This window comes from Carassius auratus, chromosome 1, assembly GCF_003368295.1.
Source record: "Carassius auratus strain Wakin chromosome 1, ASM336829v1, whole genome shotgun sequence".
Classification (NCBI taxonomy): domain Eukaryota; kingdom Metazoa; phylum Chordata; class Actinopteri; order Cypriniformes; family Cyprinidae; genus Carassius; species Carassius auratus.
In genome coordinates this window covers 24,146,898-24,291,076 of record NC_039243.1, presented here as the reverse complement: position 1 = coordinate 24,291,076, position 144,179 = coordinate 24,146,898, and the positions used below count along the sequence as shown (strand labels likewise).

The 144,179-nt window shown below is 36.5% G+C and overlaps 7 protein-coding genes across 31 annotated transcripts; 3 read left to right on the top strand and 4 right to left on the bottom strand.

Annotated features, from left to right (window-relative positions):
• The first annotated feature begins 27,823 nt into the window (after positions 1 to 27,823).
• Positions 27,824 to 34,410, top strand: LOC113105248 (uncharacterized). Of its 6 annotated transcripts, none has more exons than XM_026266323.1 (17): positions 27,824 to 28,639; positions 28,834 to 28,916; positions 29,038 to 29,173; positions 29,510 to 29,581; positions 29,737 to 30,117; positions 30,215 to 30,316; positions 30,387 to 30,619; positions 30,708 to 30,886; positions 31,335 to 31,425; positions 31,509 to 31,856; positions 31,988 to 32,105; positions 32,266 to 32,357; positions 32,433 to 32,550; positions 32,835 to 32,939; positions 33,029 to 33,229; positions 33,369 to 33,542; positions 33,928 to 34,410. In XM_026266323.1, the coding sequence occupies exons 2-17, from the start codon at positions 28,845 to 28,847 to the stop codon at positions 34,143 to 34,145; spliced, it is 2,640 nt and encodes an 879-aa protein (XP_026122108.1). In that variant the 5' UTR covers positions 27,824 to 28,639; positions 28,834 to 28,844; the 3' UTR covers positions 34,146 to 34,410. The 6 variants fall into 6 exon arrangements, with proteins under 6 accessions (XP_026122108.1, XP_026122102.1, XP_026122120.1 ...); XM_026266317.1 differs by having other exon boundaries at positions 28,802 to 28,916; XM_026266328.1 differs by having other exon boundaries at positions 28,569 to 28,639; positions 28,824 to 28,916.
• Positions 34,411 to 42,486: 8,076 nt separating this feature from the next.
• LOC113105207 (homeobox protein engrailed-1) lies at positions 42,487 to 47,730 on the bottom strand. 2 transcript variants are annotated; one of them, XM_026266313.1, is made up of 2 exons: positions 46,919 to 47,730; positions 42,487 to 44,337 (listed from the first exon to the last, which is right to left on the bottom strand). In XM_026266313.1, exons 1-2 carry the CDS (start codon positions 47,424 to 47,426, stop codon positions 44,006 to 44,008), a joined length of 840 nt encoding a protein of 279 aa, XP_026122098.1. In that variant the 5' UTR covers positions 47,427 to 47,730; the 3' UTR covers positions 42,487 to 44,005. The 2 variants fall into 2 exon arrangements, with proteins under 2 accessions (XP_026122098.1, XP_026122099.1); XM_026266314.1 differs by having other exon boundaries at positions 42,487 to 44,325; positions 46,919 to 47,727.
• Positions 47,731 to 53,298: 5,568 nt separating this feature from the next.
• Positions 53,299 to 58,221, top strand: arglu1b (arginine and glutamate rich 1b). Of its 5 annotated transcripts, none has more exons than XR_003292323.1 (5): positions 53,299 to 53,909; positions 54,768 to 54,993; positions 55,480 to 55,623; positions 55,723 to 55,982; positions 57,290 to 58,221. XR_003292323.1 is itself a non-coding variant. In XM_026266311.1 (4 exons), exons 1-4 carry the CDS (start codon positions 53,575 to 53,577, stop codon positions 57,452 to 57,454), a joined length of 810 nt encoding a protein of 269 aa, XP_026122096.1. In that variant the 5' UTR covers positions 53,301 to 53,574; the 3' UTR covers positions 57,455 to 58,221. The 5 variants fall into 5 exon arrangements, 1 of the variants encoding a protein (XP_026122096.1); XR_003292325.1 differs by lacking the exon at positions 57,290 to 58,221 and having other exon boundaries at positions 55,723 to 55,776; positions 55,899 to 55,982; XR_003292322.1 differs by having other exon boundaries at positions 55,480 to 55,982.
• A 1,710-nt stretch (positions 58,222 to 59,931) lies between these two features.
• LOC113105163 (ephrin-B2a-like) lies at positions 59,932 to 69,912 on the top strand. The gene is made up of 5 exons (XM_026266308.1): positions 59,932 to 60,507; positions 63,408 to 63,697; positions 67,403 to 67,495; positions 67,875 to 67,988; positions 68,483 to 69,912. Exons 1-5 carry the CDS (start codon positions 60,395 to 60,397, stop codon positions 68,878 to 68,880), a joined length of 1,008 nt encoding a protein of 335 aa, XP_026122093.1. The 5' UTR covers positions 59,932 to 60,394; the 3' UTR covers positions 68,881 to 69,912.
• Positions 69,913 to 102,479: 32,567 nt separating this feature from the next.
• Positions 102,480 to 119,639, bottom strand: LOC113105120 (uncharacterized). 13 transcript variants are annotated; one of them, XR_003292315.1, is made up of 8 exons: positions 119,521 to 119,627; positions 118,251 to 118,298; positions 118,022 to 118,178; positions 117,801 to 117,875; positions 116,589 to 116,644; positions 115,805 to 116,497; positions 112,920 to 112,992; positions 112,387 to 112,758 (listed from the first exon to the last, which is right to left on the bottom strand). XR_003292315.1 is itself a non-coding variant. In XM_026266252.1 (7 exons), exons 3-7 carry the CDS (start codon positions 110,069 to 110,071, stop codon positions 102,741 to 102,743), a joined length of 1,605 nt encoding a protein of 534 aa, XP_026122037.1. In that variant the 5' UTR covers positions 110,072 to 112,758; positions 112,920 to 112,992; positions 115,805 to 116,375; the 3' UTR covers positions 102,480 to 102,740. The 13 variants fall into 13 exon arrangements, 3 of the variants coding, with proteins under 3 accessions (XP_026122037.1, XP_026122045.1, XP_026122052.1); XR_003292302.1 differs by lacking the exon at positions 118,251 to 118,298 and adding an exon at positions 118,299 to 118,325 and having other exon boundaries at positions 118,022 to 118,230; positions 119,521 to 119,620; XR_003292304.1 differs by lacking the exon at positions 118,251 to 118,298 and adding an exon at positions 118,299 to 118,325 and having other exon boundaries at positions 118,022 to 118,227; positions 119,521 to 119,620.
• A 1,339-nt stretch (positions 119,640 to 120,978) lies between these two features.
• Positions 120,979 to 124,680, bottom strand: LOC113105153 (myosin, light polypeptide 3, skeletal muscle). The gene is made up of 6 exons (XM_026266302.1): positions 124,535 to 124,680; positions 124,132 to 124,162; positions 122,494 to 122,637; positions 122,228 to 122,398; positions 121,346 to 121,423; positions 120,979 to 121,134 (listed from the first exon to the last, which is right to left on the bottom strand). Exons 1-6 carry the CDS (start codon positions 124,535 to 124,537, stop codon positions 121,106 to 121,108), a joined length of 456 nt encoding a protein of 151 aa, XP_026122087.1. The 5' UTR covers positions 124,538 to 124,680; the 3' UTR covers positions 120,979 to 121,105.
• Positions 124,681 to 128,972: 4,292 nt separating this feature from the next.
• On the bottom strand, positions 128,973 to 136,360 carry LOC113105102 (LanC antibiotic synthetase component C-like 1 (bacterial)). 3 transcript variants are annotated; one of them, XM_026266231.1, is made up of 11 exons: positions 136,251 to 136,360; positions 135,297 to 135,403; positions 134,982 to 135,099; positions 134,222 to 134,429; positions 133,843 to 133,990; positions 132,749 to 132,895; positions 132,452 to 132,634; positions 131,544 to 131,720; positions 131,055 to 131,127; positions 130,299 to 130,377; positions 128,973 to 130,221 (listed from the first exon to the last, which is right to left on the bottom strand). In XM_026266231.1, exons 2-10 carry the CDS (start codon positions 135,381 to 135,383, stop codon positions 130,301 to 130,303), a joined length of 1,218 nt encoding a protein of 405 aa, XP_026122016.1. In that variant the 5' UTR covers positions 135,384 to 135,403; positions 136,251 to 136,360; the 3' UTR covers positions 128,973 to 130,221; positions 130,299 to 130,300. The 3 variants fall into 3 exon arrangements, with proteins under 3 accessions (XP_026122016.1, XP_026122009.1, XP_026122025.1); XM_026266224.1 differs by having other exon boundaries at positions 128,973 to 130,208; XM_026266240.1 differs by having other exon boundaries at positions 128,973 to 130,208; positions 134,222 to 134,472; positions 136,251 to 136,322.
• Positions 136,361 to 144,179: the final 7,819 nt, after the last annotated feature.

Genomic DNA, 144,179 nt, shown 5'->3' with positions numbered 1-144,179 from the left:
CTGTAGAAACAATTACATAATTAAATCTATATATTTTGGTCGATATATATTGGGTCTATCCCATCTCTTGAATACTAATTACTGGAACAAAACAAAACAAAAAACAGCTTGCTTTTTATGCTGAACAACTGCAAATGCTGACAGTTAGTCTGCTTAAACAAAACAAATAATATAGTTAAAAAAAGTGTTTACCTTTCTAATCATTTCTCAACAAAGTAAAAAAAAAAAAAAAAAAAAAAAAAAAAAAAAAAATATATATATATATATATATATATATATATATATATATATATATATATATATATATATATATATATATATATATATATATATATATATATATATATATATATATATATATATATATATATATATATATTAATAATAAATCAATGAATCAGGAAGAATTAGTGCTCATGAACTATACTCAAGTATATATACTTAAAATGACTGATATTTTTCAGTGTTATGGCTGACAAACAATAAATTGATGATTTTACTAAAATTAGGTCCATATATATTTAGTCACAGGCATAGTTTTTATTATTTTAGCTGCTGACCGAAACATATTCAAGTTAAGGTTATGTGCTTAAAGTGCACTCTCTGAACTTTAATTTGAGGGCATTCTCATTACAATTGGAGGAAGGCTTAAGGAATAAGTAATAGGACAACTTACTCAAAAGCCATTTCATGGACAGGCATGGGCTATTCTTTCGAAAAGAATGCACTTGTGAGCTCAGCAACATAAAAAGGCCTGAACACCCACATAGGACAATAGTGGTGGATGATCGGAGGACCATCTCCATGATAAAGAAAAACCCTTTCACAACCCTTTCCAGCCAAGAGAAGAACATTCTCCAGGATGTAGGTCTGTCTACAAATCAAGAGAAGACTTCACAAGAGCAAACAAGGCCAGGTTAGAAAGATTAGAAAAAAAAAAGCCTGACCACTTCTGGAAAATTCTGGCTGAAATTAAGATAAACTTGTAGCAGAATGAGTGGAAGAAAAAAGTATGGAGAAGGCTTGGAACAGCTCATGATCCAAAGCATCCAACATCATCTGTGAAACATGGTTGGCACTATAGGTTACTGTTGTTTAGTGATGATGTCACAGAAGGACAGAAGCAGCTGGATGAATTCTGAAGTGTATAGGGATCTAATCTCTGCCCAGATTCAGTAAAATGGAACAAAGTTGATTAGACGGCACTTCATAGTACACACAGACGATGATCCACAACATACAGCGAGAGCAACCCAGGAATATTCTGGAGTGGCCAAGTCAATCTCCTGATTTCAACCCGATTAAGTATGCATTTCACTTGCTGAAGACAAAACCAAAGGCAGAAAGACCCCACAAACAAACAATAATTAAAAAATCGGCTGCAGTAAAGGCCTGACAAAGCATCAGAAATAAGGAAAGCCAGTCTTCAGTGATGTCCATGAGTTCCACACTTAAGACAGTCATTGCCTGCAAAGGATTCTCAACAAAATATTAAAATTGAACATTTTATTTATCCAATTACATTTAAGCCCCTGAAATGGATGGACTAATAAAAATGGTTGTAATCCCTAAGCATTTTATGTTATATTTTTGTTAAAACTCTTGACGTAAAGCTTAAAGTCTGCACTTCAATTTCATCTCGATTGTTTTATTTTTAAATCTGTCCTGTTGGGATACACAGCCGAAAATATGATAATTGTGTCAGTGTTCAAATACATATAGACCTAACTGTATTATTACAGAGACCTCTCTTAGTGTAAGCTCAAAAAAAAAATAAAAAAAAAAATAAGCCCCTCACCGCTAACAGAGAGAAAGAGAGAAAGACAGTTAACTGGTGAAAGAAACTGAATGGCTCTCCACTGCTAAAATAAATCACAAACACTGTGAACCTTGAATGCCGTGAGACCAGTAAAGTGAAGAACTGTACAGAACACACCTCATTGTTGTGCTGTTGAAAACGTCAGGATTCTGACAGGAACAAAGAAAAGCAACAAGCATTTACACACGGTCAGTGACCCAAACACCACGGGTAGATTTCTTCCAACTGCAGGACACTTTAGTTGTTTAATAAGCCCATCTAACATTTCAGAGTTTCTCAACAGAAAGACCAGACATTGAGGTGGGGGCATGACTGTTGTCTCTTACACATACACACTTGAAGAAGAGAAAGAGTGCAAGTGTGTGTGGAGGAGAGAAAAAGAGAAGTTTTCTAGTATGCTGTTTTAGCACAACCTTGACATCCTCTGTTACCTTTCCAGCTCATCTCGTGCGAACAGAAAAGTAAAAGAAGAAAAGGAAGGGAGAAAAAAGTAATAACAGATGAATGAATGGAAGAGGGTACCATTATGTTTTCCTTTTCACTTTTATTCTGACATTGGCAAAGGAATACTCATTCCCAGCCCCCTCTGAAGCTACTGCGAAATGTGTGCTTGTCCTAATGTGATATCAGTGACATATGGAGACGTTTGCTGAAACTGCTTTCCCATCATTTGAACTGATGACACTGCCGGGAGAATACTGCCAAGTATGAGCACACCTGTGTTTCTTAGTGTAGATGAAAGGCTGATCTGTGATCACTGGTTCGTGAAACTGAAATTGGCAAAGGGATAGTTCAGCCAAAATGAAACTTCTGTCATTTACTCACCTTCATGACTGTATGACTTGATTTCCTTCGGTGGAGCACAAAAATGGTCTTCGGAAGAACATCCTGGGTACTGTTATAATTTAATATAATAAAAGTAATTGAGGACTGTGGTTATCAAGCTCCAACATGACAAAATATGCACCATTAAGGTCATTAAAGTGATTCGTATGGCTAGTTCAATATACATCTATTCCTCTGAAGTCATACAAGCTTAAGTTGCAAAGACTAAAGTCTCAAATCCAAAGAGATATTCTTTTTCAAAGTTAAGACTTTGCCATGCCCTGGCGGTTCTGAATCAGCTATGTAAGTTTGTTTTGTTATTAATTTAAATATTTGCTACTGAATGTTCCAATTTGGAGTTTTGCACATTTGCGGTGGTCGACCAATAACAATGCACTGGGTCGGTTGGACAATCAGAGCAGACTGCGCTTATCAAAAGGAGGGACTTTGAAGAAAATGATGCTTTTGAGAGAGGTGGGGACCTACAGTACAATAATGTACAGTATTTTAAAAATAAATTGTTTTTTAAAGATTAAAGCATGTCAACATATTCTGTTATACCAAATACACAAAATAATGCTATAAAAAAAGCATCATATGATCCCTTTAATACTATACTGCTGGTTTTGAACAAGGTAAGTGTGAATAATGTCAGAATCAATTGAGGACAAGACTGTCAAGGTCTTATTAGTAGTTTATGAGTGAAGTATCATTAGAATACTGAACAAACTGTTTTTTTAGTCAAATATGTTCAATGCATGGGTTGATCCAGTTCACCAAACCAATCTGATGATTCATTCTCAAATTAGGCTGATTTGGTTTTCATTTCAACTCACTGAGTAAATGATCCGGTCATATCTGTTAACAGCTCACTGGAGGGAATATCATCGGCGATTATCAGTCTGCTCATCACACAAATCAATCGTGCAGCTTCAAAAGGCTTTAAAATTTATAGCATAAAATATACAGAATACACAATTTTTATGGTGTTTTGTCCTTTCTGAAGCTTGGCAAGCCCAGTCATTTGTCCTTTCATTTTTTTTTTTTTTTAAAAAGAGCAGGATATTCATTATTTATAACATCCTACTGTTTTTGAACAACATAAGGATAAGTAAACAATGACAAAAACACACCATAATCCAGTCAAAGAGAAATATATATATATATATATATATATTTTTTTTTTTTTTTTTTTTTTTTTTTAATGAAAAGGTTGATTCAGTTCACCAAGCTGGTGTGAATGATTAGAGTGTTTAAACTGCTTTTGAACATCTTGAAGGTGAGTGAATAACCCATTTTTTTATTTAATCTGAACCATGCTCTGTCAACACCTCCAGGAGCAAGGATCATTTGGTTTAAAAACTGATTTGAGAGAGATGTCACTCCACAAGAGGGCACTGCACCATTTGCTGTACGTGATGAAATATTCTCCATTCTCCTCATTCACTTTCCCATTACCTTTCCATTTCCCTCTCTCTCTCTGCTCTCTCTCTCTCTCTCTCTCTGCTCTCTCTCTCTCTCTCTCTCTCTCTCTCTCTCTCTCTCTCAAACACACACACACACACACACACACACACACACACACACACACACACACACACAGGAAATGAATCAAACAGACAGACTGTCTGTCTACAGTATGTGGGAGGCCCTTTCAACCAAGAGAACATCTCCAGGGTAAACTATCTCTAACTCTTCCTATCTTTCTCTGTCATTCCAAATCTCCCTATAGGGATCCATTGTAAACAGTCCCAAATTCATAATTCATTCAAAATAATGGAATTGTCTTGCAGAATTGCATTTCAACTAAAATATTCCAGTGACAGGCGGAGGGAAAGAAGCACGTGGTCTGACGCTGCTTCAGAGTTCACACCGCATAGCAAGTCTGTCTATTAGATCTACCACCTAAAGATGGATAAGAGAAGTCAGTCCGCTAACAGGCACATCCATTTCTGCCAGTTTAGTATCTCCACATAATCTGAAAGCAGTCGTGCCTGTTTATGAGGCCAACTTCAAATGCTCCCAAAAACTTTATATATGATGTAACAAAATGTTTGTGCCGCGTTGTCTGACAGGATCAAAGGGTCAGATAGCTCGGAGGGCTGACGGAATATACCACAGAACCGGATCAATACACACACAGAGGGAGATCAGATACGGCGGAACTGGAAACATTCTGTCAGATCTCAGTCTGCTTCAAAAAGCTATGCCTTCACGCGCACACACACACATGCACAGAATTTGTGCCATTTTTACATGCATCTTGAGGAAAACTGTTTGTTTGAAGGTTAAAGAGAGAACCGCTCTTCTTTTTTAAACATTTTGCGTCTGGAGGCGTATGTGAGTGCGCACGGGCCCATCAGCGTGGTCACAGAGTCAGAGCTAAAAGCCTTGACTGCTGAGAGGATGGGGCATACATCCACAGAATGCTTATAAATGTTGTATTCCTTGTCGTCCTTTGAGACAATACCTCAGCTTTGTTCTCTTCCATAGTGCTTTGTTTGTTTGTTATTGTGAGTCAGAGGGAGAAAGCGCACGAGCGAGAGAGCAAGCGGAAGGGAGGGAGGGAGCTATTTGCATTTAATTCAGTGTTGATAAAGTTGTACGAACAGACAGCAGTTCAAAGAAAGCCGAATTGGACATTTTGAATGTGCCAGATCTGACAGACTGCTCTAAACACAACAGATTATGTAAAAACCATTGCGTCGCTCTCTGTTATTACCCCGCCTCGATGAATCCCGGGCTCTGTTCTTTGTACGTTGTTTAATACATCCAAGATAATAAGCCAGATTCTGCTAATCGTACTAATTCCTCTCTGGCTAATTTAGTTCTTCAAACACACAAGCAGATTTGATTGGAATAGCTGAATTGAGTTGCTGTATATAATTGTGTATACTTGTGTTTACTGGAAAAAGCATATGTACCATCATTGGAAGTGATGATAAGCAATGCAGCAAAATGTGCTGACACAATGTACATTTGATATACATATATATGTGTCTGTGTGTGTGTGTGTGTGTGAGCAAATGTTTGGACAGCACTTTCATAAATTTACATAATTAATACACTACCCCTCAAAGGTCTGGTGTCAGTATGTCAGTAGTACTTTTTTAAAGAAATACTTTTAAAAGGAAAACTTTTATTGCACAATAATACAATTACAAAAGCTATGAAATACCAAATCACAAAGAAAGAAGAATTGATCATTTCTGGACCTTAAAAGAGCCATGAAGCACTGCCAAAGCAGCCAAAACGAGAAGTAGGAGCAGACATAAAGTTGCAGATTAATTAACAGATACATTTGCAAGGGACAGGTCTGCTTTTCTAAAGTAACGGCAGACAGCTCTTATATAAAGCCAAGATCTAATCTGGTTTACAATTATAACCTGCTCCCACACTTTGGGGTCTGAGTTTATGGACATGTTGCCATCAAGACAACTCAGAGATAAGCTTCAAAGAAAAGAGCAATTCAGGATCATGTCAAAGCTTCGGTTATATCCTGATAATGCTGTAATCCATATATAGAGAACTGATTTGTAGCATGCACCCTGCCCAAACACAAGCACCCACCACCCAAGCTCTTACTGCATCTCATTCTAACGCTGTTATCACTAAGGGGAAACATTACTACTGTATTCCTATTAGGTTAATGCCATTTTTCTTTTTCTTCATTGTAGTACCTTTGGGTACCACATCATATATAAATGCAGTCACTCACTTCCATGCCGTATATCAAATGACCATGTTATTATCCTACAATAATAATGCCAGTATAGTGTTTGGAAGTACTTCTCTGTTTAGCATGTGGTTTAGCAAAGTATGTACTCACCTCAGTCAAGATCTTTTCTATAGATAACTTTTTATACCATCTTAGCAACATATTTTCATATCATTCTGACACTCCTACGGAAAGCAGTGGGTAATATTTATGTGACATTTAAATATTTGATTAACTCTTGATGTATAACAAGGAGAGGTTCAGATTAATTTGAGCCATGATCTAAAACAGCTTTGGAATCCAGACTGGTTCAATTTGATCCCAAGCAACTTCGACAGTAACAAGTCTCAGACAAAATCAGACAGATACAGTAAACTGCAGACCCTGAAAGGGCTTGATGAGAAGGAGGAAGTTGTGACTGAAACTTGTCAGAGAGATTTGAGTAGTGTCGCTATCGAATGTGAAAAAAAAAAAAAAAACCTTGGAGAAAGAGTGAGGGAGTTATCCCGCAGATATGAAGAACTGAAAAATTTCTGCTGTTCTTCACACTTCCGCTTGAAGGGCATTTTGGTATCGTTACATGCAACATAATCCCAATCTCACTTAACACAGAACATCTTTTATTTTCAGGTGATCATAGGATCAAATTAATCACAAGTGAGATTTTAATATAAGTGGTTGCAATCAATTTATTTGAACTATATTTAAATCAATTTTGTTAAAATGTAGCAAAATTTATTTAAATTTAGCTAAAATTAATTGATGCAACCACTTATATAAAAAATTTGATTAATGCTTTATTGATTTATTTATGCTCTTTTCCTCACAACAATTCACAGTGCCTACAGTTGATCTCTAACAGAAAAAAAATGACAAAACACAAAAGTGGTCAATACTCAGGTTATTTAGTTATTTTTATTTTTGTAACCATAAGCTTTTGCTAATAAAGAAATCGACATCTGAGAAATAGATGCTTTTTGCACCTGACTATTAGGTGGTATTTACAGTAGGTTGTTACTGAGTGTAGCAAAAAAAAAAAAAAAAAACCTTACCATACTACGATGCAATTAGACAATGTCCAGGCGACACAACGGAACCCATGCTGACAGGATGTGAGATAAAATACAGCCTTATTGGTCTAGGGACTGAATTAGTCTAAGAAAGATACTATTACAAATCAGTGAGTGTGTGTGTGTGTGTGTGTGTGTGTCTGTGTGTGTGTGTGTGTGTGTGTGTGTGTGTGTGTGTGTGTGTGTATGTGTGTGTGCGGTAAATGTCAAGAGCATGATAAGCTGTTCTTTGAGCAGATGGATCTGACAGTGCTACTGAAGGTGTGAAATACACTCCCTCAGCCTTGTCAGATTATTTACACACACACAAACACAAATGCACGCAAACACACACTTACACATTTAAATGTCGCACACAAGCCAATTATATGAGACATGGTGGTGGTTGCAGACAGTTTATTGGACAGACAATCTGTCATCATCTCTTTAGGTTCACGAATGAGTGCATCTACGTATTTAAGGCAAAAAAAAAATAAAAAACACTTTTAAAATAACACATCATAGCCCATCTTATTCCTGCACGTGGAGTGTTACAACAAAATTAGTTTTAATGTCAAAATGTATATATAGCATTTGTCTGATCTGCAGTCTTTCCTCAACTTTGATCTCTCATTTATAAAGATGATAATTTTTTTTTTTTTACGTATGTCTTAATACACACGCATCTCAGAAGCTGAAGTGCGTGTACTGTATGTGTGTGTGTATTTCTGGTACACAGTGGTCAGAGAAGAGAGGATTGTTAAATATTAATCCTGAGGTTTGTTTTGAGGTCTGTGGTGGCAGCTGGATGTCTCCAGTGTGTGTGTGTGGGTGAGAGTGTGTGTGTGCTCTTTTTCTATTTGTGTGTATATCGTGTGTGTCTGTTTGCGGTGTACGCACGCTCCTTTTTGCTGATGTATTGGTGATTCCGAGAAGTAAGTGGCGCCAAGATGGATTTGGTTCAATATGATGGAGTAAGCTGATAGCGTCTAGGGGCAGGTGTGTGTGTGGCACATAAACACACAGCTAATATCATGATAATAAGTATAATATAAATTATATTATACTTATTATGCATGCATGTACCATAAATACAACCTTAGACTGAAATAATGCGATCAAGTAACTCTGGACAACAAAAAATTATAATTCTCTAAAGTGAAATGAAAATCATAAAATGGCCATTTTGCCCTAGCCTTCAATAGTTCTACTTTCTCAAACACCAACCGGCATTTAGATTTTATTGTACAGTCTCAGGGTTGGCAAAGTGCATGATTGCGCATATATATGCCCACATGAACCGTCTGTGGAACAGAAAGGGCGTGCCCTAATGTTCCCTAAGCTTTGGGGCTGAAACGAATGAGCTAATTTATCTACTGGTAATGCTTGGCCATTTATAGATTTTAATGAAATCATAATTGCCAGATTAATACATGTTTCACTTTCAACAGGGACAAAAGTAATAGAGACGAAACATAAAATTATTTTACCCGCATATTCATCACTCCCGTTGGTTTCTGTGGCGATAAAGTTTAAAATTAGACCCCCGTTAAGAGATGTCTGTGACGGATGGTGCGGCATGACAGTACTAATTAAAGTGAGTTATCTGTGCATTTTATTTCTGGGCGTGAGAGAGATTGTTTTATTTTAAAAAATCGTTAATAAAGCAAAAGGCATGGAAACGGATCAAGTGTGTAACTCATATCTGCCTGTCATTCATATATCTGCGAAAAAGAGAGTGAATGGGTTGAAACTGTGAAATCTGAAATGGGAAAATATGACTTTTCACATGTACACTTGCAGAAACTTAGAATGGGGAGACCACCATGTTGGATTTCAAATATAAACAACATTTTATAAAATGATTATCAAGAACGTGAAATAGATTTTTTTGATGCAAAGTGGACTAAAATAAAAAGTTTAAAGCAGCTGTTCTGCTTAAGATGTTCTTAAACCTTCCTGGGAATATGGAATAGATTACATTATTAGGCATTATTCTTGACCATCCGTGACATACCTGTGGAAGCTGAAGAACATGGGAATTTGCAGACCATGCTTTTTCTGTACCTTGAAGGAAGTGCTTCGCAGATCATGATCCACAAGACAATGGGTTTAAGTGCACCCAAGATTCTAAAGCCGAGTCTCACAGCACTTATATATTCGTTTGTGAGAACATAATGTCCCAGGAAAATTAGTTTGATACAAATGTCTCACTTAAAAACAGTCGATAATATCTTAATCGATATTGTGATAAAAGTACTTATTCAGATATCAATATCTTGCTAAAAGTACCCTAGAGGCAGCTTTCAGGTTCATTATGAAGAAAATAAAAAAAACTGCACAAAGGTCAATTATGAACCATCATCATATTCTAATAAGTGAGTCATTAGTGTAAAATGACCTTAAACATCAGCTACTCAAATCATGTAGAAGACATTTTTATGAAGATGATTGGAATACCTAAGCTGTGTAGCTGTTAGTTGATATTAAATATGTACAGTATTTCTCTTCTTTCAAACCCTACCTCTCATCATATTGTCTCAGTCTTCAGTTGAACATCTTACAGGACAAACCCAGTTAAAATGCATTCTGGGAAATAAAGTGTCCTTCCACTCTGGAACAAAACAATTAATAGATTGACAGATCAATCCATCTGGTGCATCAATTGAAATTCGAGAAATTCTAAATTCGACTTAATTCAAAAACACGCACTGTATTCACCCTCCCTCTTAGAATTCCTTCATAAAAGCTTTATATGTTGTGATCTCTACCTGTTCTCCATCAAACTTCAGTACCCTACGTTGTTTTCTCGACACCTGTGTTAGATCAGATCAAAGTAGCTGTTTCGTTTGCTTTATTTGAAGCACCTGCTGTGTACACTGTACACTGTAAAACATTGCTTCCAACACTATATTTTGGCAACACTGCATTGACATTACAGAAATAATATTTTTTTGTAAACAATTAAGAGGGGTGTGGGTATTTACATTTCTATTGTGGTCAGCCAAGAGGTTGTTTTCTCTGGTAAACTCTAAAGCTGAGCTGTCAACTAGGCACAAACTGATCAACACTCAGTATAGAAAATGTGGCATAGATAATTAACAATTTCAGATATAAAAATAAAGAAACCTGAACATTATCAACAAATATTTTAATACACCTACCAAAACCATTGCATCTAAATAACCCAGCTAATGTTATCGAGCAACCATACTACTTCAGTTGATGTATATATGTACAAGATAGGAACGTAATGCAACCACAAATCATCATGGTTCACAGTGGCTAGTGAATGACACACTTTTAACCAGCCTATTAAAATATGAAATACTCACCATTTAAATGTTATTGAATTCAAACTTGAGCATTAAACTCCAGCATTCATTATCTCTGAATGTGCTTTTCACAATCAAGTGATCTTTAAAAGAACTGAATGAACAGAGTAAAATGCAAAGTGGAAATCAACCCCGTTCATCTTTGTTTAAAAATTATAATTTGTAAGTGAACCGCAGAAAGATCTGATAAAGAGCAAAGCTCAACTATAAGACTAAATCCTGTGCTAAATGCTCAATGTGTAGCCTATTTCATGAATTAGTAATAACAGAAAAGTAAACAGTAATATTTTTGAATACTGTTAAATTTATGTGGCAGTGAAAGTGACGTGACATTCAACCAAGTATGGTGACCCATACTCAGAATTTGTGCTCTGCATTTAACCCATCTGAAGTGCACACACTCAGAGTAGTGAACACACACACACTGTGAACACACACCCGGAGCAGTGGGCAGCCATTTATGCTGCGGCGACCACGGAGCAGTTGGGGGTTCGATACCTTGCTCAAGGGCACCTAAGTCGTGGTATTGAAGGTGGAGAGAGCACTGTACATGCACTCCCCCCACCTACAATTCCTGCCAGCCCGAGACTCAAACTCACAACCTCTCGATAGCCAGTCTCACTCTCTAACCATTAGGCTTATGAGTTATTTGTTTACTGTTAAATGGTGGTCAAATGGTATATCGCCAAGGCCGATATATCAGCTCATATTTGGGATTTTTTTTTCATATATAGGCATTGGCCAATAAGTTTATCTGCTTGGCCAATGTGTTCAAGGGGGGACTTTTATTTTGACGGCGTTGAGACTGGAGGAGCTTGAGCACACAGTGCTCACATTTCTCTTGGGTAGTGTGATCACTTGTTCGATATCGTCATTAAAAGTCTTGTTCGTAGGAATTAAATACAAAATATACAAAAAGTATTATTGAGTTTGCTTTTATATTATTAGTAATAGAAAGGCAAACATCTAAAGCAACATCAACGTTAAAGCAAATAAGCATTTATATAATTTTATCAAATCTTTGAATGGCTAATGAACATTTAATTTCACAAACCTTGCAAACTTAGTCGAATCCAGCTGTGAGATCTTGTGAAGTGCGCATTTTTATTCAGCATGATCGCGTGTTCTGTGTGAGAGTCTACCAGTGTTAACTGAATGCTTTTAAACTTTAAACAGGATTTCAAATTATGCTGCACTTTATGCGTATGCGGTCATATTCATTTAATTTTCACTGTGTGCTGTATGTAAAATGAGATATCTTGGCTTTATTTAAAAAATTGAAAAATAACAATATCGGTCGACCACTACTGTTAAATTGTTTACTGATTACTTTCCTTAAAAATGCTAAACAGTAAACTAATAATCTCTAAGAACTGTTAAACAGATTTAGTAAACTAAACTAAAAAATATATCAGCCTTGCCGATATATCAGTCCACCACTATAGTCAGTATGTCAGTACAGTATATTTCAGCATATATAACATCAAGTCAAATATCAGGGTGACGTACTTGTGCTTGAAATGAGTATCAGAAGCACTAAAGGTTAAAAATCTCAAAACAGTGAAATGACTAAACCATCATTTGTTTTGACAAAAAGATAGTGTCTCTTAAACCAAAAGGATGACATTCTCTCTTTTCCTGTCATGAAGTGAAACAATGATTGTTCTAACCATTATTGAATTGTTCCAGCTCTGTTATGTCTGTCACACTCAAACCAATCAAGGGAAAAAGAAAGATGGCAGTGACCTAATGTGATGTAAACAGGGGGAGGGCTGAGAGCCTGAGAATGCCAGTGACCCACATTCAGGCATAAAAACAAACACACACACACACACACACATACAAGCCCCTCAGCTGAATGAAATTGGGCAGGTAAACAAAAAAAAAGCGAGTGTCTGAGACCTTTTGTACACTTGTTTGTTTGTCGGAGAGAGAAATGGCTACAAAAACAGTGGAGGCCAGAGATTGAGGTATTTCACTGACCAACTCATTTGATTTTCTACTTGTTTGTATTATTCATACGAATTAATAATTCATATCTGCCAAACAAATTAAGATTATTAACATTCCACACTGATTTAGCGGCTTCCAACACCCAGAAAACAGCTTTTCATTGCATTCATAAGAAGACTGGAATTCATAGAAAGAAAGCAAGAGAGATGTTTTCTGTGAGCATCTGATCAAAAGAGTCAGAGTAATTAAGCTCTCCTCCAGTCTCTGTGAGAGTGCTCTCCTCAAATGCTCTCATTTAATTGCTTATATTACTGCAACTTCTGAAACAATGAATTGAAAGCAATCTGAGTAAAATGCAGTTCTCTAGTAATGCAGAGAGTGTGAGAGTGGGTTATATTACACCTCGGACGACAAAAATATATGAAACGTTTACGCACTTGCGTTAGCTCTGGATTAAATCCACATTAGCAGACTTGGGTACCTGCTTTAATATAGCCGATAAACAAAAGCTATCTTCATACCATCTGTGCTTTGTGAGTCATATAAAATTCTGTGACTGTCATTGGGATAAATCTCACATGGGGCTTGCGGTCAAACTGGTCGTATATGCAACTTAATGTAAACTGTTTTTACACAGTTTACATAATCATTTGCCTGTAAACTTGATAAAGGTAAACTTGAAGCTAGTCTTGCATAACCAGATTTTTCACTGATGGCATGATGTCCACAATGTAGAATATAATGGCTGATAACCACCCACCTAGACAGGAAGACACTGCCTTAAAGACATGTCAAGTGACAAACAACAGTTCATTTTGTTTCAGTTTATGGGTTTGTTAATCTGAAATAGGAGATGCCACAATAATAAACCAGTGTGTATAAAAAAAAAAAAAAAAAAAAATAATGGTGTAGCAGTCGCCGCAAAACTACTCCAAACATAACAGATACACATTATTCCACTGACATATTCTGGATAGTTTTTTAAGTGAGGCTAGTTCATTTGTCTCAAATGAAATTTTAAAAGACATGACGATGTCACACACCTGATAAAAATATAAAAAAATCTGGCAAAAAACTATAATAGTTTAGGGAATATTAACACTATAAAACATTATTTGCAGTACAAAAAAAAAAAAAAAAAAGTTAAAACATCAACCCAAGTATAGTGCAAAATATTAGCACTAGAAATGTTGTTTGCAAAATAAATAAATAAATATATAAACCAGCATCATCTGGTCAAACATCTACTATAGTGTAATGAAACATAAGTAGAATAATTGTTTGCAAATAAATACACCTAGATAATCCATCAACTAACGTATAATAAAACATTATAAAATGTAGTTTGCAGAATAATCTTAAATAATCTGCCTCTTAAATGTGTAAGCGATCAATTGAAATATTTGTCCTGGTTCTCCGAAATGTACACAAGATGCATGGGTGTCGCTAGGCTTTTTTTTTAGCGGGCTATAGCATTTAGCTCCATAAACTTTACACGAAATTGCGATCACCTAATCAGTCCCCTAAAATTTTCCTCCCCATCTTTCAGCACGCTCTTCAATCTGCAGACTGTGGTGGGGAAGCCCGAGCAGACTCAAACAGAAACAGAGGATACAAGGTGTGTTTATCTACATATGTGTTTATTTGTATCTGTGCATTTCCATGTCATAAATACAGTTTACAAAAGGTCAAGAGGGAGCAGTCGGTTTCTCATCTACTGTAAAGTTTTTGCTCCATTCACAGCTCATCACACCACAGCTGTTTCCTCCAGCGGAAATCTAGCACTTAACACATATGAATGCATGATTTAATTATACTTATTTAAATATACATTCTTTATATATACACTACTATTCAATAATCTTACACACAATAGTATTTTCACCCCAAAGAATGGTGTTTGGCCGGTTATTTATATATTTTTTTTCTGTAGTGTGTCAGTAGAAAATATCAGTATACATTTTCAAACCAAATTTTCCAGTAATTTTAATAATAATCTAGTGAGATTGTTGAATGCACAAGCAGTCTGACAACAGCCGTTGCTCCACACAGAGATATGATCTCACCATCATCGAATCTGTCTGTGATTACATGAAGAAACAGATGAAACTGAGACAAACTAAATCCAGAAGAACTGTGACAATGTCTCCAAGATGCTTGAAGAAACCTTCCTGCAAAGTTACCTGAAAAAAAAATGTGCAAGTGTATCTGGACAAAATGTTTGCAAATATATAAACACACTCGTTTTGAATGGCCTTCAACAGAGAAAGGTGCTTTAGCAGCCAGGAAGAAGAAAAAAATGCGACACAAGTATGCCAGCCATTTGAATTCGATTTTGCCAGTTTCAATGCAGAAATGCTTTCGTGTGCAGTACTGTAAACATCCAATAAGCCAATGTGGGCGGTCCGTGGGCATGCCCTCTGAGACTGAGCCTAGATCGGACCAGATGCGAAAGGACGAATAGATGCTCTTTTCACACCTAAGTAAGACTTATTGTTGTGGTTTTGCTATGCACACCGGCACACTCAGTACAACAGGAACTCCTGAAGATGCTCAGACTAAGCTAAATAATTTATTATTCAGGTCTCCTGTTAGTCTCTCTCCCTTTTTCTCCATCTCTCAGGACCAGTCTGACCCTGACCCATACGGTTCTCTGAGCCCGAGACTAACAGTAAACCTAATTAGCGGTGATATTATCCAGAGTTTGGCCATTACACCTACTCAATAACTCTCCCTCCAGGGTCTACATGATGTATGGAGCAGGGTATTCAAAGTCTACACCCGACTACAGACCAGCAGGCAACGCAGAACACACTAAAGACCATGGTGTATTTGGAGAAGCAGCACATATGCATTGGAATTCAAGGAAGCATTTTGTGATTTTGAGAAGATATGCCACTCCTTTCGTCTTAAAATTGACACCAAGACTAAAAGACGCTGGTGGGAAGTCATAAAAGTCCATGAGAACATTGCTGAGAAACATTGGATGTTTCTTGTGCAATCCGCTGCCCATAAGCACAACTCAATATCTTAAACACAACACCCAGGGTCCTATAATATATTACATGTGTAATCCCATAAGTGTGCAAACTTTTGGGCCTGTGTGTACCTCTAAACAGATTTGGAAGCTCACTGGTCACTTTTTGTACCACCCCCACCATCCCCCCCAAAAAAAGAAAGAAATAGTTACCTTTTACACTTTAAGTGCAAAAGGATGAGGGGCTTTGCAAAAGGTAACTCGAAGCAATAAAACACTATAACGCCCTGCACGTCTCTCGAGGCTTCTCCAGCTCTCGGCTTGCCTTCACTTTAGCTCCGTTCTAATAAATTAAGGAATCATTGGGGTTACAGGAGGCAGATCGCACCGCGCACAGGATTTGATTACGCCATTATTTCCCCCTGCCGTTATTGCTTGGCGTTCACCCGAGGATGAAGTGTTGGATTTGGCACCGATAAAGGCAGAGAGGTTCGCGGTCGAGGAGGTTCGTACGACAAGGGGTGAGCGGTTCACCGTTAATAAAAGAGAAAAGGCAGAATCTCAGTGGCAGTGGAAAAAATGAGTGAACTTTAGATAACAGATGGAGCGAGTAAAAATCAATCAAACACCAGCACTAACTGATTGTCTGATATTGTGTCTTTAGCCAAGATAATGGACACTGCTGTTGCAGACGGAGCTCATTTTTGATCGCTTATTTGCTTTAATGGACAATAATCAAAGTAAACACGGGGACTAGATTAGGGTACACATGTGTCATGTGTATGTGTGTGTGTGTGTGTTATAGCCAGTTTTGCTGGAAAATAATAGCATATTGTACTTTGTTTATAATATGTGACCCTGGACCACAAAACAAGTCTTCAGCTGCTGGGGATATTTGTAAAAATTGGAAGAAAAAAAAAAAAAAATTGTAATCATATATTAAGTAGATATTAAGTATATCATGTTCCATGAAGATATTTTGTAAATGTCCTACTGTAAATATATCAAAACTTATTTATTTATTTTTTTTTTTTTGTAATATGCAATGCTAAGAATTCATTTGGACAAACTCAAAGGTGATTTTCTCAGTATTTAGATTTTTTAGATTTTCAAAGAGTTCTATCTCGGTCAAATATTATCCAATCCTAATAAATCATACATCAATGAAAAGCGCATTTATATTTATTTGAGACTGGTTGTGTGGTCCAGTGTCACATATTTCATTTATTCTAACTGATAATTCCAAGTCTATCACTCTCAATTAATTATTAGCTTCTTGATAGTACATCACAAAAACTGGCAAGTTTGCACTACATAAAAACACAAGTATATGTTTAACAAATGCAAGACGTCATGTCATAATACAGCACTGGTCTGATAAGGAAAATGACAGTTTCATCAACTAGGTTACTCTTACTGTTGATCTCTGATTTCATAAACGTAACCTGTCTTTCCGTTAAAACAGCCTATCTGCAGTTATGCCAATTAAATTATTAATTTAGCCTACCTACTGTAGCTGCCTCACATGACGTGTTTAGCATTTTTTATTTATTTACACTTCACACATACAAACATGCACGCACGCACGCATGCACGCACGCACGCACACACACACACACACACACACAGACAAGCATGCTATTCCAACTTCAACTCATAAGAAATTAATGAGGGAAAAGAGAGGAGAACTTAGGAGCCAGGGTAGATTTAAAGAATGTCGGTAAAATGGTTGAAATTCTACTCAGTCTGGCTTCAAACTAAAACATAAAAGTAAGGCAGTTAACTTTGACCCCACTGTCCCATCTCCGAGATCTGCCTGTTTGTCCAAGCACGGATGATTGACAGCTGTTCATAGCCAGACCATTCCAAGCGAGCCTGAGGGCCCTTGCCGTGTTCAAGGAGACATAGCACTCAATGACAAAGACTTTGAAAAGATGTGATTTCAGTTTGTATGCTCAGCAAAAGTTGTACACAAAGACAAAGAGTCTCTCTCACTCAAAAAAAAAAAAAAAAAAAAAAACATGAAATAGATTTATTTATGGTCTGCCGCACTAAGTAAAAATCAATCCTCTATTTTAGAAATAGGATACGCAGATGAATTAAAGCTTAATGAGCTTTTCTGGGCAAAGCCTGAGACGTTCTATATGGGTCCAAACACGCACACACAATGGAAATGGAAACACTATGTGCAGCATAAATCTCTTGTCATGTGTCTCTCAAGTGACGTCCATCAATAAGACACCTCTTCTAAACAATATTTATATTGCACATTCAGGCTTTTAAAGCTAAATGTTGAAAAATGAGAATCGCAATTTAATAATGCACCAGAAAACAATAGCAAGAGAAAGACAAATAGTTTATTTTTTGTTGTTAAAACACCCCTAATATGCAAATGGAAAGATTTATCATATACTGAACTGCAAATGTTATGATCATAGAAAGCATTTGTTGATTAGTAGTCTTTTTTTTTTGTTTGTTTGTTTTTTTCTTGTTTTGCTAGTTTACTACAGGATTAAAAACACACACACACATTAAATGTGATAACCTTCTTGCTCTGATTCCCTGTTATTGATCAGCCAGCCTCCAGCTCACACACTTGCCCATAAACCAATCACTGTTGTGTCATAAAAAGGTAAATGGATTTTTACATTCGTTTATTTAAGCCAGTGACGATGATTATAATAAATGTCAGACTCCAAGATAATCTATTTTTAATTAGGATGAAACTGAAAATGTTTGGGAGGCATATACTGTGTTCAATGAATGTCTCGCATTTTGATCTTAGCATTGCGTTCTCAGTTCACAAAATTACAACTGAAAAGTGCAGTGCAAATTACTTTAATACAAATTGGTTTGATTATGATTGGTGTTGTCATCATCATTATAATCGCCATCATCTTAATTCTTATTATGTATTAATTAAATAAATATATAAATAAATAATAGTTATTGTTTTTCTCTTTAAGAAATAATTAAATCAGTCCAAATTAATAAATTATATCTTATTCAAGTTCTCTTACATAAAACACCACAAATAAATACAAACATAAAAAAAAAAAAAAAAAAAAAAAAAATCCTATGTCCATATGTTATCCTCTCTAAATTACTGTAACTACAGTGTACAAATATTTAGCTATCAGAAAATCACATTTTTTTTTTATTGATCAATATAGCAGGAGAAAATCCATCATAGGTTTCTCATTGAGGGCTGTGATTTAACATTAACGGAAGAGAATCATCATGAATACTCTCCCCAGCTCTCATACATAAGACATACTGAATGTGTCTCCTTAATGGGAACAATTGTAACCGCTTTACAAGAAATGGGTCTCTAAATGCATTCATTCTCAGCTTCATACACACAAACATATGCACAGTGAAAGCATTCACTCTCTCAGTTCTGAGTAAGGAGAGGTGGGAAAAAATAGCACCTCATGCATTAAGGTGCTTAACATCTTCTATCAAGAAGATCTTCATCTAACATCTTCACAAGGGTAAAGGCCTTACTTGACGTCATACTTTCTTTGGCTTGTGTGAATGACTTTTGTGTAGAATCTAGCATTAAAATATAACGACTTGCTCCTTTGGTTTTCGGCTCAAATTAATGTGTGTGTTTGTGTCTACAGTACATGCTTAGTGCTCAAGTATGAAATTACAAAATTTATGATTAGCATCAAAAGCGCTTTCTTTTTTCTTATCAGTGTTTAACAGATTTGTAACAGCACAAACAACAATGCCAATCTTCAGAAACCCAATAACACACACACACAAACAAACACACACACACACACACATGCAATCAGTCTCTACATAAATCATACAAGAGGCCAATGACAACAGGAAAAGTGTTGCACAACATTTCTTCAGAATGCCTTGAGAATGATTTGATAAGATGCCTTGGGTAAGAAATTCAGTGAGTTGTGATGAAGAGCATGCCAAATGCACCAAGGTTACACAACAGTACAATGAATGAATTAAATCATTTGAATTCAATAACTTAACTAGAAAAACTTCAGCGGAACTTAAATACAACCAGAACCAGGATCATAATCACAACTAACGTTACAACCAAAACCAGAACAAGAATCAAATATAAAACCACAAGGGCGACTCACCAAATTTTCTGTGTAATCCACAACACAAACTAAGGACAACTGTGACTGACAAATAATAGGAAACAAGGTTCTTCAGAATAAAAGACATGATTAGATTGTAACTCCAAAATAAAAGACATGACACACACATACAAGGAATGTCAACAAAACCATTAAACCTGCAGCAATTGTATGCTTTAGTAATAATAATTCTGGACAAAATCATTAATAAATAATAAATTAATTAATAAATTAATTTTAAAACTGATTAAAGGTGACACATCATGAAAATCGTACTTTACCAGGTTTAAAGTGCTATAATCAGGTCCTGGTGCATCTACCAACCAAGAAAACGTGACAAAGATTAACCCAGTAACTTTTTTTTGGGTTTCAGTACATAAAGCCTTTTTCTGTAAACCTCAAAAAATATAAACGCCCCTTAATCTGTAAACTTCCACCCAAGGTGCACCATTTTGATTTTGCAAGAGACAGCAGTGTAATTTACCAGTTCTTACGCCAAGGTGAAAGTTTGAGCAAAACATGCTTACTGTTCTGTCTGTGGCTGCACAGACGAGCACAGAACACTATTTAGAGTCCCAGCCTCAGAGGAGACAAGAGAGCAGTGGAATTATTGATTTATTTAATGTATATTGTTTGCTCCCACACAGATCTAAAACCTTCACAGTCATTACCGACTGTTTTTGTAACTCCTTTTTTCTGTGTGTGTGTGAATAAGAACTTAGTTTAGTACTCACATGATGTGACAGCCCTTTCTGTCCACGTGGTTCAGATGTGTGCACTCAGAAAACCATATATCAGAAGCTTAAACTAACTAACTAAACTAATATGGTTTAAAACACATGATTTCAGCGTCATAAACATGATAATCAGAACCAAAACAGATGTTTTTAGCAGGTCCGAGCTGTTGCAGCTCTATTCTGGAATGGTGGACAGCAGCTCATTTGCATTTAAAGAGACAGGCATGAAATCCAGCATGTTTCTGCTTTTACTCAAGATAGTCATTTTCGAAAAGATATAATAAATGATCTGCGGGATGTTTTGAGCTGATTCTTTACAGACACATTCTGGGGACACCGGAGACTTATATTACATGATGTAAAAGAGGGCATAACATGTCACCTTTAAAGTGAAGCCTTTTTTGCTCTCTTCCACTCTTTTAAAAGTACAGGGGATGGAGTGGTCAGCCATGTCAGAAAGCAAAGCAGAAGTAAATGAAGTTCAGAATGACTCAAGCCCTGGGAGCTCGTTCAATCTGGGTCCTGGGTCGTAGACTGATTGAACGAGCTCCCAGGGTCAGAGGAAGAGTCTGTGCAACCCAAGTTTATTTAGGGGTTTTGTTAAATAACATTTGTGTTTGGGGGTGATTTCTAAGCTTAAGGCTTTGTTATGTGGAACCATAATTATTTTACTGCACTGTAAAAAAATGCAACTGAGGAATAAATGAATCAGTTACTGTTATAGCATTATTGTTTTGATGTTTTCTGACTTTTTTATCATTATAGCTAGTTATATGTTGTACTGTGATGTAAAGAGCTCATCTTTTTACCATCAAATATAACACTGGGACAAAGTAAGTGGTGAATATTTTAAGCACACATGTATTTACTGGTTATACTATTTATTAAGAAAAATATGCCCTTTAGCGGTTGAGGCATAAACTTGCTAAGTTATTCGGGAGGTCCATTATTTTGGTAATTATGTACGTGACTTATGAATACGGTGATTTAAGGCTTACCAGTGTATCCATAATTAAAGCTGACCATTTTATCAACATGAATTAGTCAAAACTTGACCCCTTCAAATTGAAAAGACAAAAAATAATAATAATAAAAAGACAAATTGTAATAATAATATTGACTGATAAATACCTCAGCTATTGAATGCTATCTCTGGGTCGGTTTAAATCATTTGAAGTCTCTGAGTTGTTGCAGCCATCTCTGAAAATCAAATACAATCCAATGTTAATACGAGTTTTAAAACTGACATTTCCCTCGCAATACTCTCGGACAGTTAAAAGCAATTAGTTTTACTAATTAGTATTACTGATGATTACTAAAACGTGTGAGATATATCCATTCAAAAACAAAAAATACAGTTTAAAAGACACTGCCTAGCTGAAATGTATTTTTGCTTTTATTTCTGTAGCCTTGCATGTGTCTCAAAAGAGGAAGTGTGTCAGTAATTGACTTATCGGTTATTTGGAGATGGGATAAGTTGTGTGGATGTGTTTGGCCTGTTGTGGAGTGGAGTTAATTGATAATACATGATGAAAGCAACTGAACTGATATCCCATTGATTTGAAAGCACTCGCTGAGAGATGCCCTCATTGTATATGTTTGTATGTGTGTACACGTGCACGCTCCATCCTCATGCTTTCCACAGCAAGAGCGACAAGAGCCACTGATGATGGCCAATTTCCTTGAGACTCTGCATGGATGATAACATCGAAGTTCTTTAAAATGTAAATGCATCAGACAACACACACACACACAGAGTTGTACACACACATCTTCAGCAGCAGCAGCAGCAGCAGCAGGTGAGTAGGGACAGTAAGTGGTGGCTTTAACAGATGCCTGTAGTCAGATTACTGCTGTTCAATTGTGAGCTTGAACAAAGAAAGCACCAATCGGGCATCCCATATGGAGCATAACTACACAAGCAGAAATGATCACATACAGAGAAAAAAAATCTGAGCAAAGATAAATGTGGCACTCAAGTAAACAAGCGGCCCCAGCAAGGCAACAATCTCAAAATGTGTGTCATAGACAAATATAAAAAAGAGAGAATTCTGGCATCACTTAAATCTTTTTCACAACTGTAAAAGAAAAGTATTGTTGTTCAGAGGTTTCTCTTTTGAAACTTGGCAGATTTAATAGTGGTTTGGTTGTCAGATTTTACTCACGTATAAACATTTGGTGACATGAATGTGGATATCATTGGTAAGATAATTTAGTATTTAGAAAATGTAAACCTTTTTGGATCATGGATTTCAGTAAACTGGCAAATAGTGTAGAGTTGAGACAGTGTTGAAAACTCTTCTTAAAATGAGATCAGTTGTGTAAAATCTTGAGTAATTGTTCATCATTACCGAGCGAAGTAATATTAGGGAATTTTAATTTTACTTAAGAACCATACAATTGGAAGTATTTGGTATCAAGGCAAAAATGACTTTCTTGTTAAAGTTATTATTATTGTTTTATGCCTCACTTTTTAATTTAGCCTTCCAAATTACCAAGCAGTTTTGTAAGTCACCAGGGCCTAAAACTTCATTTTTCAGAGCATTAAAATTAAAGACAAACGTGTCCCAAATAATGTGTATTTCATAAAATAAAATAAAATAATGAATTAAAAAGTTATACGAACAGATTATCTTATTCATTAAGTCCATAATAAGGATAAAAAGTACTTTTCTTACTAGATACTTTAATTGGGTAAAAGATTTTCACAGTGCCATTAACTTCACTTAAGTATAATTTACATTCATTTTCAGGGGCTTTTTATAGAGGAGTTATCTGAGAAGCTCACCATATTATCTCCATAATAGTTTGTTAGAGATTACAGAAAGGTCTTTTTTTATTTTTTTTTACCTGGTAAATATAGTCATGAACAAGAATTGAAAGAGAAGCTAATATGTTATGTTTATACCAAATTGTGCTACTGTTGTTTATTTTCATAACACCTCATGCCTTTACAGGATGTCAGATGAGATCTGAAGTCTTAGCTATGATGTCTGTTTCAGCAGGGTGAGACAGGTGCACCTATGCCTGCCCGCACCTGTACACTAATTAAGACAGTCAAGCTGTCACTCACCTCACCTGCCTATCATTGAGCTACAAGGTAGTCCCACTGGGAGTCAACCCCTTAGAAAATAAGCTCAGTTCACACCTCATTATAACTTAATAGATGATTTAACACTCTTAATAATGTTACACAATGGAGGTAGGCTTTGATAAAAATCTCAAAATGTAAATGAACACATGCTCTTTATCTCTCAAGTACAAATATGCTTTGTTCAAAGATCAACTTTGTCTGGAACAATTCAAATCGTAATCTTTTGGAGAGAAATGACAAAAGTGGTTTGTGATCAGTAGTCTCACTTTAATTTGAAGTGATCCGTGGTTTGATAATAATTATAGCAGGATCTCAAAGCATTCATAAATAACTTATCAGCTCACACAGCGTCTTCCTCATTCGTAGACTTCAGATTTAAAGGGCAAATCTGTTTGCTCCATTTCTTGATGCCAGCATTGTATTGATTCTCGGTGAAGGTGAAGCATACTGAATTTAAGACAGAGACAGTATTATGTGTTGCGTCTACGTTGGGCAGTTTTATTTTTGCTTTATTTATATACTTCCGTACTTTTATTGTTTCATGATTTTAATTAGTTTTTATGTTATCATTTTAATCGGACTCTAATTTATGTGGTCTTTTGTAATTTTTATTTCATTTATTTTTTTTATTTTTTTTGGGGGGGATACAGTATATTTCTAGTATAGCTTCCAGCTATTAGTTTCAATTGCAGTCATTTTAAACTTAATTCAGGCAACATATTATTTAAACATTTTCATCTAATATTTATATTTTATATTTTATCTTTAGTTGACAAAATTACTGACATTCAAAAATGTAATGATCTCAGTGTCTTTACAAATCTGCAAAACAATGAGCATTTCCTCCAGTCCAAGGTGACCATCTATTATCATTCAGATAACAAACTATTCCACCATTGTACATTCAGAGCACAGATACCCCATGTCAACTGCATCCGAAGGCCAGGCAAGATAAACATCAAATCGCTTTGTGTATGGGGCAACATTCAGTGACTCATATTTTATATTGGGCAGAGGGTTGCGCTGCATGCAGCGGTGCTTGAGTTCATATCCACTGAGAGGTATGCATGCAACCTCTGTTCGACCCCATTTGTTTTTTAACCTGGTTACTCATGATGCTTGAGACCCATGATAATTGCCATTCATCTATATCTATTAGCTAATCCAATTAAAAAAGGTGGTAAGGAGTGGGGGGCTTAGTCTTAAAACATCCATCTCATTAAATCATGGTAGTAGATAAGAAGAATCAATGATAGACAAAGAGTACTTCTGTTCAGCACTATCATGTTTTCTGTATGGATTTGAAAGCTATTTACACTCTTTGTGTGAAATGTTAAGGACTAGTTGCGGTTTCATAATGTTAAGAATGTATGATGGAGCATGTATTTTTGTAGTTTTACAGAAGTGAAATATACTTTTACTGGAGGAATATGGAGTAATTAGCATATAAAACTTAACTTCATCTCAAGTATGTGACTTGCATACTTAGTCATCCACTTGTGTTTTGTGGTTACTGTATTCTGTTCTTGCTTATGCTTTGTGTTGGAGTGCTAGAGAAATTCAAATGGCTTCGAATGTAACTGAAAAAAACTGTAAGCTCTGCAATGAATGTATGTAAGATGCAATGCAATTGTTTGTAAGAGCATTTTGATCGAGGGCTTTTGTGAGCCTGTGCGTGTATGTTTTTGTGATGAATGACTAGGTGACAGTGAGCAGATGTGAGAGGCTGATGAATTGCAGGGACATCCGAAGTGAGAGACAAACAGCACGCAAAACGTCCGACTGCTTCTGTATGCAAACAAACACACACAGCTAAACTCTGGCGCCCACAAGCTCAGCATCAAACTCACTCAGAGTTTGCATATTGCAATGCTAACGCCTCGAGCAACAGTCGGCATGTTAAAGAAATTGAATAAATAATATCTAAATCAATGCATCTCGCCATCTGTCTACAGTGACCCTATCAGATCTTCACTTGACTATCTATTTTTGATCAACCAGCTCCCTAGCTGTTCCAAATGCTAGCTTGAGAAACACAAGAATTGACCCAATTTAGATTAAAATGTCTGTAACTTGGATTCAAAACAGCAGATACCGTCATCAGAGGAGCAGATAAGGCCTGTCTACATAGCACAGTATATTGTAAACAAAATTATGCACAAGTGCACAAGGTCATTATAGCTATGGTAGCATTTGATGGTTTGTTTTCTGTAGCAGGGGTGGCTTTTCCAGCTGATTCAAGCCATAAACTGTTATTGTATTTTTTTTTTAAGGTTATAGATGGGGCTATGGTTTTGAATTTCAGTGGAATGAAGATTAAATTAGCATAAACTGCGTAAGTAAACATGTCCAATGGGCACTTTTGATGTATGGAAACCGTTATGAAGGCTGACGGTTAAGTAAAGCGCAAGCTACGGCAAGCTGGAATATTTAAGATTAGGCTGCGTTGCTTCTGTGGACTTGCCAGGAGTATACAAAATATATTGCACATCTCTAAAGGGACAGAAACTGCGGTGCAGCAGATTTTCTTTGAACATGATTCAGATTCAAAACAGCATAACATTTTTACTTGTGAGCAATCAAGCAAAACTCCACTGAGAGGTCACTGTAAGTTTTGAATCCTGGTCTTGCATTTGTGTGTGTGTGTGTGTGTGTGTGTGTTATATTCTTTTCTGTCAAAAAGGTGGGAAAAATGAAAGAAAGGAAAACAGTTTATGTTCTATTAATTTATGTTTTTTTATGTTTAATGATACATATATATATATACACACACAAACACACAGTACAGACCAAAAGTTTGGACACTCCTTCTCATTCAAAGAGTTCTTTATTTTCATGACTATGAAAATTGTAGAGTCACACTGAAGGCATCAAAACTATGAATTAACTCATGTGGAATTATATATGGAATTATATACATAACAAAAATGTGTGAAACAACTGAAAATATGTCATATTTTAGGTTCTTCAAAGTAGCCAGCACCTTTTGCTTTGATTACTGCTTTGCACACTCTTGGCATTCTCTTGATGAGCTTCAAGAGGTAGTCACCTGAAATGGTCTTCCAACGGTCTTGAAGGAGTTCCCCGAGAGATGCTTAGCACTTGTTGGCACTTTTGCCTTCTGTCTGCGGTCCAGCTCACCCCTAAACCATCTTGATTGGGTTCAGGTCCGGTGACTGTGGAGGCCAGGTCATCTGGCGCAGCACCCTCCTTCTTGGTCAAATAGCCCTTGATGCCTTCAGTGTGATTTTACAATTTTCATAGTCATTTAAATAAAGAAAACTCTTCGAATGAGAAGGTGTATCCAAATTTTTCGTCTGTACTATATATATATAGAGAAAGCTTGTAAAAGGTATGTCTAAAATGCTTACATTCTGTGTTTGATTCTTCATAGCTCTGCATCACAATTTCGCTCTGTGCTCCACAATGATCATTTGCTCAAGGGTAATTTTTATCACTGAATGGGAGTCTGTAAGGGTAAAAGGAAGAACAGGAGTTTTTCTTTGTTCAGTTTTAAATACATTATTTATGTAAGACAGTTCTACTTTAGACAGTTTTTGCCTTATGTGGATTGATATTGTGAAAGCATATTGCTTTAGTGAACATTTCAAAATTTCCCTAGTCAAAATGCCTTAAAATTGTAAAAAAAAAAAAAAAAGTTGATAACGGGAATATTGGGGATGGGGAAGTTTATCCTTGAATTACTTACATGATGTAAACTGAAAACAGGTGATGTGCATAAACAGTTTTTTACTTATTTTTTTTTTTTTTTATGTGTACTTTTGTGTTCAACTGGCTTCAGATGGATTTGTAACCACAGACGGGAGTAAATAATTACAGAAGTTTTAATTTTCATCTCAGAATGAAATGTTTGACTCCCAATTTGTATTAGTCGAGTCTGGTTCTTTAAAACAACAACAACAAAAAGCAAATACCTCCTCCTTGAGTGGATTACTTTGGATATAAATATATATGATTTAATAGGAATAGTTTGTGGCCAAATGATCAGTAATGTCTTATTGATGCATACATTTCAACATTTGCCTCTTTTTTTATGATGTTTTGCCCAATGCATTTATTAGTCGCATAAATTACTGTCATCATCCACATTTTAAAACCAGAGACCTGTAAGGGGCACATCAATCTTCACACATGTGTGCTGTCTGTTTTTTATCATTAGACTGTTAGGTTGCAACCCGGTATCACGACAAGACGTGAAATAATCACGTTGGTCCACTTTGGAAAACGTGTAGATGTCACAGTTTAACAACCTCAGACGTGAATCTTACACGTTTGCGTTAACACGTTCCCGTGGAGAAATACCCGGATGTTCACTTATTTTACTCGCCATTGCTGTAAGCTCTGCCATAACGATCTATTTTAGTTTTCATTAAATCGAGAAAAATGGCATTCTGTTGTATTGAAGACCACTGAGAAATTTTCTATTTAATTATTTAATATGTATAAACAATATTTTCAAGGTGAAAAGCATTCATTTGCCTTGTTCCATGCCGAAAAAACGTCTCAATGTCACATTTTTATTGAAGTAATGAGTAAAACGTCTATTTTTCTTGCTTCCCCCAGCTCCTCGTTTAGGTGAAAGCTAAACAATGTGTTATATCGACGTTAAACCATGTTAACCATAACCAGCAAAATATATTTTTTGCTGTGTATGGTAGAATACATTAATAGTGGATACCCTTGCCAAACGTGAGAACTACACGACAGAAAAAAAAATACCCGAACGCATCACGTGACGTGACGTCACCGTAATTTGCTAAAGTTTAATTTAAAGAAAACAAAACACTGAAATAACGTGAAATTTGCATGTTTTTTTTCAGCTGTGGAAATTCGGGGAAAATATCCGTTAATGCACGTTAATGATCCGCTTGCAACTAACGTTAGACATTCTCCTTACAAGTAGGAGTCGGTAATGCGCAAAATCGATGCGAGATTGCGTATCGCCAAATAAAGGCAGAACAAGAGGACTTCCTCCTCTTCGGACTTCATTAAGCAGGTAAGAGAGGCGTATTAATATAAGAGGCGTTGACAACAATATATACTAAAATGTAATTATATAAGGTCTATTGTCATTTGCGATATTAATATATTAAATAACTTATTTAATATTTTTATGGTGTTCTTTGGTCACTCAGTAAATGTCTTAATTTTCCAATAGACTTTTAACGTCAGCAATTTAGTTGTCTTTAGTTGCAATTAAGATGGCTGAGCAGGACATTGGTGCAGCAGAGGATGCTATGTTCCATGCAGACCTGCTTTTGGCTCAAATGAAAGTGAGTATCTTTAGTTATACAGCTCAATTTGCAAATGAATGGGATTCATACAGTGAGTAAAAATGGGAGAAAACCCACTGCTGATGTGTTTACATGTAATGTTGATTTTCTCTGGTGCAAGGAAAAACAAGATGAGAAAAGTGCACCCCATAACCGGGAGAGTAAATTTCAGTGGATTGAGAGAGACTGTGAAGGTCGTCCACTGCTGAAAAGAAAGAGCAGAAGCGGAAAAACGCGTATGCGTTCTTCAGCTACAGGTTGGTCGTCATCTGTATCCTACTGTATATTCTGAATAGGTGTGTGTGGAGCCAGGCTAGGTTGGTCTATGTCTTCTCTGGTTAAATCACCTGTAAATATAGCCTATAACTTCACTGCTTTTGATTGTTACATTCCCCACACATTCCAGGATGCCTATGCCCCCTTGCAAGTAATGTTTCCAAACAAATTTAGTCTGACCATTGCATCAAGGAGTGATGCAGTAACATTACAGTACGGTAGTTCTTTTTCTTTCTGGTAGAGTGTTATGTCTGATTTACTTACATGCACCAAACTGCAAAAGTATTTAAGGGAGACTTTACCCCAATATCTTTCAGTCCTGAATCCTTGTGACCCAGCTGAGGAGGTATCCATGGTGACAGAACAAAACATGTCTCAACACTTACTTGGTAGGATGACTCCATATTGACATTTTTTAATCAAATGAACCGTGTAAAATTATTGTTACTTCACTATATTGTAGCCAAGTAGTTTAATCTTTCCAGAACCACAATGGGGTCTTTGTAGAATCCATAAGGAGCTTTTTTTCATGTCCCTCTTTCAGACAGTGAGATGCAGAAACTGCAGGAGATTCTGGCAACAACTGTTGAAGCTTCAGATGGTCCTCCTTCAACATCATCATCATGGAGCTTGCGACAGTCTGCAGCCCAAGATGAGTGGCAGAAAGCAAGGCCCTACCACCTGGACTGCTTGTTGTTCTCCAGGGTGGTCAAGGAAAATAAATGCAGTCAGTGCTCATCTCCTGCCATTATTCGTTGCAGAGACTGCATGCCTGAAGAGTGGCTGTGTATGGAGTGTGATATAATTTGCCACAAAAAACTGGTACTCCATAACAGGGAGTCGTGCATTGATGGATTTTACCGGCCCATTCCGCCAACGGTGTGCTGTGTGAAAGAAAATGGCAGATGTACATTAAAAAATCAAGGTACTGCTCTGATTAGTGTGTGTGTGTTGTAGTATTTACATTTCTCAATCAGACAATCCTTTAAGCTCTTTTCAAAATTTCTGCAATTTCTTTTTAGTTCGGCTGTTGCCTACAGTGAGACCTGACCGACTGTGCACCTGTGACCCAACAAACATCACAGAATCTGCTGGAAGAGTAACTATTTTGGTTTGCATAAATGGTAGGTAGGCTTTATTTTTTGGTTTTGCAGTTAAGGGTCACAAGATATTCATACGTTTGATTCTTTTTAGGTCGTTATGACTTGTACTTGCCCAATTTGGCGTGCAGAGTGTGTCTATCACAATGGACACCTGACAGAAGCGACCTCATAAGAAGTGGGTATTGGCCAGCATCTGTAAATTCTGAAACATTGTTTTCAGTGGATGTATTCAGCACATTTGAGGAGATGAAAACCGTTGCTCCGGGTTTGTCAAGACAAGGCTTTTTGCGGTTGTTAGAGCAGAGGACAGAGCAGTTTGGAAGGGTATGTTCTGTGTGGATGAAGATTTCCTTAATTAGAGACCATTGGCTATTTCATTTTACTTTTCTCTTAACTTTTTGCACATTTACAGAGCGGTAAAATACATGGAGATGCATTTCAAAGGAGCTTTGTGGAATACACTTTCTGCCAGTTTTTATGTGAGAAAATGGCAAATGTGGAGCACTTCACCTGCCCAGCATGTACACCCAACATGCTTGCGGTTTCTGCAGACGGCAACAGAAAACTGTACAGGTTTCAACACTCTAAAGGGTAATGCAAGGCAAGATGCCACACTACATGGCTTTGCTGTACAGTATACACTGCACAACATCACTCTGTGACAGGGGCACTACATCATAGTAGCTCATGTTATCACAACACAGACGCTTCTATTTCTAATGAGATAATTATTCAAAGTTCCATGATCTGCTGTACTTGTTTCTGCTTCCTCCCTGGTTTCCTCTTTTGCTGTCATTGGCCATTACTCTGCACCATTTTATAGAATTGTCATACATCACCACACTACAACAACATGACACATTTGATACCAGATATAAATATAAATTTGCCACACTTTAAAATCCAGTACGAAGAACCATGTGGTGATAATTTTGTATTTTGCAGCTGTGCGCCTTGCTTAAGTTGTTTTACAACTTTTAAAACCTACTGAACAAATGGTTTCTGCCACTGAATATGCCTTTTTTCTGCTTTCATTGAGGTCAGAGGAACCATACTTTGAGGGCATCTTCATTGCCAAAGATGTGGACGTATCCTCTTTCGTTGAAGAAATCAGGAGTAAAGCGAAAAGTGTTAGTAATTCAGAATTTGTAGCCCTGCTCTGTAAATGCAGTATTTTTGCCATCTAATATATCTATAATTTTTTTTCATGCAGACTCCAGGAAAAGGCACTTGTGGTGCTACTCAGTGGTCTGCTGCCAGGGAGACTGCCAGAAGAGCTAGCAAACTTGATGAAGAGGGTCTTGAGGTAGCTGTTTGCAGGCATGGGGTGATATTAAAGGGTCTCAACATGTACAGGGGGGAGATCTTTGCGTATCCCCTATTCCTGCAGAAGGAGCTTCAGGCAGCCACAAACATACATTTCTACTGCACTGACATCTCATGCAAGTACTGGCCCTATCTTCAGAAGATGTCAGTCTCTATGCCTGAACTGAGCCCTCTTCTTCAAATGAGACCATTTCTGTCAGTCATGCACGCCAAGGCCCAGTCAACTAAGTGTGAGGTATTGTCTTTATTATACTATTTACTATTTTTATTTAATTTAATTATTGATAATGGGAATGCACAATTTATGTCTTTGCAAAACTGAGATTGGTGCATCCCTAACCAATAACTTTTTCACACATTTGTTAGATTGTCTGGAGTGGTAGGAATCAGGAGGGTGCTGGCGCAACTGCAGGGGAAGAGGTGGAAATGGTGAACAGTTTCCTCTCTCGTTGTGCTCTCACAACGAAGTACATGACCAAATCTGGTATGTGATTCTCCTTTATTACATTAATACAAATGTTTTGTTCTTTCAGCTATTCTTTCATTAGTCTTTCATTCTTTATACAAAAATACAGAAGCGAAACCTTTATTTTAATTAAATTTGAATAGGCCGTCCAGTAACATTTGAATATGTTTTCTAAAAGCTCGCAATGACATGCTGACTGTACATGCAATTGGGTGGAATAGACGCAAGCATGATGGCCTTCATCTTGCATTGTCCAACAGATATGTCAAGGTATTGACCATATTACACAGAATTAATCTGGTCCAAGATGGCAAAGGCAATTGTTTGTTTGCATTTTTATTGAAGACCGTCCGAAAGGCTGAGGCTGAGTCCCAGAGGCTGGAGAACTTGAGCCGTGAACTTGGGTGTCCTGAGAACATGGTCCAGCAGTGGGTACATGACGTCAGACAGTGGGCCACTGATGGTACAGTATTGACGTTATAAATAATAGGCTGTTTACAGTTACAGCATAGTGTGCTCGACAGTGTTGAGGACGTGTTACTGTAATTACATTACTTTATTTTGTAACACATTACGTTCCTAAATGAATATCATATTTAAGGTGTTTTAGCCACTGTTGCAAACTGCACATACAGCATAGTGCTAATGGATATAGTGCCATTGATGCACTGTCAGGTAGATTTTATCAGAAATGTAAATTGACCTTTCCAAAGTGGTTATTTATTCATGCTTTTGTCTCCTCCCAAGATTCTATAGATGTCAGACAGGATGACCAACATATCCTTCAGCGGTCGATAGAGCACATATGTATGGGTGTCTATCAAAAAAAAGCAAGCCTTTATAATCAGACAGGTATGTTGTTGAATTATCTATTTTATTTACAAGACTTGTGAATCTCTTGTCTAGATTTTATGTTTCTGTCATGTGTTTGGAAATTATAGACAGCAACAAGATTCGACAAATGCGGCGACGGAAACTGGGGGAAGAGAAAAGGAAACTCTTTGAAGCAATCAAACGATACAATGAGCAGGTGCCAGAGAAGGAGGGCATAAATGAGCAGATGGTGGAGAGCCGACTCTCTATGGTGGGCCATGGCAGTGGGGAGGACAGTCTAATATGGCCATGGGAGGTTCACAGCACTGGTATGGAACAACTTCTGTGAGGGAGAGGGATTACATTGAGCAAACAGATGTTGACGCAGCTTAATGGGCATGTATGCTATACAACTATATTGCAGCTTACAGGTCAATCCTGTTGACTGGCTCATTTGTATGACTTTAGAATCCACAAACATCCTCACTAAGAAGAAGATTTTCGATGCATACATGTCAAAGATGCGGCTGCAAGAAGAGAAGATCCTAATTCTTAGGGAGATGAGACAGCACTGCACCTACCTCAGAGGGCTGGCTGATGGCATTAGGAAGCTGATTGCAGAAATGTCTGGAGGAAACCGTGGTAAGAACATGGGGTTAACACTGAAGTGCCGTTTTTATTATTTATTTATTACTTATTCTTATTATTTATCTATTTATTTATCTACTTGAACTTTGGTTGCTGCTTAGTCTATGTATTGTGGCCTGTGTATTTTTTGTTTTGGTGCCCAAATGCAATATGATGTCATTGACAGTGTTTCTGAATGCTTGATTAAGTGTTGTCTTGTTGATATGACTGGTAGGCTAAAATTGAATTGCCCTACGGGGATAAATAAAGTTAACTGAATTGAATGTTACAATGCTGTTCAGATATGGAAATGTATGTTGGCTATCTTAACTGGGTCAAGTTAAGGGTCTAAACAGGTAAGAATTAATGTGTGCCTTTTTCATTTTATATTTCCTCCTAGGCAGTTTAACTGACGAGGGGCATTGTGGGCTACAGTGTCTTCTACAGGAAAGGCTTGCTGATGTGGAGGAGAAGATTAAAGTCGTTTCCTCAAGATACAGCTTGGCTTTAGGACCTCTATTCCCTGAAGACTGGTCTGAGGAGATACCAGAGATACCGGATGAGAATAAAGGACTTGAACACGAGAGCTCAGAGTACAGTGATTTGGAAGATGTCTAACTAATTTGTGAATTGACATGTGTTTTTGCATTTGCTTGCCGGTTTTTTTTGTTGTTTTTGTTTGGAGGGTGTGGTTTTGGACATACCCTTTTTCAATAGATAGTCTCCCTTATTTAATTTACATAAATACCATTGCCTTTATTGTGATGAATAAACTAGCAAAATTATTTCTGTGTCAGATGAAGAGTCCCCACCCACCAGCCCTGTAACTGATCAAATGAATGTACTTGGTACTAACTCTATAAATAAAAGCTGACGTATAGTGATCTTTCTGCTGTTATTCTTTATCTGCTTTGTATGCTAGGCTTTATTGTTCCTGCTGCACCACATTCTCACACAGTCTCTCATAGTCTGACAGTTAGTTGTTGAAACCTCCAAGACTACTTTATGGATATTATAGCAACTACAAACCCTATTCCATAAAAAGTAAGTTGTGAGTAAAAAAGGAATGGAATAATTTACAAATCTCATAAACTTATATTTTATTCATAATAGAATATAGATAACATATCAAATGTTGAAAATGAGACATTTTAAAATGTCATGCCAAATATTGGCTCATTTTGGATTTCATTGGATTTCCAAAAAAGTTGGTACCGGTAGCAATAAGAGGCCAGAAAAGTTAGCTGGAGGACCAATTTATTAAGTCAATTGGCAACATGATTGGGTATAAAAAGAGCCTCTCAGAGTGGCAGTGTCTCTCAGAAAACATTGTCGGTGAACACAATCCACCGTGCCATTCACTGGTGCTGGCTAAAACTCTATAGGTCAAAAAAGAAGCCATATTTAAGCACAGGTGTTTTCTCTGGGCCAAGGCTAATTTAAAATGGACTGTGGCAAAGTGGAAAACTTCTGTGGTTAGATGAATCAAAATATAAAGTTATTTTTGTAAGACTGGGATGTCATGTCATCCGGACTAAAGAGGACAAGGACAACCCAAGTTGTTATCAGTGCTCAGTTCAGAAGCCTGCATCTCTGATGGTATGGGGTTTCATGAGTGCGTGTGGCATGGGCAGCTCACACATCTGGAAAGACACCATCAATGCTGAAAGGTATATCCAAGTTCTAGAACAACATCTCTTTTAGGGAAGACCTTGAATTTTCCAACATGACAATGTCAGACCACATACTGCATCAATTACAACATCATGGCTGTGTAGAAGAAGGATCCAGGTACTGAAATGACCAGCCTGCAGTCCAGATCTTACACCCATAGAAAACATTTGGAGCATCATAAATAGGAAGATGCGACAAAGAAGACCTAAGACAGTTGAGCAACTAGAAGCCTGTATTAGTCTAGAATGGCAAAACATTCCTATTCCTAAACCTGAGCAACTTGTCTCCTCAGTCCCCAGACATTTGCAGACTGTTAGAAAAAGAAGAGACGATGCAACACAGTGGGAAACATGGACTTGTCCCAACTTATTTGGAATGTGTAGCCCTCATGAAATCCAAAATTATATGTTCTCTATATTCTATTTTGAATGAAATATAAGTTTGAGATCTGTAAATTATTCCATCCCTTTTTTACTCCCAATTTCTACAGTGCCCCAACTTTGTTGGAATCGGGTTTGTACATCAGTCTAATATATAATGCTGTTTTTGTTTAAGCTCATCCAACTGCAGACGTGTTCGGTGAAAGGATTCTGTATTATTTTGTGCCTCTTATTAATGCAACATAAGTCATATGTGCTTCAAAAATAAAATAAAATCTGTGTGCAATTAATTATCTGCCACAGACCCACCCAGTTTTGCATTGACTTTGCATTGTTCCTTCACATTTACTATTCAGACTGTTAGATTTTGGTTAAATTGACATTAGGAAATGTTGGCATGGGACATTTATTGATACAGGGGTTGGTGACAAATTTGATTTGTGAAATGTGAGACCCCTAGCTGGTTCTGAGTTCACAGAAGGCAGAGCCACAAATCTGAAAAAATAGATTTGGGGTGTAAAACGGTCTATGAATGAATGAGGTGTGATTTCGACTTGCTCCCTTGTTTTGTATCATATGTAACGGTTTAATGCAACATTTCATTGTTCAGTTAGAAATGGTAAACCTATAAGTTTAATACCCATAAAATGCATATGGTTCAAACAGGCCTTTATATTGGTCACACCAGATGATATGGACTACCTTTGCCATCTTTAAAATATGCCATTTAAGATAACAAGGAACTTTTAAATTAAACAAATAAGTGTGTCTTTATTCTCTATATCACATATGTTTCCATTGCTGATATGAGGCCTGTTTGACCCATGCCGTTCATAGGCTCGATATTAAGCTTAGACCTAGGGTTGACATTTCTAACAAGAAGACCTCATAGAATGATGAAATTTGTTATATAATGTCCCACTATGATGTAAAGGGAGAGATGTGAAGTTACACCTTGCACAATCTCAGACTCTGTAGCACCCGTAGGAATGTAATTTTCCCACGCTTTGGTTCCGCCTCCTGGCAACGCACAAGCAGTTAGAGGTCTCAAATTTGACAAATAATTGTGTATTTATGTCCTGTATAACGTATGTTTCATAGGCTGATATGTGAAGAAATTACTGACATGACCCTTAAGACCAACAAGAGATTTGACCCTTTTATTGAGGTCACACAATGTTTATTTTCCTTAGCTTAACACGTTGACAGAATGTGTTGTATGTGAAAGTGCATAAAAGAGTCAGTCCAATGAAGGCATTATAACAACGGTTTATTAAACACTCACACAGACACACACACACACACTACATAAGGAAGGAATCCTCCTCCACCCAGGTGCTTCTCCATTTTTTTCCACTGAAATGAAAACAGAGAACATATGCATGTTATGTGTAACAAGTATTTGTTTTAAGAGTTCAAGAACTTACAAAACTACTTAAAAAAAAGAAGGGTGTTGTCATTTGACACATTTGATTCATTATCACTTACATGGTGACAAAAATGGCTGAATGTTATGTAAAAAACATGGATAAATATTACATACTTTGTCAAGCTTTTTTACTAAGTAGAGTGCAATTTTATAAACACTACAGAAAGAGATAAACTGAAATAAAATCTTATAATCATCCCGAAATATTTATCCAATATAACTTTGTGTAGCCCACATTTTTTTTATATATGTTGGCTAATGAATTAATAACTTGGGGCCTTTGAGAAAAAATAATAAACTGGCAATAATGTTTACCAGTGTTGGGGAGTCGTGAACTACAAACAGTTAAATTATTAATTTGACTGAATTTGCTGTAGCTTCCAAGTAGTTCAAATGCATTCTTATTTGTATATTAATTCAAATACTTAAATTACATTTTTGCCATTTTTGTGTATTTAACTACTGAAACTACCAACAAATTAGGGCCATAAAAAGAAAGGAATGATTATGCGAAAATGCTGTATGGCACAACACTAGCGAATGTGAAACTTTGCCCCGTGACTTGGATCCGCTCTAAAATGTCATGGGTACTTACTTGACCCATGATACATCTTTCATGAAACTCATGCTGGTAGTTTTTGTGTAATCCTGCTTAAAGACAAACAAACAGCACTGAAAACAAAAAGGAGGTAAAGAGTAAAGATTTCCATGCATACCATAAACTGCAAGGGTGCCATTTCAGAAGGTATTCCTTCCTTCCCTAATGAAAACAGAATATTAAGTTAGTTTGATTGTTGTCAATACTGCCAGCTACACAACTAAGGAATTCAGACCCCTTTCACTATTTTCACATTTTTTGTTCTGCTGCAGCCTTGTGTTAAAATAGTTTAATATAATTTCCCCCCTCAATCTACACACAAAACCCCCTAATGATGAAGCAAAAGTGTTAAAAAACCTAATAACTGTAAGAAACGTAATCTGTAGGTCTACATTTAAAGTACATTAGTTAAGTAGGCTTATACGTGAAATAACTAACAATACACTTTCATAAATAAAAGCCTCTTTATTTTGGACTGTATTTTGAGTTGTCTACATATAGTATATACAATAACCTGTTCTTCATTGCACGTCTTGTAAATTTCTGTTCACCCAAATATTTATGTAAGTATCTCTGTACATTTCTGTTCACCTAAAGAAGCATTAGTCTAATACTTCTGTACACAATTAGTTTATATATATACATATATATTCAGATTTCTTCTTGTGTTTGTATTATGATAATAATGGCACTCTGCATGGAGCGACCTGTTTTACATTTCACTGCTGATTATATATTCTCTATATAACTGTGTATGTGACAAATAAAATCTTGAACCACAAATGTAAAACATATGTGAAATAATAGTGGAAAATAATATGTCATATCATTATGTGCAATGTAGATAAGTCTTGTGTGTTAATAAGTTCAGTTCTAACCTTGCATTAACATCCATTCTTTAATGTTCTACTGCCTAGTTTTTATCCATATCAGGTAATGGCTGACCAACCTCTTTAACTCGTTCCTTCAAAATATCTCCCTTGAATACTTCCTGGCTGCTGTGAGAGCAATCTGAAATACACAATTTGTTTTTGGTGAAATGTCCATTAATTTTCCAATGTAAAACAACCACTAGATTGTTTGTCTCAAAAATAAATTAGATACATGTTTGTAAAAACATATACACCCACCATTATTTTCCTTCCTCTTGTTTCCTCCAGGAGCAGGGATGGCAATATTATGAGCTGGGGGGGTAGGAATGGGAAGAGTAGAAGCTGGAGTGGTAGGAATGGGAAGAGTATGAGCTGGAGTGGTAGGAATGGAAAGAGTAGGAGCTGGAGGGGTAGGAATGGGAAGAGTAGAAGCTGAAGTGGTAGGAATGGGAAGAGTAGAAGCTGGAGGGGTAGGAATGGGAAGAGTAGGAGCTGGAGTGGTAGGAATGGAAAGAGTAGGAGCTGGAGGGGTAGGAATGGGAAGAGTAGAAGCTGAAGTGGTAGGAATGGGAAGAGTAGAAGCTGGAGGGGTAGGAATGGGAAGAGTAGGAGCTGGAGGGGTAGGAATGGGAAGAGTAGAAGCTGAAGTGGTAGGAATGGGAAGAGTAGAAGCTGGAGGGGTAGGAATGGGAAGAGTAGAAGCTGAAGTGGTAGGAATGGGAAGAGTAGAAGCTGGAGGGGTAGGAATGGGAAGAGTAGGAGCTGGAGGGGTAGGAATGGGAAGAGTAGAAGCTGAAGTGGTAGGAATGGGAAGAGTAGAAGCTGGAGTGGTAGGAATGGAAAGAGTAGGAGCTGGAGTGGTAGGAATGGGAAGAGTAGAAGCTGAAGTGGTAGGAATGGGAAGAGTAGAAGCTGGAGGGGTAGGAATGGGAAGAGTAGGAGCTGGAGGGGTAGGAATGGGAAGAGTAGAAGCTGAAGTGGTAGGAATGGGAAGAGTAGAAGCTGGAGTGGTAGAAATGGGAAGAGTAGGAGCTGGAGGGGTAGGAATGGGAAGAGTAGAAGCTGGAGTGGTAGGAATGGAAAGAGTAGGAGCTGGAGTGGTAGGAATGGAAAGGGTAGGCGCTGGAGGGGTAGGACTGGCAAGATTAGGAGCTGAAGGGGAAGGAATGGGAAGAGCAGGGGCTCCATAATAACCTAAAAGCAACCAGTAATACAAAATTTGGAATTATAAACAGCATCTAGGGTGGAATATCAGTACATTATGTAACTATGCAACACTTACTTGATGTGGCCAGTGAGTTGTCTACAGGAGGCTGTGGGATCTCTGCTGCTGAGGCTGCTACTTTCTCTGACTGACTCCAACCTAGTATTAACAGAAGTCAAACAAAAAATAAATTAAATAACACCATATAATTAAAGGGTTTAATTGATTTCAATATGGCATGACTGCTATAAAAAAAACGTACTATTTATCTAATGATGTCTTGTTTTACATTAACATACAACAATACCTTGCACAACAAATTCAAACAACGCCTCCATCCTCTTTAGGCAGGCAGATGCTGATTCAGTGACTTTACATCTGGGCAGAAGAACCTCACAGGTCCATGATTTAGTTCCAGGGCGGGATATAAATAACACACCCCTGGAGCCAAGGGCCTGAAACCTTTCCAGCTTCCAACAAGAGTAAAGCAAAATCTACATTATTATAATGTAGTAATATTATTATATTATATATAAAGGAAGTTCTTAGTATACTAACATAATGACATATGCTGCATGTATACATATTCATAAGAACTATTTCGCTGCAACAACAGTCTTTAGAATTTTGGGATCAGCAATTAGAAGCTTTACACAGAGATTTTTTATTAAGAAGATGTGTCAATAAGTGTAAACCTAAAACTAAAAGATAGAGGTGTTTGATTACTTATGTATGCAAGCCAAAAAAATAAAAATAATAATAGTCTGTAACATACCAACAAAGAAGCGTCATCCATCAGGTGGGATGAAGTGTTATTCTTTTTCTGGGCCTGGGCCCATGTCTCTGATTTCAAATCAAATCTTTCTATTTTTTTTTTCAAACGCAGATTGTGGGGCTGCACTGCTTTGCAGTACTTGCACGTCTTGCAAGCCACATTGAGTGGCATAGAACAAGAAGCACATTTCTTAGTAGTTGAACCAGGTCCTGGCATATCTGTATGGAAAGAGACATAAATTCATAATAATAATAATACAATGAAATGATATAAAAATTGGCAAATTTTTCTGGTCTTTGGCTGGTTAGACACGAACATCAGGGCACGGTGTCTCAGGCAATTTTCATTTTATTGTTTGGGGGTGGGGGGTCAAATTAAATATGGCACTATACCTAACAGCATAGTTAATAACAACTTGAACTTATATAGCGCCTTTCATTGTACCTAAGTTTGCTTAACAAATGGTGGGGGGTGGGGGGTTAGTCTATAACTCAAATAATCATTTTGATGATGAGTTTATAGACTACTTTCTACTTAAAAGGGATTGTTAAAGTTAGCCCAATTAGCAATACAAGAGACACTATACATAGCCAATCATAGAACATTTTTGATGTGCCCAATTGATCAGTTTTAAACAAGCGCTCTGATCAAATAAATTGAAATGTTTAAAATGATTAACTGATAATATATTTAAGTTGAACTGATTGATGAAATTATGGTAACACTTTAGTTTAGGGAATAAGCATTAGCAATTAACAAATAACTAATGTGTCTTTAATAAGGCCTGCATTAAGCAACATTATTCATTTATTAGGCCTGTATTCACCAATTTCCATATTCTCATTGAATAGTCCATTTATTCTTTGTAAATCCTTAATAACCCAAATAATTAAGGTTACATTTAGGTCAACATAGAAATGTTATAGCTTTGGCTATAATATGTTATATAACTATATATAGAGTGACCAAAGAACACCATACAAATATTAAATAAGTTATTTAATACATTAATATTGCAAATGGCAATAGCTCTTATATAATTACATTGTTGTGCATATTGTTGTCAACGCGTCTTACCTGCTTGATGAAGTCCGAAAAGGAGGAAGTCGTGGTTGCAAGCGGGAATATAACGTCATCATTAACGGGCATTGACGGGTATTTTCCCAGAATTTCCACAGCTGGATGCAAGCATACAAGGTTCACATTTGAGAGTATTAATCATGTGAATTTTTTATTTTATTTTTTAATTTTATTTTTTAATTTCTTTTTTAAACTAAATTTTAGCAAATTATGGTGACGTCACGTGACGTATTACATTCGGGTATTTTTTTTAATCTTTCTATCGTGTTGTTCTCACGTTTGGGAAGGGTATGCGCTATTAATGTATTACCATACACAGCAAAAAAAAAAAAAAAAAAAAAAAAATATATATATATATATATATATATATATATATATATATATATATATATAATAATAATAATCTTCAGGTGCTGGAGTTAATTGTTTCCCGTAGTTGCTAAGCAACGAAAGGTTAAGTATTTAAAAGGTTATGGTTAACATGGTTTAACGTTGATATAACATGTTGTTTAGCTTTCAGGAGCTGGAGGAAGGAGCTGGAGGAAGCAATAAAGATAGACGTTTTACTCATTACTTCAATAAAAATGTGACATTTAGACGTTTTTTTTCGGCATGGAACAAGGCAAATTAATGCTTTTCACATTGAAAATATTGTTTTTTACATTTTAAATAATTAAATAGAAAATTTCTCAGTGATCGTCAATACAACAGAATGCCATTTTTCTCGATTTAATGAAAACTAAAATAGATCGTTATGGCAGAGCTTACAGCAATGGCGAGTAAAATAAGTGAACATCCGGGTATTTCTCCACGGGAACGTGTTAACGCAAACGTGTAAGATTCACGTCTGAGGTTGTTAAACTGTGACATCTACACGTTTTCCAAAGTGGACCAACGTGATTATTTCACGTCTTGTCGTGATACCGGGTTGTGTTTTGACTGCTTAACTTGACCTTTTAACCTCGTTGGGAGAGTTTCCTCAATCTGTTCTTTGAGACAGACTCCTGCACACTGCCTCGCAAAAACACAGCTATACACAGCCAAAAGCCGAGCGCTTTTCTGCACTGATGTTGTCCTGGCACCAAAATCACCTATGACGGCAACATTGAAAAACTATATTTATGATTGGAAAACAACAGTTAGACAGTTCGTTAAAATTATTTCTGATGCATTAATTCTGATGCACCGAATCGTGGGAAATTACATGAAAAAATAAACATAATAATAAATGCCTAAAAATGCCGTTCAGCATAGGGGAAATTAATCAGATATTGCCTCGTCTAAAGTCTAATTAACCCTGGCAAATACTAAGAGCACAATTAGCCTACCTTATAGACCACAGAATTTAGCTTTAAGTCAATACCTGTCATCATACATATGGAAGTCCAATAATAATCATGATAATAATAAATGATAACAAAGGTTATTTTGTGTATGTTTGGGGGATAACTATTACTGCCAACCAAGCTCAAACACATCGCATATTAATATCAATTTAACATTTGTTTTTAATATTTTATACTTAACGGTGTATAAAAATTACATTTACAACTTAAAATGAGCGAAATAGAATAATGAGGGAAAAAATAGTAATGGAAAAAAAGTAGATAGGGCTATGTGAGAACCTATTTATGAAAAGACCAATTCGAAAGATTGTAAACCTTAAAACAGGCTCACTTCTGAAGAATTTCTCCCATCATAAAAAAATAAATCAATAAAAACAAATGGCAGTAGTGCATTTATAAGCTGTAGGGTAAAACATTATGATTGCAGTTTAACCACAACCCATTGCCACGGTTAGAAATTCAGAGTAGTGTAGAAAAGCATCGTTTTGTACATTTATTAAACAAAAAACAATAAAAAAAAAAACAGGAGTTTGGGAGAAAGACAAGTCATCGTAGCGTTCAGATAACTACAAATCCTGTAATTATGTTTAGATTTTGTAGACTACAAAAAAAAAAAAAAAAAAAAAAACAATGGCACATTCTACTTTTTTTATTTCAGACAACATAATCTGAACATATTAAAATCTTTGGCTTGAAGCGTTGGTTCAGTCACGCATTTGAAGAACTGTGAGATAAGGGGTTTAAAAGACTATAACTATAAATAAAAAAGAAAAAACTAACAAGCCTGACACTTAGGCCTACTGGAACGGTGAGCAACCACATTGGGAAAGGAGAAAAAACGTTAGAAATGTTCAGCAAGTAAGGAATAATACAGACATCCCCTTACCTGGAATTAAATATACACATCTTACAGTTCTGGCTATATATATAAATTTTTATAATCTTCATATTTAGACGCATGTCCATATACTGTATGATAAACAGAAATCTATTAAATATCTCATCTTCGTTTCGCAGAATTCGGAGACATTTCCTTTTCATATGATTCATAAAAAATATGAAAAATCCCTTTTGTTGGGGTCAGCGTCCATGGCCTTGTTAGGAGTGAAACCAGGCCATTTTATTCGCTATCGTCTTTATCTTCTTGAACTGTTGTAGTGGAATGGTTATAGAGTCCTTGAGCCATGAGCTGAAGAGCGAGGCCGTTCTTATAGCCAGTGGCCTTTTTGATTTTGGCCCTCTTATTTTGGAACCAGATTTTTATTTGCGACTCATTGAGGTTGAGTTCCTGGGCCAGCGACTGTCTCCGCTGCTCCGTAATGTACCGATTCGCCTGAAACTCGGCTTTAAGTCTCTGCAGCTGTTCAGCCGTGAAAGCGGTTCTCGGTCGCTTGTCTTCCTTCTCGCTTTTCTTCTTTTTCAATTTTCGTGTCCTTGGGCCTAGTGTAGAAACAACAATAAAACGAAGACATAAATATCATAAAGCAGCATGAACGCTACATACCCACACCTGACAGAGAATGCCTTGGCACGTGAGTAAAACGTTTGATGCGCTTTTAACTTTAGGGCCCACCTGACACTTCCGTATTGGACAAGCTATCTTAGCTGCACTCTTTAGAAACGTCGATGTGGAATTCATACTGCTTTTCTTTATACAGCGCTGTCTCTTTCATTCTGAGTAAACAATAATAAGTGTTTGCAATTAAATCTTATGAGAGTGTTTGTAATCTAGGCCTATGTAAAACGAATGGCCTCAGCTGAGAGGCTACATGAGTGATTGCAAAGATAGTTAAGAAATAAAATGCTGCTAAAATAACATCCAGTTATATCTCTAAAACGCAAATAGCCGTTATCTTTAAAATTCGTTGTTAAATAAGATTTTTAATCATAAGCAATTGATACGCAGACCTGCAAAGTAAGTATGTAGGCCTCAGTCCTCGATTGTCGCTTTGAGCTGGCGCCCGTCGAACATAGCGGGAAAGCCGAACGAGTCTTTATATGAGTTTGCTTATTCTTACTATAAAGCTAATCTTTTTTATTATTGTAATTTGTTGGTAAAATAAAGAAAGAAACACTTCAACCAACATTATCTCAAAAATAGCTTCTGTACATTACATTTGGTTTGGTTTAGTGGACTGTTGGCTACATTAGCCTATTACATACATATCAGACAATATCAGTAGCATATTTCGCCCCGTTTTCCAAAACAAAGGCAAAGTTCGAAATCACTGTTATTATTAGTCACACAGAAAATGAAAATCGATTGCTTAATTCAGTTTTTATTGTTCTGCGGCCTCTCTTTATTAAACGGGCAGGCGATTAGGTAGTTATAAACTGTTATTTCGAAGTAAATATCATATAAATAAATTTTTTTAAAATGCAAGTAATTTCGCCAAATTGCTAAAATTCTTAGTGCTCATTAAAAAAAAAACTAGAGCTCTGCATACGACCAGAGCTGTTTTCTGAAGATAACCGTTTACAGAAAAGGTAAAACTTATTATTTTTACATATCGACAATAATATTACACGTGTAGGCCGAAGTTTAGCTTCACTGCAACAAACTTTTTTTTGAATAATGCAGCTGATATGCAAATCCCTTCATGCAAAATAAGAAAAATTAAAAATAAATAAAAAATGCATAAAAAATAAAGCTAAAAAGCTAAATACCTGCTAACAGCATATGCAAAGGAAATATCACCATGCACATGTGGCATTACACACAAGTCAAGAAAACAACTACCTGCATTACCAGTCAACAACTGAGCAGAGCCCTAAGTCTTTCCTTCAAGAAACTGCATTCGAATGATCGAAATGCTGCTTGCCGTCTGTGAAAGTCCAGTGTCTGATAGCTCAATCAGTAGGTCAATCAGTGAAGTCAATCAACGCATCTTTTCCAACAGCCCAGCTGAATTTGTGTCGGGTATCCATTGTAAAATGTTGCCAGTTAACCAAAATATGTACCCTACTTCATGTGGTCACAATAAACGAACTTGCAGTATTCAAGTCAAGCAAATTATTTAAAATCATTGGAATGTAAATGATTACGCTGGGTTTAAGGGTCAGAGGAGGTAGAAACAGTCACTGAAGGGAACTGTGCACGTTTTACAGTGTGATTAACTTAACACTGAACAAAATCTATGCTTTCGGCTGACCCTTATTGGCACAAAATAAGAGCTTACACAAATATCTATGGAACAACCCAAAATCCTAATTTCAGTATATATCAGCAGTATTAAGTTATCTTGGATTTAAGAGAAAACTGTTGATTAAATTTATCGCGGCACTTTTTCTCTTTTTTGGTATTCTTCATTAATATAAAGCTATTGTATACTTACATTATGAAAACAAATACTAACAGATACGCACATACAACCCATGTGGTCTTAGACTAAGATAAATTACATTGCTTAGTGCTGTAAATTATTCAAAATAACACCAATAACGAGCATAACAATATGCCGATAAACTATGGTTAGACGGAATATTTTTAAACCGATACTATCCACTAAATATTAATCCATAAATATTATCTACATTGTACACATTTACTACAGTGAAGTAGTCTAGTAGCCTATTCATTTTTGGATTTTCATGGACAAAGGCTAATTATTTTGTAGCCTATAGAATCAGAATCAGGTTGCAACCAGTATTAGAATTCTGACGCCAACGTACTTTCTCCAGAAAGGGTTGAACAAAATATGTTTCTAGTTTGATTTGCGGCCTAAGTGACAATTGTTCGCTCATGCACCAAAACAAGCCAGGGGTGCGTTTCCCAAAAGGATCGTTGGCTAACTATTATAGTTAGTTCCATTGAATTCTATTGGTGACGACGGAACTTGCGACCATATTGCTTTTGGGAAACGCACCCCAGGACTGTTGAACATAAGTGATAACTTCAAACGATGAATAAACTAAAACTAAATTCTCCCCAATCATAGAAAGTCACCATCCACAAAAAAAGAAGAAGAAGAAAAAAAGAAAAGTAAATAGCTGATGTGAATCATACAGTGCATTTAAGAAACTAGCGCCTTACCAGATGAAGGTCTGTCCGAGTACCTGGTGCAGTAAACCCACGCAGGCCATAGTAAATTAGGCTGCGATTCTTTTACTTGCGAAGTTCCCCCGTTAGAGTTCACCACCATTATCGACGTCGTATTCTCCCCGTACCTTGCTGTGGTAGTTCCATTTCCTTCGACAAGCTTTGCAGAGGTCTGCTTTGAAGATGGCGAAGAAGACGAGGATGAAGAAGAGCTGTCACTACTGCAGTTTGAATCCTGGCAAAGGCTGCTATTATGCGACGGCCTTATCACCATAGGGTTAACATTCTCTCTGCCCGAGGTTTGTGCCCGGTCCCTACTCCCAAGATCTTTCTTGCAGCCAAAGTCTGGCCTTAGAATATTGTCGATGAAAAAGTTCGTGGTTCTGTGTGCTTGCTGCGCAGCCTGGTGAGGTAAAATCGGAGGGGATGGTATATTGGGTGAGAGCGAGACGCTCTCAGATTCAGTCGAATCACGACTGTTTTGATCGTTTTGCTCCTCCATGACAGATGGATCGCGGTCTGCACAGCAAAATTCCACTTGTTGCAAAGAGCTGTATCCGGATAACAACAAACAAGAATGCAGGCTATAGTGTTAAAATAAAGGTATACGAAATACCTTAAGAGAAGCGACTGTCATAGCATCGGAATGCTTTCCGCGTTCAAGGCGTTTCAGTTGTCAAATCACACCCGTTATTCACGTCAGACAAACACATCGCGCGATGCTCCGAAGTCCCCGAATCGCTGCCCCGTGTGACAGCTCGCGCTTAACAAACTCTTTCTAAAATCACAGTGCCCCTCACATACTTTTTTCCTTAACCGGAAGCACGTGAGCGAGACACACGTGTAATGGACCAATGGGGTACCAACATCATTGGTGTCACAAGCAGAGAATGTCCAATATAATTTTACGATCTTATGCACATAAAGAATGGATGGATTTCCAAGACCAAATAAGCTGGCTAACATTAAATCTACTCTAATGAGGTACTGGATGTTTCTGGATCGCCATTGGCTTTTGACAGAAAAATATTGTATATTGCAGCCAGATAATTCATGATTTCAGAGGCTTGTTGTATTTATTTTATTTTATTTTGCCAAAACTAAACACTAATAACATTGGGAATAGCTCTTTTCTGAGATCGTTAGTAGACGATAGGCTACGGAGGCAGCCTAGTAAGAAAACAGGAGTGAGCATTCATCATAACTATGAAATTTGAGCAAGATTACTATTCTGTGGGACAAGGTTAGCCAGCAAGGCAAGCAATTAAGGTTAAAAAACTAAATTAAAAAAAATATATAATAAAAAAAATATAATAATATATAATAATGTTTGGAAATATTTGAGTAAAATTAATGTTAGTATATGACCAGAATTTTTTAGAATAACATAGGCCTATATAATTTACCTAATAATTGCAATAACAGACTACCGTAGCAGCATTCGAAAGGTTTTAACCGCAGAGCACTGTCAAAAGTGATATTTCTACCCGGCATAACTCTCAATTAAGCACACCTTTGCTGGTGTAACTTATAGTCAGGCTAATTCAGGTATAGTCTATTAAAGAAAAAAGATATTCGAATAAAAGCGTATTCATTTAGATGGTACCACATGAATCACATTCAGGTTAGATTTTTGCAGTGTGTAAAAGTTTACATGCTTCAACAATCCGTTTGCATGAAATTACAATTTTATCCTTCAAAACTGATGGATGGCCTGCACGTCAGCACACACACACAAAATAATAATAATAATAATAATAATAATAATAATAATAATAATAATAATAATAATAATAATAATAAAGTGGCAGAGAACGTATAAATCAGGACTTGTTAATAAGAAATAAATTGCTTAAAAATGTAAGCAAAGATTCAAACTCCGTCCAGTTATGCAAAATAAAGACGGAACACGCACAAAACATTTAGAATGATAATTGGTTCAAACATGGAATTTTAGTTCATGCAGCATTTATTCATTTAAAACAGGTTGGGTTGAAATCTTTATTCGAAAAGCTTGAGTGGGTACTTAATAAATTTCTAATTAGGACACTATCAATATGCTATTTGAGCCAAGTAGCCATTGTGAGGCACGCTCCTTTTCAGGCGGTAAATTAGCACTCCAGCTCTTATCTCGGCTGCATGCGACGTCTTGAGAGGGGCTGCAAAAGATAATTTATAGGTTTTAATTAGCGCCCATTCCGCCTGATCAGCTTGGCGTTCATCACTAGCGAGTGAATAAAAGCCGGTCAAAAGCACTGTCACTACTCACTGGCAGGGCGCTTTATCAAGGTAAGCAGGGCCGTATTACACGAGGTGTAGAGGAGACGTAATTTCCCCAGTGCTGATAAAGCTCGTTGAATAATGCCGGAGTCACCTGAGACACCATTTACTGAAATGACTTTATTGACGACTTAACGTCGGTAATTCATTTTACCCTTCACGTATCGGACTTGGATTGGGTACAGTAATGGGATGATGAATGTGGCAAGGGGCCGCACCTCCTATTATTGAATGTAATACACACGCCCTTTTACAAAGTAGCTATGTAAAAATCGAAGTTGTAACTATTTTAATTTCATTATGGACAGGTTGAAATATTGTCCAGTCTTAAATAGCTCTGCTGCAATGATAGCTCACGGTATATTTAATTAGTACTCTACACAAAATCACAGCGAGAACAACACAATGGATAAACAATCATATTCTGTAGCCTAGCCTATATAAAAACTGGGAACACCCTTGACCTCAATGATTATCAAAAAACGCACATGAAAGCGCAAAAATGTCTGCTCAGCCATTTACATTATAGGCTACTGCTCGGGCTCACAAATCGTCAGTGAAATTGAACCCATTTTCATCCCAGGTGTGTTTTCATAGATTGCTTTAGTTGTGCTTTTCAGAATTGTTTCAGCCAATTAGCAAACAGCATAAATGCCTTCATTAAAGTAGTATGAAAAGCTGCCTACAAGAAATACGCCTTGTCCTGCAAAGTAAATCAATGTGAAACGCTGCCAGTCGCATTTACAATTTCAATTAACACGGAGGCTATACTTCATGAGACATGGAGACATACGAAATAATGTGAGGTTTTCTTTTCTTTTCTTTTTCTTTTCTTTTCTATTAGTCAGCATACTGTGGTCATTTAATCAGTAATACTCAAATTTTACACCTGTCGTCAAATCTCGGAAGGGCTAATAAACTTGTGCCAGCACTTTCTTGAAGAAAGTTGTAAAGTCTTGTCGTATAAGTTCAACATATATTCTTTGCATCCATTGGGATGTATCGTACTGTATCGTACATTCGGTTGTTTTATTGTTTAACTTCAGTAGGCTATATGAGTTTTGTAAAACGTTTCGTTTTTACTTTTATTTCGCATAAAAATTGCAAAGTTTCAAGATGTGCACTTTAGCCATTGGTTTTACAATAAAGGTTAAAGCGACATTAATTAATTAATTTATTATTATTATTATTATTATTATTTAGCTCACATCAATAAATCTGTCTCTATTATAGGCTATATATGCCTATGGGGTTAATAGGACATTTCACTATCTGAAATAGGTGAACATACTTATTTGAATCAGTCTAGGCTATTTAAGATGAACTTCATCAAAATCGATCGTCATCAAAGTAGGCTAACATATTATATTGTCGTTACAAAGTTCACATTTATTCAGTGATGTCCTTAGAAATTTCCATTGCGTATTTTTATTTATTTATTTATTTTTCCTATTGCATATGCCTAATAGATTAATTTGAATCTAAACTGTGTATAGCCTACATAAAACAGAAACCTAGTGAATGAAGGCCTGCTGCATGTGATTCAAAAGGTGTTGTGTTTTTGTCATTTAGCTGATTTATATTCTACGTGAACGCCTCCCAATGGATGTTCTGCTCACGACAGGGAGAGATCTGAAGATGCCAAATTTAAAAAGACACGTTGACTTGGTTAACACTTATAAATAGATAATAAAAACATAGATAGGCTACCAACAAGTCCCTTGGTAGGCTTCTGGTTTTTAGAAATGGATCTGTTTTTATTAAATGTATTTATATAGGCCTATAGCTAAGAGTGTTTCTTTTTGAGCCTAGCGTCACAAAAGATTTGCGCCTTTTATAAACTGTCCCTGCGACAAATCTAACATTGTAATCCGGGACACAAAATTTTAAACCAACCGAAGTTCCCAATTCCAGAACATTTATGTCTGAAAAGCCATATGATAGCCTATCGTCCTTCAACAAGATAAAGGCATTTGGTGAACCTTGGCTGCCATCCTGTGGTCAAGGGAATAACGTCCACAGCTTGTTTCCCATATCTCCTTAATCAAACAAGCCTTATTTATTCATATCATCAGCTCATTAGTAGAGATTCCACGACCTGATATGGGTGTGTTAGACAAAGAAAAGATGCAAAATGTGCAGTTTTGGGGGGCTCCAGGAACATGATGGGGAACTACCGTGCCTAAAGACCGAATACATATTTATTGTACATGCATCATAAGTAGCCTAGCCTAAATCGCGTGTGTGTGTGTGTGTGTGTGTGTGTGTGTGTGTAACTAACTTGATATAGGCCTAATAAATGTATCACAGCCTATTAGACGAAGACGTATTTTAGACGTTTAAACAGTTTCCTTAAGACATTTAGCCAATGATCTCTTTAAAATAAATATATGAATAAATAATAATAAAAATTCGTGCATATCTGGGAGTAGCTATTTACAGTTAGGCTACATGGAACTTCGTTATTACTATTAATGCTCGAACAATAATTACAAAAAGAATATCGCCAAGGGATTACAAACAAATAGTCCTGCATAATATACCAACAATAATTAGGATAAACTAAACATAATTAAGAGAAACACGCAAATACATATTTTAGAACAAACGGAAAATAGTTCAAAATCAACGAACCAAACAAGCAAACAAAAATAAAAAGGCTGGCAATACGATGATAGAGGGCAACAAAGGGACATTACAGAGACATTTGGAACTTTACGTTTGGGTTTCGCGCTTGCTCCTTTTGCGTATGCTTACGTAGTCTCGTTTGGGAGGAGTTAGATGGCGTTGTTTATATGGCCTGAAAAAAATTTTTTACTTTAGGGCAGGCCGAGTCACATCTTGCAGTAGCTTTATTTGACCAGCAGGTGTCATGGTAATGTTGAGCAAAGACATCCATTGAGAATCCTCTAATGTTAAAAGGCTCAGAATAAAACGGTTTTCAGTGACTGATCCAAATAAAAGAGGTATTGCACTGCAGGTCAACTCTCGAAAAGTATTATCAGTAAATGGAGAACCAAATTTCATAATAGTACACACAGCCTAGCCTACACATTTTACACCAGTTAATAACAATAATATAACAGCGTTGAAAAGCAAGCGAAACACTAATTATGTCAACATAACTTAACCCCAAAGTAATAATATTAATAAACGCCTTCTATGATTTTCTTAATGTGTAATAATAAATTATGATTCACAGTTCTCCATCAGCATGCTGATGTTACTCCAGCCTTTTTGATTTGGCACTTGAGTAGATTAATTATTCTGCTGTTTTCATTCATTATTGATATGTCTAATGCAGACAAGGCCTATATCAGATTACATCAAGATCTTCAATGTGTTTCCAGCTGTCCCTTCCTTATCATTATCATTAACATATTGATATATTTATGTTCTTTAATGTTTTTACAATGGATGTAGTTTGTGGAATATGTTTAGAACACATACTATGTTGATGGCATCAATAAACCAACTGTTCACAATCACTGCACCTAAAAACAATCAGTACAAACCCATGCTTTTTAGTTATAGTAGTCAGAATACTTTTCACAATTCTGTGGTCAGGTATTTTGATGTTTTTGAAAGAAGATTCTTATGTTCGGCAAGGCTGCATTGTGAAATATTATTACAACTTAGGAAAACTATTTTCTGCTTTAATATATTTATTTAATATGTAGGCCTGTTTAATATACAATTTAATATAGTTTCAACAGAAATCAGATGTATATGCTACTGTTTGATTTAGAATGTTTTTTTTTTTGTGGAATTTTGATAATATTTACTGTCATTTTTATATAAATGATCTACAAAAGTAGCCTATATATATATATATATATATATTTATTATTATTATTATTATTATTATTATTATTTTGCTAAATCTAGATGTGTGACATACATACAAGCGTAATGACAATCAGCAACTTAAACATTAATTGTAAAATGTTGGGAGCAATGACTCGGTTGTGAATCGGCTCAGTGAACGAACCGTCCAAACGGTTCGCTAAAAAGAAACGCGCTTCTTGTTTTCCGCTCCACGCCAGTTGATGGCGCTAAGTGTCGATTGTCACACCATCAGAAAAAATAAGGAATTGCATTCTGGGATCTGAGAACAGCCATTCTCCATCTTGCTTTTTTACGGCAAAAGATAAATGTTACCATGCAGATACATGTTTAGGTTGTTATTAAACCATTTATTTCCAAATAAGAGTTTCGTATTCAATATTGTCATGCAGTCTGGGCTGATTCCTTGAGTGTGCGTTTTTGTGGCGTGTTTGAAAGACTTTCAGGTGCTTGCACTCGTGTATCCGATGCTTTAGGGGTGTCGGGTCTTTGGTGACTGCTACTGAACTCTACCGGCGTCTGAAATGGGTCGTTCACGGAGCCGCAGCTCCTCCCGCTCCAAGCACTCAAAAAGCAGCAAGCATAATAAAAAGCGAAGCCGCTCTCGATCAAGGTCCCGGGACAAAGAGAAGAAGATGCGCTCGAAGTCCCGAGAGGCCAAAAGAAGTCGCAGGAGAGAATCGCGCTCTCGGTCCAGATCAAACACGGCCACGTCTCGTCGTGAAAAGGACAGACCCGTCACGCTGCCGGAGAAAATCGATATTTTCGGGAGGGCGTTAAGTAAGAGGAGTGCTGTAGACGAAAAGCAGAAGAAAGAGGAAGAAGAGAAGAAAGTCGAAATGGAAAGACAGAGGAGAATGTGAGTAACGTTACCATCACGAACCCTGTCACAGATACATCACCCGAACAGTGTGAGCCACATGAGGACCCTTACAAAAAGTACTGTGGAAGTACCATAGTACTACCATCTTATTCTGGGAATTACAAATACATGCATTTCAGTACAGTAGTATTTATACAGTCCCTTTCCAGTACACGTCAAGCTACCATCAGATGCTATCAATGTAGCATCATACTGGGTTAACTTACATTATCTTTATCATTTTTGCATTTTAGGCCCTCTTCCATGTTTAAGCATAGAATACCACGGTATAACGGTGATGAATGTCAAGAAAATGGCGTTACCATATTACCATGTCCAAAATACTATCATAATGATATAATTTATATTTGGTAGTTCAGTAACTAGATTCTCAAAATCGGATTATTTATTTATTTACTTGCTTTATTATGTAACCGTATGTAATTAATTAAATGCATCTGATAGTTTATGAATTTGAATGTTTTTGTGTGTGAGTGTGTGTGTGTGTGTAATCTAAGAAAGCAAGCATTTATAAAGAATTACACCTTCACGCTGTCATAAAACCAATAAGCATCATGGTATTTATGAGATAGATAAAATACAAAATTATAATACTGTAGTGAGAATGATCCTCTATTGTTAAGTTACTATTCACCATTTTTATCAATATCTGTGTTGGTCTTATAAGTTGAGATGCACTGATAAGCTGAGACTGTAGTTGCCCGATTTTTCCAAGCACAATAGATAAAATGTGCATTGCATTTCAAGTTTTGCACTTGCGTCATTTCATAATTGGCATGAAATACATTTTCATTTCGCAATGCTAAATGAAACAACTGTCTTTTTCTACTTTAGTCGACAGTTGGAGATAGAGGAGCGTCTGATTGAGGAGGAGACGGCACGGCGCGTAGAGGAACTTGTAGCCAAACGCGTGGAGGAGGAACTGGAAAAGCGAAAGGATGAGATTGAAAGAGAAGTGTTGCGACGGGTGGAGGAGGCCAAGCGCATCATGGAGAAGCAGTTGCTAGAGGAGCTGGAGAGACAGAGACAAGCAGAACTGGCTGCTCAGAAAGCTCGGGAGGTAAGTTGAATGTGAACAGACAACACAGAATCTCTCTTACTAATGCTGACTCAATGGGAAGGTTTTCCGGTTTTGTTAGAAATGAGCCTGTTTCACATCACATGCACATTTTGCAGGCCACATCAACAGTGTCATAGAAGTAAAGAAAATCTTCAATATAGTGATCCAGAAATCATGTTATTTTCAGTGTAGAACTGCAGTTTTTTTTTTTTTTTTTTTTTGCAGAACTGCTACAGGTGAGATAGTAGCCTGCTGTTGCTTAACTACATACTGCTAAATTGTGTGGTGTTAAACAGGCTTCACCCTTTTTTTTCCTCAAAATTAAAAATGAAATAGACCCCCCCTCCCCCAATTCGAACCTTTCTATTATCCTTAAATTTCCTGTTTCATTCTAGACAGTTTTCTTAACAAAACAGTTCATGCAAAACTTCTTCGAGTTCCATGAGCCTTTGTTGCTATTCGCCTGAACTTCACTGTCCCTCTCAGTTGCTTGCGGTTAGAAGTGATGAAAGTTGTTCACGCTTCTGTTCCTCCTATACACCATTTGAGCTGACTGCTCCTCAGACGGCACTTCACTGTGTGGCTTTTTTCTGAGAGTGAGATGTCAGTAGAGATGTACCCAGAACACAGGTCAGTGGTTTGAAAGAACCTCCCTTGCTGTTTGGTGGTATATTGTTCAGTTAAAAAAAAAAAAAGAACGTATTCCCAATTTGACCATGACTCTTATAGGAAATGTTTCTTGGTGACTGAAGAACAAGTTTACTGTAGGTTGAGCCGTGTCTGGTGAGCTGAACGTATCTTCATTATCTACTCATTTGCGTGTTTTTTCAAGTTGTGCAAGTTATTTTTGGGAATAATTATGTTGTTTGTCACTACAGTTCAACTGAAGCTGTTTGCCTTCGCAGGAGGAAGAGAAATCAAAGCGTGAAGAACTGGAAAAGATTCTGGTGGAGAACAATCGCAAGATAGCCGACGCTCAAGCTAAACTGGTATGTGTTGTTCAAAGCAAGATTCAACTCTAATCATAGCCTTATGTTTTATTCTATAGAAAACATTTGAGTTAGGTGCTGTAGTATTAGCAGTGCAACTGAGGAAAAGCTAACGGACTCCTGAAATTCCTGCATTGTTGAAGTATAACTAACCTACACTTGAGTTACAGTTGTCAGTAACATTTTTAAGTTATTAATACAGTTTCTGTTTTAAATAAACACCGTTCTTTGGAACACTTTATTCATCAAAGAATCACAGTTTCCACCAAAAATAATCAGCACAACTGTTCTTGAGCACCTAATCAGCATCTGAGAATGATTAATGAAAGATTATGTGACACTGACGACTGGAGTAGCAGTTAAAAACTGAGCTTTGCCAGCAAAAAAATAAATTACATTTTAAAATGTTAAAATGGGTATTTTTTAAATTGGAATAAAATTGCACAGTATAGCCGTTTTTTATTTTTTGACCAAATAAATGCCACCTTAATGAGCATAAGAAACTTCTTTCAAAAACATAATATCTTCTTTCAGATCAGATCTTTTGACTGATTATTTATGTAATTGAATTCAAGGGAATAGGAGCCATTATGTTAGACATTTACAATCAAACCTTAGCCTATATGTTTTTCCTTTCAATATGTGAGTGTGTGTGTCATTGAAACGCAAATTTAGCTGCAGCCAAGTGACTTAGTGCGACCCACCTTGTTCCATTCTGTGACCCATTGTACAACAGTGTGCTTCTGTTCAGCATTGTACAAATAAAAAAAATTATTATTCTCATTGACAAGCTTTCTTGGATTCAATATTGATTATTTTGGCGATATATCAAGTATTGTACTTACCAGATTTTCTCAAGGGAAAAAAAAGTCTAATTTGGTCAGAGTCATTTGGTTCTACATTATTATAATACTGAATGTTTCAACTGTCTAATTTGTAAGCTATAGTATACAACTGTTAAAATTATACAATTACGTTTTTAAAATAAAAAGTTACAGTTACTTAATATTATTTCATATTCATATTTTTTAAGTTATAAAAATTTAAATGGTGTCTGTCATAAATATGGATTTATTTGAATATAAATTAAACATAAGAACAGTATAAAATTATAATGAATGTGTTATATGGTGCAAATATTTGACAAAATACCCCTCTCTAAAGTGTATTTTTCTGGGTAACGAGTTTATGGTCACCGATTATGTTTGTTTCTGAGGTAAAAGTGACATTGACATTGTTTACAAGACTTGATTTGTTTACATGTTACTATCTAGATCCTAATAAAGTCCACTTTTTCGGTTCTGCAGGCAGAGGACCAACTACGAATAGTTGAAGAGCAGAGGAAAATACATGAGGAGCGTATGAAGCTGGAACAAGAGCGACAGAAACAGCAGAAAGAAGAACAGAAGATCATTTTGGGAAAAGGGAAGTCGAGGCCTAAACTGTCTTTCTCTTTAAAGGCATCTGAGTGATGAAAACAATGTGGCCAGGATTACTCCAGACTTTCTCCAGACCACTTCTTCATGTGAGGCATTTGATCTGCAACACAAGTTGTTCTTCGTAGGTCTCATGTGGTGTGTTTCAAATTCTAAGAACAATGGGAACAATCAGTTTGTCAAATACCCTTCAGTCTTTTTTCCTCTTTCACCTGTCTGTTTTGTATTACTGACTCTTGTATAGATAACCACCACTCGTCCTCCAGGTAATCTCTGCAAACTCATTTGGCGAATAGTACGAGTAGGGTTAAAAAAATGTCTGGGCTGACCTGCTCATCCAAATATACGTCACGGTTTTAAGTTTCAATAATTCAAGACCTCGACAGATTCTCCTAGCTGATTTGATTGAAGTATTTTTTTTTTAAATAAGTTTATTCATAGTATAAAGTAATTCGAATGAAAGTTTGACTGGGAAATAGCTTGAAGTCCATCATATTTGAATAGCACAAACCTAGGCCAGAGTTAAATGGTAATCAGTCCAACCAAGAAGTTTCATAAAACAAGAGTAAACTCCTTTTATCATTTTTTACTTCCACATTAATAATTGTACATTCAAGACTTGATGCTGTAATAAAGGGTACCTGGTTGTTGCATGTCAGTGAGCTGTGCATATGTTAGTGATGAGATAGTTTTAGAAGTGATGGAGTGAAAGGTTGCTGATTGGCCAGAATTTGTTTGTGGTTTAATATTTGACCCACTTATCAAGGATATGTCAAGAATCTCCAATAAATCCATGAAAACGTCTTGTTTCTGATATTTCTTGCATATTAGTATTAACTAATAGGCCTAAAAATGCATTCGAGACTGTCACAAAAGCTAGTTGTAAGAGCCTGGAAGTCATGGGACCAACAATACTAAGTTGGTTAACATTTTGACGTCAGGATGTAACCATCACCGATGTTTTCAAATCACAGCCTAATTAATAGTTTGTTTGACACTTCTGTGACTTGGGCACAAGCTCAAGGCGCAAATACACAACTGATTCACGCTTGAGCGCAGACCAGACCATGGAGGTGCAAACTCATCACACCTTAACGCCCACCCACATCCAATTATCTCTTACCTTTACGTTTTCTTTTAATTAGTGTATAAACATGCAAAGGACAATTAAATAAAAGTTGCCTGAGCCATCTAACACTTTGATTTATGTTTTGTTATACCTAATCTTAAAGGTAAAGGAGAGTGGGTATGGTTGCAACACTATTTGCATTTCCTTTAGTTTCTCAGAGACTTTGTATTAGAAAACCAAAATTGTAAAACAATAAAGGCACATCTGTCAGCTAATCACACACACTAATGTAACGTGTACATATATAAATATATGTAAAATTTATTAATGAATAGTCAAAGTCAAACGGTGCATCTAACCCCATAAGAGGGAACGGTTGCAACAGTCCACAGTAATTACAATAATTTATTTGAAATGTTGTGATTTCTTTATTTGTGCACAGACAGGGTCTTCAAGTTAAGTTCATAAGTTAAATGGGCTGTATAAAAACAAATAATTATTATTATTTTTTTATTTTTTTAAGAAACAACCATGTTATAGTTATTACAATAGATCTGAACTAGAAAACATTAAAGGCACTGCAATGTAATAACCTACTTCTCTATAACTTCTGTGAAAGTCTACTGAACATCGCCACTAGGGCGCTGTGAACAGCTCCAAGTAGAACGTTGTCACCTCGAAATCGATTTTTTCTTTTTTTGTAATCACAGTTGGAATCTCGCAATCACGTTAATTACGATATGGCTTGAACGCATGTTATGTGCAGTATGAATATCATCACTGTAGCTTTTCCCTGATTTAAGAAAGCCGTTCAACTGCCCCTCATAGCAGCCCTAGTAATATAATTTCGAAAAATAAGCTTTTTTTTTTTCTTTTCTTTTTTTTCAAAACATTAAACAGAAGACGAAAGAACCCACGCCCATGTGAGTTATACAGATTTTTACACGACTAAACGGATTAATCTCGTGGGAAATGCCTTTACTACAAGCTTCCATACGGGTTTGGATTAAAATAAAAGATTAACGTTAGTTTTGTGATTTGTGTATGTGTATAAACTTCTCAATTGACTTTGTAAAGAAAACATGCTCAAATATCTCTAAAGAGTGGTTAAAAATCTTAATTTACTCATACTGAGCTTTTAGATTTACTGACAGTTAACGGGACGAACTGGTCATTTATTTTGGCATAATATATATTGTTTTAAATGAAGTTAACTGAGGTCACCCAGTGGGTTTCGGTCTCCCGGTTGAAAACCACTGAACGAATTTAGACGCGCTTTGCACCTGAGGTAAACTCAAGTGGTAATCTAATGTTTAATACAGGCGTACGTACCGTTTTTAGACTCCAGTTTAGTCTCCTTAAATTCGACTTGCTGTCACTCATTTTGCATCATCCAATCGAGCGTAACGTGGGCGGGGTCTAACCGCAACTCTGGGTTGTCCGAAAGTCTCTGAGCACGTCTTGAGGGCACTCCAAGACTGGCAGAGTTGAATGCAAAGACGAAGAACAGGAGAAGCACTGATACTGCCTTTAGATTAGACCTCAGTAACATCCGAATTTCAGAGCTCTGCTGCCACTCCACGGAACCGTTTTCTCTGCATTCAGAAGAATGTTCACGGGCGCTGTTTCCCAGAGGATGCATATTAAGATATTTTAATATCTAAAAACCTGATGGATTATCACACGCGTTTTTTTTTTTTAAATTTGCCCTGTAGAGTGCCAGTTTCAAAGAAGCAGTTATTTTGAGAAGTCTTAGCAAATAGTTTTTTTTTTTTTTTTTTTTTTTATCGTTTCGAGATAAAAACGCGTTTCCAGCAGATGAGAGCAACCTACACCATCGGATACCTCTCGTATCAGTGCCTGTTGTTATGATCAAACCCGAACTGGTGAACTGTTTTTGAATCGCAATGGATACAACTGTATGGAGTTTTATATTTGGTATTTTTGTGGTTGCTTGTCGAGTAAAACTGACTCGATCAGCAGTTTTAGAATCAATATATTGGAATTCTTCGAACACCAAGTAAGTAGACTACATCAAAAAAAGACTCAGTTGTATGGCAAGCAGCTTTAACATGTATTATTCTATTTATTCTGTTAACTATTTTATTATTGTTGGTTTATTATTATTATTATTGTTAGCCTAAGTAACCTAATCTCTATATAGTCTAGTGAATATTTATTCCAAATAAATCAGTCACTTGTAATTAATTGAATAGCCTACTTTAATATTAATTTATTCTCAATAGTGACACTTAACTGTTACCTTGCAACTGATTTTTTTTTTCCAAATGTTTGCAATTAAATGGCGATCTGTGGTTCATAGTAACTGTTAGTTATTGTACCTTAATAATAGCCTTTTCTGCACTATAGTGTTGCACTAGTTATTTCTTGTCATATGCAATGACTAGTTATAATGGCTTAATTATCATTCAGAAATGTACTAGTAAACTAGTAAAAACTGGAATACACACTTGTCGAATAAGAAACAAGTTATATAACTCATAAATAAGTTATAATCCTTAACAGATAGTTACCAATCGTTAAGTTGATATTTATATCATATAAATCAAAGGCAAAAATATGTATTAGGACTTGAAATAAAACAATATGCTGATTAATAGGAAAGATCCTATAATGTAACATAATTTTTCTTATCTGCAAAGTACCACTACACCTTGAGCCCCAAAAAAGGTACTTGAGGGTTCTAAACGTGTAGTATAGAACCATTGAAGAACATTTTTGTGTGAATCTGCAATTTCACTTTCTTTTACAGCTTTAATTTGCTGATTTCTCTATTGATTTTAAGTACCCTGTCATAGTCATTTAAACACAATACAGCTCACTAAACATATTCGTAATCCATGGCACTTTGCAGGAGGACCACCCACTTTTTCAGACTGCAGGGTTTTAGTTACAATGATGCTTTATTGGCAACAACATTGAGATGCATGTACTTTCATTTGCAGAATATAAACAGAGTATAAACTTTTTCAAAAACAAACTTCCACCTTATAGACATTCCCACTATTTGTAAACGATACTATATACAATTTTAGCAATTAGGTAAATGCAACGTTTTGTAGAAATTATAAGGTTGACTAGTCTTGCAAAATCAATGTACCCTTGTATTTCCAGGGGAAAAGCTTCGGAATAAATCTACAGTTAGAGCAATCAAATTTGTGGAGCCCTTACATCATGGTTAATATCGTGTAAGAGTGCTGAGCCACAGCCTAAATTTAGGACTGATTATAAGATGAAAAATGTAAAATTGAAGAGTGGATTACAGCCTCTCCGACTGCCATAGAGAGATCTGTTGCCTGAGCTCATTTTTTCCACTGTGAAGTGCATCTCCAAGGTCTTATGACAATTATGCATCTGTTCCTCACCACATCTATCTGCATCGGGACAAATAGTTTCATGCTTAAAGAAAGGGAAATGCAATTAACAAGGGTAAAACATTCCGGGACTGAAACACCCAACCTGGTGTTTACTCAGCTGCCAAAGTAGTACACACTCTCTTCCTGCCATAGGGTGGTCTTGCCATTAGTTAACTTGCATAAAAAACATGTTTGGATGTTATTTACTTTAATATTTGTGAATACATCAAGCATTTTTACTAAGATTTCACAATTTGCTCAACAACCGGGCCACTCAAGTGAAGCTGGTTGCCCTGGTAGCTGTTTCTTCACAGTGGTGAACCTGTATTCAAATAGATCAGTTTTGTTTAGATGCAGGATAACGTTCTTTTAAGATGCTAAGCTGTGGTGTAGCCCAGCTTTGCTGCAGGTTGTAATCGGTTTTCATGAGTTCCAGTAGCTCAGTGGGTCATCTTTGTCACAGAGCTTTGGAGACAAAAGGTGCGCTGGGATGAAGGCACAGTTCAACCCCCATCCCGGTTTGAGCCACACAGAAGTTGGTACTGCAGGGGGCGGAGGAGGGGCACTAAAGCTTCCTGTCTTCTCAGGACCCCCAGCAGAACCTCGAGGGTCCCTTTCTTTCAAGCTCTTAATGACTTTATGAGGATGGAAGATAGTCTTAGAAAGTGTATCTTTTCTTCTGCCTTATGGTGTTTAGGGAAGCACAGGAGAGAATGAGACCATGTCTAATTTAGTCATGGCAGATTTAGAATAAAAAGGACAAATCCAGTGCACTCAATGGCCTGTTTGCAATGGAATTTTATGTGTTTAATGAGAAATCAGCTTAATCTGAGAATCTGCAAATAATTGAAAGGTCAATATAAAAACCCAACTGAACATTGTAATAAGCACTATGGTGAGGTTGTAAAAAACACAGAGGGCAGCGAAAGGACTGCCAGCAAACAGTCAGGAGTGAACAATTGTTAATTGTGCAAATGCATTACTGGGTAGAGAAGTATGTAACAGGAAAAGAAATCAGGAAGACTCCAAAGTTGTAGACATAAGTCAAAAAATGTGTAAGTAAGCCAAGGTCCCAAATGCTTTATATCCATTTGCATTCTGCTTCAAGACAGAACTCTGAAAATTAGCCAAAGGAAATTGCTTGTCTCAATCCATTTCAGTCGGATGCTTGTTTTATAACAAATGGAGGGTGGCGGCCATGGATCAAAGATATTAAAAAGAAAAAGTGAAAGTCATTGTTTGGACCCCACTGTTAATTTATTTCAAAATACCATTTGTTTTTGGGTGAACTATCCCCATCTAGCAGAAATGATCCTTAAAAAATATTAATAAAGCCAATTACCAGTTGGTTAACCATGAAATGCAGATATTTTATAGTTTTGCTTTGAGGATAAATTTATAAGACATCCAAACATGCATTTTAAATAAATGTTTAATTAATAAACAATGGAGAATCCATTGTTTATTATGCATGCTAATCAGTATTTTTGGTTTATTTATTTTTTCTGTAACTTTGTATTAAACATCACCTTGTTCCTTACAGGTTTGTCCCTGGAAAGGGTGTAGTGCTATACCCTCAGATCGGAGACAAAATGGACATTGTGTGTCCAAGAATCAAGCCAGGCTCTACTGAGCAGACAAACATTGAATACTTCCGGGTCTATCTTGTTCCCAAAGAACAACTTGAGACCTGTCGAGTAACTAAGAGCGACATGTTACTGCTCAACTGTGACAAGCCGGACCAGGACGTAAAGTTTACCTTCAAGTTTCAAGAGTTCAGCCCCAACCTGTGGGGCCTGGAGTTCTTCAAAGGGAAAGACTATCACATCATCTGTAAGTTTATTGCCATTCTTACTCAAGAATTTACTTCGGGTGCTGATTCATGATCATTTTTCACCTTCGTTGCCAGCTGTAAGACTGGTTAGAAGGAGCCAAATGCAGAACTGATCCCACCCGTGGGAATTTCAGCCTCCGGCATTGTCTCCCAAGATATCTTTTCCTTGTTTTTGTCTGGGAAGTTTACTGACTAGCGTAGCGCTCCAAAAATAGTTAACAAATCAAGTTTATAGTTAACGGAAATATGTTAAATCCATTGGCTTTACCACACAAGATGTCTTTGTTATAAACATGAATACATTTATGTTCATTAATTATAATATTGTTTAGCTTGCACACTTCATTTTTTATTATTATTATTTTTTTTTATGTATAGTTTTTCCCAGGCCTATTTTTGTCTTCTTTCCCTACGGGGAAGGGGACGTCTCAAATCTTCAGTGTTCTCTGGGAAGGAAGACTTGTTGATGGCCCCTTTACATGGATGTCATTAGTATCATCTCGACCTCTTTGAAAAAAAGGGGTTATCATTCAGTTTAACACGTTCTGATCTCAGCCCCTTTTCGGTTGGCACATTCCTTAATGGCCATTTACGTGATTTGAGATTTACACGCTCCAAATCCCTCAATCCTTTGCTAGTATGAGACGGATCAGTTTGATGTGATTTTTCAAGGCAGCTTGGCCTGCAGCCCGAGGGACACGGATATCTGACCTAACTGATTCTAAAGAGACTTGTGTGTGTGTGTGCACCTTGTGTGCATGCAAATGTCAGAACATGTAAATGTAACTGTGATCTGTGTGAGAGCTGACAGAACGAGAGGAAGAGAACCTTTTTTAGGCATGTTGGAAAGATTTCTTTGTTGCAAGGATGCATTTAATTGATTTAATTTGGTTAAAAATGCTTTATTCAGCAAGGATGCATTTAATCGATTGATTTATAGACTTAAAATAATAATTATTATAAATTAAAATTGTTTCACAAGATTTCGGTTTCAAATAAATACTATTAATATGGATTTCACAATTTCACAATCACAGTATACACACATTTTTTTCAGGTTTCTACATTGATAAAAATAAGAAATGTTTATTTTCCATATTAGAATGGTTTCTGGAGGATCATGTAACACTGAAGACTGGAGTAATGATGCTGAAAATTCATAAAAAAGTATATCATTAAAAAATAGCAAAAAAATGTACTACTCTAGACTTTTGAATGGGATAGTGTATGTGCATGCTTAAGAACAAGGAACTAGATACTATTATTTTCCAATCAATTTTACCCTTTCTGTGGAGACATTCAAGTTTTATAACAATGGCTTTTACAGCAAGTTAAGAAAAATACATGTACTTCATGTGGAAACATCTAAAGTAATTGTTAAATAGGCATTTGTTCATAAAGCATAAATAGTATTTTATGTGGCCACGTCTCACAGTGTAAATTTTACTGGAGCAAAGGAGAAGGAAGAGTGATAGTATATTTAAAAAATGTTTGTGACACAATGTATATCATTCAAATTTATGAGCAGCCATTAAATATATGTGCAGTCAGTATACGACATCATCATGTCCTGCTGCACTTCCCAACAAATAATTAGCATTTCTTCTAGACATACTAACAGATAGTATGTTCCTATGTGGATATGTGGTTAAAATATGATAGCTAGGATAGTTAGATCTCCTAATGTATGCAAAATCTCAAATTATCCTACTGAAAACATAACATCTGCTTGGACACACTTGTTTTATCGCATGTGCGCAACTTCAATTTTCCTACTCCACTTTGTTGCTCGGTCTCTGGCTTCGTGACTGTCTGCGCTGCGCTGGCCTGAGGCGCTGAATGTGCTTGTTGTGGTTAGGAATGAGCGGGCTTCATTCAAGCCGAAGAGTCGGGTCACATCTAGAGCAGCCGCTGCAGATGAATGTGGGAACGGTTGTTGGGAAATGGTACATGTTGGGTAAAAGCTCTCTTTCTCTCTTTCTCCCCCTCTGTTTTTCTCTCGTTGGGTCTTTGGTTGGCTTTCTCTGCCCACCCCCCATTCTCTTGCCCTTTCACTCGCTGGTCACTCGGTTCTTTCTGTGCCCTAAGCAGTTTGGAGGGGAAGTCCATTTGTTCGTGTGGGATTGGTCTTAATCCTCGCAGTGAAAGAGAGATTATGGCCCAATGGAATTCTTTAGCTACGCTATCAGAGGACACAGCATGGGAGTGCAGGCACAATGGCGTTTAAATCGTTCGACCAAGCCTCTCCACAAGCCATGGATTGACGGCCAGAACAAATACTTGATATTCTACGATAATGATGTAAAAAGGCTTTGGTAATATGCATAGTTTCTGTAAAGTTCAAACCCGTGTGATTACAGTGGTGTTATTACTCACAGTATGAGGGTTTTCTCAATTAGCGTGCACAAGAGCACGTGTGCACATCTCGTAAGGATTTACTGGCAAACAAACGCAAGCTTTTAAGAGGCTTTGGCATGCTGCAAAACTCTTGATTTTCGCATTGTGAGAGCAGCTGAACCTTCACCTTCTGCATACGTCTGCACAGTGACCGATGGACACATGACGCAAATGTCCGCAAGGAACGCTTGAAAGGTTTTAAAGCACCTGTGAGGATGCACGCGGAAAGCTGACCGGGTCATAAACTAGCTCACTTAGTGCTGCTAAACCTTATATAGGCTAAATACATTCACAGTACTGGAAGAGAAATGGGCCTCGAGAGTAAAAAATAATTTGGTGGCATGTCGAAGGTTTAAGACGGATGATGGGCTTTAAATATTTAAAATAACAAATGTAGACTACTACATGTTGTGGAGGAGGCCAGGAGGGAATATGTTATGTTGCATTATAAAACCTAAATTAAATGTTCCTATTTTTATTTAATATTGCTTTGACATTCATTTTATAATTTTTATTCTGTATGGTCATTGCTGTAATGTATGTGGTTAGTTTGACTTTTAAGATTTTTTTTTCCATTTAAAGGGATACTCCAACCCCAAATTAAAATTTTGTTATTAATCACTTTCCCCCACGTCGTTCCAAACTTGTAAAAGCTTTGTTCGTCTTCGGAACACAATTTAAGATGTTTTGGATGAAGGCTGTCCCATAGACTACCTAGTAAGTAACACTGTCAAAGTCCGGAAAAGTATGAAGGACGTCATCAGAATAGTCCATCTGCCATCAGTGGTTCACAAGCCTCCCAGATTTCATCCAAAATATCCTAAATTGTGTTCCGAAGACGAAGGAAGCTTTTACTGGTTTAGAACGACGTTGGGGTGAGTGATTAATGACAAAATGTTCATTTTGGGGTGGAGTATCCTTTTAATTCTCATTATTCTAAAAGTTTATTTGATTCACATTATTTCATAGTAATCAGCATAATGTTGATGCCAAATAAACTGTATTTGCTCTATTACTAAAGCAGCGAATAATGTGTAAATAGCTTTACAATTCTTATAATCAATTATTATAACAATTGTCACATTCTAGAAATGAAAAGAAGATTTTGCATTATTATTCTAATGAAAACAGAAGGAAATATGCTTAATTGCCATGAAAGTCATAATGGAAAAATGTATTTAATTTATACTTTATTTCCAATAAGAAAAATATTATCAATGTTCTTGACTGGCTTTGTGAGTTTTTTTTTCTTTTGTGAACAAAATTTTAACAATGCCTATTTAATTTTTTATTCTTCCCTCTTTCAGCCACATCTAACAGCACTTTTGAAGGTCTGGACAACCACGATGGTGGTGTTTGCAAGACCAAGTCCATGAAGCTGATCCTGAAATTTGGACAGAGTGAGTAGCACCCATTCCTACACCTGCACCGATGAAGATCACTGCTTCCATAAAAGTCTTTCATGTCACTGGTCTTGTAGTGGCTGTCCACGCTAGTGTGCCTCAGCGTGTAATTGAAATATCATGTGAGTTTGTTTCCCGTGGCTATGCCAGCTGTCCCTTCTTTGGGCTAGTGGGGAGATACTTGCAGCTTTACGCCAATTCATTAAATTCTCTCTCAAAACCTGGGGCATAACACCCAGAAGCCAAAAAGATGTAAGGGTGGTCCGGTATTATCTTTAGATCAGTTTTTCAGTTCGCTGAACATTTTGTGCTGCTTTGCTCCACTGGTCATTTTAGTTGCGGCCTGTTAATATTTACTTCTCTTTTGTGTTTGCAGGTCCTACAGATTCATTCTCAGCAAAAAATCATCCAACACGATATCCTCCAAAATACCCTGATAATAAGGACCAAAACACCTTCAGCACAGAAAAAGATATGGTCAGCAGAGTTGGTAAGCACTGGGTATATGTCACTAAATGTCATAAATAATAAAATGATAATTAAATTAATTATTATTAAATTATTAAATATTATTTTTTAATGCACTAGATAATATTTTTCCATTATAATATACGATATTGGAGCATAAATTGCAATAATGATAATTAATAAATTATTACAATAGATTATAAATAAATATAAATAATGAGGATTAATGTTACAATGTAAAATGTAACGTATCTGTACACTTTGAAACCTTTTTTTTGTATTAGAATAGATGACAGATATTACAATTTTGGGGGGATAATAAATAATATATATTAGGTATATTATGTAATATATATTTCAAGTAAAAGTAACATTTTTGGACTTGCATATTCTTGTTTTCATGACTTTAAATAATTTACACTTAAAGAGCTGGATATTTTACTTTGACATCGGGTTTTAATCCAACAAAGAATAAAAAACGGGTCATAAACTCCCTATTCTTTTCTCATTCCCCAGACCCTATGCAGAATGGTGAGGCCGGAGGCGAGAGCGGAGAGACTGTAGGATCTAGTGGATCCGAAGTAGCCCTGTTTGCTGGTATTGCATCCGGTGCAGTCATCTTCATCATCATCATCATTGCTCTGGTAGCGCTGCTGAATCGTCGCCATCAGAAACACTCAGCGCAGTGCTCCGCCCAACTGCCATTAAACACGCTCCCCAAACGAGGAAGTGCTGCCAGTGGAGGCAGCAACAATAACAGCTCAGAGCCGAGTGACATCATCTTTCCACTGCGGACCTCAGGAAGCATGTACTGTCCGCACTATGAAAAGGTCAGTGGAGACTACGGGCACCCTGTCTACATCGTCCAAGAAATGCCGCCACAAAATCCAGCAAACATTTACTACAAAGTTTGACAGAGAATGGACAACAAGCAATGGACATCAGCATTTTTGATGCCTCTCAGACACTCAGCTGCTTGCTACAGTTGGTTTAGCCATAAAACTGGGTGCTAGAATGGCTGAAGTGCTGTCTAATTCAGAAAAACTCCTTCTTTGTTGAGACATGATTCTGGATTAGATAATGGTGCACATGGGAATGTGCTTTTCTGTTTATAAATTACCATGGAAACTTTCAAAGCTTAGAACAATCTTACATGCTGAATAAACATCTCCTGTGAAGGAACTGAGAACAACTGATTCTGTTACGGAAATACAAGACTTTGTTTTTTTTAATTTATTGTTTTTTTTTGTGCTTATTTTCACGTTTCAAAACTCCCAGTTGAACGTTCATGCACGAGAAGAGGCCTTCATTCCTGTACTTTGCGATTCTTCAGTGTATTTCAATAGCTGATAATGGCTGTTTGTGTCTCAAAGCTGGCCTGATGGATGCATATTACACATCAGTTCAGACATTTGTAGCCCTTATGCTGTTGACGTGCAAGCCAGTGTGGTCCAAAAACGCATGTGGTTCTTTTATCCCCATTTGCTTAGAACTTTTCAAACATTTATTCAAACAGCAAACAAACAAAACTAAAGATCAACATACAGAAAGATCCTTTGTTGACTTGGTAATGTAAATACAATAGCCAAGCATTTAAATGATGCTTTAAGTTATGCTTTGTATGAATCTGAACAGTGCTTGTCCGTTACATTTCATCATTGAATGTTCAGTTGATTTTGTTCAGATACTCCAGGAGTTTACTTCAGCAAACCAGAAGCCACATGTTGGATATAATGAACATTCTTTTGAAATCTTCCATTCGTTTAACATGTTCGTTGATTCTAGTTGTTCTATACAATTTCATATTCCAGATGGCTGACAGTGTTGAATGAAATTATTCACCATAGTCACTTGTGCTGCTCTTTTTTTTTAACGAATGAATGAAAAGTTCGCAAAATTGCTTTCTATTGTTCAAATAAAATAAGTGGCCTCAAGAAGTGTCAAAACACATATCTTGACTCAATATCTGAAAATAGCGCTGTAGTGGATAGATTAAATAGATAGATAGATATTCTTCATTTTACATTTTAGGTGATATGTGAATGGTTTAAAGTCGAGCGAGATTTACCCTCATATACTTCAATAGCCAGCTTCGGACCAATAATCAGAAACAAGACTGTCCACTTAGGTTCTTCATGTCCCTTGCGACCACATCGGAAGCACATACCATTTGGTTTCATTTCCATATGACGTACTGGGTCACAGGATCTCAGCCCTCTCCCATGGTGGGGAGTGTAGTGTGATGCATTTCAAAAGAAGCACTCACACCTCATGAGCTCAGACACACTTTACCGTCTCACACAATCCCGGCTACACACACATGTTCTCACACTAGTTTGCGCTTTTTCTTACAGACTCAGATAAGGACCTCTAACCTTCCACAGCACATTATTTGCGGCCCTTCCTCTCCCCTCCAACGTTACAGACCGTATATTCCACCCAGAATGCTTAGCATGGGTAGAGCAGAGCAGGAAACAGTGTGTTTTTGTTATGGAGGACAGAACAATGGGGTGGCAAATCTACAGGTCAAGCCAGCTGCCTGTCACAGTCGGCCAAAAGAAACACTTCTGTCATAAAAACCTGCATCCTGGAATGTACTCATTTATGATGTACTTTTGCGAAAGTAAAATATACTTTTATTATCTTCACAATCATCGAAACCCAAACTCACTGTCTTATACCCAGGATTTTGAATATGCTAACAACATCTAGAAGTTGATCAGAAGATCCATATTAGTTTTTTTCTGATAGAGTTTGTAACACTGATAAACCAAGATCATAATGGTACAATTTGATCGAATCAGCTGATGCAGCACGTTTTCAAAATGTTTTCTCATTTTAAATATCTGGGTCAAATATGAGTAAATATTCTGTGAAATAAGTTCAGGAATCAATATCGATATCATTTGCCATCACTGAATTTGTTCTGCGTGTCATTTAAATGGAAAGTTCACCCAATGTTGAAAATTCCTCATGAAACACAAATTAATATATATACAATTTGAATATATAAATAAAACCTGAGAGTTTTCTGTCACTCCATTGCAAGTCCATTCACCCAAAATGGTTACGCTTCAAAAAGTTCATAAAAAAAAAAAACATAAAAGTAATCCATATAAATCTAGTTTAGAAGTTTAATCTTCTAAGTTTTATGTGAGGATTTAATTGAGGTTTTTATTACACACATTCATTAATATGCAAAAATGTATGAAAGACTTGTAGGTTTGGAACAACGTGTGGTTTTTGGGTGAACTATCACTTTAATAACCCATTTCAATCAAGCACTAATTTGTAGCAACATTTCTTGACTTCATTCTGAAGAAACCGTGTGTCTCATATTCTGCCATCTGCTCTTTAACCAAAGTATGGATAACTTGAGAGTTTTTGTTCCACACTCTTTACCTAAAAACGACTGAGTGAAGTACACCATCCGCAACACACAATGCGTCATTAAATCAGAGAGAGCACAGCTTAAATCGCATATCCGGAAGAAAGCACACATCTGGACTAGAAATGACAAAAGACCTTTTCTAGTTGCCCCAAACATTTACAGCTGGTCCAGAATCAGGAACAATTACTCAGAGACCACAATGCCGTATATGCCATATTGAATAACTTTTGGAGACGTGGTTGATTGTGTGTCTTTTTGTTAATGTCTGTGAGTCAGAACTCACAGGAAATGGGAAAGTTTTGGGGAAAATCAAGATATCATCATGTGGCAGGCACATTGCCTCCCTACCAATGCATGCAGGATCAAATAAAGCGCCAATGAGGAAAATTTGGGGGTGCTGGAGGGGGAGGTAGCGGGGGAAGGGAGACACATCTGTCATGCAGGGTGAGAAAAGAAAAGGGAGGAAAAGGCCTCAAGTATGTTTTTACTCCAAAGGAGGGCCATAGATCATTTCAGACCTGTCACAAAGGTTCTGTTTGAATACACTACTATACACAAGTTTGAATTCCTTAAACGACATGAGGTCGCTCAACCTGTATTAAACTAAATCGAGGTGCTCACTTAAGAAGTCTGGATATAAAATAGTATTATGTCATTTCTATGCACAGCAATGAGCTACAAAAACATGTTTGTATAGTATTTTTATCATCAGAAGAAATGGCTAATTCATAAAATGTATCATTATTCTCTTAAAAGTTCCAAACCCGTATGACTTTCTTTCTTCTGTGGAACACAAATGAAGACTGACATTTAGAATACTGTGTAGGTTTGGAAAAAATTATACACACTCACATCATTAGAAAAATCACCGTATTACCACTTTGTTTCCACTATTTCCCCATTTATGAATTACAGTTTAATATAAATTTGGTTAAACCAACAATCACTTCTTGAGTTCCTTTTTTTTTTTTGGTACACTGTCCCTTTAATTTAAACTAGTTGTATATTATCAAATATTGATCAATATCCAATATGCTAATATTTCAACAGCTAATATTGATTTGGTGCAAAAAAAAAAAAGCTCAATCTAACCATTTTGCTAGGCCAATATGAAAAGATAAACAAATTTAATATATACTAACAAGAAATAATGAGATATCAAGGCAAATTATATATAAATACATTCCCTAAGCATATTAATTTGTTTTAGGTTGAGGTAAATCGTAGCCACATTGCAGAATTCCATTTCCTCAGTGTACTGTTTTTATTTATTTAAATCATGGCTAACAAGTTAGGATCATGGAAAAAATTAGCAGAAGAAAAAAAGTGGTCACAGTTGACCTAAAAACAACAGAACAAATTAGTAAAATGTGGCTTCAATTTACATACATTTAAATAGGCAATGAATTAATTAAACATGTCGTGGGAACGAATTCTTAATTTATTGGAACATCTTTTTTTTTTTTCTGCATATCATGTGCAGTGCCCTGCAGAAACGTATCCAGACGTTTTATATGAAGTGCCGTTCCAAACGCAATATTCTGGTAATACATTGGAAGCAATAAGTTGTGAATAAATGGCATGAAAGCGCGAAAGACAAAAAGCAATCACTCAGACCTGCAGACAAACTGCCTGCGGATGAAGCCTTCAAAGTTAGCCGAAATTTCAGTGTCTCTCAACGCCATATATCACCATCCTTACATTCAAGTGACAGGGAAAGTGGAGAAAAGATTAAGGGCTTGCGCACCGAGGAATGTTAAGTGTGGTTGAAGCATGTGTGCGGAGTATAGACTAGTGCACGTTCAAGGCCAAATGGTTTGGAAACAATTAAAGTAATGGAGAAGAAAAAAGAAGAACGGCTTCTCTATCGCCCCTCACCTTCCTCAGATGAGCCCCAGTGTCACACTTTTGATTGTGCCTTTATCTCATTTCTCACGTTATAGTGCCTAGTGTCACTGTTGGCATGCCTCGGAGCATTTTGCAACTTGGATGTTTAAGTGTGTTAAAACAGAAAAAAGTCTATTGTCTACCTTAACTATATTAATGCACAGGGCACAGGGTTAAAAGCTTGATTAAATCTGGCCACCCTTCCGGCAAATCACGCCAATGGTCTCAAGGTAAAAAAACAAAAATAAATTGTTCTTCCTTTAAGAAGTCTTGTGCATGCAGATTATAACGCAGGATGCATCAGCACCACAACCAGTGCTAAAAACTGCAAATGCTTTTACATTTGTTCCACCACCCAGTAATAGCACACCCACATTCAGCTGAAAGGAACGCGCATTGACAGCCAGATGTGCCGTCTGTCGTTTATTTGGCTCTAGAAAGACTTTGGCCCAAGGGTGTGGAGTTCCCCTTCTGTTAAAGCTGTGATGTGACATCCCTGTCTGGAGGCCTTTTTTTTACATTTTAAGTATCTGCCGCTTCATTCACGCCGTCTGTAATTTAGTCTTTGTAAAGTTAGTCAAAGCACCAAATTCAAAACGTGACTCAATGAAAGCAGTTTGAAAGAGATGCAGACATCATTCAAGGGAAACAATTAGTGGAGTTCAACCCCTCGTAGCTGAACCTTGACCTCGTAACCCATGCGGCCTTTCACAAACCAGGGATTAGAACGCCATCTGATTGCATTTTGCTACAGACCATTACAGAGAATGAGAGGCGGGAGGGGATGAATATCTAATCAGATCACCAAAGAAACAATCTAACATGTGTTCCTCAATCTATCTACCTTGCAAAGGCAAGCATCATTATCATCACTAATCAAAGTTTCTGCATGTGTACGTTGTGATACATCATTTGTGCGATGGGATTGAATGGCTTCTCAAGTCTGTACCTTATTGGAGGATGTACTTGTCTTTCTTGCATTACAGGATTAAAAAGAGGAAAACATTTCAACATAGGCTCATTGGAAAAACTCCAAAAACCTATCTACAGCTGAAATTAGTACTAGTTGCGGTATAAGACCAATGGCCCTAATTCTTTTTGTACATAAATTATGACTACTGAACAGATTATCGACCAATGAAGTCACATTTCTGTGTGGTTCCTTGTACAACACTATATTGTGCATAATATTCTGATGATGAAATTTGTGTCACAAGCAATGTATGCAGACCCTAGTGTATGCATACAAACCGAAGTATACTTTGGCCATAACATTTCACTTTGAAAGCATTGTGAAATGTGCAAAAAGCAATATAATGTTATTTTGCATGCAATATACGTTTTTCCCTAGACGTGAACTGAAAGAGGAGTCAAGCAGCTCATTTGACTTTGGGCTGCAAGCTAGGGATAAGTCTTTAGAACACCTTAGCAACAACCTACCAACCACCAGAATGCTCTGGAAAGCATGAAGAACAACCTGGCAAGAGAACAGAAAACGGCCAACTTCAACAGCATGGTGAGTTTTGCACAGAAAGCACTTGTAAAATGTAAAAAAAAAAAAATTGATTTAATATAAACAACAAAGAGAAGGGGAAAAAAGCCCCTAGATCAAAACTCAGTAGAGAGACTAGCTTTGTAGAGAAGTGTGAAATGTTTGCAGGAAAACAGGTGTGAGCCAAACATGCTGAGAGAGCCTTACGGCACAGCACAAACGGTCTGCCTGCCACCTTCATTTCTAACCTCGCAGCCAACTGGTTTGTCTGCTGTCACTTGCTCGGTAAATCACTCTTGCTAGAAGATTTCACACTCAGATAGAAGCAGCTCTAATTGGTAGTGTGTGTGGACAACAAAAGATGGTGACACCTTCGAACATTTGCTCTTACAACACTGGAAACCTTTTGTTTGCCACTTTGTAATTGAATTAGGGAGCCTCCTAAGGTTGTCCCATACATCTTGATGATAAAAGCTAGCATGTGGAATCCGCTATGAAAAAACATCTGGTGCAAATGATCGCCATTTTTCCAAGCGAGTATTTTACCAGTTTCCATTCAGAGCTGATGTTTCTTTGTTGTGACAGGTAAAAGGGGAAAGGACTGCTGGTCAAGCTCAGTTCTTCTCATGTATGTCATTGCAAAGCAAAATGTCACATACAATATTCAATGTCACTATATAAATATGGAATTGTCAAAACAATGAGTAAAATGAAACGGGTAATTTGCAGATAATTACAAAATGTTGAATGCAACCTCTTTAAAGCAAAGAGGAACTGCAATGGAGAAACAATAACAAGAGTGAATTTTCTAATATTGCTCACTTGCTACAAGCCAAAACTGATCATCTTTGAAGCATTTTGATACAAAAGTGGCCTCTTGAGTGAAAAATAGATCATGATGGCATTCTTCCTTAGAATTTGAATCGGATCATGGATTTATGACTATGGAGTTAACAATCATTCTAATAGCTTTCTATTGCTGAGAAATGGATCCCATCCTGAACATCTGTGTGACATTGACTCTAAATAGCTTCCACCATGCCTTTCACGTGCTCATGAATTCCCTCATCTCAGACGTCTTCGATTTCTGATTGAATACACAATATAACCTATCACTCTCCATTGTGAGCAATTATTTGCCTAAGAATAATGTTCAATCATGTCCTTTTCAATCTTGCGGAACTGCCGCTGGCAATTCAGGAAGATGCGTGCAACATGCCAGCAGGATTTTGGATGTTTCTGCAGATTCGACAGAATCGAGAAACACAACTCAGTTCACCAGCAACCACCCCATCCTCCTTTTCTTCAAGCAAATGTGCGATTTGACACAAAAGTGCCACTCCAGTGAGCTTGAGGCCATATGGGCGCCCTGTTGTAACAAGCATGCAATTAATCCTGAATTAGTCCACCCAATCTGCCACATGCTACAGTCTGACGAAGTCTCTGTGAGCACCCTGGGAAGCGGGCTAGAGTAGAGAGGAGAGTGTGTTAACGCTACGGTACACACGCGGCTTACTGGAAACATCAGAGCATCCGTTCCACATTTGCCTGACACCAGAGTCGTCATTCCAGCTCCTACCATCTCCAGAGATTCAACACGGCAAGACACGACGATGAATAATTTAAACAAATGACAAAATCCATCCTGAGTTGGTGCACGGATGGATTACAAGGTATCAGTGGAATAAAATGGATTCGGACCATTGCGGGATTTAGCTAGTCTGGATTATAGCTTTAAAATTTAGCTTTATACTCATGATAAAAATAAATAAATAAAAGCAGCTTAGGCATTCAAAAGGAGCTTAATTGTATTGTAGGTTGTTAAATCTGGTACGACGATCTCAGGCAATGGCTTTTGACATTCTATACTCTATAAAGATCAATGACAAGTAAGAGTGCTTAGATGATGAAAAGAAGAAATCTTAAGATTTCATACATTTGTGAAAAATAGATTGATTTAATGTCTTTAAAAATGTCAATTGATGTAAAATTATCTGAATATGCGTATGCACAAGTTAACCTTTATGTTGAAAAAGGTTTCAAGGGTTTAATTTTGGTTATTTTAATTTACTTAAATGTATGTGAACCAGATTCCCTGAAACATTATCAGACCTGCTAAAAACTTAGACTGAACAACACAGTTTAATCCGTTCAAGTAATATACTCTAATATAGATTTGCAAGCTTTTAAAGTCCATCAGTAAACATGAAGAACTTTTATGAACTATAACTTTCATAGTCATTTTTAAAAGTCCCCATTAAATGGCATTAGCAGACTTTTTTATTGAAAACATGACTTCTAAGTTCACCAAGAAAAGAAAGGCAGAACAGGATTTGCATTTTTTCTATTTAATTTTCTACAGGGAATTGATTAAATTGTGAAAAGTTGACTCTATATGACAGGTCATTGGAGGATGAAGGATTACAAAGACAAACATTTTTTTTTCGTTGGAATTGCATGTGCTGATGAATCATTCACAATAAAACCAGTAATGTGTACTAAGAAAGTAAATAGAGTCCATTTTGATTTCATGCAGAAAAAGTAAATCAAATATGTCAGACAGTTAATCAAACTGAGTTAAGGCTTTTAAAAGCTGTTTTAGTTTTTGTCTCTCACAATCATTATTAATCAAAGCCATTATTTAATCACGTTAATATAAGCAATAAATTGCTATTGGCTATGTCAATACTTCTCTTCACTTTCGATCCATCACCTTGTTGGCCAAAGCTTGGGAAAACATTTAAAGCCACAGTATTTTTCCAGCTTAGCCATAACCACCATCTTTACTTTGTTTAAATTCTGCAGCTTCTGTGTTTGTTTTGATAAAGCGACCACTACTGTTGTGTCTAAGGAACCCATGAATCACAGAAAACCACAGCCATGCCACATATAGCCCACTTTACATGCACATCCTACTTCAGTTTCTGAGATTCAGATTCTCATGTATCTAATTATGAATTATCACGGCTTTATGTTGGTAAGGTTTACTAGAACTGGTCCGTGAATCAAATGTTTCAACCTTCAAATCAAAGATTTCTTTTTGCTTTCTAGTTTTCTCAGTCGCTTACTTATGCTGCATGTTTCTTTGGGGCGTTTTCATATTATATCTTGCTTAAAGCCCCTGGATCCTCACCAGATCTTAGGCTTCCCTTAACTGAGGCCATCCACAAGTGCTACTAGGTCACCAAAATGTGGTGTTGTTTTTTTCACTATGTGTGTGTGTGTGTGTGCACCCATAGCTTTTGTCTTCCCAGACTTACCCAGAAGGTAGTGGGGCAAAGGTCGATTGCTGGCAGGGTGTGTCCTTGCAACAGTGTACTTGCATGGGTGCATTTCTGGGGCCCACTGCTGCTCAAAGATCCCCTGTTAGATTGGCCTGAGGCTGAAAAACACACAGTTAATATGTGGAGATCCAGCAGAAGTTCTGGTGCTGGCAGGCACGTGCACAGGTAGGGCTCAACCTGTGCAGAACACATGCCCTTTTTGCCCTTACACTCCGAAGTGCCCTTTTTTTGGTGTTTTTTTTTTTTTTTTTTTTTTTTTATCAACGCTATTGGTCACCCTTTACGCCTGTCTGTCTGTTTTACAAATATTTAGCAAATAAAAGTTCTTAAAACGAGCTTGTGTAAATCTTATTCGTTCCTCAAGCTGTCATTAAGCTGATAACTCCGCCCCCTCTATATTCATTGAATCAACACGCAGTACAGATGACAACAACTGAGCTGAACAAAGTTTTGCGAAGGGTAAATAGATGTCTTGTTGTTTGAATAAGTACTACTAAACACAATGTCTATAAAGGCTCATATTTTATTTATTTGATGTCTGACTGACTGACTGAGACATGTGGGTAAACATTCTTTTACTGTCTATGGTGGGAAGTAGCCTGAGAGAGAGGGCTAACATTTGCCATCTAGTCATAGCCAATACATAGCCAACACTTAAATAGCCTGTGCATACAGTAGCATTTCATCTTTTATAAAATGCGATTTTGGCCAAATGCATTTTACCACAGGAAAAACTGAGCGCTCCGTCTATATAGCTACAAAAACTAGTTTGTAACCTGTAGATGAAAATGTAATGTGATGCCGGCAGCGGCAGGCGACGTCGCCGTTTTAATGACGGACAAAAAAAATCACATTTGCACACATTCGCTGGTCAAAAACTGTATATTGATAAGTAATACAACAACATATAATTTGTTTTTACCATCGGAAAATCATAACAGGTGCGCCCCCTCGCTGTTTCGTACTGGAACTTACACAAAGCGACCAGTGATCCTCGTCACCTAGATAACATATTTCTAAGAAATTTCTTCTTTGATTTATGATTGCTGATACAATTAATTTATTAACATTTAGGCTAATCATGTTATGGTATACTCTCCGCTCGTCCTCACATGTATAAAATGTAGTAAAACATGGTTTTACTACAGTAATGTAGTAGTAACTAAAATAAAATTACAGAAGATCACTGAAATCTTTATATTTTATCATGCAGAATGTAATTCATGATTCATTCCAAGGCTTCATTTATTTGATCCAAAATACAGCAAAAACAGTAATATTGTGTAATATTTTTTACAATTTTTTTTAAATAACTGTTTTCTATTTGAATATATTTAAAAATGTTATTTATTTTTGTGATTAAAGCTGAATTTTCAGCATCATTACTCCAGTTCAGTACTCTTTAGTGTCACATGATGCTTCAGAAATGCTTTTCACTGCAACTGTACTTTTCACACTATTTTTATTATTTTTTATTTTTTCATTGCTGGCTTATTTTAAGGAAAGTGTAGTGAATAAGAGACCTTCAAGAGACCAACTTCCCTGGTCCACCACAGTATCAAATTTTTGCCAGGTAGGCGGATACATGTTGGATATGTTATAGTAACGGTATGGCTATAGTTTCTTATAATCTGGAATTGAGTTGGACATAATTACTTAAATTATATTTCAAAAAAGTTTGTCAAAAATACTTGACTCATTGCTCACCTTCCCCTCTTCAATGTCATTCATAATCATGTTAACCAAATAATACAAATAAGCTTATAAAACCAAACAGAATAGCTAAAAAAGATAATATATATAATTGATATAAAAAAGGGAGGGGGGTGCCCTTTTTCAGTTTCAGCACATGCCCCTCAAAAGGTCTGTGCACGGCCCTGGGTGCTGGTGCAACAGAGCTGACCAAGCAATAGCAAGCAGCAGAAAGCTGACGGATACGTGCTAACTTAGCAGCAGTCTAGTGGTTACTTCATAAGGTACAACACATGCACCCTGCAAATACATGCAAAAATGCAAGTGACAGCAAAAGACATGTTATTTGTGAATGAGCGTGAGAGAGAGTGAAATTAGAGAAGTGACAGAAAAAAGGAGAGAGGGGAAAATAACAGAGAGAGAAATAGAAAGCCTGGAAAATATTCTGTGTAAAAAAAAAAAAAAAAAATCCTTTTCCAGTGTGGGGGAAGGGAAGAGAGCACTCAAAGGTGACATCATGCTATGGCTGTACTACTAACTAAAATAAAGCAATAATATAGACAAAAGCTAAAAAATATACACAAAAGAGGATAAAACATAGACATGAAATGTGGCTAACTACACTGAAAATACTTGAATAATGAAAACTTTTTAATTAATCACTTACACCATGTCGTTCCAAACCCGTAAAAGCTTTTTTCGTCTTCGGAACACAATTTAAGATATTTTGGATAAAGTCCGGGAGGCTTGTGACCTAGAGCCTAGACTGCCAAGTAAATAACACTGTCAAGGTCCAGAAAAGTATGAAAGACAAGTTCCCAATTTTGGAATCCGAACAGACTTTAGTTTGTCGTTTTTGTCCTATTTTTCTTCTCTTTTCCTCTCTTCCTCAAAGTCTCTCTGTGCATCGCACTTGCACTTAAAAACCTTTTTTTCCACTTGTGTGGTAATTGTGCGAGCCGTACATGAATGGATTTCCAGGCCTGCCGTGAGGGGACCGTTTCATAGTCCAGAAGGTTCCAATTTCATCACACAGAATGTATATTTTGTATGGGGGACATTCTCAACATGTCAGAGAAAAATGGCTGGTGTATATCTGTAAAAAAATATATAATTATAAGACACAAAAATCGTTTCAGACTGTTTCGTTTGCAAAAAGGGGTTAACAAAACAGTTAACTGTCAAGCGCAGGCTCCGAGCGTCTAGGGAGTTAAAGTTAATAAATGCTTTTCACAGCTTGTGTTTTGCCTTCCCGCTATACTTTGACTAGGCAGTCAGCATTCGCCTCAGCAGTCATAAATTACACTGCGGTGTGTTTGCCTCAGGTCCTGATGGTTTATTTCAACCCTGTTCCTTCATGACAGATTTGACAATGTGGCTGTGAGATCCTCTCCATTTCGGCTTTTTGGCCTCATTAAAGTGCGTGTGATTCTGTGTCAGAACATCTGTGATGGAGGAGATACTGTAAATTTTGTCAGGTGAGCACTTTAGCGGCTGACTGAGTATGTGGCACAGTTTCACCCGCTACAGTTTCCGTTTGCCCACTTAAAGTCGTAGAAGTATGTAAGGCATTGATGTGTGCACGTGTCCGAAAGACGGAGCGATGATTTCGCCCCAGAGGAGACTCGCTGTATTATTTCAAGCCTGCATTAGCCAGATTCTGCTAATGGAGCAGGACTATAACTCAGCAGTTTGAAAGAGCTGTTGCCCTGAAGCACAAGTGTCCCTTTGCCCCTAAATTTGAAAACAGATTACAGTGTTGATGTGCAGTGACTGTACATAAATAGTGTTCAAATGCAAACAAATTGTGCATACAGGGGCAGAAACAAAGATTTGCACCGTCCGGCACGTACTGTAGTGTGATGTAGCCTAATGCATTGCATGTTTGGTCATTTTGGCCATGTTTTCATACTCTATATGGTCAAACAACCGCAAAAATATGAACACTGATAATGATAAGAAATGATTTTTTTTGCAGTAAATCAGCATATCAGAATCATTTCTGAAGAATCATACGACACTGAAGACTGGAGTATGCTGAAAATTCAGCCTTGCATCACAGGAATAAATTATAATTTAAATTGAAAATAATAGGTAATAGTTGTTTTACATAATATCTTATATCTTTAATAAATATATATTTTTTTATTGTAATAATATTGCACAATATTTGTGTTTTTATTCAGTTATATGAATATATATACACACACACACACACACACACACACACACACTTAAATTTTTCTGAAATCATACAATAGCCTTCTGTGAGGAACACTTCATTATTCACAAAAATGTTCCCTTTTTCACAAAAACCTATCATGTCTGTACTGCACTGTAACATTTTAGGGCAGTTCTGGGTTGGCGATATTGTTACTGAGATATTTCTAATGATATTCTAAATCTAAAACAAGGATATTTAAATAAATGACATCACTTTTTGCTTGCACCGACAGCCACGGAGTAGACTGAAATATCTAGGCCTGATTGAGCCACGAGTTTTATTATGGTTTCATTTCCTTATCAGTTCAAGTTGAATTCATTCCACAACAAATAGTGTCCATAGATGAGAAGTGAAGGGACCAGAACCCTTTTTATGGTGCAGTCACTTCTGCTGCTTCTCAAGGCAGAGAGGAAGGAGAGGAAAGAGAGGAAAGGAGGCACAATGTGGTGACAGAGAGCTCTGGTCCACACCCGGGATCAGACAATAGGGGAAGTCCTGTCCCATAATGTATTGTGTTTAATACAGGACCAGGACGGGGAGAGGGAATTTGTCAATCTAGCTGTGGGCTGTAACAAGGTACACAAATCAAACTACCGGCATTGTGCCAAACTTTTTGAAGGTTCTCATATGAGGAAAAAAAAACAAGCGATTTTTCTTCATTGTGTTGTACCGAGGTCTCAAAAGCACAAAATACCACTTCAATGGGGCTGAATAGTACTCTGTAAACAGGTGATTGCCATATGCACCCATATGGCATGGCAGACGTTTATGATTTAGTACCATTTATAAACTTTGGTGGGGCAACGAATGTGGTGTAAACATGTAGACGATTGTACACATTAACTACGGGAAAACCTTGTCTCCATTATTTAGGCTAATGGGTTTGCATGCCATGAGTGCAGTGTTTGTGTTGCTTACTGTTTAATGCAAAGTTACTTTACTGAAAGTGAGCTAAAACAATTTATGTTTATTTGGGAAAAACATTATTTGATTTTCTATTATTTTGGTTGGTCTTGTTAGTACATACCGAATAAACCATACATGTGAAAATGCTTCTTTGTGTACTGCATATTTGCGTATCTGCAGAAAATTGAAATGAAAAAAAAATATATATATATGAATAGAATAATAATAACATAAAACAACAACAATATGACATCAGTGTCCTCAGATAGGCGCATCAGTATTTTGGGCATCATGGTCAAATATATAATCAGTTATGGATTTACTGTACACTGTAAATACTTAATCTCAAATTTAAATTGACAGATTAAAGATTATATGTATTTTTCCCTGCAAAATTTAAACTAATAATAACAAAGTTACCAAGAAAACAATAAAGTGGTCCAAATTAAACATTACTTAAAACATTGAAAACGTTTTGGAATCAAACTACAGTCTCTACATTCAGTAAATATCTTTGGTTACAAAAATCTATTTAGTGCAAAAATACAATAATTTTATGGAATACTATTATAATTTAACAAAACTGTATTTAATTTTTATTTTTTTACGATGCAATTTATTCCTGTGATGCCATGCTGAATATTCAGCATCATTACTGAAGTCTTCAGTGTGACGTGATCATTCTGATGCACTGATTTACTGCTCAAGAAACCATTATTATTATTAATGTTGAAAACGTTTGTGCTGCTTAATATTTTTGTTTTAACCATGATACTTTTTTCAAGAATTTTTAATGAATAAAAAAATTCAAAACAACAGCATGTATTTGAAATACATATATATATATATATATATATATATATATATATATATATATATATATATATATACAGTGGGGATAGAAAGTTTGGGCACCCCTTGCAGAATCTGTGAAAATATTTTCAAGTAATTTTCAAAAAATAAGAGAGATCATACTAAATGCATGTTATTTTTTATTTAGTACTGTCCTAAGTAAGATATTGTACATAAAAGATATTAACATTTAGTCCACAAGACAAAAAAATTGCTGAAATTATTAAAATAACCCCCTCAAAAGTTTGGGAACCCTTGGTTCTTAATACTGTGTTCTGTTACCTGATGATCCTCGACTGTCTTTCTGTTTTGTGATGGTTGTGCATGAGTCCCTTGTTTGTTCTGAACAGTTAAACTGAGCAGCGTTCTTCAGAAAAATCTTTAAGGTCCTGCAGATTCTTCAGTTTTCCAGCATCTTTGCATATTTGAACCCTTTCCAGCAGGGACTTTATGATTTTGAGATGCACCTTATCACACTGAGGACATTTGAGGGGCTCAAACACAACTATTTAAAAAGATTCAAACATTCACTGAGGCTACAGAAGGAAACAAGATGCATTAAGAGCTGGGGGTGAAAACTTTTGGAATTTGAAGATCAATGTAAATTGTACTTAATTTGTGTACCTGGATACATACAAGTATCTTCTGTTGCTTACGTAGGGCAGAACTAAATGGAAAACAATTATATTTCAACAAAATAAGAAAAATTTGGTCATCTTCATCGTGTTCAAAAGTTTTCACCCCCAGCTCTTAATGCATCTTGTTTCCTTCTGGAGCATCAGTGAATGTTTGAATCTTTTTAAATAGTTGTGTTTGAGTCCCTCAAATGTCCTCAGTGTGATAAGATGTATCTCAAAATCATACAGTCACTGCTTGAAAGGGTTCAAATATGCAAAGATGCTGGAAAACTGAAGAATCTGCAGGACCTTAAAGATTTTTCTGAAGAACGCTGCTCAGTTTAACTGTTCAGAACAAACAAGGGACTCATGCACAACCATCACAAAACAGAAAGACAGTCGAGGATCATCAGGTTACAGAACACAGTATAAGAACCAAGGGTTCCCAAACTTTTGAGTAGGGTTATTTTAATAATTTCAGCAATTCTTTTGTCTTGTGGACTAAATGTTAATATCTTTTATGTACAATATCTTACTTAGGACAGTACTAAATAAAAAATAACATGCATTTAGTATGATCTCTCTTATTTTTTGAAAATTACTCATATTTTCACAGATTCTGCAAGGGGTGCCCAAACTTTCTATCCCCACTGTATATATATATATATACATGTCACTTTTGATCAATTTAATGTATCCTTGCTGAATAATGTTAGTTTTTTTTCTTTTCTTTTTTAAAGTGAAGTTTACCTTAGAAAAGCAGATTAGGTAAACTTGATTACAGAAGTGCTTTACAAAGAGAGACATTAAGTCTACTTTATTTTATTCAAGTATGTTTATAGAGGCATCTGGTCTGCACGGCTTTTCCCAGAAAGACCAACTAATTAGCGCAAAATATACATTTTATAGATGCTAAAATTTACATTTGCATTCAATTTTCATTAATGTTACAGTACCATTATTTGAAACATGTTCAGAAAATATAATCAAGTGCCATACTCAAGTTTCATTATGAATTGCCTACAATATACACAAAGGTAATTTTTCCAGAGAGATTTGGTTGTTTATAACAAATCATTTGTTAAAAGACGGTCAACATTTGCAGTGACTCTTTCAGACATCATTTGAAAGACGTTGTTGTATAACGTTTTCAGCAAAGGGGAACACATCTGTTCTTTGCCGTGCAATATGAGACCATGCTATATTACAGCACAGACAGCAACATAAGCAAACTGGCAGTTGTTATTGCAAATGACTTATGACAGTATAACAGTGATTAATCAGGAGAGAATTCTTTTAATGCGTGGCTTTACATATTCATTGCATAAATCACGGCAAAATAGTGTTGCACACACATAACCAAGCCAACAAATGAGGTGTTTCATTTTCTAATAGAAAGAAATAACAGCTTGTGGTTAACAAATGCATTCAAAAAATAAAGCCTGTTCAGATGCCCAGACAACACTGGGCCAAAAGTGGTGATCTCACTCGCTCACGGTTTTGACAAAGTGACCAAACGAATAGAGGAAGACGTTTCGGTTTAGAGGCAGCTACAAGTCTCGGTATGAAGGAGAACATGGTCTCCGTGGGCTACATCAGGCAGGAGCGCGTGGGTGAGACTGTTTCATGCTTCTTGGACTATGTCATGCCTCCCATTTTCAGCCTGCCAGCATCTATGATCCCAGGCAACCGAGGGACCTTCACTCAGTGTGTGGTGGGTGACACAAGTGTAAAGAAATACATGGGATGGGATATGCTACAATGAGTTGTTGCAGTGTTTATTCTTAAAACAGATTGTGGAAAAGGACGCATTATGCCTAACTTTAGTTAGTTAGCTCTAAAATCAACTTGAATAAAGATTAAAAAAACAACAAAAATGGAAACATGCACATGCAGGAGTACATAGAGAGTTGTTTTTAAAAGCCGTATACTCATGCGTCAAGCACACAGAAAGACAAAATTGATACACATGTCAGTGATAAAGATTATAAAAATAATGTCATTATGTATTTCTTTTCAGTTATGGTAAAAGAAAAGAAAACAACTAAGAAAAAAAACATCACGGCTGGTGTTTTTTGTACTTTCAGCTCTGATTAAGCTCTGACATCCTTGACGATACAAATGTCCCTTGAGGAGGGCCACATGCTTAGACTAGTCTTCTTTTCATTGTCAAAGTCAATTTGACCTTTATTTAGATAACAACTTTGAACTAGACACTGGAAATGTGACTTTGTGAGTAGTTTTTAATTCACGGTATTTTAATTTTAACCCCCCCGCCCCAAACAAGTGCCTAATGGACTTTTTAAATAACTGGGTGGCTCTCCATACACAAGCATCTGGGAAAAGGAAGGAAGCATGTATAAATAAGGGGAAGATGTGTATGTGTGTGTGCGTGCACGTTTCATTTGCATGGGAAAGGACTCAAGTAATAACAGACTGGACATCACATACACAAACACATATGGTGCAGAGTGCATCAAAAATAACATCTGCGCACAAAACGTGGTGCAATGCAAACTTTAACCTAGGACACTAAGAAAACAAACAAACAACAACAACAAAACATATCTGTTCATACTCCAGAGTAATTTGTCTGTTATTCATGTTATATATATATATATATTATATCCAAAAAGTTCAATACATTAGCACTTTAATCTAGGGATTAAAGCAATAGTTCACACATAAATGCCATCCAAAATGTAGATGAATTTGTTCCTTGGAACAGATTTAGCATAACATCACTTACTCAACACTGGATCCTCTGCAGTGAATAGGTGCCGTCAGAATGAGAGTCCAAACAGCCAATAAAAACATCACAATAAACCACAAGTAATCCACACGACTCCAGTCCATCAGTTAACGTCTTGTGAAGCAAAAAGTGGTGTGGTTGTAATAAACAAATTCATCAAGATGTTTTCAATTTCTTAACTCCAGTGAAAAAAGCTCATGGCTGAATCAGGAGAGAAATATGCACAGATCAAGCACTATTTACAAGCGAAAACAGGCCAAAACAGCGCTTAACAAATTAATAGGTGGATTTTGATCTGAGAGGAAATCAGGGGATTTACTTTTTTTTCACTGAAGTGGATTACATGCTGTTTTTGGCCAGAAACAACATTTTAAAAATAAATCATCTTGTTGTATTTCTTACAAACATGCAGCATTTGGAAGTTATTAATGATGGACTGGAGTCATGTGGATTACTTGTGGATTATTACAATGCTTTTATCATCTGTTTGAACTCTCACTCTGACTCAAAAAATGTACTTTTTCTGATGAGAGTATAAAGTAGTGAATAAGAGTGACAGAAAATAAGCAGCTGCTAAAAAGTGTCCTGCAAACATCAGATAGCACATACAATAAGGGAAATTCAGCTCAAACAGTGGAAAACGGCCGTACCAATGCCAAGGTCATGAGTTTGTTTCCCAGGGAATGCATGAATTGGAGGGGAAAAAAGTATCTTGAATGCAGTGCTAATCGCTTTGGATAAAAGCATCTGTCAAATGTGTAGATGTAAATGTAATCCAAAAACAGCTTTGTTATGGATTCAAAATATGAATTGCCGTGGATGAATAATCTAACAAGAGAGGTGTTAGGACACAACATTATCCATAAATATCAATAAGTTTTATTTTTTTGGACACCATACATATATGTGTGTGTGAATATATATATATATATATATATATATATATATATATATATATATATATATATATATATATATATATATACATATAACATTAGCTTAATGCTGCAACTGACCAATCAGAGAAGTAGAAAGTACTCTAGAGATATGTGCCACAATTAGCTGTAACAGATAAGCATATTGTTAAGGCACACTATTTCTTTACAACTGTTTCTCACTATAAACTTCAAACTAGTTGGCTGACTCAAAAATTTGAAGCTCATTCCAATCCACCTAAACTTCAGAATGGCTCATTTCAATTTCATGATTTTTGAGAAAAATACAATCATAGTGATGCCACAACATGCAAAACCCAATACTGAGGCTTGAATGTGCTTTGAGAACCAGCTAATGTGTAAAGTCACACGATCAAGTGAGGTCACAACTGTGCTTCTTCAACACTCTAGATGTAATAGGAAATACAGTATCTGACACAGAATAAACATTTTACCCTGAAAATGAGCTCTGGTCAATAAACACTGGTCAAACAACCGGTGATACTAACAGTTCTCAAAGGCATTTCGGTGCATTACTTTGAACTTGGGCCTTGTTGGTTTTGAGAAGTAAAACTTCATTTTTTAAGCACTTTTGGTAAACAAACAGCATAAACTGCTGTAATTTTTTTCTTAAACAATATATGAAAATGTAAAAGTTTGAAACTATTTAGAGTGCAATATATTGACAAAATAATTTCTATCCTTTACTAAAAATTATGTGATGACCTTTGGAATAAAATAATTTGAATTTGCCAATCTGAGCTAGTGATCTGAAAATGAATTCATTTAAACTGTTCTAGCTTTCGATGGCACAAAAGACAAATGGGTTTAACTTTTAAATGCATTTTCTTTTTTCCTCAGCTCATGATGCATACATAATACAGCATGCATGACTTAAACTCAAATTACTTATTCCTGGAGCTTAAACAGTCATGGCCAGAAGACCTGCTAGTCAGACAGTGCTGCTCTGTTCTCATATCAACCTCTTATCAGTCTGATTATGGATAAATACCCCCCTCTGGAGGATATTTCAGATGTAAAAAAAAAAAAAAAAAAACTATCTGAACAAGAACTAAGCATATAGCCTAATACTAATAATGAACATTTATAAAGCAATGCACAATACATTTCTTAAATAAAATACAGTGATGGATATGCATATATTATTATTATTATTACTTCAGCTAGGCTTTTAATAATATCAATATTAATGTCAAACAATGCATGGCTTAAGTTATGGTAGGGGATGATATGAGATGCCCCACTTGAGAGCAGTGTGCATTTACTGATAAATTGTAACATTTAGCCCAGGGATGGGCAGGTGATGATAGTGACTAGGGCCAGCACTTTTTCTTTCTTAGACTTTATATCATTTAAAACATTCTAAACACAACCTGCATGACAGTTAAGAAGTTCTTATTCAAAAAACAAACAAACAAAACAAAACCAAAGAATATTGCAAACGTTACAATAAAAACGGAATTCAGTGCATACATTTCTGTTATGCATTTGGCAAAAATGTTTTGTTGACTATGTAGTTTACCTTTGAAATCTGAGGCAAGTGCAACTCTGGCGTCAATGGTGTATCTTTTATACTTCTTTGTGAGCAGTGATGTAATGGCGATTTAAACAAAAACATTTTTTTTTAAACCAAACATATGGTTATACCCTTAAAATTGTTTAAAAATATCATCGGTCTACCATCCTGATTGGAAAGCACAATTTTCAGTCATTTATTTTTTGCTAATGATGTACTCTGCTTAATTGAAACCTGGCTAAAACCGAATGGTTATATTGGTCTAAATGAGTCTACTCCACCAAACTACTGTTATAAGCATGAGCCCCGTCAGACTGGTCGTGGGGGAGCTGTTGCAACAATATATAGTGATATTCTCAATGTTACCCAGAAAACAGGACACAGGTTTAACTCATTCGAAATACTTCTGCTTAATGTTACACTGTCAGATATGTAAAATAAATCTGTTGTATCTCTTGCTCTGGCTACTGTGCATAGACCACCAGGGCCGTATACAGAATTCCTAAAATAGCCTCTCAGACCTTTTGGTTACAGTTGATAAAGTGCTAATTGTCCAAGATTTTAACATTCATGTTGATAATACAAATGATGTAATAGGACTTAAGTTTTACTGACCTAATAAACTCTTTTGGAATCAAGCAAAATGTCACTTAAAATTTTATTATATCGCTTGGAATCAATCTTACAGTAGATATTGTACCTCAAAGTGATGATGTTACAGACCATTAACTTGTACCTTGCATGCTGCATATCACTGATATTAACTATATGTCTCAGCGTTACCGTCTGAGCAGAACTGTTGTTCCAGCCACCAAAGACAGATTCGCAAATAACCTGCCTGATCTATCTCAACTGCTATGTGAACCCAAAAATACACATGAACTAGATGAAATGACTGGCAACATTGGCACTATTTTCTCTAATTAGAAGCTGTTGCCCCCATCAAATTGAAAAAGCTTAGAAAAAAATGTACTGTGCCATGGTATAACAGTAATATCCACTCTCTCAAGAAAGAAACTCATAATCTTGAGCGCAAATGGAGAAAAACTAACTTGGAAGTTTTTAGAATTGCATGGAAAAACAGTATGTCCAGCTATAGACAGACTCTAAAAACTGCCAGGGTCAAGCTTATCCAGAAATGGCGAGCGTGATTTCACCAAGTACAACATGTTCCTGGATCAACATTCTTGTTGATCCTGGAACAACATTCCAATCAACCAATCAGAATTGAGATTTCAGAGAATTTCAGTTTTAGGCTTACAACCAGGGTTAGGTTTAGATTTAGGGGTAGGGATTGGGATTGGGCTAAATTTATATTTTTGGTCAATAATGTTGATCCAGGATCATCAGAAGATGTTGATCCAGGAACAAAATCAGGGCAACCGGCCTTATCATTCTTCAGAATGACAAAGGGCCTATGTGCGCAAAGGGAGGTCCATATGAAAGTAACTGTGTAAATGGGGTCCATGGGATGTGAAATATACAAACAACACAAATCAGAGATGATCTTCAGTGTCTTTAAGGCTGGTTCCAATATCTTAATCTGATCCTTGACAAGTCCTTCAAAGGTCTTGTAATTGATTAATCCTAGAAGCTCTCTTCCCCTATACTTGACTTCAAAAGTTATAAACTTCTGTCTCAATATTCCTGCTGACTGCAAAGGAATTCTGAATATTGTTAGAGGGCACTCTTGTGCTTTATTACCACTAAAGGATTTTTATTTTTTATTTTTATCTGTAAAGAGACCAGTGATTAAACTTAATAAACTTTTCATACATTAAAGGAAAATAAAGTTGTCAAATGATCCAGACACGTCTGTTAAAGCGTCAGAAAAGTGCTGATCAGTTGAACATTACTTATTTTTAAGTGAAAAAAGGTAACAGTACACATAGGAGTTGCTCAGTCTTTCTGCAGGGTCAGGGACATTAGCAACTCAGAAATGTTGTCTTTGAGAGACATCAGGATGCATTTGAAGCATTTTCTTCACAAAACTTTTTCTCTACTTCTAAAGGGTCATCATATTTTTTTAGTAAATAATAGTTTAGTAATAGTAATAGTTTCACCTCAGTGTTCTTCAAAGTACCTTACAGTAAATTCCATGGTATATGTAAGGAATAAGCCGGTTGTTACTGCAGAAAAAATCCTGACAGGGTGATCAGCAGTGGTTTATTCAAGAGGTTGATAACATCCAGCTGGATGTACTTTAACCCACAAAACAAAACGTTCTGGCAACAAGACAGACACATCAACAAAATTACCATAGGCCTAATATAAATGCTGACCTTCTCCAGTTCTCCAGATGAGCAGTACAGTATGTTATTCTGTGTTGCTTTTGACGACAGTTATTATTGGGAAGGAGGTCTCTGCAGAACAAATGGGCACTTATCAACTGCTTTACCTGATTAAAATCTTGAAGGTCCACCTCAAACACAGCCCAGTCATATTCAAAATTGGGATAGTCTTTTTTTTAAACTCTCCAAACAAAAATAATATACCTGGACAATTTTCAATCTGGTTTCCGACCGCATCACAGCACAGAGATAGCACTCATTAAGATAATAAATGATATTCGCTTAAATTCTGACTCTGGTAAAATATCTGTGCTGGTATTGCTAGATCTCAGTGCTGCGTTTGACACTGTCGATCATAACATACTACTAGAGAGACTGGAAAACTGGGTCGAGCTTTCTGCGATGGTACTCAAATCGTTCAGGTCATACTTAGAAGGGAGAGGGTATTATGTGAGTCTAGGAGAGCATAAGTCTAAGTGGACGTCCATGACATGCCGAGTCCCACAAGGGTCAATTCTTGCACCGCTCTTGTTTAGCCTGTATATGCTCCCACTAAGCCAAATAGCCTTATCTCCAAATGTCTACAGCCCCATTGACTCCCTCTGCCAATGTATTGGTGAAATTAATAGTTGGATGTGCCAGAACTTTCTTCAGTTAAACAAGGAAAATACTTTGAAGTTATTGCATTTGGAAAAAAAGATGAATTTTTCAAGAAATTAGTAGCATGAAGTATGTGGATATAGATATTTCTATAGACGATGTTAAGTCTTATTTTAGACATGTGAATCCCCGTAAAGCTAGTGGATCTGATGGTATTAGCAGCAGGACTTTAAGGGTGTGCGCAGATCAGCTGGCACAGCCCTTTCAAAGGCTGTTCCAGCTGTCAATAGACACTGGTGTAGTTCCGTCTCTATGGAAAAAAAATTTGATCGTGCCCCTACCCAAAAATAATAAACCTAGGGAACTTGATGACCTGCGCCCTGTTGCCCTAACATATATGGCAATGAAATGTTTTGAAAAAATTATTTTGAAACTTGAAGCTTTTATGTGAGGTCACACCATCCTTAGACCCAAACCAATTTGCTTATTGTGTGGGGAGAGGGGTCGAAGATGCACTGCTGACTCTTACAGTTAACATATATGAGCACCTTGAACAGCCAAAGAGTCTTGTCAAGATTGTGTTCATAGATTTCAGCAGTGCCTTCAACACAATCCAACCCCACCTGATGGTAAAATAATTGGTTCATCTTGGGGTTAACCCAAGATTAGTTCTGTGGATTTTTGACTTTTTGACGAACTGTCAACAAGTCAAATTCAACTCATGTGTCTCATCGTTAAAAGCCATAAATACAGGGGCACCACAAGGGTGCGTTCTGTCCCCTATTCTGTACACCTTATACACCAACAGCTGCCAAGAAACCATCTCAAACCACACATTTTTTAAATATGCTGATGATACAGCATTAGTGTGTTTTGTACAGTCCAATACTGCATCCTTAGAGAGCTTTGGGAGGGAGGTGCAGGGTTTTATTAATTGGTGTAAAGATAATTTCCTTGTGGTTAATGTGAAGAAAACAAAGGAGATGACCGTAGATTTTAATAAAAAGGGAATTATAGTTCCACCCTCAAATATAAATGGTGTAGTGGTAGAGAGGGTCACAACATACACATATTTGGGTGTTGAAATAGATAATAAATTGACTTTTAATGAATGTGCACAAAATAAGTCCAAAAGGTTACAGAAGAGGATGTTTTTTCTAAGGAAACTTAACCATTTTGGAATAGACAGCTGTATTCTTCAGATGTTTTACAAAGTGTCTTATCATTTGGCCTTATTTGTGCCTTTGGTAACATGTATATTATGGACCAGAACAAACTGCAAAGAATAATCAAAACAGCCAGTATGATCCGTGGAGTTGATCAGCTAACTGTAGCCCAATTGTACAATGACCTTAGTCTTAAAAAGATAGAACAAATTCTAAATGATTCTACCCACCCTCTTCATCAGAATTTCTTAAGAAGCAACAGGTCAAGTGGCAGACTACTGCAAAGGAAAATTAGGACCACAAGGTACAGCTATTCTTTTGTGCCTACAGCAATTAGACTGCTTGTCATGTTTTCTTTTCAATGTTTATTGTTTTGTCTGTCGTGTCTTTGTTTTTCTTAGGTTTTAATGTTTAAATGTTTTTTAATGCTTTTGTATTTAATGTTTTGTATTTATGTTTTTATTGTTATGTAGCAGGCTATTTAACAATGTAGCATGTAATGGTGACCACATGAATTTCCTACTTGTGGATAAAGTTTACCTTGAACCTCAAGGTGAATGCATACCTTGACTCTAGGGGTCAAACAACTAAAAATCAAGTCAGGAATCTTGGTGTGCCAAAAACATTACTTGTTCATACCTTTATCACCAGCAGGGTGGACTATTGTCATGGTCTCCTCACCGGCCTTCCCAAAAAGACCATTAGACAGCTGCAGGTCATCCAGAACACTGCTGCCAGGATTCGTTTAGTTACTATGCTGCTCGCAGTTGGAATCAGCTTCCAGAAGAGATCAGATGTGCTAAAACACAGGTCACATTTAAATCTAGACTCAAAACCTATCTGTTTAGCTGTGCATTTATTGAATGAGCACTGTGCGATGTCCGAAACCGATTGCACTATATTTTACGTATTCACTTTATTTTATGTAAAATAATTTTTTTTATTTTTAACAGTTTTAAATTCATTTTAAATAAGTATTTTTTTTAAATCATTCCAAAGTTTTAAAATTGCATGCTTTTATTTTTGTATTATTTTTTCTTCATGACTATTTTACTTTCTTTTATGTTAAGCACTTTGAATGACCATTGTGTAGGAAATGTGCTATATAAATAAACTTGCCTTTCCTTGCCTTGCCTAGTGCAATAAAAGCTTGTTCAAATACTGAGGGGGATGTCATGAACACATGAATTAACGTTTCTGCATTTGACATTGAGAGCATAGGTCATAATTTAGATTTTTGAGATGGAAAAATGCAGTTTTACAAATGTTAGAAATGTGGCTTTCAAAGGAAAGATCGCTATCAAATATCGCACTGATAAATTCCTCATCCAGGTGTTTATATCGACTATGCTTTCCGTAAATTTTTCTAATTGGTATTTTTCTCCATGCCTCAAAGAAATATAGAGGTCAGTATCAACAGCATAACATTGCTTCCCGATGACATCTCCCAAAGGTAACATGATGTAAAGTGTGAAAGGTAATGGCCCTAGTACTGAGCCTTGAGGTCTGAACAAACACTAGGCTTGATTTCTTAGAAGGTAAAATGATTCTGATTAATCAGCTGCTATTGGTAAATAACTAGAAGAATAACAATATGCGATAAATGGTAAAACTTCAAATTAGTGTGTTTATTTTAATAATGAATTAAAATAATGTGATAAATACCAGTTTGCAATATCCAGAAGATAAAATAATTGTAAGCGAATGACACTGGAAATCTCGCGCAGTCAAGTTAAAATTGGCTGCATCAGCACTTACATTAAAAATAAGGTGGAAACAACAAGTCATTAAAACCATAGGTTGCCATGCATATACTGATTGTATCATTTATCTACTACAGGCATCTTAACAAAGCCGGACCTGGTGGATAAGGGCAGTGAAGAGACAGTGGTAGACATTGTGCACAATGAGATCATTTACCTTACTAAAGGCATGAAAACATGATTGTAAGGTGCAGGGGACAAAAATAGTTTTTAGATACAAAACTTTGCTTTGTAAATCACCTGTGGGGCGCCCATATAGTGCATACACAGAGAAGTACCTGTTATTTGGGATTCTAGTAAATCTAAATCTAAAACATAGGTCATTATTATATAATTTATTACATTTTCCTCAGCAAACTCTATGAAGAAGGTTTTGCCACTATTCCCAACTTAGCTGAGAAACTAACAACTGAGTTGGACCCCATCAGACCCTGCAGAAAGACTGAGCTTTTTAATTGATGTGAGTACCATCATGAAATCTACTATATCTTACTATACAAGTATGTCTATTTAGTAAAGAGTCATACCAATATCACGTAGTCACTGAAATCCATCTCCTCACTAATTTTAGAAAGTAACAGCTTTCACTCAAGATATGTTCAACCTGACCACTGGGGAGGAAGTTAAATGTGTTAAATGTCCAGAACTTCGGGATGAATTTGCAAAATGGAATAGCTTCTTGGATCGTTTAGGAGTTTCCTGTGAGTAAAGCATGTACTTGGTTCAAAAACAAACCTTGTATATACTTTCTTAGACTAAGATTGAAGCCATCAAGCAAGATAAAGAATCTCAGGCAGAATCTATGCTGAGGACCCAATTCAAGATGGAGCTCATTGTTTACAGTCAAGATGGCATATACAGTCAGAGCCTGCAAGATGTAAAGGAAATTCTGGAAGAGGAAGAAGATGAAAGTTCCCATAGGAAACATAAAAAAAATCAATTTTGTTAGTGAAGACAATTGCACAGGCAGTCATGCAACTTTTGCGCGAGATGAAGTTGCACCTTGAGTCCTACTACAAGGTAAGAGTCCCAACCAAAGCTTTCAGTGCCATCAGATGTACAGTATTGTTCAAAATAATAGCAGTACAATGTGACTAACCAGAATAATCAAGGTTTTTCGTATATTTTTTTTATTGCTACGTGGCAAACAAGTTACCAGTAGGTTCAGTAGATTCTCAGAAAACAAATGAGACCCAGCATTCATGATATGCACGCTCTTAAGGCTGTGCAATTGGGCAATTAGTTGAATTAGTTGAAAGGGGTGTGTTCAAAAAAATAGCAGTGTGGCATTCAATCACTGAGGTCATCAATTTTGTGAAGAAACAGGTGTGAATCAGGTGGCCCCTATTTAAGGATGAAGCCAACACTTGTTGAACATGCATTTGAAAGCTGAGGAAAATGGGTCGTTCAAGACATTGTTCAGAAGAACAGCGTACTTTGATTAAAAAGTTGATTAGAGAGGGGAAAACCTATAAAGAGGTGCAAAAAATGATAGGCTGTTCAGCTTAAATGATCTCCAATGCCTTAAAATGGAGAGCAAAACCAGAGAGACGTGGAAGAAAACGGAAGACAACCATCAAAATGGATAGAAGAATAACCAGAATGGCAAAGGCTCAGCCAATGATCACCTCCAGGATGATCAAAGACAGTCTGGAGTTACCTGTAAGTACTGTGACAGTTAGAAGACGTCTGTGTGAAGCTAATCTATTTTCAAGAATCCCCCGCAAAGTCCCTCTGTTAAAAAAAAGGCATGTGCAGAAGAGGTTTTTTTTTGGCAATTTGCCAAAGAACACATCAACTGTCCTAAAGAGAAATGGAGGAACATTTTGTGGACTGATGAGAGTAAAATTGTTCTTTTTGGGTCCAAGGGCCACAGGCAGTTTGTGAGACGACCCCCAAACTCTGAATTCAAGCCACAGTACACAGTGAAGACAGTGAAGCATGGAGGTGCAAGCATCATGATATGGGCATGTTTCTCCTACTATGGTGTTGGGCCTATTTATCGCATACCAGGGATCATGGATCAGTTTGCATATGTTAAAATACTTGAAGAGGTCATGTTGCCCTATGCTGAAGAGGACATGCCCTTGAAATGGTTGTTTCAACAAGACAATGACCCAAAACACACTAGTAAACGGGCAAAGTCTTGGTTCCAAACCAACAAAATTAATGTTATGGAGTGGCCAGCCCAATCTCCAGACCTTAATCCAATTGAGAACTTGTAGGGTGATATCAAAAATGCTGTTTCTGAAGCAAAACCAAGAAATGTGAATGAATTGTGGAATGTTGTTAAAGAATCATGGAGTGGAATAACAGCTGAGAGGTGCCACAAGTTGGTTGACTCCATGCCACACAGATGTCAAGCAGTTTTAAAAAACTGTGGTCATACAACTAAATATTAGTTTAGTGATTCACAGGATTGCTAAATCCCAGAAAAAAAAATGTTTGTACAAAATAGTTTTGAGTTTGTACAGTCAAAGGTAGACACTGCTATTTTTTTGAACACACCCCTTTCAACTAATTGCCCAATTGCACAGCCTTAAGAGCGTGCATATCATGAATGCTGGGTCTTGTTTGTTTTCTGACAATCTACTGAACCTACTGGTAACTTGTTTGCCACGTAGCAATAAAAAATATACTAAAAACCTTGATTATTCTGGTTAGTCACATTATACTGCTATTATTTTGAACAATACTGTAGCTCAAATTGTTATACCTTAGATATTATCTTATCTACCTCACCAGATTGCAAGCAAGTGCCTGGCTGACCAGATCCCAATGGTGATCTGCTATCTGCTGCTCCAGGAAACAACTTTGGAGCTTCATAGGAACATGTTGCAGTTGATGCAAAATAAAGATGATTTAGACAATGTGCTCAAAGAACACTTTGACGTTGGCCAAAGGTGAGAGAGCTTACTGAGGCGACAGGACCATCTGATGAAAGTACGCAGCCTCTAATTTACTTTTTAGGATCACTTTGTAGAGTCGATTACAGCAGTTTAAATGCAACAAAATCAAATGACAAACTCGAGCAACACTGGCTGTATTTAATGAACTATTGTCTAACTGGTGGAATCATTCAGTTTTAACATTCAGATATACATATATTATATTATTAAAATAAGCTAAGAAAAGGAAGAAAGGTGATTTTGTTGTTGGTGCCAGACGGGCTGGTCTGAGCATTTCAGAAACTGCAGGAACAGGAAACTGATACCAAAATTTGCACAGGCTCCCCAAAATTGGACAATAAGTAAATTAATAAATTTTCTTGGCACACTTTGGGGGCTCCTTAGTACTATAAGCATCGTTTAAATGCCACGGCCTACCTGAGTATTACTGCTAACCCTGTCCATCCTTTTATGAACACAGCATAGCCAGCTTCCAGGAGGATGTATTGTCAACAAAGCTCAAATCACCTCAAACTGGTTTCCTGAACTTCTCTCAAATGGCCTCCACAGTCACCAGATCTTAACCCAATGTAATGTCATGAAACCGAAGATTTATGTCATGGATATGCAGCTGACAAATCTGAAGCAACTGCCTGCATAATGCTATTATGTCAGTATGGCCAAAATCTCAGAGGAGATTCTAATAAAGATTAGATCTTAGAGCTGTCCTGCACCTTGTTGAATATATGCCTTGATTAAGCCAGTTCTGAAGGCATATATAATAATATATATTATAATAAGTAACAAAACTTTTTTACAAAGTAATAGGCTAAAACCTGTTAAGTCATTAATTTCTGTTTTACCTTAACTTTATGCGTTTCTTGGTAGCATTTATGTTTCTTCATTTGTAATCTGAGTTCAGGTGACAAAATGAAACCATGATGATTTCCAGGAAAGAAAACCACATAATCATTCTTAGACTCAGTTTAGACGCATTACTCAGAGACAATCCTATCAAGGAGAGTAGCCTATGCTTCCGACACTTTGCGTATTTTGTGGTAACACAGATGTGGTTAGAAAGAAGTTCAACCAGCTGGCCCAGTTCAGCTTTGTTGGATTCCCTAATCTTCTCAATATAGCAAAGGTAGGTTTTTTTGTGTTAATGCCAATAATTCAGGCATCCACAGCTCTTCTCTATGGGCGTTAGAAAACAGAGCTCTATTTAAACTGAATACATAAAGATGAACTTGTAAATATGTTCAAGTGATATATTAAAATGTAGTGCTTGTCTCTGGCAGGGAGGTAGGCTATGTAATGACTGTAAAAAAAGGGGTTCCACTGCCCTCCCAACCTCAAAGGTGCAGATCAGTATGAGCCAGAATCCGCCCCACTTACAGTAATGGGTAGTAGCTGCAACTGGTTTCTGGCAAAAAAAAAAAAAAAAAAAAAAAAAAAATCAATGTGGTTAAACTATAATTTTATTGTTTATAATGCGATTAAGTTTCAAACAAAAAAAATTGCATAACTTTTCAGCGTTCAATAATATAATTGATTCATGACACAAAATTAAATTCTTACAACAGTTACAATAACAATTCTTTCATGTACTTTCTTAGACTAAGATTGAAGCCATCAAACAGGATAAAGAGTCTCAGGCATAATCTACGCTGAGGACCCAACTCAAGATGGAGCTCATTGGGGTGTCAAACTCAATTCCTTAAGGACTTGATTACTTTGATCAGGTGCGTTTAATTAGGGTTGAATCTAAACTCTGCAGGCCTCCAGCCCTCCAAGAATTGAGTTTGACACCCCTGGTTTACAATTAGAGCCTGCCAGTTGTAAAGGAAATGCTGGAAGATGAAAGTTACCATAGGAAACCTAAAAACTTTAATTTCATGAGAGTAGACATTTGCCCTTGCTTACCTTTTTAGCATTCAGTTCTTAATGTTGACTGCAACAGATTTAATGCAACAAAATCAAATGCTTATGACAATCAGCATGGAGCACAAACATGTAAACATGCATGCTGTTTTTCTTTTCGGAAATATCAATCGAGCACTTTATAAAGAACCATGTAATACACGGTCATTTCTCAGTTTAATCGATTAAATAAAAATATAAAAATGTTGTCCAGCTGCTTTTGGCCTCTGAAGTGCATCAATGTAACATAAATTTACTCATTGAATGCAAATGTCAAAAAGGCCTAGCTCATACATTGTAGAATCTTTTCATGACGAGTAGTTTTCATAATTTATGAAAATTATGGGGGGGGGGTGAAATGCTATTTCATGCATACTGAGTTTTTTACACTGTTAAAGAGTTGGATTCCCATGCTAAACATGGACAAAGTTTCAAAAATTAAGTTGTACGTTTGAAGGAGTATTTTTGTTCCCAAAATACTCCTTCCGGTTTGTCACAAGTTTCAGAAAGTTTTTTTCGAGTGTGGCTCTGTGTGACGTTAGATGGAGCGGAATTTCCTTATATGGGTCCTGAGGGAACGTCTGCCGGAAGAGCGCGCGCTCCCGTATAGCGAGGCTGAGCAGCACAGACATTCACTGATCAGAGCGATTCACTGATCAGAGCGAGAGTGTCGCGAAAAGTCACAAAAGAAGTGTGTTTTTGGTTGCCAGGGCAAGACAACCCTGCACAGGGTTGTCTTTAATTAGGGTTAATTAAAGTTGTGGCCTAATGGTTAGAGCGTCAGACTCCCAATCGAAGGGTTGTGAGTTCGAGTCTCGGGCCGGACGGAATTGTGGGTGGCGGTAGTGCATGAACAGCTCTCTCTCCACCTTCAATACCACGACTTAGGTGCCCTTGAGCAAGGCATCGAACCCCCAACTGCTCCCCGGGCGCCGCAGCATAAATGGCTGCCCACTGCTCCGGGTGTGTGCTCACAGTGTGTGTGCATTTCGGATGGGTTAAATGCAGAGCACAAATTCTGAGTATGGGTCACCATACTTGGCTCAATGTCACTTTCACTTCACAGATTACCAAAAAAAAAAAAAAAAAAAACAGCATTAAGGGACCAGTGGATGGAGTTTATTTTTACAGAGCATCAACGGAGTTGTGCAAGTGTTTGTTCCCTGCATTTCGAAGATGCTTGTTTTACAAACAAGGCCCAGTTTGACGCCGGATTTGCGTATCGTTTATTTCTTAAGGATGATGCAATCCCAATGAAAAAGGGTCACGATCGTGTGTTGGAACCGCAGGCGGTGAGTAAAACTGCTTAAAATATCTCGTCCTCCTTGTTAGTGCGTCCACTATCCCCTCCTATCTTTCTCTTATGAATATAATAAACTAAAGACTTTTTGGAGTTATGAAGGATGCAGTACTACTCTATAGGTACTCAAGATAAACAGGATATTGAGTGAAAACAAGCATTTCACCCCCCCTTTAAAATATATATTTTTTTCACATAATGCAGAGTTTTGAACTTATATTCAGTTGAGTAAATGGGTGAATTAAGTTTAATTCTGCTTTCAAAACCTGACTACTACCTGATTACAACATAAAAAAAAACAAAAACTTCAATGTGATACCACATATCGGATTTATTAGTGACTATAAAATACAACGTCTTTGTTTCATTTCAACAAATGAAACTTAAACAATCCTGAATGACTGGACCACTACATTTCTTCTGTGGAGAAACACTAAACTATAAGCAAATGATAACAGGAGTCAGTGTGGCACATACCATATACAGCAAAAAAAAAAAATTCTTAATTTCTCTGTTGTGGTTTCCATCTTACACTGAAAAAATAAAAACCTTGGATCAACTTAAAAAAATTGAAGTAATCAATCACACGAAACTTTTGACATTGACTCAATGTAAATAATTTAATTTAGTTTAACTTGAAAATTTTAAATCCATGCAAACCACTTTTTAAAGGTTGATCAATTTAATTATTTTAGGTTGGATCAAACTAATTATTTTAAATTAGAACAAACAAACTAAACTAATATGTATAGGTTAAATTAAATTAATTATTTTAGGTTCGAACAAACTAATTATTTTAAATTAGAACAAACCAACTAAACTAATATGTATAGGTTAAATTAAATTAATTATTTTAGTTTGGAACAAACTAATATTTATAGGTCTGAATAAAATTAATTATTTTAGATTGTCTCAAATTAAAAAAATATAGTGTTGGCATTATTTGAGATCTATAATCAATCAATAATAAAAAAAAATGATTTCAATACATTTTGATCAATGACTACTCAGAACACTTTTCCATTAGAACACATTTATTGTTCTATAAACTCACAACATTGAACATTTGCTTCAAATGTATGAAGATTGACAGCAGAAATACTTGTAACACTTGGCCTACTTTAACCTTTGTACCTGGTAGCCATCGAACTTGGGCAGCCACATTTGTAAATGCTGCAGTGAAAATGCAGCCTTGTTAGTGCAACCTTTTTATTAAAAGGTTCTAAAGTCTTGGCTGTAAAAACACAATAAAATTTAACAATTATGCAATTATACAATTAATTCTTGTACAGCTGGGTGGTCAGTCTAGTGACTTTTGGGGTCATCTTTTTTCCGTCAAGCTCCATCAGGACCTTTTGTACAAATTCAAAGGTGAACTGTAGCCTTTTTGGATATTTTAGGTTTAGTGTATATATGAGCCCAAAAACCATGGCAAAAGCGGTTGCAACCGATGGCAACTCGTTGAGGACCTCTTTTCCTTCTACAACAATTTTAATGTCTTTAGGTGGATGGAGAGGATCCTCTTTCCCAGTGATAAAGATGGCCATGGTTGTCTGCTCCAGTTCTTCAACCTCATTATCCTGCACAAAAAAAGAAAGAAAATATGCTATAAATTTGAGAAAATCTCCCGATTTCATGTTAGATCATAATGTGCCAAGCTCTTATACAATCTAAACTTTCAAAACAAAACATTTGATTAACAAATCAAAATAATCAAATGTTCATTGCAAGGGGTATGACTAGATTAAAAGCGATGAGATTTTTTTAAGAAGTAATAAGTGACTAGTAATTTATTACGATTTCTGAGTAACATGCCCAACACTGATGAGATTATCCTCGTTATATTCTAACTTTTTTCTTGACATGTCAGAGAACACTGTAAACACCTGTAAATTCTGTAAACACAGTGCATGAAGACAAATGTTGGGGGGCAGATGAGGCCTGTGGCATCACTTTTAGGTACTTTCTTAATACGGTTTAACTTTTTGGGATTTTGATAACATTAAGTCAATAACGTGTTATAATGTCGGTGATAATATGACCACCGCATCTGCCTTAATATTCTCTGAGTTTTTACGTTCCCTTCCGAAAATGAACCATAATTTTACTAAAAAAAAAAAAAAACTAAAAAAAAAACATGGTTCTTGAAGCAATACTAACTACAAATTATCCATGGCTTTGATGCTTCAAAATACTTCAAATAATAATTAACAAAGTAGACCTATTCAGATAATATTTTTATGGTAATAAAATCAGACCTAAGCGAAAAAAACAGCCACCTTTTAAAACTGATCCTTATTTTTATTGAAGTAAAATTTATTTTGTGTCATTTCCAAAATTCCCGATTACTGAACTAAATTAGGTTGTGTGTTAAAACTGTCAAAAATACTGTATTGCTACAGTATTGTAGTTGGTTATGTCTTAAATGAAAGAAACAGATGCATGTCTGTATATTAGATGTGTGCAGTAATGGATAGTTCATCCTAAAATGTTATTTCTGTCATTGTTGATTCACTCACATGTTGTCCCAAACTTACAATACATTAATTTATTTCTTGAAGATTGAAGAATCTGGATAACCCAACAGTTGCCGGTCCACAATGACTTTGTTAGTAGGGGGGTAAATACTCTGGAAGTCACTAGGCGTTTCTCAATGTCAAGGAAGGATCCTCGGAAGCCAGAATTTCGAGGATGCTACCTCTAATGTCGAGGAAGGATGCATATGTGTAGCCTTCGCGCTCTCAAATCACCCACAATCCTATGCGTGCAGCTTTGCTATATTGTTAAAAAATGCAAAAATGTCGAACGTTAGTGGAGTCGGAGCGTTAACGGTTTTTATTTACATTACCAAACATTTGTTATAACTGTAGTAAATATAAGTAAAGTTTAACATTTAAATGCCAGTACAAATTACTACCATATTGATATTGTAAATTATACAAATACAAATGGTTAACTGAACCGGACCTGTCATTTAACAAGTGTTAGCTTGGTTGCATCACCGGCATTTCTTTTATAACTAGTTAAGTTGTCCAAAGTAATTTAACGATACCATTCATAGCGTTATTCAAACGGACCTATTCACTGATGTAATGACGCAATTACGTGCACTTGCTTGCATGTTCCATTTTTTGTGTTCGAATGCTAAAGAGTAGTCTCGCCTAGCCTCTGAAGGAAGTGACTTGGAAGGACCAGTCCTACCAAGGAAGTATCCTTGACATTGAGAAACACCTACTGTGAACCAGCAACTGTTTGGTTTTCCACCTTCTTCCAAAAAAGAGTTTATGTTTAGTGGAAGAAGAAAACTCATTCAGGTTTAAAACAACTTTTGAGTGGGTAAATAGCTAGTGGCCTAAATATCCATACTTTTTCATATTTTGTTACCTTAATGTAACAAGCTTTGTCTTTATTATAGTGATATTAGTTTGGCTGTAATGCTCAAACAGCTTGCAAAATAGAAAAACCAACAGTTTTCATGATAAAATCATGGTATTTCTAAAAAAGGAAAATTAAAATTTTTGCCATATCGCTCACCCGAACAAACCAAATCCCACCCAAAGACCATTGTGCCCTCGTAATGCCAATTTGCCCCTGCCCCTGTGCATGACACTGCCAGGGTGGTTTGGACGGCGAAGCCACATTTGTGTGTATCGCTGATTTCATTGCGACACCCCTCATCCTCTTACCCGAATGCTTACCCTGGACTAGAGTTAATGTTAGCGGTTTATAAAGTGGAAGTAGACAACTTAACTAGATAGCTAATCTGTCTGCTTATCAACTCCTTGAATGGATTATAGTACATTTTTACATGGCTTATTGTAAAAACGCTACCGCAAGAAAAACATATAGCTAACTAGATTTTCAAAAAGACATTGGATCATTAATGTTATTTTGACTGCTGATGTTAGCTAGCAGAGTTAACGTTAGCACGCTAGTATACTGCGCTGCAATCATGTCCTATGGCAGACAGAATTGCAAAATAAAAACAATCCAACAAGCAAACTAAACAATGTAAACAAAAACTTGTTTTTTTGTGGCGGCCTTTATAAAATGAGCAGTGGTGATAAGTCTAGTCATGTTATCAACAGAAGTGAAAGTGACTGAAGACTGTGCTCTTCTCCATTTTTGGTTAATTTCTGTAGCAGAAAGAATGCCACATATAGGCCTGGAATATGAAGTAGCAAGGACATATAGGTCTTAAGTCATTTGCATACCTGCCAACCTTGAAGAAATTTTATGAGTACTACAACCCCCCCCCTCCGTGCGCACGCAGCCCACCGCCAATGTATGCTCCACCGTTGCACTCACACCTGTGTGAAACCTATGAGATACCTAACACTATAATACATATTATACACATAATATCCTTTCACCATTTTAGATTTATTAGTTACTCCATAACATATACAAGTAGACCATAAATGTTATACAATTACTGCAATCACTCCGAACATTTTGTACAGGATGCACAGCCAAGGAAACTTCTTCCACCTGACAAGTAAACTGAAGACATTCTTTCTAAATAAATAAATCAAAACATTAAATAAATGTGCAAAACCAGCAGTTATCAATATCAAAATCAGTTTGCTAAAAAACAAACTACAATTTTTTTTATTATAATATTCCATGTATAGTGTTTAAACTTTTGCATTGTTTAACTTGTTAAAGATTGCAGATTTGGCTTTTTTTAAGTAGTGCATCTCTTTGTAACAAATGCTGCCTTTGGAGGCAATCATGACTTTTCTTGTCACCAGAGAACTAAACATGTCTGTGCTCATATTAATAGATTATTAATAATATTGAAAAGAGCGGAGAATTTTTCTTTTTCCGTTTTTTTTCAGGGGAATAAATTGAAAGAACAGCATTGTTTGTTACATTTGTTACAGTTACATTTATATTATTTACATCAAGCTTTTGAATGGTATAGTATTGCATATTGTTATTGAAACTTCATAATGTTTCACTTATATTATACATTTAGTCAGGAATTATAGTTTGGAGAAAGTCTTTGGAAAAAGTCTAACTAGTAAAATGTTTACACGTTATGTGAAAACTAGTACAGGTATATAAATAAATAAAAAGAGACTTACTCATGTTTATGATCTCTGCTGAATAAAGTGCTTCATTCTTTTTTCTGAGGAAATCCAAATCTCAAATACTCAAATCACATTTGGGGGTGAATTATATCTTATTCCTCTCATCGCGAAGCAAACAGTAAAATAAAAATAAAAACTTTATTTAACATTAGAATCTAAATAGAGCGTTCAGCGCGGGGGCGTGGTCGAATATAATGAAGGGAGATGTGAAAAACGGCATTGTTTTGATATGGATTACTTTATCACAGAATATCTGTTTTCGGCAGCACTTGTTTAGTTTAAAAGTAGACACGTCAAGCTTTCTATAGATATCTCTCTCATGTCTCTTCGTTGAGTATTCATGGAGTTACAGTTCATTTTAATGACGTGTTTGTAAATGAAGATCAGCGCAGACAGGCTGCAGACACGCACCATGTTTGTTATCTTTATTTTATAAGTGCACAAAGTTTTGTTGTTATTATGTCTGTATACAAATAAAAGTAGAGCCTTTACAGATTAAATTTTGCTCTTATCTGTACGATCAAAACTGAAAGTGTAATTTAAGTTATTTTAGGAGTTATCAGGAGAAAATGACTCATAACGCGTATACGCGTCAATAGACTCCAGAGGGTTGAACAGAACAATTCAAAACGAAAGAAAACAGACTGCTCTCTGCTTATGTAACGTTAATCCGTATGAAATGTGCATTTCTCTGGCGCGTTCACTACTGCGAAGATTGCGAGACAGCATCGTCAACTTTATCTTTGCAGTTGACACGACATTGATACAGAAAACACTTGTTTATTAATAATTATATTATTCAAATATCCATAATCATTACTTTTGCCGGTTCTTTGTGACAGCTTTTAGGTGCGTTATTGGCAGCGCCACTTACATGTTAGCCTACATGAACGCGTGAACTGAACTGAGCTCGTCACAGCTGGACTGCTTGTTATGATGTCAAGGACACTTTTAATGTTCATAAATTCAATTATGCTAAACATAGCCTAACTGTTACCTTTATCTTACGTTAATCAGCACCTGGCCTGTCTCAAACCTTCTAGATTTCAAGCCATTCCACCACTTTTCTAATTCTAACTGCAAACTAAGCTTGTGGATAGGAGGGGCAGGTGGGCGGTGGGTTAACATGCAGCGCTCTGATTGGCCGAAAGTTTTTCACTCCATTCACACGCTGTGGATCAGCGGCAGAATCATAGATTGCATGGAAAATGAAATCGGCGAAATGCGAGACGCAACAAAATGCGTACCCAGAGAGCAGCGAATCGTACAAGCGTACTTATGGGTCAAAATGCATGCAGAGTACGAAAAATGCGTACATGTTGGCAGGTCTGCATTTGCAAATGGATTCGTTTGGACACACTTTTTTTTAACACTTCCAGGGAAGACAGAAAAAAATAAAAAAAAATAAGATGGTTTTGGTACGTCTGGATGTGATCTAAGTGTTTACTGCTCAACAATCAGCATCAAAGATTTCTTATAAAGTGTTAAAATCTTGTCTTGTGAGCTTAGTTTCTCATCACACCCCTATTTGTTAAATATGGCTAGGAAAACCTAGACTAGGACCATGTTAGTCTGTAGGTGTTAACTGTGTGAGCAAGTGAGAGAGATGCCCTTACCTGGTATTCTTTGAAAAGGTGCTCAACAGGTTCACCAAGGTAGATCATCAGAGATTTGAGGATGCATTCTCTTCTGATGCTGATGTCCACAGGCTAAGTAAGAACAGTTACTATGAATTAAAATGAAACATTTACAATAACAACAACAACAACACTATTCAGCCATGGATCCCACTGACACACAACTTATTTATAGATACCTCATCTAAAACTTGCAAGGTCCTGGAGGTCTTCTCTTTAACAACTCCTCCCTTGCTCCTGATGACCTCCAACAATTTGGTGGAGTGCTTATCCAACTGCGCCAAGAACTTTGTCTCCAAGGGAACTGTAGTGATTCGTATGAACTCTGCATTGATCTAAAAAGGAAACAGAAATAAGTTTAGAAGTTTTTATGATGGTGAACACAAAACAGCATCACCAGCACAACCTTAGTAAATTATCGCCTACAACAAGAACAACAACTCATAAGTGACTCAACAGTTAGGTCTAAAAATGTTCAACTGTAATTCATAAGACATTTGCTCACATGGATTTAACTGGTCTTAGACAAAGTGTCATGCCTGTGAAACTCCATTACAGGGAAACAATTAAGTTAGTAAATAAATGGGTGAATAATGCATCTGAGGTGCTTTGCATCTAAAAACCTACCTCTTCCATCTGAAAAAGTGCAGGCCATCTCTCAAAGACGTCTTCAATGCTCGGCTTCTTATGCACAATTTCTTGTCTCCGGTAACCAAACGTCTTTGCCATCTTTTCTTTTATTGCTTGTCTGTTGTTTCTTTGTTGTAGTTCTGCCAGAAGGGAAATCCTTTCTTGTTCAAGGCTTTCTGGAGTCTCACCACTTGGCAAGGGTGGAAAATGGTTGACCTCAGCCCGTCTAGGTCTCTTCAAATTCTTAGCTGGGTAGGCCTCCCCTGGAGACTTGGATTTCAAAGAATTCACAGTGAGCTCTGCAGCTGTTCCATGTGCCCTAAGTAGAGTCCGGTAGTTGGACATTTTTACCTTGAGCCTTTGTTTCCATCCATAGCTCTCATTGAAAGACCCTGATTCTCTCAGGCAGGGGTGTTTCCTTGTCAGTGCCTCAGCAACATCGCTGAAGTCAGCATCTGTAGGGTATGCTTTGTATGTGTAGACTTTTTCAGCCACTTTCTCCAGTATGTCAGACAGCATTTTTGAGCAAGGTGTCAACCTAGATTTGCTTCTTGTGTACTCCTCATTTCCCCTCTGTAGTTGACATTCTGTGTCATAGGAGAAGAGTGGAATTGGGAACACTTTTGGCCACTGCTGTGTTCTTAATGATTCTGAGGAACAGCTGCTAAGAATTATGGTGTCATCTATATGTGCAGATCCTGGGGAGGAATCTTCGCTGTCCTGTCCACCTGAAGGGATGCTACTTATTGTGGGATCAACTGGGTACAAGACAATAGTTGTGGTATCAGGGTCTAATTGGACAACTTTGATAACTGAGAGATCCTTAATTACAGTTGTAGAGGTCAGATTCACAAATAAGTTCCCAAAATCAGTGTCCTTGTACTGTAGCCTTATGTGTCCTCCTAATCCACATGCATTCTTGACCTCTTCGATAAGTTCCTCCACTGAGTTGGGAATCCCATTGCGTAGCTCCATTCTTACACTGTTGTCTTCGTTCAAGATGATCAGCAATCGAACAGTTGCAATATCTGCCATGGTGCCCTGAGTAAGAGAGACAGAGACATGGTAAAAAGGAATGAGTGATGCAGCTTTACACTTGATAATAACTATATATAAGTGATATATCACTATATAACTTAATATTTAAATATTAAAGAAGAAAAAAAATCACTGGTTAGACACAAGGGTTAGGACTATTACATGCAAAAGTCATACAACCACTCACTAAATTCTGACCTTAAACATGTATGTATCTTTTGAGAGTAATCAGCCGCATCCCCCCAACTGTGTAGTCAGCCAATGGATATGGATCTGTCAGTTCGTTTCGGTCAAGAAGTTCCACCTCCTTCGTAGGACACATTTTCAGTTCATATGCTCTGTAATGTTCCCTGTACCACGCACTCAGCTTTCTGACAATAAAAAGCAGCTTATCCTTGACAACAATCATCTGGATTATTTCAGTAAATTCCGGCATCCCTGCCAATGAGCCATGTGCAAGTATCATTCCATTCCTGTAGTTAAGGCCACTATACGTTGCATTTTTAGCCAAGCACACACAATCCAAGTCTGGGTGCCTCCGTTTAATAGCAAATGCAATGTCGTCTTTCAAAACGTCTATGGGAAGAGTTGAAACATTTGCTACTTCCAGGGGGGATTTAGGAAAGTTGCACATGTAAAGGTGATGTGCCATGAGAAACTGATGTCTTTCTGCTAAGGACATGAGCACATTTTTGAAGCACGTTGTATGGCGCACAACTCTTTTGAAGAAGCTGTGCTTCGCTTCGAAACGCATGGTCCATAGTGCAACTAACGGTCCAAACTCACAGATTAACTGAGGATAATGCTCCAGGAAATGGTGTTTAGGCAGAAGATTTGTCTCTGGGAAAAGCTCTTTAAATCTAACTCTGTGCTCAGAAATCTTAAAGTTCAAATATCCAATTGATTCTTTAGTTTGAACTGGAGAAACAACAAGCTCCACAATGTCTTTTAAATCAGCAAGGAGATGCCAGGCTGGTTCATCAGTGGGAACTTTCTGTCCAAGTAGTAGTGGAAGAAATCTTATTAAACTCCAGTTTTCGTGTGCGTTTCCACCAATTGTTCTCCTGGATGAATAGGTCAGAGGAACAGGATGTGGGCGATTTGTTTTATCAGTCCATTTAAAGGGAAAATCTTCTATTGCCTTGTTCAGAGTGGCCAAAGTAAAATAGTTTTTGGAAATGAATACAGTCAGACAAAGAGATATTTCAACGGGAACTATTCCCTCAAATAAATCATGGGCAATGTCTGGAGGAAAACCAGTAGTAACATTGAAATGGGAAAGTTTTTCTGACAAAACACATTTCCTCGTAACACCATAACAGTTGGACAAAGAATTTTCCTCAAGGGTTTTAAGATGACTTGTGTGAATTTCTTCAGTTCTCGGCGAGAAACCTCCAGCTCCAACGTCCTTGGTCTGAAAATCGAACCTGTCTGCAGTACAAAATCTGCAAACATATCTGCCAGAAAAACTTTCTACAAAACCAGCAATACTGTGTGCTCCAAGGTTATCGGCAACCACACACTGCACTGTGCCCTTCAAAGTTTTCCCCAACTTACTCACAAAAATCCCATTTTGTTCTAATGTTATGAGATCACTAGTTAAAGGCTCTAAAACTTTGTCATAACCATAAACCTTGACATCATTGCTATTTATCAATGCAGCCAAATGGATAGAGGACAACAATGACTGAAAACCAGGTGGCAGATTGCCTAAAATCCAATACAAGGCACATATTTTGTGTTTTTTACGTGATGTACCAAGGGGATTGCATATTTCAAAATCGTCAACGTACAAAATCAATGAAATTGCACACTCTTTTGAGAGAATAGCATTTCTTTTAAAGAAAAGTCCATCCCAAAATGATGTGTATACCTGTCTATCACCATCCCCTGGTTGATGTTTTTCTTTCAAATTTGTAGCCTTATTTAGTATAGGTTCACAATTTAGAAGTTGCTGCAAAGATTTTAGTATAGGGACATACTGAAAAGACTTTCCATTCTTTCGGTCTAATACATATTCAACTGGTTTCACAACACTGAAGTTTTTTCTATAGTATGTCTTCCGTTTCCAAGTGGTTGACAGGGGACCATGGTTTCCAATTGCAGCTTGAATGGGATTTGAAGTGCAAAGTACAGTGGCCAACTCTTTCACAACTGATTCATCAATCTGGCAATTGTGATCCTTTAAGAAGTGGATTATAGTCTTTTGGGTGACCGGCACAGAGACATTACCAATTAAATATTGCAACTCTTCAAGTAGTTCATTCACAGCTGCACTTGGCACCAGAAAAGCATTTTCTAACTTAAGTAAGACTGAGGCTAATTTTAATTCAATAACATTTGTCAAATCTGTTGATTCTTCATCAGGAAGTTCTTCAGATAGTAAATCAGCATCTGACAACTCTGTACTGCTTATTGCAAATGATTCTACAACAGCAGGACTATCAACAGGTCCATCAACAATTCCAGGCTTTAAATCATTAATTGTATGGGGGGTGTGTTTTCTCCATTTGTGAGTATTGAAAGCTCCATATAGATTGGTTTTGTATGAGCAATCAGCAAACATACAACTGACAGATTCATGATTTTTCAAATGTTTCCCAATGTGTCGAAAATAGTCCGTCTCAGTAGAAAGTAGATTGTTGTCGCAAATGTGGCACTTGAAGAATTGTGAAAAGCTATCTTTCTGTGAGGATTGTTGTGCAGGATGGTATTTGCTTAGATGGGTCAGCAGAGCTTTCCATGTCTTGCATGTGCATGGGCAATTCTTGTAAGTACAGGGGTAAGCTCGGCCCCGTCCATAATGCCGATGATCAAGTTTATAGTGTTTCAAAAGTTCAGATCTTCTTGAATATGAATGGTCACAGTCTTTACATTTCCACATGTACAGATAACTGAAGAAACATGAGATACAAATATACCTTTAGGCTACTGAGCAGACCACATCTAGTTTTACTTAGTAGATCTGGTAGAAAACTTCCCAGATGAGAGAAAATGTTACACTTTAGGACGCCTAATTATCACAAATGCCCTCATGACATTGGAAATAACTTACCACGAGCAATGATCACTGGCAGGAGCTTCCAAATAATTTGCACAGCAGGAACAACTGACTAGCTTCCCTGAAGCTGAAAGAGAAAACATGATTAAGTTTTAGCCATTAAAGTGTGTTAACTACTAACATCATACACAAATTAAGAATACCCAACATTTAACATTAATAGATATATACTTTATTTTATGATTTTAGGAAAGCTGGCTAACATTTTGGTAAATTTCTACCACATGTAAATGCTGTTAATAGTGTAGCAAACTAACATTACCAGATAGAAATAGCTGCGCCCTTTAATATTATGGCTGATAAATACTGAACACAAGATAATTAAGAGTGTAAAAAAAGGACCTTTAGGTATTGATAGCATAAGTAACCATTAGTCAAGTTTCAGGGATGCAAACACATGTAAAATGTAGTAAAAAAAAAAGAGGTTATCGAAGCCCTCGTCCCGCGGCAAATATCCAGATACTTATATAATTATGATGGATTTAAACCTTTGTAAGTTATCATTTTGCAGTGTAGGATTACAGTTAACACCTTTAAATATTACAAAAATTTAAACTTAGTGAGTGTATAAATCAGCAGCAAAAAGAAATTATTGAAAAAATCTGCACAGTAATTTTATAAAATCTATAAATGTTAGTAAAAACAAATTACTATTAGTACTCTTATAAAAATTAATCAGGCATTACATTTCACAATTTTATATTTATACATTTCAAAAATTCCTAAATGTATATATTTGTATAGCCTACACTACACAGAAATAATATACAATCCAAGTATGCATATTTTAAATGTATTGTGCAGGCTAGGTATAAAGAAAATAGGTTTCTAATAAATCTAAGCTTAAAGCAACACGGAGTCCGAGTCAACAGTTAAAAGTTCACGCCATGGCACTAGTGATGGGAATTTCAGTTCTTTCCTGCGAACCTGTTCTTTTGGGCAGTTCGATTCAATAAACCGGTTAAAAAAAAAAAACAGTATAGGTCTCTGCAGGAATGTTATGGGAGTTACCAAATCAGGGTGTTTTTACACCATGATACCTGATTGTCTGATGTCATAGTGATGTTAGGTTTAGGGGTGGGGTTGGGTAAGGGGGATCATTTTAATTGCATGAATTAGAATCACCCAGAAGTTTGAAAACACTCACAAGGTGTTCTGCTCTGCAGAGACCCAAGTAAAAAAAAAAAAAAAACAGTCCATCTGTTCTTATACGCTCAACGTAATGACGTCATTGGAGAAGTCTATCAAACATTCAAATATATAAAGTCCGTAATCATATCTTTAGTCAGTTAAAAACCTCATAATCATGAAAAGTTTACAATTAAGTTTTGCAACAACACACAGAATACAGTAACAGCAATAATGTGCATGAGGATTTAAGTCTTGAAGATATAAAGTAAATCAATTAGGTGTCATCAGCGCAGAAATCATAATCCACTTACTAAACATAATCCATTGCAATGTATTTGTTATTAAATAAACTTACATTTCGCCAGGTCAGAATGAATAACAAAAGAACCAGTTCGGTTCAGACGCTTTGTGTGTCGGTCTGCTTCATGCTGAATCAGGCATGCAGTATCATCAGCTCATCGGTTATCAAATCGGACGTGTCCGACAGAAACGATTCTCGGTTCAGTGTACTGCTGATCGGAAAACTGATGCAACCGGTTCTTGACTCGAGAAAGAGAACCGCTCCAGCAGTGGGCGTATACGTTTATTATACTCTGCTCAGTGTTCATCTTCAGTTCTCTCTTCACAGCAGTTCAGTCAGTGTACTGTTTGAGTAAATGAATTACTCCAGGATATTGGTGTGTTTGAAATCAGAGGGAGTGTCAGCCACATTAAAAAAGTTAACATTTTAAGTCATTTGTGGATTAATGCTTATTGGAGACGTGAACCGTTTCAAACGATTCAGTTCAATTTGGTGAACTAACGTTAGTTCAAATGGTTCACTAAGAAGAACCGGTTAAATCGAACGATTCGTTCACGGCACAAATCGAGGAAATCCTCGTGTAACATATCTTTCCAACAGTTTATCGATCATTTGTTTCTTCACGGTTTTAAATTCCATTTATCGTTGGTTTGATGCCAATTCAGAGTTCTTGTAATGTGTGATCTAACAGACACACGGTAGCGAGTCGTTTAAAAACAGCAAAAAACTCCAACAAAATAATCATTTTATGCAAATCCACAGCCCTTTATCTACATATCAAGCATCATAATGTGAATACGTTAAATCATATTGGAGTGAGTTTTACCGTGTATCCTGCTCGATCCTGCTGTAACGGACGAGGCGCGCGCGTGGTTTGAATATAAAATGGAGAATGATTGACAGCAGCAGAGGAGGGAAGACGAGTTTCCGTAAACTGTTAATTTAATGATGTAAATATAATTCTGTCCCTCAGATTAAGCTATGGAATGACTTCAGATGACTTTGTGAAATTATAATCAGACCCTCTCAGACCTGCACGATTCACACAAGTCATGCAGACTGACGCGAAAAAAGCGGGAGGTGTCGAAAAGCGCGCTCTTTGCATCCATGAAGTTTGAAGCTTGAATCTGGGGATTTACTACTGCATTTCAAGTGTCAGAAATTCAGCGGAAAAAAAAAGTCTAGAATAATTATGCATTTAGAAATAATAGCTTGCATTTAATGGCCAGTTAGCTAGCAACCTGTGGTAGCATTACTCACCCACTACCAGATGTTATAGTTTGAATGAAGAATGTTAATGTTAACGCTACTAGTGATATCCTAGTGATAGTTACATGCTATCAAGCGTGAATGCTGAAATCACGGCCAGAGTCAAGGCCAATCAGGTATAACTATTGAAAAAAAAGAAAAAAAAAATTAAGGGTATATACAAAGATGATTGTTTTACCTTCTTAGTATCAGTGGTACTCTAGTTCTTCTGTGTCTTTCAGCCAGCCTGGAGGGGTCTGTTGAAGTGTAAGTTACCGCGGCCGCCACTGACTTAACACACAGTTCTGTAACGGACGTTTTTTTTTTTAAATTCTTTAAATAAACAGGTCAGGTGGTCAGAGAGCGGGAACTCCAACTCAGCAATGCGCATGTGCAAACCATGCTTAATTTAATAAAATTGCTTTAATCAAATGAATAAATTCAGTTTAATGTCCCGCTGCAAATCAAATTGTATCCATGTAAAAAAAATGGATTCAACCATAAATATAAATTAAAACGTTTAGTTTAAATGAAAAAAACAATAATTTTAACCTGTTTCAATGACAAAATACACATTAAACGAATAACAGCAATGTTAGACTTTTTTCAGTGTACAAAGGAAGGCATTATCTAACCACAGTGTCAAATTAGCTACAATAAAAAGAGGTTTTATAGCGTAAACATTCATTACATATATACATTTGTATAATTGTCATCAAACGAAGAGACAAAGATGGCAAATATTTCAATGCCAAAAAGCAAGTTATTGTAAGCAGCCGGATACTACTGATCTTCCTGTGCTTTAAGCTTCCTCTCCCAAAGTTTCTGATGATCTGAGAATCCTTGCTTTCCTTTGTTGAAGGAATTGGGTCCAGCTGAAGTGGGCGTTTCTCTGAAAAAAAAAAAGAAAACAAAACCAAAAAACCTGGTGAAGATGCTGTCATCTCATGAAATCTAAAAGTATTAAAAATATGAAATCCAACCTGCCAATATTCTTCATCCTCATCTTTGCATCAGGCGGCATTTCTTCAGGCTCGCTCTGAAAAGCAAAAACTGGTCTTTCAACATATGGGGCCCTATTTTAACGATCTGAAACGCAAGTGTCAAAGCGCGAAGCGCAAGTAAGTTTGTGGGCGGGTCTCGGCGCTGTTGCTATTTTCCCGGCGGGATAAATGGCTCTTGCGCCCGGCGCAAATCTAAAATGGGTTGGTCTGAAGTAGCTTCATTATTCATAGGTGTGGTTTGGGCGTAACGTGAAATAAACCAATCAGAGCGTCATCCAACATTCCCTTTAAAAGCAGGTGCGCAAGTTCCATTATGGATTGCTATTATTATGGCGTATTTACCAGGCGCACGCCAGGAGCGGTTCACAGCCGAGGAGACTGATGTTCTTGTAAGAGCAGTGAAAGACAGAGAAGTTGTGATGTATGGGGATGGGAGAAACCCACCCAAAATAGCGTCGGTTAAACAGGCGTGGGAGGAAATAGCCACAATTGTTTCATCGATTTTTTTTTTTCCTGGTTCTTGACGGACAAACAAATTTGTCAGATGTCCTTATATACATATATGACCTCAAACAGGTCTGATCCTTAATTACTACAATTGGCCTGAATAATTTGTAAGCTAGATTTATGCCTATTTTTTCACATCTTCGTGGCACACCACAATGATTTCCGTCATCTCATGTGTTAATATTTTTTTTAAGTGTAACAATTTATAATTTGCAAAAATAACTGTTGCATCTGTGTAAATAACATGAACAAAGTGTATGCGCGTTGTGCACGCTATACATTATGGTCAAGCATGCGCCCTTAAAATAGCAGAATGAACAACGCGCAACGCGCCACTGACTTTAGACTAGGTTTTTTCTGGTCAGTGGCGCAATTGTTTAATGCAACAGCAAAATAGCACCAGGGATTGTTTGCGCCGGAACACGCCTCCTTTTTTGCGCTGAACCGCCCAGGGAGCGCAAGTTCATTCACTAGTTTAGCGGCGTGCGTCTGTGGAGGGAAAAGCGCGCTTTGCGCGGGTGCAAAATAGGAATGACACATGCGACGGTGTACAAAGTCAATTGCGCTGGGTGCAAGATAGGGCCCATGATGTTCATTCATACTATATTATTTATTACTGCAAAATTATAAATATCACAAGGACAGCATTGCAATTAAATAAATAAGTTCTAGAATCCTACTTACATCATCATCCTCATTAAAAACAGATGCCAGTCCAGGTTTCTTGGCAGGTAAGACAGGTGTGGGTTCTTTAGGTTTCTAAAAGAGAACCAATAAAACAGAATTGTTAAATGTTCAAAATGTAAAAACTTTTTTAAAAGTATACAAAACAACACAAACAAACATTGCACACACTATACTTGTATATAAATGCATATGTATATATAAAAATAACATATACATACGCTTGCTCCCAGCTTGATAGAGATTGGCGCAGACTTCTTCGCAGTCATGCTAAACCCCACTTTAGACATTTTAGGGGGTGCTGCCTTACTTTTAGACTCATCTTGGAGGTCAATCTCATCAGCAGACCGCTTTCGCAGACTGTCCCCTGATGCCGTGCTGGAAGAGACAGTCTTAGTTTTCACACTGCTTCCCTTCTCTTCCGGTCCTGCTGGAGGCGAAACAACTTACCAAGGTGAGCGACTGTTGGCTTGGAGACCAAAGGTGAGCTACAGTTACCTGAAAGATGAGGGATGCCAGGAGGACCTGCTCAGATAGGCGCTGTTGAGCTTAAAATCTAATTGATTAGTTGGAGTTATTTGATTAGCACTTGTTGTCTTTAACTAATGCAACATAAAATGCATCTGGCTGCTTTCAGCAGTGCCATTGTCTACTATTACACACATTAATATGGTAATACCAAGATATCTGCGGTAAATGAAAAATGGTACATAAAATCATTAATGATAAGGCTCCATCCAGTATATTTTAATTCTGATTTTTCTCTGGTTAATGTAAGACATGGCCATTTTACCAGACAAAGCATTATGGATATTAATTTATGTAGATACTGTATGGTCAAAGGTCATTTAAATATTCAGGCTCAAATGAATGGAACAAGCTGCCTTTAGATATTAAGGTATTAACAAATTGTGAGGGTTTTAGAAAAAGGCTGAAGATACTGTTCTTAGACAGGATGTCTTAAAATGTATAAGGAATTGTTGACCTGTATGTTATTTTATGGGAGTGAGCAGATTTTTGACTAGGATTTCTTCTCTCTTTTTTAAAGCAAGGACCACAGTGGACATTACTGTAACTTCATTGTGTTATCCTTGACAAGAAGGTTGTAACCGTGAACTGCTACTTTTTGTGTCAAATAAACTCAACTGAGATGGTAAAACCACAGTACTTCGCCATGATACTGAATTATCAACATGACACCTATGCAATTTACACTGTACTCCAAGGTAGATTCACTATACCATAGTACTTTAGCTGTACTGTTGTATAGTGTATAAGCATTACTAAGAACACCACAATGGAAGAATAAAATAGTAATTTGATATAAGCCATGGTACTGGATTGATGTGCCACATTATTTACATGGTACTTGAATGACTTCAGGTTCTTCTACAGTATCGTTACAGTTCCAAAACAGAAAGATAGCTGTTAGATTATGGATCAAACCTTTGCTAAACAAAACTCCGCTGGACTTATAATATGCAACAATGTTATGCATTTAGTCTTGTTAACTTAGATCCAACATCACTGTTAAATATTACGGATCTCCACAGAAAACACAGCATTGAAAAGCAGCTCGTTAACAGCTTACGAAGCTAACGCTACCTTGCTAACCTAAGCTATATAGCTTAAATACCTATATTCACAAATACAATCATTATTCTCGAATGATTTCCATTGTAAGTTCATTGCAAAATAAAAACAGTTTTGACAGTTTCACCTCCTTTAGAGGGGCCTTCGCCGCTGCACTTCACATTTGCCATCGTATGAATCTGTTTCAACCACGTACGGCTATCGGAGAGGACAAAACACCTCTTCCGCTTACGAACAACATTCGAGTACAAACAGCGCCGTCTAGCGTACAGAGATCGCATAGCGACCCTGCATATTTTAATTATTTTTTTTTATTTTATTATTATTATATTTTTTAATAATATATATGGTGCTTTATATAATACAGATTTCGTCAAAGCAGTTTTACAGTGTTACCCAGGAAAAACTTGTGCTGATGATGCAAGAGGACAAATATGTAATGCGATTCTATTCTGGCCTACATGGATGGGTGATGACAATAACTTTCTCCCCAAATAAAGGTTTTAAAATTAAAAGATGGTGTGTTTGATTTTAAAGAAACAAACACATTTTAAAGTGTATTGAGCTTTTGAATGAGGTGACAGGGCATCATGAAGGCTACCAAGTGTCAAATGTTTCCTTATTCATACTCCATGGTAATTCAAAGAAAACCACAAGTGTTACCATGGTTTTATGTCCAGAATTGTGATAATATATTATCAATAACATGCTTGTGGCTACATTTAAAGTCTACAAACTAATGCAGTTAATTAATGTTATACAAAATGCAAGCTTATTGTAAAGTGTTACCATTATTAATAATAAAAGTCACTTGAAATATTGAGGTTTCTGTTGGAACCACTTATATTTCATAAACAAACCGGACCATGACCATATATTTTGGGTTTTATATTTGACCTCTTTACATATGATACTCAAATTTTCTATATTAATGTCCAGCTGTATTCATAATGATATTAATTTGTTGCTATACATTTCCTTACACAGCTTACCCTCATAAGCAGTTTCAGACAGACTGTTTTCAGTACGGGTGAATTTCCCCTCCAACATAAGCTAAGCAAATTCTTTTTAAAGATGCACATGCATCAGCATTTTTATGTTTATTTTTGGACTTTTGCCGCTGATTGGAATCTGCAAATGACGCAAGGAGAATTCATACTTGCACCACCCATATCGCTGTCTCCTTTCTAGTATTTTAACAGATACATTTGTGTTTCATGTTACGACCAAATGCATAAGCATACAAAGGAAAAACTCGGTGTACTTTTGGAAAAAAAAAAAGTTTATTGTGAAATGACTGTGTGAAAATTGGGATGGGGAAAAATTGGCAGCCTGGCCACAGCAATGACATGTGCCTTTAACACACAGCTAGCGGTGCTGTTGTAACCCTGGATGGGTGGAGAAAGAAGAAACCAACCCTCACTTCATGAGTGGCCTTTTCCTTCTTCCCCGGTCTCCATCCTACTGTGGATGGCCGCCCCGGGCGGAACAAGAAGGCAAGGAGGGTCAACTGCATGAGTGGATGATGTAACTTCCAAAAAGGTGGGCGAGAGGGGAGAAAACAAATAAAGGAAAACGAACAGAATGGTTTAGAAGTGGCATCCCATAGTCCTTTTTATTGATTGGTCTTCAAAACAGAATGGATGTCCTGACACCATGGGGTCTGCAGATAGAGTTCAGCCTTCTTCACCACTCTCTCAACCGACGGCCTCTTACACGGACATGATGTGCTTGACGAAATCTGTAAGAGGAGAAGCAGACATGCATAAGGAATGATCGCCCCTACTGGCTCGCCATACAAGGCCTGAGGTGGCTGCTAAAAATAATGATCGTAATGATTCAATGACAGGTGAGCTTATTATATAATTTCAATTAGTGCAGTCACTTTTATGCAATGTTTCCTAAAACAAGTTATATGGGTTCAACTGGAAGGGCTTTATCCTAACACGTACCCTCATAGTGGACACTGCCGTTCTCATCCTCCTGTCCCTGCATGAGAGAGTCGATCTCGGGCTCAGTCATCTTCTCACCTGTTGGTGCCATGAAAGACACTGGTTAGAAAGAAATCTTTCTCATACTTTTTACTTTATTCAAAATACCGTAATATTATTATGCTCTTTTGGACATGCACCATGGTAATACCAGATTACCTATCTAAAGAAATGTGGTGATAATCATAAATAAACATGGTAATAATTACAAACTTTTAATAATTCATAATCACACACACATATACATACATATATATATATATATATATATATATATATATATATATATATATATATATATATATATATATATATATATATATATATATATATATATATATATATAATTTTTTTTTTTTTTTTTTTTTAATAACATAGTACATGGATTTCAGTTTGGGACTGCTTCGAGGTTTCCAAAAGTATTAGGAACCAAAAATGTTTTTAGCAGTGATAATAATACAAAATCAGGATACTTGAATGATTTCTGAAGGATCATGTGACAAAGAAGACTGGAGTAATGATGCTGAAAATTGAGCTTTGCATCACAGGAATAAATTACATTTAAAAATGTATAAAATAGAAAACTGTTATTTTGAATTGTAATAATAATATGTAATAGTAATATGTTTTTCAAAAAAAAAAAATATATATATATTTTACCAACCTCCAACCTTTTAATGGTAATTCAAAACACCATTATATTACCATCTGGTCACTGTGCTAAGATACTTTAATTTGTTTTTTAATTATATTATGTAACATTATATATTATGTAACAGTATATTATGTAATTTGCCTTCCCATGCATGGTGTGAAATACATAATTATTTCATCTTCACTTACCCAGTGTTGAGAGCACAATGCGCAGCTCAGCGCCCATCACTGTGCCGTTGCCCTCTTTGTCGAAGACGCGCAGACCCTCAACGTAGTCATCATAGGTACCCTTCTGGACGGCATCAACAGTCTTCAGCATTGGCAGGAAAGCATCGAAGTCAATTCTTTTGTTGGCCATATCTGTGTGCATATAGTTCCACACATACATCACAAATCAGTGAGGGTTTGTAAAGCATTTCCAATGATGTCCGTTCGTTTTTAATATAAAGGCTTACCGTCAGCAGATGGGTCGCCCAAGATTTTCTTCACGTCCTTGTTGGTGGGGTTCTGTCCCAGGGCACGCATGATGTCAGCAACCTGGTTGTAGGCAACCTTGTTATCACCAACTCTGTCGAAGAGACCAAAGGCCTCTTTGAAGTCTGTAACAGAACGACAACAGAAGGTTATCTGGAAGTAGATAGATACTTTATGGGTTGATCATAATCTGCTAATTTAGACTAATGTACATAATACATTCAATTGGACTAATTTCATAGTATTTCCATTTCTCTCACAACATGGCATCAGACCAAAAAAAAAAAAAAAAAAAAAAAGTTGTTAGTAACATTTTGTAAACTACATTTATTTATTAACTTACTTAACTACCAACAGCAGTTTAGGAACATTATTGCTTTAAAATCATGTAAGGTCAAGGAAACTTTTTTCCCAACTGTACATGCAGCAGAGGAGGAAGGAAGCCGAATTAAAAAGAACTTAGCAGCTGCATTTCCATGAGCCGTGGGGGAGACCAAGTTGAAAGTGATCTGCTGACAGAAAAATAGCATCCTGCGGCTTCTGTCCTCCTGCAGCTGTGCATGAAGGTGGTGCTTAATGCGTGACATGACAGACGATACTCTCCGAGAAAGTAGCTCTTGCCATACAAGGTTACACGCTCTAAGACTGACCCAAGTCAAATACAAGAATGCTGACAGCAATGTAACCTACACCTACAACCAACTGCATACTTTCTGCACCTTAATGAGCAACACCATGCTGTGAACTGCCCCCAGAGGTTTCATTTCCATGAATTGTTTTTGTACAGAAATGAATGTGGGCTTTGGTTCATAAATGTTTTGACTACCATATCAGAACTTGCTACAATTCTACATACACTAAACCAGCTGATTTTACTCAATTGATCAGTTAGCTTAAACAAATATGCATGAGTGCTTTATGGTTTGCCATCATGGTTTCAATGTGTTCCAAATGAACTTTAATAAAGTTAGACATTAATTTAGTTTGCATACTCAGCACTGGAGAGAAAAAAACATTTCAACGTGCAATATGATGAAATTGTAATACATTTATAAAAAAATCAATTAAAAATCAATTATAATTAATAATTAAATAATAACAACAATAATAATGCAAAAAAGTATTTCCTCATTTGGAATAGTTTTGTTTACAATTAGAGATATTTGCCATTATCAATAATTATTTTTTAAATTTATTTTTAATCTATTATTAAACATGTCCTTACATATTTGAGTTATTATTTTGTACATAATTATTTGCTGGACAAATTCTTTACTGCACTCTAAAAAATGACAAAATCATTAAGTCAAGTCAACATGTTCGCCCATTACTTGTAAAGATTAATTTAACCAATTTCAACTTCATTTTTAAAGTTTTCTTGATTCAGTGAGATTCAACTTGATTTTTTTAAGCCAGTTTAATATAATACAAGTTGTATCTCAGAATATAATATAAGAAGCAACTAAAATAAGTGGAAGTAGTTATGTTTTTTTTTTTACAGATGAAGTATTTTATTTCCTGAGTTCACAATATTATACATTTCCAAAATATCCATTACATCTGTAACAGAGTACTATAGTTTTCCCGGTCGTAATAAACTCCAATGTGTGAAGACTCACCTTCAATCTGGTCAGCACTGAATTCTCCAGCCTGCCAGAAAGACAACAATGAATCAATTCCATTGGCACACCCGCCAACGTCTCACAACTCACACTAGTCTGAAACAAGGAATTATTTAACAAGACATTTGGAGATATAAGCCCTCTTTGGACATAACAAAAGAGCTGCTTCAAACTGCACATATATCCAGCAAGGGAATAAACCAGCTGCATGATTTTCTCTTTAACAGTGGCAAACAGATCGAGGTACTTTATATGATACCATTGTGACTTGCCCCGCCAAAGTGAATATGAAACTCGAAGAATGGTGTCCTACTTCATTTGTGTGGGCTTATTGCCAGTTTTTGAGGCAGATGCACACAGAAAGGTACAATAAAATAGCAAGAGTAATCCAAGTACACACCATGATGGAGTTTTGGGGTGGAGGAGCGGACAGGCAGAAGTCAAGAAGCCGGAGTCCCAGGAGAGTGGTCCTGAGCCATGGACCAGCTCCTACTTATTTATGCTAAGCTAATGATGTCACGGGGCGGATCTTGTGACGCCGTGGAACTTCTTTAACTTTCTTAGGTCAAGCTGGAAGGAAGACTGCTGCTTTCTCTAATGCACATGTGCGGCAGTATTTTTAGATTATGCTCCAGGCTGACTATAGGACCCCTTGGCTTTGGTCAGCATTTTAATTTGATGTATTGTGTCTTTACATGGGTTTCTTAATTTTTTTTTTATTCCCTCGTCAAAGATGTTTGAATATAAATTTTGATCTCACCTGTTATGAACAAGCATTGAAGTCAACACAACATCTCAAGAAGGCTTTTGATTACAGTGCTGATATTTTTAACTTACATGGTGATCTAGCCCACTTATGGTTATATGGGAAGCAACATTCCTTAAAGCCTGTTTCCACAGAATGAAAACACTTGCAGTTTGGCTACATTTCTCATGCATATTTAAAATAAATAAAATTATAAATATATATTATATAATATACAATAATAATAATTATTATTTTTTAATAAGGATTAGTAAAATACCATTGCTTTTTTGTAGAATAAAAGGCTATTTTATGTGATAATGAATAATGTGAGCATTGCTTTGATAGATTAAGTGATGCAATGGCATATTTGGGTGTTGTTACAACACTGGTTGTCTAGGTCAAGGTTCTTGTCATATGGCCTGTTTTTGATATAAACAGACCTCATTTTGCCCTTGTCTCCTGTCGAGTATTGCTGTTATAACCTGCTGTTGGTGATTCAAGTCTGTTTATGCCAAGTCAAAAGTATCCAAGCTGCTGTGGATGCGGAGCTTGGTTCAGGACTCATGAGAATTACTGCTATAAATGGTGTATGTGAGGATTTCCAGTCAGGATTTAGACCGTATCATAGTACTGGGACTGCTCTCCTTAGAGTTACAGATGATCTGCTCTTATCATCTGATCATGGTTGTATTTCTCTATTAGTTTTATTGGATCTTAGTGCTGCGTTTGACACAATTGACCACAACATTCTTTTGCATAGACTTGAACACTTTGTTGGCATCCGTGGAAGTGCATTAGCATGGTTTAAATCGTACTTATATGACCGCCATCAGTTTGTAGCAGTGAATGAAGATGTATCATATCAATCACAAATGCAGTATGGAGTACCTAAAGGCTCAGTACTAGGGCCGCTACTCTTCACGCTTTATATGTTACCCTTGGGAGATCATCAGGAAACATGGTGTTAGCTTTCACTGTTATGCTGATGATACTCAGCTCTATATTTCTTCGCGGCCCGGTGAAACACTAATGGTAATGCATAGTTGATATAAAAAAACTGGATGACGAGTAATTTCTTATTGCTAAATTCTGAAAAAAAGAGGTGTATACTAATATGCAACATACTAATATGCTTTTAATATCCAAATCCGTTAAAGGATTTTTAGGCTGCAGTAATTAGGTAAACCGGAACCGGGAACACTTCCCATACCACCAGTTGTACTTGCTACATCATTAGAAGAATGGCATCTACGCTAATATTAGTCTGTTTCTCTCTTATTCCGAGGTCACCGTAGCCACCAGATCCAGTCTGTATCCAGATCAGAGGGTCACTGCAGTCACCCAGATCCAGTACGTATCCAGACCAGATGATGGATCAGCACCTAGAAAGGACCTCTATATCCCTGAAAGACAGCAGAGACCAGGACAACTAGAGCCCCAGATACAGATCCCCTGTAAAGACCTTGTCACAATCTGACTTTGCTGCAGCCTGGAATTGAACTACTGGTACCTTTTGTTTTGATTACTGCTTTGCACACTCTTGGCATTCTCTTGATGAGCTTCAAGAGGTAGTCACCTGAAATGGTCTTCCAACAGTCTTGAAGGAGTCCCCGAGAGATGCTTAGCACTTGTTGGCCCTTTTGCCTTCACTCTGCGGTCCAGCTCACCCCTAAACCTGACTATATGAACAATATTTTTCACTCAAAAACTGAAACTCAGATTAATGAGGCCTATAAAAAAATCAGTTCTAAAAAGAAATATGAAACCTGCTAATTAAACAAGATTACGTTTTTACAACAAGAAAGCACATGAAAAGAATTCAAGGTTTATTAATAATATTGCATAATGAGATATTTTCAAGCAATTTTTAAAAGGCCGGTCATTTTTGACTGGGAACACTACAAATGTACCATATGATCAGGCCAATGTGATAACATTAACAAGCATTTTCAGGAAAAAGAAAATCCTCTCCAGGTCAAAGTATCCAGAACACAACACAAGGTTTAAATATCACAATATTACAAATGTGAGGTCTGCTGTTCACTATGAAAATGTGAAACACCTAGAACAAACATTAGAAACATAAGTGCAATAAGCAGATCATTCGTTATAGTGTTACGCTGTGCTTCTCATTAGAGTAATGTCAGTGCTTTTTAGCAAGAGTTTGCTTGTAGCAGCACGGTGCATGCAAATTCTTCCTTGTGACAAGCTCCTTAACATTTTTGCTAATCCTCATCTGCATTTCATATCATTCTAATTTAATGTACGGTAATATGAGTTTATGCTGTAAAGCCACATTACAGAGCATATAGAATATTGGGAGGTTATAGTATGTACATGAGATCCTCAAAAAATGTATCATAAGGCATGTTGTTGGTGCACCATTTGGACAGTGCTTGGACTACTTTTCTTTTTTTAGTTGAAAAGCAGCCTGGACATTCTGTTGAATAAATCATTTTCTACATTAGTTAAGTAACATGGCAAAGTACCCATTAAAAATGATTAATTATTAAATAATCAAGTAAATCGCAGTTTTATTGCCAATTGGTGAGACTGCCTTTGTTTGTCCCATAGCTTAATCAGCAGTGTCAATTCTACTTTTTTAAACACTATTTTGAAAATAAAAGGGTAAGGTAGAACCTATCTGTGGCAGTACAGCAGGATGTTTTGCCATAGACAGACCACTGTCTCTAGTATTCAGTGTCATGATCCTTCAGAAATCACTCAAATATGCTGATTTACTGATTATATTTAAGAATATAATCACGGCTGAAAACAGTTGTACTGCTTGATATTTTTGTGGAAACATTACATGTTTATATTTCAGTATACTTTAATGAATGGAACGCTAAAAAAATAACTGCATTTATTTGAAATACTTTGTAACAACATTAAAGTCTTTACTGTCACTTTTTTTTAATCAATTTAATGCATCCTTGCTGAATGACTTTATTATTTTATCCATGCAGTATTGCAGTATATTTTTGTATTATCATACTGTGAGATGTGTTACTACAAACTAGAAGCAGAGACGTTCCATTCCTGCCCTGAGATATTGGCTCTTCCCTCTGAATGCTGCAGAAGTGATGGAGCTGAAGACCTCGCCCCTTGGCAGATGAACTCTATATTTAGCTGTTCTTTTTGGAGGTGTAGAGTTTCTCTGAGCGGGTCGGTAGCACCTCAAGGGTGGTTGGAATGTCTTAGCCCCTTACACCCCCACGTCCAACTGAGCGAGCAAACTCCAGATCGTAAAGCAGCTGCTCAGGTTACACTGCTCTCCACTGACATGGGATCAGTTCCTCAGATGTCTGAGACTGCAGGTGCAATTACACCCCACATACAGCGAGACTGACCTCAGATCAGCTGGAAGCAACACTGAGGAGTCCAGCGGTTAAAAAAAGCCGTCAAATGGGCCAGGCATTGTCCATCAGCCCTTGAGAAAGTATCAGCCTTATTTGGATTTGCAAGAGGGGTTCAAGTGCGAGTAAATGATTCCTTAAGTCTCTCATTTTTTGAATGTGGAATATATAGTGTGCTCATAAGATCAAGAGCACTGGGGAAAGTGCTTCTAGTTTGCATGTTTAAATTTAATGCTAAATTTTCACTCAAAATTAAAATATCAGCAGTTTTAGTCTAAACGGAATTGAAAAATGTAATTATACCCTTTTTGCCCCAATAAAGTTGAGTTGCATGAGCAAAATTCTACTATGAAGGTCCACCATGCAGTAAAGTACAAAACAAATGTTTGACGGTTTAAGACTTGTGGGGAAAAGTAGCAAAGCAACTGTTTAATCCATTACTGACGAGGCAAGTATGCATCACTCTGGTGAGATGCCCCAGTTGTAAAGTTTTTTTGGTTTTTCTCCTTGACAAGCATATAGAATATACATACATATATATATAGAGAGAGAGAATATATATATTTTCTAAACGTCATTTATTCCTGTGTTGGCAAAGGTACATTTTCATCAGCCTTAACTCCAGTCTTCAGTGTAACATGATCCTTCAGAAATCAGAAGAGATCCTTGTCTTTCTTAATTTTAAGGATTATTTGATTAAAAGAATGTTCAACAGAACAGAATTTTTTTGATTTCTTTTTTTATTTAAACAAGGTTTAAATAATTTAATGCATCTTTGCTGAACACAATTCCTTTAGCACTATGACAAAAGCCAAACATGTCACTACTCTGATCAACGAGGCAGTGCACTGGTACATCAAATGTTTCCCAGAATCAAGTTCTTAAGGTCAGACTGTTGGAACATCAAAAAAGTTAAAGTTTCAAGATGCTACACGCTAATCAATTGGCTCACAATTTACAAACCTACAAAAGCATCACAAACTATAATACACAAAGACCTCTGGAATGAGAACTAAATTGTGCTAGTCTACATTTTGGTCAGTGGATTTCATTTCCTTTCATTGCCCACTTTCAAATAAAATAAGGGTCACAAAGAATACAGCTAAATGAAAAGGTCATTGACTTCCTAAAGAGATGCACAAAATCATTAAATTAAATTGTTTTATAGCGCCACCTAGTGGAGGAACATAGCTGTGGCAGTCACCGACAGAAGACTTGACAGTTAATATTAGAGAATGTTAACAGACATAGCACGGTTTTCCTTTTTTATTATTTTGCAGATGAAAATGTACAAATTATGATGAAAAAAAGCAAATGCTAACAGACTGTTCCACCACCTAAAAAAAAAACGTTTGCAACACATCCTCTGATTTAACTACTAGTATTACCAAGAGATAAAAAAAAAAAGAAAAGAAAAAAAAGGAAAAATACATCACAAAAAACAAAGCATTAATGTTACAGAAAGCGTATCAACACTGTATTTTAGTGTTAACTTACAGCAGTCACTTAATTCAAAAAAGATGTTAAACTTTACCTTGCTGTCATATCAGAATTGTTCCTAACGTATACATCAGAATAATTCATTTTTAATGAGTCATATTAACTAAAATAATACTAACAAACACGCAACATTAAAAATACACAAACAAAATCAATGCAATCTGTTAAGCATATTGAATTTATTAAAACGGCTTCCCTTCATGGTTCCAAATTTACCCTAATCTATACAGCCTGATTCCTGTCCAACTTTCACTGACATGAAAAAAAACGAAAAGAAAAAAAAAAAAAAGAAAAAAAAAAACCTGCTGTTCTTCACATGTACAGGACCTCTCATAAAACTTTGTGTGAATTGGGTAAGACCGGCGGCAAGCAGATGCACATGCAGAGTGAGACAGTACTATTCCACCAACAGAGGACGCGTTCTTCCAAGGAAGCTTAAGCAAAAAAGCTCAGTCATCTGGAACAGACTGGAATGAGGCACTTTGAAGTTAACAAGAATATTATTTGCAATATTAATGTCTTGACAGTCAAACATTCTAAAGGAGAGGTGTAGTTACCTTTACACCTCAAAAGCAGGGAACTTGGCTTTAGCTGGTTGCAGCAAGTCAGCCAGGAAATAAATTGTGCCTGCCATTCCTAGAATAAGATAAACAGTGGGGTATCCGATTATTCAAGAGTCAACATGTGCATTAAATTGAAATGTGCATATATATATAAAAAAATAAAAAATAAAAAAATAATAATAAATATATATATATATATATATATATATATATATATATATATATATATATATATATATATATATCAATTACAAAAACAAACAAACAAAATTATACGTATTTTCAGGACTATAAGTCACACTTTTTTTTCATAGTTTGGCTTGTCCTGCAACTTATAGTCAGGTGCGACTTATTTATCTAAATGAATTTGACACGAACCAAGAGAAATTAACTAAGAGACATGAACCAAGATAAAGCATTACCGTCTACAGCCGCAAGAGGGCGCTCTATGTTGCTCTGTGCTCCTGTAGTCTACAACAGTTTAGCACAGACCGCCCTCTCGTGGCTGTAGACGGTAATGTTTTCTATTGGTTCTTGGTTCTTAATAAATGCAACTTATAGTCCAGTGCGACTTGTTTTTTTCCTCATGACGTATTTTTGGACTGATGCGATTTATACTCAGGTGTGACTTATAGTCCGAAAAATACGGTATATTTGTTTAATTGCAATCATAATTCACAATATTAAAGATTTACTGTATTTTTGATAAAATATATGCAGCCTTGGGGAGCTAAACGATTTTTTCTTTACCTTCAAACAGTGAGAATGGTGTATCTGGAGTCCGGCAGCCATGTTTTCCATAATTCATGCACCAGTCTCCAAACTGCAGATGAGAACACATCAAATCCCATCATGCCTCTGTATACAGTACAGGCAATGACAGGCCCCCCCTGACAGCACAGTGATTTATAACGGCCTTCATGCGCCATGAAGAATATGCATAAATTAAAGTCATTTCACTGAAGTGCTTAGAAATATGTTAGACATGCTTCACACGTGAATAAATGCTTTGCTTTATGCAGGGATGTACTCTTTAAAGAGGCTTTTAAATCACTGTAGTTTTCCCTGGAGTCCCCCCATAATGTTAATCAAGGTCCCTTGAATGGAAAATATATTATTGCTACTGTACCTTTTAAAATAAACAAATGTCCATTAAAAACTTTTTTTTTTTAGATGTTTCATGATGTCCCCTGTATAGAACACAACATGTATTGTAAGGAAGAGAAAGGTCAGACTCACTATGCAAGCTCGGTAGAGGTGTTTGGGATCCTGGGTGATTTTGTAAAGGGCCAGGAAGCCATAACCATTTCCAGCGGCTCCATGACAGAGGCCGTAGCCCTTCTTCAACAAACCTCTCTGCCAGATCACCTCCCCACACTGCAGTGCGTCCTCCAGGTACTGCCTCACACCAAACACCTGGGGAGAAAGATGGCTTACTCAGAAGTATGGGATGTTTGTGTCCAGAACAGAAGTCTGTGTAATGTTGTTTACTCGCACTTGATGGCACTGTAATACCTAGAGCTAACAACTCTTGTACTGGTATCAAAAAATAATCACATTAATAAAAACTCATTTTATGCATATATAAAACATAACATTGCTAATAATGAGAAATGTTTTGATTCAGAAAACGGTTATTATACTAAACCTAAAACCATTAAAAATAATCATGTGTGTCACTTAAAATAAATATTATCTAAAATAATATATATATATATATATATATATATATATATATATATATATATATATATATATATATATATATAAATAAAATTCTTGCATTTCATTTCAGCTAGTGGTCAAGGCAACATTTCTCATTAATCTTTTTAGTTAAACTTGTACTTAAATAGCTAAAAGCAAACCTTATAGAGAAAAAAACTATATAGACAATACAGATATTTACAAAAAAAATGCCACTGATCTGAATAAAAATAAAATTTTAAATAATAAAACTATAATAGTTCTCTAAATTGCATCTCACCGACAACACTGGCATAATGGCTGATGAATGGCATAATGGCACATTCCGTTTTAGGAATCATCATAGGAATATTACTTTACATTACAATAATGATAAAGAGTGATAATTCATGTAAAAGTCCAAAGGACACAGATGTATTACGAACGGACATGGAGATTTGTACCTTAAAAGCCTGTATCAACATGTAGATAACTCCAGGAGCGCCGTGACACCAGTGCACCAGAAGATCCCGAGAATCCCCGACACATGGTGGGTAATTTCCCGTTGAAAACTTCAGCTGACACATGTAGTTCACACTGGGTTTGACTAGATAGGAAACCCTTTCCTGGCCGACAACAAACCCAGGCTATTGGGAGACAAAATTCGATTGTTTAAATGATTATGACATGAAGTGGGCAACTTATTTTCTTAAATGTATTGTTTCCTTATTCAATGAGGTACTATGAGCGATTGTGTTCACCTGCATCAGGTAGTAATAGATCCCTGCCAGTCCATGAGCGGCACCCACGTACTCCTCCTGATACCACTCATACATTAGAGGGGTTTGATCCTGGATCTTGTTCTTCTGAGACATTGTTTGCCCAGACACCAGCACAGCATCACAGATCTGAAATAAATGCATGATCTGGTCAACTACTGAACCAAAGACAACACATGTGCTTTCCCAATGCTTTAATTTAAGATGAGCGTTTTCTATTGTAATATATTTAAAAATGTATATTATTCCTGTGATGCAAAGCGGAATTTTAGCATCATCACGCAAGTCTTCTGTGTCACGTGATCCTTCAGGAATCATTCGGAGATGCTGATTGGCTGCTCAAGAAACACTTCTTATTATCAATGTTGAAAACAACTGGACTACATTTTTAGATGTAGATTTTTTAAAATACTATTATGGAATCATTGATGCATTACTTTGTCTGGATTTTTTTTATTTATTACTAAAATGTTAAAAATGTATTTGAAATAGAAAACTTTTGTATAACTCCTTTTTGTGTCATTTATTTTTACTATCACTTCTGTTCAGTTTAGTATATTTTCATAGATTTTTTTTTTCCCTTGCTCAACAGACGATTACATTTCAATCGTAAAGTATTACTGATCCCAAACTTTTGAATGGTGTATATTGGTCATCTGGCCTGCTTTCTACATTTCATTACCAGCCATTGAGAAACACACCCCTTGTGAATACTAGAAATAATGTAGGGCTTGGATTTATCCATTGGGATTGGATTCAATTATGAAAGGTAGGCTACAATATCTTTTTTTAAATAATATATACATAAACACATCTCAAATATTTGGGGTAGTTTTCACTGTCTGCTTGTTCATGCTTACATCAGCAGATGACAGAAGCAATTTCAGAGACAGAGAAATATATACAATTTTGATGAAACATTATTTTTAATAAGACTAAGGGCATTTACTGATGTGATTTTGATCATAAGTATAAAAACTGTCTTTATCATAACTCATTCTCGTCAAATATCCTGCATTAAAATACAGGGTCGTGTGCTTTCAGTCAGGTCTGAGGCCAAATGAAAGGTGACTGACCTGTTGAATGTATTGGATGGGGATCTTCTCCTGCTGAAATTGCTGGTTAATGAAGATGAGGGAGTAAAGGTAGCCCACTCTGCCATAGAGCAGCTCGTCAGGAAGCCTGCCTATCCCCTGCACTACGGCCTGGTGAAACTGCAACAGCCTGCAAACGTTCGAGCAAATAAATTACAATAAGACCCCATGGGAATGACCCAAACAGAAAGAGTTGAGCTGCCCTATAAACCAAGATATCTTCCACATTCATCCTGACACCTCTTGGGAAGATTCCAGCACAATTTCATTAAAGTTGTTATAGCACCTGAATGAGTCAGCGATCCAAAGGATATGACACAAGAAATTAGATTCAATGTGGACAAACGGAGGTAGAACAGACCTGTTGACACACTCCTCAGCCTCATGAGGTTTCTGGAGTCGATGATAGACCACCGCTGCTACAGCCAGTGGTCCTGCATCCCCACACAGGAAGGTCACCCAGCGCTGGGTTAAACTCCTCAGACTGTAGCTGACATAGTCCAGAGCCTTATGGAGGAGAGCGGTGTCTCCAAACACACTGTGGAGATGCAGGTAAAGCAGGGCAATGCCTGCAGTAGGGGGAGGAGGAACTAAGCAATGCGGCCCAAGTAGCTTTATAAAAAACCATGAACATGAGAAGTTAACAAATATTAATAAAATAAATTAAGTAAATGTATAACAATCAAATTCCAACATACTGTACAAAATTATACTGTGCATCCACTCAAAAATGTCAATTCTGTCACCATTTAGTCTCAAGACATTCTAAATCTGTATGATTTCCTTTCTTTTGATACAAGATGATCATTTTGGTTACTAAACCGTTTTGGCTTTCATAAACTTCCAATGTATGAAACAAATAAAATACAATTCACTAGGAACTGATAATATTTGGCTATCAATACTTTTCAAAGTATCTTCTATTGTGTTTAGCAGCAGCAGAAGAAAAAAAATGCATAGAGATTTAAAAACAAAATGATAACAATTTTCATTTTTGGGTGAACTATCCTTTTAAGCAAACCATTCGGAAGAGTTTGGTTTTAATGATGCTTTGTCATGTACGGTTTCAGCAAACATGTAATAATACGTTAGTTTTAATACATCTGTAAGTGTGATCTCACCTGCCCAGCCGGTGTAGCCAGTACAGTCTCTGGGGTCAGCATTCTTCAGTCCGTTCTCCATAACTGCCAGAAACTCACTGATCTTACTGCTTATACAGCTGGCAAAATGCTGGGTCAACTGCACAGTGCAAAAAAAAAAAAAAAGATTTGTTAACAAGACATAATAATGAATACAGAAATATAAAGAGGGTATGCTGTGTAATTCAGTGAAGCTAACATATGTGTGTTATATTCAAATACTATGGTACTCCAATAATTTATAATAATCTTATAATAAACTACAGAGGTACCATGGCACATTTTGGAATCGCTCACATTTCCCTGCATGTCAAACAGGTCTTGTGCACATCCAGGCCCAGTGTAATCTTGATAGGGATTCTTGTAGGCTCGTGGTTCAGACATGTCTTTATTTTTGGTGTGACCTGAAATAAAGTACAGAAAAAGAACAGATTATAAAACAGCAGAGGACAGATGCACTACATAATGGATGCGTCTAAAAACCCTCTTAAACGACTGCTTTTTGGGGGGGGATATTATTTAGACCATGATTGGCACATCATAATATTCAAATAAAACACATTTGTGGCATCACAGGCGCGTGCTGCTAACATTTCCGGGAAATCAGAGACACGTTTGAATTTTCAAATCGAACACTTTGATCATGATAAGTGCGTTCGAACGTGCGAATCTACCATTTTAGGAACCATTTGATTATTTTCGGGCATCGTAACGTTACGCATTTTCCGGTCGAACATTTGACGCCAGTTATTATAAATCTCTTTGATTTTAATATTTTTGCACATCATAACTGCGTTTAATAGTTCGAACTACTGCATTACAGACGCACTGGGAGTTTTTATCTTAATTTTTTTTATCTAAATAACGTTAGGCTTCTGATGCTTAAAAGCCCATTGTGTTACTCAACCACACGTTTAGGGCCTTTCGCATGAATACGCACAGGCCCATCGTCCCGTTACACACCAGTAAATGTTGATTATCCTATCATTACTGAACTATTAATGACGTTTTATAAATCTGTAATCATTAATTTTTTTAGTAAATTGATATTTGGGGATATGAAAGTGGGGTCGAGGAACACAAGGCCCCTTCCGCACTCTCATGCGACACAAGGCTACGTTGAGTCAAAATCACAGAATACAAATAACGTTATATGGGTTAGAAATCTGCAGTAACGTAACGTGTTTCTTAACAAACGCGGTCTTGCTAAATACCTTCATAAACAACGTTTATTTATAAAAGTGAACATACCGCCTTGAGTGCTGCGCTGTTGAATTCTCGTCTGATCACAGGATGTTCTGTTTGAGAATGACTCACTACAGCAGTCTAGTGGTGAGGAGGTTTACTACACTATTGAGCTGAGGCTTTCATAAGACTGTGATGACGCGTTTAACGGTCATCAGCATTGTAAATTCTCAAAAAATTTTTTTTTCATATTTGTATTTTTTTATGTATGTACATTTATAACTCTTTTATTTGTATTATATCACCTTTACATCAAATTGCAAAAAAAAAAAAAGAGTGTTTCTGTCTGTTTTTAATGTAGCGTCTGTGGGAGGGATGCTAAAATTTGACATCGTTCTATTTTCTGACTGCCGTTATCAGACTCTCTCAATTTTATTTTCCTTTTATTGAAAGTCACGAAAGCACTATCGTGGAGTTTTTCTTTTGCCATTTGAGCAAATTTGAATGCAAAATATATATTTGTGGTACTCTTCCATTCAATTCTCTTCAAGTTAACCCAACTATGAAGACTTCCGCTGCTGAGAAGAAACACGGAAATGTGAAAAGGGAATAGTTCACTGATCTATAATATATATATATATATATATATATATATATATATATATATATATATATATATATAATATAGATCAGTCTAACATAACTTCCTCAGTCAATTAAAAAGAAAGTATGTTCTTCAAGAATTCAGTGAAGAAGTGGCAAAGAAAATAAGGAAACATTATTTTACTTATCCAGTTCTTCCTAAAGCCAAAGAAGTAGCCTAACATTTAAAATTTGAAATGGCATTAATCCATCTAACTTCCTACATGATTTAATTGGGAGAACAATTCATGAGGGGTCTGTGAAAGATATAGAAACTGTAGATCATATGTTTTTCCAATGTGAACTTCTACAGCTTTTTTGGCAGGAATTTCAAATCTGGCTTCAATACAAACGTATATCAATGCACCCTCTGACTGTGATCTTAAGGTGGGAGTACTATTGAATGATACGATCTTAGACTTTTTGATAAATAATTTAACTACTTTGTGTAAACACTATATTCACAGATTTATGTATTTAAAAGTTAAGCCCCACTTCAGCGGTTGGAAGAATTAACTAAAGATTTTTGCAAAGTCTCTTCATTGATGGACAGGAATGCCCAGAATCTGCTTTGAACTTGTTTTTGTTGACCCTCATCCTTCTTTTTCTATTCCGGTTTTATTTTGTTTTATCTTATTGTATGATTGTTTGTTGTTGTTGTTTTTTTTTCTCTCTCATCTTTTTTCTTTCTTTTTGGCTGTATCAACACATAATATGTGTTCAGTTGTTGAAATAGGCTGTAAAGGTTTGTAATTGTGTTTGATACATTGAATAATAAAAAATAAATAAATAAATAATAATAATAATAATATAGATCAGTCTATAATATAGATCAGTGGTAATGTTACTGTTTTACAGTTGAAATTGAATATGAATTACATTTTCATTGCATTAAGTGGTAAAGCAGTGAATGGCTATTTTTAGATTCAGGCACAAAAAGATCAAATCTAATCTAATCTAATGACATCTAATAAATGCATTAATTAAAAGATACTTTGAAAAACGTATTACTGAGGTGATCTCTTTAGAATACACGAATCTGATGTTCTTGAACCTTGAAGAATTAAAAAAATTCATGAGGGGCTGAATGATAGTGATGGATCCTGAAAGCTGAAGTGCACAATCATGTTGCTGCCATGGTGATGGAGCTCTGATAAACTGATGTTCAGTGGTACACTGATCTAAACAAATGTTGGTGTTTGAATGTCTGAAATAAAGCAAAAATCCCAAAATATATCATCAGATTTGAATGCAATTCAAGGAGAAAGCTGCACAAAAAGTAATACATACAAATACACACACACACACACACACACACACACACACACGTGTTGACTGTCCATTTCATTTTTCAGGCTTTACAGTTCAGAAGTATCGAGCTATAAAGAGCAACATATGAGCAACATAATGTACTTCTGGGCAATCAAGTATAGACTAACTATGAGCAGCATGCAAAAGCCTCACAATATTGTCATGGGACTGACAATGTCATAGGAAAGGTATATTTCACAGGCAAATGCATTTGAGAGCTTTATACCAAAGCGCTCAGCCCTCAACATGCAAACCTCCGCCAAATTGAGTTATGAAAATTTGATCAGAACGTTAATGCAAAAATGGCCCAGAACAGGCCACTCCCACCACTGCCAACAATGTGGATAATCAGACTACCACTCTCCTACTAAATAGAACCATGACAGGAACTCATCCTGAATACTAATCTCCTCTCTATTCTTCACTGATCTCCCACTAACCCTCAAAGGACAAAGTTCAACCGTGTTCTTTTTACGGAACGACCTACAGTACCGCATACAGGTTTAACAAATAATAGTTCTGTTATGTTTGTGATTATTGTGAATACGCTGAATGGGTTTGAGCGTGTGGGTGGTCATTATGCTTCAATATGTAGCTGGATGATTACTGTTGATGTCGCTGGCTAACTCCAGCGCTGTGAATGACAATGTTGTATGGAATTTGTAGTATGAACCATGGCTTTTCTCTGGTGACAATCACCTGTATAATTACTGCATTTTTTTTTACAACAATGGGTAGATCTAATAGGTAATTGCACAGGTATATAATCCATGTCTCTCACCACTCAGAAAAGTTTGAAATATCCAAAAGACACACTTGCAGATGAATATTAAGTGTTTTGAAAAGCCCTAAGTGTGTTTCTCTTCAAACAAAGGATCTGGGTTTGAGAGCTAGACGTGAATTACATTAAGAGGATGGAAATCAGACATATTCTAATTCCTTTTCTCCGGTGTAGGTCTGCTTGGTTGTTAAGTGAATTAATTACAAAGCATTCTGAATACAGTTATGATTGTATCTTTTGAGATGATTATATAAGTGAACAACATACAGTCAACAGGTCATTATCGCAAACCTTTCTCAAATTTCTGTTTTAATGATCAAAAATATAAAACCTGCATATTGCATTGCTATTTATATACAGTTAATAATGTCTACATATTAAATTACTACTAATATGAAAGTCTTGACATTTGCCAAGTATGGTAAACCAAACTCGGAATTGGTGTTCTGTATTTAACCCATCGGAGTGCACACACACAGCAGTGAGTAGTGAACACACCGTGAACACACACATGGAGCAGTGGGCAGCTATATCCAGCAAATCCTCTGAGGTAATTTTCTCTTTGTCTCTAAAATCCTTCAAATTGGACAAACTACAACTTCCTCCAATTTATACATTTCTTATTTATTTAACAATCTTCCATGATTGTTCTTTACTGTCAAGGTGAACTTCCGGGCATGCCCCATAAAATAGTGTGGCCAAAGCTAAATATTACCTTTAATATTAATATCTAAGCCCACATTTGGGGCATTGTATTGCTTTTTACACTTGCATTGCTTAAAATCATTACATTCAGTTGTGCCCCATGTGAGGATTTATTATGCTGATATCACTACAGTGTGTTAGGGTCACTTATATTAAAGCATTTGCATTAAATTGAGGAAGAATGACAACTGTGCATGGGCATAGATTTTGTGTCCTTAAGGTAGAAAGTGCGTAGGAGAAAAGATAATTGTTTGCTGACTTTGGTTTCTCTTTCTTTTATTTTCCTCTTTCCATTTGTATCCTAAGTGGAATATGTATTTGTATGCTTTTACACACACTCATACTTACTGTATGAAGATGAGTGTATGGACTTAAGTCTTTTGAATAAACCTGGGGAAAATACACCAGCTTCTGTCTCTTGTTCATCTTTTCCTCCGATGGCACACATTTGGTTTCTCTCTGGGCAACGGAACATTTCAACTTTGACTCTCTTCCAACAGCTTGAAGACCTTGATTTTACAGATGATGGAGCTCTTTTGTCATCAACACATATTCACCTATACCACAAGAGAAGACCAATATACTGGACAACTTAGACCAGGAAAATAGGCCTTAACATAAGAAGCACCAAAACTTGATGTGCATCGACACAAGTTCTGATGAACCCATATATCTGAATGGATGCCTGCTTGAAGATGTTGAGGATGTCACCTACCTTGCTAATCTGTTAAGCAAAACAATGCAGCAGTTAACGAAGACTAAGTAAAGCCTGCAGTGAATTTCCTAGATTCCAGTCCACCTTGAAATCTGCACAACAAAGCTTCATAATCATTATTTATAATAGTAGCATGTGTCCGAGATACATTTTTCTTTATAAAATGATCTTACTATGTTTCTACTTAACAAATTAAACAAATTAATCAATTAATGAATAATACATTTATTTATTTATTTATAAACTAAATCTAAATTTCTCTGTCTCCATGCATGGCAGACAAAACCCTCATTCAGCAAAGAAAAAAAAAAAGAAAAAGAAAATCCCAGTATACCCACATCTGAATGTCCGCAACAGTTCTGCATAGTCTTTTCACTAAAACCTTATTTTATCGAGTTCTGAAGCAGCTTTCATGATCCTAGCTCTGAATGCTGTATTGTGGCAGGCCTATAGATGGCAGTATTGGCATGAGCAGCCTATCTGAACCCTCTGCCAGCGAGGAACACAAGCTGTTTGGCCTGACTCATTTTCCTGTTTCCCCCAACAAAGTGTCTCCCTCTCTGAAACTACACTTGTGATATCAGTGAGCCACACACCCCTAAACCAGACAGTTTGCATTCTCATTTATCAGACCGGTATCCACCTTCCCTTCTGAAGTGTCTTTCACTTTTTTCGCTGTCATTCTGGCCATAGCCGGGCTGCTAACTGTTAGAAAATACATTGTGCATCATACTTCCCATATTAACAACTTCTGCACCCCAAAACAAAAAATGGACACTTCTTCCCCCCAGAAAAAAAAGTGGAGTCGCTGCTTTCTTGCTACCAGCTCTTGAGACTGCTTAGCCTTCCGAATCAGATAGCAATGCTAACAGGCTCTGTGGATAAGTCCCTGAATGGACTTAATATACACACTCCTCATTAAAAAAGAACTTGATTTAATTGCATGGGGGTGCTCAGCCTCCTGTTTTAGGGTCCCGCTGGGAGAGCTCTTAATCTGGGGTAAAGCCATACTTATTGTTCCACACCATACACCTGAATCTGAATGCACTGAGAGAAAAGAGAGAGGGGGAAAACAGATAAAGAACACAAGACTAGTGGATGGAAGCCCCAGTGAAGGAGAATGAGAGATGATGTGAGCAAAGGACATTGACAGTCAGAGAAGGGAGAGAGAGAGAGAGAGAGAGAGAGAGAGAGAGAGAGAGAGAGAGCTCTAACTTATCCACAAACTTCCCTGTGAAAATATTGGCGCAGACTGCTGCACGCATGATGAAAAATGAAAATCAATAAGAAATTAATTATGGAAACATTGCAAAGTGTGTACCTTTTCCCTTCAGAATATAACATCATGGTAGGCTTCATTTTTTTTTAAATTCTGACACTTAGAAAAATAATGTAGAGAGTGTCATATGATTTAAAATAAAATGTAAATATTTAAAATATTTTACACATTTTAAAAGCATTAGTTTATAGTTATAAACTATATAGTTTATATAGTTATAGGTATAATTTTTAAAAGTCTGTTTATATATATATAGTAAATGAAATAAGTAAATATAAGCATTATAAAAGTAAATGTTTGTATGTTGTATGTTTGTATGTTTATCTTAACAAAAAATATTTATATTTATATATATAAATACATTATACTTATATTATATACAGTTTAATACGGTTTATTATACATGCATGTAAAACAAAATACAATAATATATATATATATATATATTAAACTTACATATAACTTTGTAGTTGCCAGCTATATTAGCTTCTCATTCAGTATGTAACCTGGAATTGATAAAACAATGAGTCTGAATTACAAAATGGACCATCCTACGTAAACGTGATCTCTTCTGCCTCACTGCAGCGCTACGTCCAATCTCTCCACCGGGGTTAAAATCTTTTGAAGCTCGGATAAAAGCTGACAGTGGTTATTTCTCATCATGCCCTGGCAGTTTCATGTGTCACGAGCGCTCAATATGGGCTTGGTATAGAAGTACAGAAGTCTATTATGAACCCTATTTTGTGAAAGCTAAGCACGTCTCTAGGGACCTGCCAATACTGTCATGTTTAAACTCAACTGGATGGCTCTGGTGTTTATCTGGAACACTAACAGAACATTGATAGATCCACTTGCATTGTGTTTGATTCATATATTTTTCTAAGTAGTCAGTTTCAATTGTAACTAAAGTTACTTTAATAGTAGATCAGCTTAGTAGCTTGAAATGATTCATCACAATTACTGTAATAAAATATCGGTTGTCAGTTCAAATTACAGTTTAATTATAAAGTAACATGAGACACAGTTCAGTGCAATGGTCCATGTACCAGGTAGCCCAGTATTCTCAAAATTTTATTGGATACATTTGAACGGATTGTACTCACTCCAAGGAAAGATTTACTGCTCAGAACTCCCGCTTTCATCTTGAAGAATCTTAGCTCTGTTTGTGACATTTAAGATCACTTTTGAAACTCTAAAGGAGACAAATGTGAGATTAGGGTCTTTTTCTCAGGAGAAAAAAAATAATAAAAAAAAATAAAATAAAAGCATAATCTTGCATTAATATCATGGATTGTTGTTAATGTTACGCAACACAAAGAGGATTTCAAAATCTTTTATAGCCTTCCTTTCTTCGACTGAATTTAAAAGATGTTCTCCATACAATTTAAACATGCAATCACAAGACGCATGACATGAATATAGCTGTAGCATTATTTTCTTGTGAGCTCAGGCAGATTTAACTGAAATGTGAGTCTGAGAGAATCCCAATGTGCGAAAGATGACTGTTGATTCTTTTATTGGCTGCAGATACTTTACACACTGCTTTAAATTCCTATTAGGTGGTTCTCTGTGTTTTCTGATACAGTGCTTAATTAACGGCCGGCCATATAGTGCTAGTGGTGTGCTTTAAAAGCTGATGATTTAGACATGCTTATGTTGTGCGCAATGGGCCCCTGCATTGCTCAGACTGTTTATCTGTCTATAGCTAAAAACACAAAAGCAAAGAGGATTTCAAGCGGCCGAAATCTCTCAGCAGGATCTTTCTCGTTCCATCAGTCTCATACATTTTGATTGTTCTGCTTTAGACATCATGGTTCCTACGTTTTTACGCTGAACACCCTTCTACGCAGCATGACACGGTTAAAAGACTTAAGTAATAAAGGTAAACACAAATTTTTTAAATACATCACAGGTGTTCCATTCACTCACTGCATAGCTGATGCCAGTATTTTGGTAGGCTACAAAGTACCAGCAGGTGTTATTCAGCATTTTTTTTGTCCTTTTTTACGCTCCCATTTAACCAAACTTGAAAGAATCACCTTAAATCAATGCTTTTTCACTGTTGATGAACCTGCTTTAAGTGGGTGGTGTGTTCCTTTTTTATACTCTGTTGGGCATTCTGTGGCCTGAGAGAAAAAACAAAAATGTATTAATGGACAACTTTAAGGTTATTTGAAACACTCTGAAGCTGTGTAAAGAGTGCATCAACATAAGAGCAAACCCTGAACTCTAACACTTCAGTCGGTTCAGATGAGATCTTTCTTTAAAACAAATATGGCCTTCAGCTGCTGCTTTTCACTTGACTTTCAAGGTCAAGAATGCATGCTTAAAAGCCAAGCGAATATGGTTAACATTAAGGAAAATGCAGAAATACTTCTAAACTCTGAGGAGATGTTTCAGATGTAATTCTTAGAGTTTGCGATGATAATTGCTTATTACAAATATAAATGATACTTTAAATAAAATAAATAAATAAATAAATAAAATAAAAATTGAGGCATGCTCCAATGAATATAATGCGCTTGGTCTCTTCTGACTTGGACCAGTAAGCAACCATCCAAA

Excerpts from the sequence above, each read along its gene's own strand:
- LOC113105248 (XM_026266315.1), top strand. The coding sequence starts at position 28,951 with ATGAATGGGATTCATACAGTGAGTAAAAATGGGAGAAAACCCACTGCT. Across the intron at positions 29,174-29,509 it reads TATGCGTTCTTCAGCTACAG|TCCTGAATCCTTGTGACCCA; the intron begins GTTGGTCGTCAT and ends AATATCTTTCAG. Across the intron at positions 32,358-32,432 it reads TGTCCAACAGATATGTCAAG|ACCGTCCGAAAGGCTGAGGC; the intron begins GTATTGACCATA and ends TTTTTATTGAAG.
- LOC113105207 (XM_026266313.1), bottom strand. The coding sequence starts at position 47,426 with ATGGAGGAGCAAAACGATCAAAACAGTCGTGATTCGACTGAATCTGAG. Across the intron at positions 44,338-46,918 it reads CTCGGACAGACCTTCATCTG|TTTCTACACTAGGCCCAAGG; the intron begins GTAAGGCGCTAG and ends GTTTTATTGTTG.
- arglu1b (XM_026266311.1), top strand. The coding sequence starts at position 53,575 with ATGGGTCGTTCACGGAGCCGCAGCTCCTCCCGCTCCAAGCACTCAAAA. Across the intron at positions 54,994-55,898 it reads CTGCTCAGAAAGCTCGGGAG|GAGGAAGAGAAATCAAAGCG; the intron begins GTAAGTTGAATG and ends TTGCCTTCGCAG. Across the intron at positions 55,983-57,289 it reads CCGACGCTCAAGCTAAACTG|GCAGAGGACCAACTACGAAT; the intron begins GTATGTGTTGTT and ends TCGGTTCTGCAG.
- LOC113105163 (XM_026266308.1), top strand. The coding sequence starts at position 60,395 with ATGGATACAACTGTATGGAGTTTTATATTTGGTATTTTTGTGGTTGCT. Across the intron at positions 60,508-63,407 it reads TGGAATTCTTCGAACACCAA|GTTTGTCCCTGGAAAGGGTG; the intron begins GTAAGTAGACTA and ends TGTTCCTTACAG. Across the intron at positions 67,496-67,874 it reads GATCCTGAAATTTGGACAGA|GTCCTACAGATTCATTCTCA; the intron begins GTGAGTAGCACC and ends TTGTGTTTGCAG.
- LOC113105120 (XM_026266252.1), bottom strand. Across the intron at positions 108,269-108,375 it reads CCTTGCAAGTTTTAGATGAG|CCTGTGGACATCAGCATCAG; the intron begins GTATCTATAAAT and ends GTTCTTACTTAG. Across the intron at positions 103,044-108,175 it reads ACCTTTTCAAAGAATACCAG|GATAATGAGGTTGAAGAACT; the intron begins GTAAGGGCATCT and ends TTTTTTGTGCAG.
- LOC113105153 (XM_026266302.1), bottom strand. Across the intron at positions 122,638-124,131 it reads CAGTGCTGACCAGATTGAAG|ACTTCAAAGAGGCCTTTGGT; the intron begins GTGAGTCTTCAC and ends GTTCTGTTACAG. Across the intron at positions 122,399-122,493 it reads GGGCGACCCATCTGCTGACG|ATATGGCCAACAAAAGAATT; the intron begins GTAAGCCTTTAT and ends ATATGCACACAG.
- LOC113105102 (XM_026266231.1), bottom strand. The coding sequence starts at position 135,383 with ATGTCTGAACCACGAGCCTACAAGAATCCCTATCAAGATTACACTGGG. Across the intron at positions 134,430-134,981 it reads TGGCTACACCGGCTGGGCAG|GCATTGCCCTGCTTTACCTG; the intron begins GTGAGATCACAC and ends CCCCTACTGCAG. Across the intron at positions 131,128-131,543 it reads ACCTCTACCGAGCTTGCATA|TTTGGAGACTGGTGCATGAA; the intron begins GTGAGTCTGACC and ends TCTCATCTGCAG.